General features: G+C 47.0%; 1 protein-coding gene across 1 annotated transcript; it reads left to right on the forward strand.

The window, feature by feature from the left end:
- Nucleotides 1-123,661: 123,661 nt before the first annotated feature.
- On the forward strand, nt 123,662-127,618 carry LOC123085353 (phosphatidylinositol 4-phosphate 5-kinase 2). The gene is made up of 8 exons (XM_044506976.1): nt 123,662-124,432; nt 124,517-124,684; nt 124,810-124,975; nt 125,293-125,403; nt 125,508-125,701; nt 125,797-125,927; nt 126,045-126,147; nt 126,642-127,618. Exons 1-8 carry the CDS (start codon nt 124,026-124,028, stop codon nt 126,949-126,951), a joined length of 1,590 nt encoding a protein of 529 aa, XP_044362911.1. The 5' UTR covers nt 123,662-124,025; the 3' UTR covers nt 126,952-127,618.
- Nucleotides 127,619-144,179: the final 16,561 nt, after the last annotated feature.

Genomic DNA, 144,179 nt, shown 5'->3' on the forward strand with positions numbered 1-144,179 from the left:
TAATCATATGACAAAATCTATATATGTTGCTGTTATAAGAATAATCATGATGCCTTCATGTCCGTATTTTATTTTTATCAATGCCTCTACCTCTAAACATGAGGACATATTTATTGTTATCGGCTTTTTGCTTGAGGACAAGCGAGGTCTAAGCTTGGGGGAGTTGATACGTCCATTTTGCATCATGCTTTTATATCGATATTTATTGCATTATGGACTGTTATTTCACTTTATGTCACAATACTTATGGCTATTCTCTCTTATTTTACAAGGTTTACATAAAGAGGGAGAATGCCGGTAGCTGGAATTCTGGGCTGGAAAAGGAGCAAATATTAGAGGCCTATTCTGCGCAACTCCAAAAGTCCTAAAACTCCACGGAACGTCTTAAAAGAAATAAAGAAAAATCCACGCAAAAGATGAAGGCTAGGGGGCCCACACCCTGCTCACGAGGGTGGGGGGTGCGCCCCCTGGTGGCTCTCTCCTATATGAGGTCTTTCGATGAGAAAAAATAGGGAGGAACTTTTCGGGATGAGACTCCGCCGCCACGAGGCGGAACCTTGGCGGATCCAATCTAGAGCTCCGACAGAGCTGTTCTGCCGGGGATACTTCCCTCCTGGAGGGGGAAATCATCACCATCGTCATCACCAACGCTCCTCTCATCAGGAGAGGGCAATATCCACCAACATCTTCACCAGCACCATCTCATCTCCAAACCCTAGTTCATCTCTTGTATCCAATGTTGGAAATATGCCCTAGAGGCAATAATAAATTAGTTATTATTATATTTCATTGTTCATGATAATCGTTTATTATCCATGCTAGAATTGTATTGATAGGAAACTCAGATACATGTGTGGATACATAGACAACACCATGTCCCTAGTAAGCCTCTAGTTGACTAGCTCATTGATCAATAGATGGTTACAGTTTCCTGACCATGGACATTGGATGTCATTGATAACGAGATCACATCATTAGGAGAATGATGTGATGGACAAGACCCAATCCTAAGCCTAGCACAAAGATCGTGTAGTTCGTATGCTAAAGCTTTTATAATGTCAAGTATCATTTCCTTAGACCATGAGATTGTGCAACTCCCGGATACCGTAGGAGTGCTTTGGGTGTGCCAAACGTCACAACGTAACTGGGTGGATATAAAGGTTCACTACAGGTATCTCCGAAAGTGTCTATTGGGTTGGCGCGAATCGAGACTGGGATTTGTCACTCCGTGTAAACGGAGAGGTATCTCTGGGCCCACTCGGTAAGACATCATCATAATGTGCACAATGTGATCAAGGAGTTGATCACAGGATGATGTGTTATGGAACGAGTAAAGAGACTTGCCGGTAACGAGATTGAACAAGGTATCGGGATACCGACGATCGAATCTCGGGCAAGTATCGTACCGCTAGACAAAGGGAATTGTATACGGGATTGATTGAATCCTTGACATCGTGGTTCATCTGATGAGATCATCATGGAGCATGTGGGAGCCAACATGGGTATCCAGATCCCGTTGTTGGTTATTGGCCGGAGAGTTGTCTCGGTCATGTCTGCATGGTTCCTGAACCCGTAGGGTCTACACACTTAAGGTTCGATGACGCTAGGGTTATAGGGAAAGTATGTACGCAGTTACCGAATGTTGTTCGGAGTCCCGGATGAGATCCCGGACGTCACAGGAGTTCCGAAATGGTCCGGAGGTAAAGATTAATATATATAGGAAGTATGGTTTTGGCCACCGGAAGTGTTCCGGGCATCACCGATAGTGTACCGGGACCATCGGAGGGGTCCGGGGGTCCACCAGGTGGCGCCACCAGCTCCGGAGGCCTACATGGGCCAATAGTGGGAAGGGACCAGCCCCTAGGTGGGCTGGGGCGCCTCCCACCAAGGCCCAAGGCGCCTCCAAGAGGGGAGGGGGCAAACCCTAGGGCAGATGGGCCCTAAGGCCCACCTCAGGTGCGCCTCCCCCTCTCCCCCTTGTGGCCGCCACCCTAGATGGGATCTAGGGCTGCCGCCACCCCTAGAGAGGAAACCCTAGGTGGGGGCGCAACCCTCCCTCTCCCCTATATATAGTGGAGGCAAAGGGGCAGCCCAACACATGAAGTTCCTCCCCTGTTGGCGCAGCCCTACCCCTCTCCCTCCTCGTCTCTCGTAGTGCTTGGCGAAGCCCTGCTGGAGTCCCGCGCTCCTCCACCACCACCACGTCGTCGTGCTGCTGCTGGATGGAGTCTTCCCCAACCTCTCCTTCTCCCCTTGCTGGATCAAGGCGTAGGAGACGTCACCGGGCTGTACGTGTGTTGAACGCGGAGGTGCCGTCTGTTCGGCACTAGGATCATCGGTGATTTGGATCACGACGAGTATGACTCCATCAACCCCGTTCACTTGAACGCTTCCGCTTAGCAATCTACAAGGGTATGTAGATGCACTATCCTTCCCCTTGTTGCTAGATTACTCCATAGATTGATCTTGATGATGCGTAGAAAATTTTGAATTTCTGCTACGATCCCCAACAGTGGTATCAGAGCCAGGTTTATGCGTAGTTTCTATGCACGAGTAGAACACAAAGCAGTTGTGGGCATCGATATTGTCAATTTACTTGCCATTACTAGTCTTATCTTGATTCGGCGGCATCGTGGGATGAAGCGGCCCGGACCAACCTTACACGTACTCTTATGTGAGACTGGTTCCACCGACTGACATGCACTAGTTGCATAAGGTGGCTAGCGGGTGTCTGTCTCTCCCACTTTAGTCGGATCGGATTCGATGAAAAGGGTCCTTATGAAGGGTAAATAGAAATTGGCATATCACATTGTGGTTTTGGCGTAGGTAAGAAACGTTCTTGCTAGAAACCTATAGCAGCCACGTAAAAACTTGCAACAACAATTAGAGGACGTCTAACTTGTTTTTGCAGCAAGTGTTTTGTGATGTGATATGGCCAAAGGATGTGATGAATGATATATGTGATGTATGAGATGATCATGTTCTTGTAATAGGAATCACGACTTGCATGTCGATGAGTATGACAACTGGCAGGAGCCATAGGAGTTGTCATAATTTATTTATGACCTACGTGTCAACATAAACATCATGTAATTACTTTACTTTATTGCTAAAGCATTAGCCATAGTAGTAGAAGTAATAGATGACGAGACAACTTCAAGAAGACACGATGATGGAGATCATGGTGTCATGCCGGTGACAACGATGATCATGGAGCCCCGAAGATGGAGATCAAAAGGAGCAAAATGATATTGGCCATATCATGTCACTATTTGATTGCATGTGATGTTTATCATGTTTTACATCTTATTTGCTTAGAACGACAGTAGCTTAAATAAGATGATCCCTCACTAAAATTTCAAGAAAAGTGTTCCCCCTAACTGTGCACCGTTGCGAAGGTTCGTCATTTCGAAGCACCACGTGATGATTGGGTGTGATAGATTCTAACGTTCGAATACAACGGGTGTAAGCCAGATTTACACACGCAATACACTTAGGTTGACTTGACGAGCCTAGCATGTACAGACATGGCCTCGGAACACGGAAGACCGAAAGGTCGAGCATGAGTCATATAGAAGATACGATCAACATGAAGATGTTCACCGATGTTGACTAGTCCGTCTCACGTGATGATCGGACACGGCCTAGTTGACTCGGATCATGTTTCACTCAGATGACTAGAGGGATGTCTATCTGAGTGGGAGTTCATTAAATAATTTGATTAGATGAACTCAATTATCATGAACATAGTCTAAATTGTCTTTGCAAATATGTTGTAGATAAATAGCTCACGTTGTAGCTCCCTGTTTCAATACGTTTCTAGAGAAAGATTAAGTTGAAAGATATTGTAAGCAATGATGCGGACTAGGTCCGTAGTCCGAGGAGTGTCCTCACTGCTACACAGAAGGCTTACGTCTTTGATGCACCGCTCGATGTGCAAACCCCTACAACGTCGTCTGTGGATGTTGTGAACACCTGACAGACACATCCTGATGACTACTTGATAGTTTAGTGCACCATACTTTACGGCTTAGAATCGGGATTCCAATGACGTTTTGAACGCCATAGAACATATGAGATGTTCCAAGAGCTGAAATTGGGATTTCAGGCTCATGCCCGTGTTGAGAGGTGTGAGACCTCTGACAAGTTCTTTTGCCAACAAGATGGAGGAGAATAGCTCAGCTAGTGAGCATGTGCTCAGAATGTCTGGGTGCTACAATCACTTAAATCAAGTGGGAGTTAAACTTCCAGATAAGATAGTGATTGATAGAGTTTTCTAGCCACTATCACTAAGCTACTAGATCTTCATGATGAACTATGACATGCAAGGGATGGAGTTGATCCCGGAGCTGTTCGCGGTGCTTAAGACCGCAAAAGGTAGAAATCAAGAAGGAGCATCAAGTGTTGATGGTTTAACAAGACCACTGGTTTCAAGAAGGGCAAGGGCTAAAGGGAAACTTCATGGATGGCAAACCAGTTGCCGCTCCAGTGAAGGAACCCAAGGTTGAACCCAAACCCGAGACTAAGTGCTTCTATTGTAAGGGGAATGGTCACTGGTAGCGGAATTACCCCAAATGTATGGTAGATAAGAAGGCTGGCAACTTCAACAAAGTATATACGTGTTATTAATGTGTACCTCACTAGTACTCCTAGTAGCACCTGGGTATTGGATACCGGTTCAGTTACTATTATTGGTAACTTGAAGCAAAAGCTACGGACTAAACGGAGACTAGCTAAGGGCGAGGTGACGATGTGTGTTGGAAGTGTTTCCAAAGTTGATGAGATCACCATCGCACGCTCCATCTGCCTTCGGGATTAGTATTGAACCTAGATAAATGTTATCAGGTGTCTACGTTGAGCATGAATATGATTAGATCATGTTCATTGCAATACGGTTATTCATTTAAATTAGAGAATAATGGTTATTCTGTTTACATGAATAATACCTTTCATGGTCATGCACCCTATGTGAATGGTTCATTGAATCTCGGTCGTGGTAATACACATGTTCATGCCAAAAGATGTAGAGTTAATAATGATAGTACCACTTTCTCGTGGCACTGCCGCTTAGGTCATATTGGCGTAAGATGCATGAAGAAACTCCATGTCGATGGATGTTTGGAGTCACTTGATTTTGAATCACTTGACACATGCGAGCCATGCCTCATGGGCAGGATGACTAAGACCCCATTTTCAGGTACAATGAAACAGGCAAGTGACTTGTTGGAAATCATGCATGCTGATGTGTGTGATCCAATGAGAATTGAAGCGTGCGGTGGATATCGCTATTTTCTCATCTTCGCTGACGATTTGGGTAGATATAGGTATATTTACTTAATGAAGCACAAGTCTGAAACGTTTGAAAGGTTCAAGCAATTTCAGAGTGAAGTTAAGAACCATCATAACAAGAAGATCAAATTCCTACGATCTGATCGATGAGAATTTCTGAGTTATGAGTTTGGCAATCACTTAAGACATTGTGAAATTGTTTCACAGTTGAAGCTACCTGGAACACCACTGGGTGATGGTGTGTCCGGACGTCGTAGTCGAACCTTATGAGATATGGTGCGATCTGTGATGTCTCTTACCGATCTACCGTTTCATTTTGAGGTTATGCATTAGAGACAGCTGCATTCACTTTAGATAGGACACCATATAAGTCTGTTGAGACGACGCAATATGAACATTGGTTTGGCAGGAAACCAAAGTTGTCGTTTCGTAATGTTTGGGGCTGCGATGCTTAAGGCTTCAGCCGGAGAAGCTCGAACCCAAAGCGGACAAACACATCTTCATAGGATACCCAAAGGTGACAGTTGGGTACACCTTCTATCTCAGATCCGAGGGCAAATTGTTTGTCGCTAAGAACGGGTCCTTTCTCGAGAAGGAGTTTCTCTCGAAAGAATTGAGTGGGAGGAAGATAGAACTTGATGAGGTTGTCGAACCTTTACTTCAACCAGAGAGTGATGCAACACAGAAATATGTTTTCTGTTGCGCCTACGTCTGTTGAAGAGGAAGTTAATGATAGTGATCATGAAGCTTCGGATCAAGTTGCTATCGAACCTCATAGGTCGACAAGGATATGTACTACTCCTGAGTGGTATGGTAATCCTGTCGTAGATATCATGTTGTTAGACAACAATGAACCTACGAGCTATGGAGAATCGATGGTGGGCCCGTATTCCGACAAATGGTTAGAATCCATGAAATCCGAGATAGGATCCATGTATCAGAACAAAGTATGGACTTTGGTGGACTTGCCCGATGATCGGCAAGCCATTGAGATAAATGGGTCTTTAAGAAGAAGATGGACGTGGGCGGTAATGTTACCGTCTATGAAGCTCGACTTGTGGGAAAGAGTCTTTTCACAAGTTCAAGGAGTTGACTACGATGAGAATTTCTCACCCGTAGCGATGCTTAAGTCCGTCGGAATCATGTTAGCATTAGCTGTATTTTTCGATTGTGAAATCTTACAGATGGATGTCAAAACAAGTTTTCTTACCAGTTTTCGTAAGAAAAGCTGTATGTGATACAATAAAAGGTTTTGTCGACCCTAAGGATGCTAAAAGGACTAGAGCAAGCATCTCGGATTCAGAATACATGCTTTGATAGAGTGATCAAAGCTTTTAGGTTTATACAATGTTTGCTAGAAACTTGTATTTACAAGAAAGTGAGTGGGAGCACTACAACATTTCTGATAAGTATATGTGGATGACATATTGTTGATCCGAAATAATGTAGAATTTCTGGAAAGCATAAACGGTTGTTTGAAGAGTGTTTTTCAAAGGAAGACCTGGATAAAGCTGCTTACATGTTGGGCATCAAGATCTATAGAGATAGATCAAGACGCCTGATGGTACTTTCAAAGAACGCACACCTTGACATGTTTTTTGAAGGAGTTCAAAATAGATCAGTCAAAGAAGGGGTTCTTACCTGAGTTGTAAGGTGTAAAGTTGAGTAAGACTCAAAGATTGACCACGGCAGAAGAAAGAGGAAGGACGAAGGTCGTCCCCTATGCTTTTGTCATAGGCTCTATACGGTATGCCATGCTGAAGTACCGCACCTGATGTGTGCCTTGCCACATGTCTGGCAAGAGGGTACAAAGGTGATCTAGGACTGGATCACCAGATAGCGTTCGAAATTATCCTTAGAGGAATAAGGAAATGTTTCTCGGCTATGGAGGTGATAAAGAGTTCGACATAAAGAGTTACGTCAATGCAAGCTTAACACCTATCCGGTTAGCTCTGAGTAGAGATACCGGGTACGTATAATGGAGCAATAATTTGGAATAGCTCCAAGTGGAACGTGGTAGCAACATCTACGATATAAAGTTTTGCGAAATACATAGGGATCTGAATATGGCAAGACCCGTTGACTACAACCTCTCTCACAAGCATAACATGATCAAACCCAGAACTCATTGAGTGTTAATCACATAGTGATGTGAACTAGATTATTAAGTCTAGTAAACTCTTTGGATGTTGGTCACATGGTGATGTGACCTGTGAGTGTTAATCACATGGCGATGTGAACTAGATTATTGACTCTAGTGCAAGTGGGAGACTGTTGGAAATATGCCCTAGAGGCAATAATAAATTAGTTATTATTATATTTCATTGTTCATGATAATCGTTTATTATCCATGCTAGAATTGTATTGATAGGCAACTCAGATACATGTGTGGATACATAGACAACACCATGTCCCTAGTAAGCCTCTAGTTGACTAGCTCGTTGATCAATAGATGGTTACAGTTTCCTGACCATGGACATTGGATGTCGTTGATAACGGGATCACATCATTAGGAGAATGATGTGATGGACAAGACCCAATCCTAAGCCTAGCACAAAGATCGTGTAGTTCGTATGCTAAAGCTTTTCTAATGTCAAGTATCATTTCCTTAGACCATGAGATTGTGCAACTCCCGGATACCGTATGAGTGCTTTGGGTGTGCCAAACGTCACAACGTAACTGGGTGGCTATAAAGGTTCACTACAGGTATCTCCGAAAGTGTCTGTTGGGTTGGTGCGAATCGAGACTGGGATTTGTCACTCCGTGTAAACGGAGAGGTATCTCTGGGCCCACTCGGTAAGACATCATCATAATGTGCACAATGTGATCAAGGAGTTGATCACGGGATGATGTGTTATGGAACGAGTAAAGAGACTTGCCGGTAACGAGATTGAACAAAGTATCGGGATACCAACGATCGAATCTCGGGCAAGTATCGTACCGCTAGACAAAGGGAATTGTATATGGGATTGATTGAATCCTTGACATCGTGGTTCATCCGATGAGATCATCGTGGATCATGTGGGAGCCAACATGGGTATCCAGATCCCGCTGTTGGTTATTGGCCGGAGAGTTGTCTCGGTCATGTCTGCATGGTTCCCGAACCCGTAGGGTCTACACACTTAAGGTTCGATGACGCTAGGGTTATAGGGAAAGTATGTACGCGGTTACCGAATGTTGTTCGGAGTCCCGGATGAGATCTCGGACGTCACGAGGAGTTCCGGAATGGTCCGGAGGTAAAGATTAATATATTGGAAGTATGGTTTTGGCCACCGGAAGTGTTCCGGGCATCCAATTCTTGTCTCAAAGTCCGGGATTGGTGCTAGTAGGTTGCTAGTAGTGTTGATTACTCCTTGTAGTTGATGCTAGTTGGTTCAATTGGTGGAAGATCATATGTTCAGATCCTATATGCATATTATTACCCCTCTGATTATGAACATGAATATGCTTTGTGTGTAATTACGTTCGTTCCTGAGGACAAGGGAGAAGTCTTGCTATGAGTAGTCATGTGAATTTGGTATTCGTTTGATATTTTGATAAGATGTATGTTGTCTAGCCTCTAGTGGTCTTATGTGAACGTCGACTACATAACACTTCACCATTATTTGGGCCTAGAGGAAGGCATTGGGAAGTAATAAGTAGATGATGGGTTGCTAGAGTGACAGAAGCTTAAACCCTAGTTTATGCGTTGCTTCGTAAGGGGCTGATTTGGATCCATATGTTTCAGGCTATGGTTAGGTTTACCTTAATACTTTTGTTCTAGTTGCGGATGCTTGCAATAGAGGTTAATCATAAGTGGGATGCTTGTTCAAGTAAGAACAACACCCAAGCACCGGTCCACCCACATATCAAATTATCAAAGTATCGAACGCGAATCATATGAACATAATGAAACCTAGCTTGACGATATTCCCATGTGTCCTCGGGAGCGCTTTTCCTATTATAAGAGTTTGTTCCGGCTTGTCCTTTGCTACAAAAAGGATTGGGCCACCTTGCTGCACTTTATTTACTTTTGTTACTTGTTGCTCGTTACAATTTTTCCTATCACAAAACTATCTGTTACCACTTATTTCAGTACTTGCAGAGAATACCTTGCTGAAAACCGCTTATCATTTCCTTCTGCTCCTCATTGGGTTCGACACTCTTACTTATCGAAAGGACTACGATAGATCCCTTATACTTGTGGGTCATCATGCCCGCGCCGAGCACATCTTCGAAGAGGAAGGAAAATGGTAATACGGCAGAACCCTCGTCAAAGAGGTAAGGCCTTCCTTTGAGGAATACATCCTCTGATCGCCACATCAAATCGTGATGCAACTCGCCGTATTCTATCAGGAGAAGTATCCGCCGGATTGCGTCTGGGGATCCGGCTGGGCACGCATCCACTAGTCAGGTTTCGGACCCTGCCCTGAGAACGGGGTCTGACACGGGAGCGACACCGAACTGTCCTCCCACAGAGGGTTCGGACGACATGTCCGTCAAGAATTCTGACGTGGAGAGCGCCATGAATCATCATCGTCGGAGGGCCGCGCTTCATGACCCCGGCTTTTCAAAGGAGGCATTTGACGCCTTCAGATCGGCCGATGCGTACATCCGAGCTGCTCGGGATGGTCACGAACCAGCATCTGAAAGATATGCGGGTAAGTTTTGACTTAATAATCATACACCAGTAGCCCCCGAGACTTAAAGAAGTTGATACAACTGACTTAAGGATCATTGTATAACCAGGTGCTTATGGAGAAGAACAACCTGCTATCTCAGGAGCTAGAAAAGTGTCGAACCCAGCTTACTGCTGCCAATGCCGAATTAGAGAAATCCAAGAAGGCCTCTCCTAGTAATGTTTCCCTCCATCGAGTAAACATGATGGTATACCAATAATGCTCACATGGTTGCTCACCTCTTAACAGGATCATTAGATCAACTGCAATAGCAACTGAAAGCCGCTCAAAGCGGAGAACGAGAAGCCAAAAAACTGCTAGCCACGGGCGAGCATGTGCTAACAAAAGTCGTGATGGAGAAAAACAAGCTCCAGGATTCGAATACCCAACATGGCGAGGAACTGAAAGATGTACGAGCCCAGCTGGCGGACTCCGTAAAGGAGAATAAAAGGCTGCGAGGCGGCATATTCAGTATGTGGTCGAACTTACTTTTGCATAATTCGAAGATAGAAGGGACTGATAGAGTTATCTCTATAGGTATGCTGACCGGTCGTCCCGAGGAGGAGATGTCCGGATCTTCGAGCGATCTGCTACAAGAGTTGTCGCAGGTGCACGAGCAAGCTCGGCAGGCGATGCGAAGTGTTGCCAAGGCCCTATGGCCATACGCCTCCCCTTCGGGAAAGATGGAGGATCTTATACAACTATTCAAGGGAGCGCGGCGATGCTTTCGATTGTGGAAGATATCAACCTGTCGAGAAGGTGCGCGGGAAGCATGGGCCATGGTGTTTACACGGTATACCAAGCTTGATCCGAATCATATGGCTCGGGTCAAACCTCTAGGGTCAGATGGAAAAGAAGTTCCTGTTAATTTAGTATATAACCAAGTAGAAGTAGCCGCCAAGTATTCCCAGCAGGATTGTAAGTTAGACCGCCTGTTGGACAACATAGAGGAGGGATTTTTTGAGTCCTAGTGGCTATGTACTTTCCTTGACATATGTGACTCTAGCTGAATTGTAAAAACGTGGCATACCTTTTCGCTTCGACCTCTGGACCCGAAGGTGTGGAGTGTTTCCAAATACCCGAGCGGTAAAATAGACCGGGGTATGCGTGGAAACCAGGCGTAGGGGTCATAGTTGCTTGAACAGACAATGTGTATCCGGCTAGTTACGTTATATTACATCATGATTGTAAGAAACATCTTCTAGAGAGAATAGTTCCGTTAGGGGTTCCTTTCCCTGGGTGTGCATGTGTTAAAATGCATATCCGAACTGTGAGTGGTAACATCACAGTATAGGTAATCATCTGGGGGTTCATAATGGAAGGAATATAAAGCACCTTTAGTCCGCCGACCGAATATTCTCTTAAGAACGCTAGCTTTTGGCTTCACCTAGTCTGAGGTACACATCTGGATGATTCGGAGTAACAATCGCAAAGGTGCTCCCTTTATTCCCTAGCCGAACTAACGGGAACGTAGGGCATAAGCACAGGAGCCAAACAACCCAGCTTGGCCAAAACTTAAGTCATATCGATGCATATAATGGCGAAGAAAAGGTACATATTGGAAAAATGCATATGTGATGAGCTTGATGCTTGGAAAATAAAAATAAGCTTTTGTCCGGGAAGCCCCCAGGTATAGTGGATGCACATGCTCAAGGATGTATACATCACAGGTGCACGGTTTAGCCGTGCGAAAGATTTTAAGTTTTTAGAAAATGGAAAAACGAAAAGAGAGGAAAAAAATAAAGGAAACAACAGGGAGAAGGAGACGAACAAATAGTTCGGTGCTAGGCATAGAATCTTTGGAGTCTGGCCGCGTTCCAGGGGTTTGGCTCTAGGCGATTGTCTGATGCAGCACGCAAGCAGTACGCTCCTCCCGCGAGAACCTCATCAATTATGAAGGGACCCTCCCACTTGGGCTTGAGTTTGTCCTTTTTCTTCTCCGGCAAGCGTAGGATGAGTTCGCCAACATTATAAGTCTTGGCCCGTACTTCTCTGCTTTGGTATCTGGGGGCCTGTTGTTGATAAAATGCGGAACGGGCTTTTGCAACATCGCGCTCCTCCTCCAGGGCATCTAGGCTGTCCTGCCGATCAAGCTTGGCCTCTCTCTCTTCGTATATGCGCACACGAGGTGAGTCATGAATAATATTGCAGGGCAACACAACCTCTGCGCCGTACACCATGAAGAAAGGTGTATATTGTCGGATTTCGGGTTCTGGCAAAACCCTTAAGGTTCGAACACTGGGGTGCGCGCGAAGATCTCTCCCTCACCGATCACGCCCTCACACACTTCGTGATTTCTAGGCTAGGCACACGAACTCGAAACACACAAGACACAAGATTTATAATGGTTCGGGCCACCGTTGTGGTGTAATACCCTACTCTAGTGTGGTGGTGGTGGATTGCCTCTTGGGCTGAGGATGAACAGTACAAGGGGAAGAACAGCCTCCTGAGGAGAGGTGTTCTTGTGCTTGTTGAACTTGTAGTTGTCCGGATCGATCCCTCTCCCCTCTAGCTATGGTGGTGGCTAGTCCTATTTATAGAGGCCCTGGTCCTCTCCCCAAATATTGAGCGGGAAGGGAGCCAACAACAGCCAATTTGAAAGGGGACAGCTAGTACAACTTATCTTGACAAAAGTGGTGTTCGCCTACCAAAGGCTGTGGTGGTGACGCCGTCTTGGGCTCCACGGTGACCTCCGTCCTGCCGTCCTACTTGTCTTGGTCTCGTTGCACCGATATGGAAACCTTTGCTTGACGCCTCGGTACTCTTCGTCTGCACTTGCCTCCATAGCACCGAAGTGGAAACAAGGACACTACGCGCTGGCGCCCGCCTGGCACCCGCCTGGCCTTGGTCGTCATGGCTCACGTCACTAGAACCTCGCGAGGTTTGTCTTGCCTTGATCTCTCCACCCCTCACGAGCCAGCCTGGTGAGGCCGCTCCTGAGGAGGTCTTGTGTCGTCCGCCTCGCGAGGCTTGGCCCCTCGCGAGGGTCTTGAATGCTTGTTGGTGAAGATGGGCCGTACGGGCTCGCTTGCAGAGCCACGCCGTGGGCCGCAGGCAGGCAAGTCTGGGGACCACCGTTCCCAGAACGCCGACATATATCCAGTAGTGCGGTTGGGCGTGGTCCGCAGCCCCCAGATTACGGAGTCAAGCTCCTCAACCCAGTGCTTGTCTGATTCTTTCAAAGACCGCACTAGTCTAGGTTTGATGCCGCTCATAATAAGACCATTGGCCTGTTTGACTTGACCGTTTGTTTGAAGGTGATAGACAGAGGCGTAATCAAGCTTAATGCCCAGATTAGCACACCAAGTTTTCACCTCATCGGCTGTGAAATTGGAGCCGTTATCGGTGATGATGCTGTGTGGAACACCATAACGGTGCACCACGCCGGATATGAAGTCTATCACTGGCCCTGCCTCGGCCGTTTGACTAGTTTGGCCTCTATCCACTTAGTGAATTTATCCACCATGACCAGCAGATACTTTCTCTTATGGATTCCTCCTTTAAGGGGTCCGACCATATCGAGCACCCAGACCGCGAAAGGCCAAGTGACGGGGATCGTTTGTAGAGCGGTGGGGGCATATGGTTTTGGTTGGCGAATAGCCGGCATCCGATGCAACGTTGGACAAGGTCCCGTGCATCTGCTCGGGCCGTCGGCCAGTAAAAACCTGTACGGAAGGCCTTGCTAACAAGGGCCCGAGCTACAGCATGGTGACTGCCGAGTCCAGCATGAATTTCAGCCAAGAGCTGTCGCCCCTCTTCCTCAGAGATACATCTTTGAAGAACTCCGGTAGCGCTTTTCTTGTAGAGCTCTCCTTCATGAACCTTGTAGGCCTTCGAGCACCGAACAATGCGGCAAGCCTCATTCTAATCCTCCGGGAGTTCTCTCCTATTAAGCTAGGCCAAGAAGGGTTTGGTCCATGGGACCATGACTGCCATGATTAGATGGGCCGACGGTGTTATTTCGGTGGCTGAGCCCCCGATGATATTGTTGTGTTCGGAGGCTGAGGTTGTGTTCGGATCCGGACTGGTGTTTCTGCTCTCCCCTTGCCACACCACGGACGGCTTAAAAAGCCTTTCCAGAAAGATATTAGGTGGGATGGGGTCGCGTTTGGCGCCAATGCGAGCGAGGACGTCCGCCGCTTGATTACTTTTCTCGAGCCGCGTGATGAAACTCGAGCCCCTCGAACCGAGCCGACATTTTTAGGACGGCGTTGCGATAAGCTACCATCTTCGGATATTTGGCATCAAAATCTCTATTTATCTGAGAAATTGCGAGGTTTGAGTCCCCGCGCACTTCCAGGCGTTGTATGCCCATGGAGGCAGCCATCCGGAGACCATGTAATAAGGCCTCGTATTCAGCTGCGTTATTGGCGTCTGTGTATAATATTTGGAGCACGTACTGGACTACGTCTCTAGTGGGGGACGTTAAAATGACGCCTGCTCCTAATCCTGCCAGCATTTTGGAGCCATCAAAATACATAACCCAGTTGGAATATGTGCCATACTCTTTAGGGAGTTTGGCCTCTGCCCATTCAGCGAGGAAGTCCGCCAGTACTTGGGATTTGATGGCTCGACGCGTTTTGTATGTTATGTCGAATGGAAGGAGCCCAATGGCCCATTTGGCTATCCGGCCCGTAGCATCGCGGTTGTTTATTGTATCATTGAGTGGTACTTCGGAAGCCACCATGATAGAACATTCTTGGAAGTAGTGTCCTAGCTTCCGGGATGCCATGAAGACCGCGTATGCTATCTTTTTATAATGAGGGTACCGGGATTTTCATGGTGTGAGGACGGTGGATACGTAATATATCGACTTACGAAGTGGGAATTTATGTCCGTCCTGCTCTCGCTCCACGGCGAGCACAACGCTCACCACCTGGTGTGTTGCCGATATGTATAATAACATGGGTTCGCCGACGTTCGGTGCGGCCAGGATTGGGTTGCTCGCAAGAAGGGTTTTTACTTCTTCCAGTCCGTCTGTTGCCACATCCGTCCACTCGAAGTAATCAGTGCGCCGGAGGAGGCGATACAATGGCAATGCCATTTCTCCCAATCTAGAGATAAAGTGGCTTAAAGCTGCCATGCATCCTGCGAGCTTTTGGACCTATTTAAGGTCCATTGGTGTGGCCAATTGTGACAAGGCTCGGATTTTGGCTCGATTTGCTTCAATTCCTCTGTTGGAAAAGATGAAGCCCAACAGCTTTTCCGGATGGAGCTTGATGTCATATGCACGGAGGTTGTCGAATGTGAGACGTAAATCGTCTATTAGTGAGTCAACGTGCCTAGTTTTAATGACGACGTCGTCCACGTATGCTTCAATTGTCTTGCCGGTCTGTTTCTCTAGGCATGTTTGAATCATGCGTTGGTAGGTGGCCCCGGCGTTTTTGAGCCCGAAGGGCATGGTGTTGAAGCAGAATGGCCCGTATGGGGTAATGAATGCCGTTGCGGCATGATCGGACTCCTTCATTTTGATTTTATGGTATCCGGAATATGTGTCGAGGAAGCATAGTGAGTCGTGTCCTGTGGTGGCATCGATAATCTGGTTGATGCGGGGGAGGGGGAAGGGGTCCTTAGGGCAGGCCTTATTGAGGTCTTTGAAATTGATGCACAGGCGCCAGGATTTATCCTTCTTTGGCACCATCACCAAGTTTGCTAGCCAGTCCGGGTGTTTTATTTCTCTAATGAATCCGGCCTCGATTAGCTTGGCTAGCTCCTCCCCCATAGCTTGACGTTTGGGTTCGGAAAAGCGTCGTAGTGTTTGTTTGACCGGTTTGTATCCCTTCAATATGTTGAGGCTATGTTCGGCCAATCTGAAGGGGATTCCTGTCATATCAGAAGGGTGCCAGGCGAATATATCCCAGTTCTCGGGCAGAAATTCTTGTAGCGCGGTGTCGACCGTTGGGTCTAGTTGTGCCCCGATAGATGCTGTCTTCTTAGGGTCCATTGGATGGACTTGGAATTTGACTATTTCCTCTGCTGGTTTGAAGGAGGTGGATTTGGGTCGATTGTCCAATATTACGTCGTCCCTATCCACCATGCAGCGTAATGCGGTTAATTCTTCGGCCGCGAGGGCTTCATATAATGCCTCAAGTGCCAGGGATGCGGTTTTGTTTTCGGCGCGGAGTGCTATGTCCGGATCACTAGCGAGAGTGATTATGCCGTTGGGCCCAGGCATCTTGAGGTTCATATACCCATAGTGAGGTATAGCCTGGAAGCGTGTAAATGCATCTCGCCCCAATAGGGCGTGATATCCGTTGTTGAAAGGGGCCACTTGGAAGGTTAGTTCTTCTGTCCGATAGTTCTCCGGTGTGCCAAATACCACGTCAAGTGTGATTTTTCCCGCGCATCGCGCCTCCCGACTAGGAATAATTGCCCGGAAGGTCGTGCTACTTTGCTTGATGCGGCTCCTGTCTATTTCCATTTTACTGGGTGTATCCTCGTAAATGAAGTTTAGTCCGCTGCCGCCGTCCATGAGAACCTTGGTGAGCCGAAAGCCGTCCACGATCGGACTGAGGACCAAGGCGGCTGGTGCCCGGATTGTCCTGAATTTTGGTTCATCATCGACATTGAAAGTTATGACCGTGTCGTTCCAAGGGTTTGTTGCTGCGATTTGACAGACTTCGGCAAGGTTGGGGAGTGCCCTTTTATGCTTATTGTTTGAAGCGGAAGTCTCGAAGACCGTCAGTACTCTGAGGTCGTCGTCTTCTGGGGGATATTGCTCCGGGTTATTTTTGGTGAGGATATCCTCGCCGCTCTTGGCCACCTGCCAGAGTATCCAACATGCTCTAAGGCTGTGGGTTGATATAGTATCCGGTGCTGTGTGTAACTTGCATGGTCCATCGAGCCATCCCTCCAGAACGGTTTCGCGTCCTGTTAGGGATATAACTATTAGGTGTGACCTGCCCAGGAGGAGCCGGGTCAACCCTATGAAGATTCATCACAATGAAGCCCAAGGTCACATGGCGATTCATAGATAGGCTTAGTAGAGGGCCCAGACCCAAAGGCGGCTTAAGGCCCATGAGTATAAACCGGCATGTATGTAAACTTGTATTGTAAGGCATATGTAAAAGGTCACCAAGCTGGATACGTTGTATAAGCCGGCCGGGACTCTGAGGGTCGCAGGGCGTCAACCCGTGTATATAAGGGGACGACCTAGTGGCGGCTTAGGACAAGAAACAACAGATCGAGAGCCGGGTCAAGCGTATTCGCTCCCGGCTCATCGAAACCCTAGCAATACCAACTACAAACTGGACTAGGCTTCATCGTAAGGGGCTGAAGCAGTATAAACTCTCCGTGTCCTTTGTCCTGATTAACCCCTTTAATCTAACCTCAACGCGATGGCTCCACGACTAAGTACTCACACTAGGACATCTGCCGTGACAATTCCACGACAGTTGGCGCCCACCGTGGGGCTATCGCACGATGGTTTTGAGTTCTTAAAGGGCATCTTCGAAGGGATCAAGGGATACGCCGTGGGCCGAATGACCAAGAGTCGCCACGGCAAGCTCTACATCGACGATGCAGGCTGGGGCCCCGAGGCCGGCTCAATTGAGTACGGGTACCGGGTCCCCTTCGGTGGAATCCACATCTTCATCGGCAAGATCGGTGAACCAGGCCCTGAGCCGGACATCTGCACCGACATCGTCGAGATGGCTCAGCGTGCAAGACTCACCCGGGTTCGGCCTACCATGAATCGTGCCTTCGTGGGATTTACCCATGGAGTAGAATCGGAGGACAGACCAGCATCTGGTGATGAGACCGTCGTTTACTCTAATGACGAGACATCCACTTGTGAGACCGAGTCACCGTATCAATTGCAAGAGGGCTGGCTTGGGGGCTATTCCGATGGCAACAGTATTCTGGACCCCTGTGAGCCGCCGAACCGAGTTGCTATTTTCATGGCCGGTACAGAGGCCACGCAGCACTCATCAACTGCGGCGGAGCTGGTTTCCGGGTCAGGGGCGGCAGCGACTGCCCGGGCAGGAGGCCCTGAGCGCCCGTCGGCTCAGGCCTTAACTGATTTGCTGGATAAATTGACGATGCTGTTGACAGCGGTGGTTAACCCGGCGGATCAAGATCAACATAACGCGGCGATCACAAGATTTGCGTGATGAGATAACACAGGCTAAGGAGGAGCTAAATGCAGAAAGCACTAAGATGGCTGAAGAAAGGGCTGCTTTGGACGCCCAGTCACAACAGATTCAATCGGAGTCTTACCGGCTCATGTTGGATCAAAATGCTTCAAATGATGTCATGAGGAGGAGGCATCAGACCCGTCTGCCGTTGGTCTACGAAGCAAGAAATCTTTTTAACATGCCAGGAGCAGGAACTAGCAACCCGACTGGGGTAAATCGAGTCGAAGCACCTGGGACGGGTACGTCGGTTCAACCGCGCGTGATGGATCCACCTCGTCAGAACAACAACCCGCCACAGCACGTGCCGATGCCACCGGGTCATTACTCCAACCCTTTGGATAACATGATCGCTGTGGCATCTCGATTGGCAGCTATTCCGGTTGAAGGTGAATTGCCAGCGGCAGTCGAGACACGGAGGGCTAGGGATCTTCTTCAGACAGTGTTGGTTCAACAACAGGCTTATTCTTACAGTTGTGATCGAGTTCATTCTACCCCTCATCTGAGCCGGAGTTACAGCAAGCATCTCGATGAGCCGGCTGTATCAAGCAGTGGGCGGAACCGTAACCCGCCCCGTGGGCATGACCCGACGGACGATGGTGCAAACGCTCAGGACGTGGTGGATCAAGGTAGAGCTCGTCGAGAGGCCGAGCTGGCGGCTCAGTATGTGGCTCGTCAACCAACTCCGGTTCGTCCGACCACTTATGTGGAGCCAGGTTTAACCTTTAGAAACTTGGGCGTGCCATGCTTAGTGCCGGATCTACGTAATGAACGTATGTCCAAAGATTTCAAAGGACCTCGCAAAGTGCCAAACTATACAGCTGACTTAAGTCCTGAGGCATGGATCGAGAGTTATGAGATGACCATGGAGTTGCTGGACGTCAGTGAGGCTGCATGTGCTAAGTATTTTCCCCTGATGTTAGAAGGAACGGCCCGCACCTGGTTGAAGGGGCTTCCTGCCAATTCCATCAATGAGGCTTTGCATGTTATCATATTTATGTTACTGCCCACTATGAAAGGTAGTAATATAGTCTAGGGATATGCGTATGTTACTAGTGTATGTTATTATCCATTATAGCTAGTCTCACACGAGAGCAAATAATTGAGGAGCGCTCGTTCGCGAGTCTCCACAAGGGTCATTTGGATGGGCTCCGCCGTTGCCACGTGTCGCGCTTTGGACGCTTTCTTCAGATTTTTTTTCCGCACACGTTTTCGGCTTTTTTAGGGTTTTTTGGCTTTTCGGCTTTTCAGCGGTATTTCTTTTTTTGGTAAAAAAAGAAAAATATTGCACGAAAATACGTGTTTTTTCTTTCACGAGAAGCACCATTTTGCTTTCATGAGAGGCATGCTCGTGTCTCTTGGAAAGCGAAAAAACACGTTGTTTTCCTTCTGCAAGAGGTACGATTTTGATTCCGCGAAAAGCATGGTCATGCCTTTCATAAACGAAAAAAGCGTATCTTTTTCCTTCCGCTAGAGGTACGGTTTTGCTTCCGCAAGAGACTCGGCCGTGCCTCTCGAAAACAGAAAAAAAACACGTTTTCTTTTTTCTTTCTACTTCCGCGAGAGGCACGGCCGTGCCTCTCGGAAACAAAAAAACACGGGGTTTTTCATTCGCGAGAGGAATGGCCGTACCTCTCGAAAACGAAAAAAAACGTGTTTTTTCCATCCGCGAGAGGCATGATTTTGTTGTCCGGTTTTTTCGTGAAAAAAATGTTCGCCAAAAGCTATCAACATGGGATCTAGTTTTGAAAATCTCGACGCGAGGAATTAAACGGTGAAAACAGTTTGAGATTTGGACGCATGGTTTAAGAGATAAAACGTTTTGAATAAACGAATTTAAGAAAAAAAGGAAACTCTCAATTTGCGACAGGTGGCGCATGAAAGTGATCTTTGGAAGAAGTGCTCTTCAATGAGTGATTTCAACTTCGCGTGCTAGGCGTTGGCGAACGAGCAAGCGCGCCCTTTTGGACTGGCCCATCTGTGGGGTGCCCTATTTTTTCATTTCCTTTTCTACCTTTTTGTTTTCTTTTCTTTTTGACTTTTCATTTATTTTATTTTAAAATAAGATTTCAATAAGGTTCCAAACTTATAAAAAAGTGTGAATTTAAAAAAAAGTGTTCAAGAAATCATAAAATGTTCACAGATTCAAAAAATGACCATGACTTGAAAAAATGTTTGGATAGTCACAAATATTCATGATTTAAAAGTTTGGGAAATCAAAATATGTTTATGATTTTGGCAAAACGTTCAGATATTCAGAAAGGATTTTTCGTGAATTTGGTAAAAAAATGTTCAAGAATTTTCTAAAAAAGTTCACAAAATTTAAGAAATTAATAAATGTTTGCTGATGAAAAAATCATGAATTCGAAAAATGTTCATGCATTTCCAAAATGTTTGTGAATTTCAAAAACTGTTCCCCAATTTCGATAATTTGGACGCCGGTTCAAAACATGCTCACGGGTTTCATAAAAAAGTTCACAATTTTCAAAAAATTATATACATGCATCCAAAAAACTTCATGATTTTAAAAAGGTTCATGAATTGGTAAAATAGGATTGCAAAATTTAAAAATGTTCATGATTTCATAAAAAAGTTAATTGGAGGAATGTTCCTGATTTAAAAAATATTCATGATTTCAAAAAATGAAAAAACATTAAATATAAAAACTAAAAATTAACGAAAAAGAAGCATGAAACAAAATAAAAGGGAAACGAAAGAACAAAAATGAAAAGGCAAAAAAAAACGAAAGAAAAACACAAAGAGAGACATTGAGAGAGAGAGAGAGAGAGAGAGAGAGAGAGAGCGGTTTGGGAAGGTTCTAGAACCATCTCAAAACCGAAAAGAGCTAATGGGTCAGCCCAAAAGTGTATGACCCGCAGCAAGGCTATGCGCTGGGTCGCTAACTAGCGACCTATGGGCCAAATAGGTCCCAATTGTGTGTCCGTTACACAAAATCTATTCTATCCCAATTGTGTGTTCGTTACATCCAATTTTGTAGACCAGGGTTTGAATTTCAGCAAGATAACTTTTTTTACTAAAATTTAATACAATGAGCATAAAGTTCTAGGAAGAAAAATTGATATGGGATTCAAACACTAGTCCTGAATTATGGGAGAACTGCCTACCACTCTGCCACGTAAAGAAATACTCCCTCCGCTCGAAAATACTTGTCCTAGAAATGGTTGTATCTAGACTTGTTTTAGTTCTAGATACAATCATTTCTAAGACAAGTATTTCCGAACAGAGGGAGTACGTCCTAACATGATTCCACCTTAATTATACAAGCGTGATTTAGAATACCGAAAAATTTACATGAAACACAAATATTTCGATGATCCTCCAAATGAGAAGTACTTCAAGAATTTCTTTCCTTGAGTGCAAATTTTCCACCCATGTTATGAAAGAAATTTGGGCTTCCTCTCAATAAGTGAAATGTGTGCCTTGCTCTAAATCGGGGATTATGGGAAAGAAACTTTGACCAATGACACGTGGGTCCTACTTCGAGGGAATTTCATGCAGATTGAATTTTAGCGAGTCTGACTTTGTCTCCGCTCAGAGACTTCAACTTTTGTCGCTCACTGCTACTTGTGAGCTGCGCTAGGATTTCCTCGAGAATGAGAGGATGATGCAGTATAGTAGACATAAGTATTTTTCCTCAGTTAAGAACAAAGGTTATCAATCGAGTTGGAGAACCAGACAGAACCTCGTGAACAACATCTACACACACAAAAGCAAATATTTGCACCCAACGTGAACAAGGGGTTGTCAGTTCCCTCCGCGGTTACTTGCAAGGATTAAATTTTGTAGTGGTAGATAGATAATTAAACTGCAAAACAAAATAAAATAAATAAAATTGCAGCAAGGTTTTTGTGTTTTTATATATGATAAAAGTAGACCTAGGGTCATAGTTTTTACTAGAGGCTTCTCTCTCGAGCACATATCATATGCTGAGTGAATAAATTACTGTTGGGCAATTGATAGAAAAACGCATAGTTATGATGATATTCAAGGCAATGATCATATATATAGGGATTACATTCGGGACAAGTAGACCGTCTCCTTTCTGCATCTAGCAGGGCTGGACCAAAAGCTGGTAACTCGCGAGCTTAACGAGCGCTCGATAGGTCGGCTCGTTAAGCTCGCAGCTCGCTTCTTAATGAACAGAGCCAATCATTAATTTCAGCTCGTTAAGTTTAACGAGCTTAACGAGCGAGCTAACGAGTTTCACGAGTAGCTCATTAAGCTCGTTAGTAACAACACAACACATATTTTCATCTTACGTGGCAAACTTTTGTGGCACCTTAGCCCATCTATTCAATCTAATCGACATATGAGGCAATAAACTACTGCATTTCTTTTTATAATCACAATATTTCATCTTGAAAACCACACCTACACATTCATCACATATATCATAGCACATTATAACCTGTTAACTAGCGCTCGTGTAACGCCCTCGATGCGGCTATAGCTCCTACGTGTCGAAGCACGACTTAGAGGCATAACCGTATTGAAAGCAATATCGCAAGTAAGGCAATCTTCACAACATCCCATGTAATATAGATAATAAAAGGGGAAGGTACATAGTTGGCTTACACTCGCCACGTCAAACAAAGTACATAAATAACATTACATCATCCAATCACTCATGGCCCAACTACGGCGCCAAAATAAAAGATCAACCCAACATGCGACACGGTCCCGATCGCCCCAACTGGGCACCACTACTGATCATCAAGGAAAGACACATAGTAACAGCGTGAGTCCTCGTCGAACTCCCACTTGAGCTCAAGCGCGTCATCTAGAATGGAGTCATCAGGCCCTGCATCTGGTTTGGAAGTAATCTGTGAGCCACAGGGACTCAGCAATCTCACACCCTCACGATCAAGACTATTTAAGCTTATAGGTAAGGCAATGTAAATATGTGGAGCTGCAGCAAGCGACTAGCATATAGGGTGGCTAACCTGTTCGCAAAAGAGAGCGAGAAGAGAAGGCAAAGCGCGAACGAATAACTAAAGAACAACCTGCGGCAAGCATTACTCCAACACCGTGTTCATTTCCCGGACTCCGCCGAGAAGAGACCATCATGGTAACTCACACAGTTGATTCATTTTAATTAAGTTAAGGTTCAAGTTATCTACAACCGGACATTAACAAATTTCCATCTGCCCATAACCGCAGGCACGACTTTCGAAAGTTCAAATCCCTGCAAGGGAGTCCCAACTTAGCCCATGATAAGCTCTCATGGTCAACGAAGGAATAGACCTTCTCCCGAGACATTCCGATCAGACTCGGTATCCCAGCTCTACAAGACACTTCGACAAGTTAAAACAAATCCAGCAACACCGCCCGAATGTGCCGACAAATCCCGATAGGAGCTGCACATATCTCGTTCTCAGGGCACACTCAGATTGTCTTAGGTACGGGTAGGCCAGCCCAGAGTTGCCCCTGGTGGCCACCGGCAGCTGACAGGTGGACCAACACTCAGAGGAGCACTGGCCCGGGGGGGTTTAAAATAAGATGACCCTCGGGCTCCGGAAACCCAAGGGAAAAAGAGGCTAGGTGGCAAATGGTAAAACCAAGGTTGGGCATTGCTGGAGAAGCTTTATTCAAGGCGAACTATCAAGGGGTTCCCATTATCACCCAACCGCGTAAGGAACGCAAAATCCGGGAACATAACACCGATATGACAGAAAACTAGGGCGGCAAGAGTGGAACAAAACACTAGGCGAGAGGCCGAGCCTTCCACCCTTTACCAAGTATATAGATGCATTAAAATAACAAGATAATATAATGATATCCCAACAAGTAAATAATGTACCAACAAGGAACGGTCTCCAATCTTCACCTGCAACTAGCAACGCTATAAGAGGGGCTGAGCAAAGCGGTAACATAGCTAATCAACGGTTTGCTAGGACATGGTGGGTTAGAGGTTTGACATGGAAATTTGGGAGGCATGATAAGCAAGTGGTAGGCATCATAGCATAGGCATAGCAAAAGAGCGAGCATCTAACAAAGCAAAGATAGTAGTGATTTCGAGGGTATGATCATCTTGCCTGCAAAGTTGTCAGAGTTGAATGGATCCTTGAAAGCAAACTCAATGTGCTCCTCATTAGTGAACTCGTCTCCCGGCTCTACCCAAACAAGACAAACAAGCAAACGGAACACAATCAACCACGTGCAAACTCAAAAAACATGATGCAAACAAGGTATGCTATGCGGGATGCGATATGTGATGCATATGCAAGATTTGACAAGGAATGAAAGAACCTGGCCTCAACTTGGAAAACCAGGTGTGCCACTGGAAAGGTGAGATGATTTCGCTTGAAAACGATATAAAGATCACCGGAATCGGAGACACGGTGTGGAAATGGCAAGCAATTCAAATATGACAACGGTCTGCGATAAACAGCAAGTAGCCATCTAAATGCAACAAGATGAACATGCTACAACACCCAAACATGGCATCAAAATACATGGCAGGGATCCATTCATGATGCTTAACAAAAGATGAACACTGAGCTACGGCCAATTCATCCATTAACAGGTTCAAACAAGCATGGCAAAATGCAATTGATAAACAGATTTCAGACTTAGTGAAATTAACACTTGTGTGCAATTTCAGATCAGGTGGCACACTTTGGAGCATGAAAACTATATGCTACAGGTACTGAACATGGCAAAGTAAAGTATGGCATGGAGCTACTCAAAGAGATTAACAAAAGTCCCTTAGTGACCTTGAGCCAAAAGGGATCAGAAAATACAATTGTAAGCATGTGAACATGGCAAAAACTTAAACAGATCACAGACTTAGTGAAAAACTGGAGCATGCAAAATCAGATATCAAGTAGGCATGTTTACGAGCTCGATGCACTCACTACAGAGCAAGGCATGCTAAGTCCCTGAAATCAGCATTAACGAATGCACCACTTTGCAAGCTTGTGCTAGCCACCACACACATGACAAAAATACATGGGTTGCACCTCTGGATAGATGGCAAAGCATATAACAGAACATATGTAGAGCTCAGGGGCATATCATGCACATAATAATCATGGCAAAAAAGACAAATATCTAATTGGAGCAGCAGATCTGGCAATTATCTCAAATAGCATTCTTCCAACAGCATTTCGAGCATCAAGATGAACTCAAATGAAAATGATGCAAAGAGATGAAATGATGTACTCTCTGAGATGAACATTTTGATATGCTATACGCCCAAAACGGAGCTACGGATGCGGAGATACAACATGATGAAAAACGCAAAATAGTTAGGGTTTCGGGAGGAAAGTCAACCGAGATATTTTCAGATCTGAGATTTGCACGCAATCCGAGGTTCGTCCTCAAGCTCGCCGGAGAGGGAGTTGGCCGCCGGAGGAGGAGGGACGTCGAGGAGGCGGTGGCGGGCGCGGAAGCCGAGGGTGGCGAGCGGCGGATCCGGCGTGGCGGCGGAGTTGCAGGCGCCGTGGCGGGGCAAGGACGGCCGGGTCGGACGGCGGCTTGGCGACGGTGGCGCGGGCCACCGGAGCTGGTCCCTCGCCGGGGCTGGAGGTGACGGGCGGCGGATCCGCTACAGAGGCGGCGACCCGGATCGGCGCGGGGAGAGGGCCGGCGCTGGGCCTGCGGGCCAGCGTCGGTGGGAGGCGGCGAAGAGGTCCCCCGGGGACACGTGGCGGCGAGTGATTGGTCGGCGGCGGCGGCGGACAACGTCCGGCCGTCCGGATTTTTGTCCGGCGGCTGGAGGAGGAGGGGGACTAGGGTTTTACCCGTGATTTCGAAAGGGGGAGATATATATAGGCATAGAGGGAGCTAGGAGAGTCCAAATGAGGTGCGGTTTTCAGCCACGCGATCGTGACCGAACGCTCTAGATGATGGAGAGTGTTTTGGGCCAAAATGGAGGGGTGTTGGGCTGCAACACACACAAGGACTTTTCGGTCCCTCGGTTAACCTTTGGAGCATCAAACGAAGTCCAAATGGTACGAAACTTGACAGGCGGTCTGCCGGTAGTAAACCAAGGCCGTATGACAAGTCTCGGTCCAATCCGGAAATGTTTAATCCCCACACACGAAAGAAAGGAAGAAATGACCACCGGAGGAGAACGGAGCGCCGGAATGCAAAACGGACAACGGGGAAAAAGCTCGGATGCATGAGACGAACACGTATGCAAATGCAATGCACATGATGATATGATATGAGATGCATGAAAACGACAACAACACACGGAGACAAAAACCCGAACCCGAGAAAATAAAATAACTTAACGCCGGAAACGGCAAGAGTTGAATTACATATTAGGTAAATCATATCCGGGGTGTTACAGCTCGCGAGCGCTGATGAGCTTAACGAGCTTCAAACGAGACGAGCCGGGCAGGGTTTTCTGCTTGTTGATCTTAACGAGCTTAACGAGCCGAGCCTTAACAAGCACGAGCTTAATGAGCCGAGCTTCTCGTTAGTCCACCCCTAGCATCTAGTACAATTACTCCACCAATCAACCACTATCCAACATGCATCTATGGTATTAAGCATAAAACAGCGTAACCCCTTAAACAATATGACATGATGTAGACAAAGTAAACCTAATCAATATGAATAAACTCCGTCGTTCTATTCTTAATGGCAACAATACAAATATGTATCTTGTTCCTTTCTATCACTGGAATATAGAACACCGCAAGATTGAACCCATCACAAAGCACCTCTCCCATTGCAAGATAAATTAATCTAGTTGGCCAAACCAACGGATAGATCGGAGAGAAATACAAAGCTATAAAAATCATGCATAATAAAGTTCAAAGAAGACTCAATTGATATTCATGAATAATCTGAGCATAAATCCACAATTCATCGGATCCCAACAAACACAACGCAAAAAAAGATTACATGAGATAGAACTCTAAGAACATTGAGGAGAGAACATTGTATTGAAGATCAAAGAGAAAGAAGAAGTCATCTAGGTACTAGCTATGGACCCGTAGGTTTGTGGTGAACTACTCATGCATTGTCAGAAGGGCATGAAGGATGATGTAGAAGTGCTCCCTGATCGATTTCCCCTCCGGCAGAGTACAGAAAAGGCCTCCAGATGGGATCGCGGAAGAACAGAAGCTTGTGGCGGCAGAAAAATGTTTCGGGTGGCTCTTTGTTGGTTTTCCAACATTTGAGAATTTATAGAAGTGGAATTAGGTCAGACGGAGCCATGGGGAGGCTCACAAGGCATCAGGGCGTGCCTACCCCCCTAGACGAGCCCTGTTGCCTTGTCGTCTCCTTGTTTGCCTTCCGGTCTCCTCCCAAAGCTTCTGGGTTCTCTCTTGTCCAGAAAAAAATTGTCAAAAAGTTTGTTAGCGTTTGGACTCCATTTGGTACTGATTTCCCGAAAACCCAAAAAATAGGCAAAAAATAGCAATTGACACTAGGCACTGGATTAATAGGTTAGTCCCAGAAAATCATATAAAGTAGCATATAATTGCATATAAAACATCCAAGATTGATACTATAATAGCATGAAAATAAACAATTATAGATACGTTGGAGAGGTATCAAGCATCCCCAAGCTTAGGCCCCGTTCGGATCTCGTCCAGGATCCAGCGTCCTGAGTATCCCGCGAGAAGCTAGTTGAACAGTTCAGCTCCAAGAATCCAGCTTCTGGAGCTCGACCGGAGGCAGTGCAATTTTTGGGAGCAGCTCTAGCCCAGCTTCTAAAAAAGGGAAGTAGGAGTTGCTTCAAATTAAACTTGATTGCCCTCCCGAAGTGTCAGGACCCCGACTCAATGCCACATCGACCTAGCATGTAACACCTCATATCACTTTGCGGCCTCACGCACGGTATTCCCACGGGTGTCGCCTTACCTTTGCCCGGGACCGTTTGCGCCTTTTGGCACACGTATATGACAGTGTCGCTAGCATCCATATGATAAGGAGCCCGGGCTGACATGGCTAGTCGTAAACCCAAAGTGGCACAGACTTACAGGGACATGCATCCATGACCCAGCATCGAACGTGTCGGTCATCAGCGAGTGAATCCAGGCTGTAGCACTGGGCTAGCAGGACTCCGGTGAACCGGGCTGTAGCGGGCTAACAGGACTCCGGTATTCATCGCGTGACATTTCCCCGAAGGGACAGACACAGGAACGAAGAAGGACACATGCCGGCCAGCCTAAGTGTTCCGGAGCAGTAGCAAGCTACCAAGGCTCAATGGAAACACTAGGAGACATTTCCCGGTAAGAGAGGCTACTAAAGATAAACAACTAGATGGTCAGATCCCACACATACCAAGCATTTCAATAACATACACACAATATGCTCGATATGTGCAAATACAACATGGCATCACAACATGACTCTACGACTCAAGTATTTAATCAATAGGCTCCGAGGAGCGAGATATTACAAACATGGGTCTCATGACCCAACACTCAGAGCATACAAGTCAAAGCACAAGCGGAAGCTATCATGTCTGGGTACAGACATCTATAAATGAAAAAGGCTGAGAAGCCTGACTATCTACCAGATCCTGCCGAGGGCACAAGATCGTAGCTGAGGTAACAAGCTAAACGTCGAAGTCCACGCGGAACTACTAGTGAGACTGAAGTCTCTCTGCAAAACATAAAATAGGAAAACGTGAGTACAAATGTACCCAGCAAGACTTACATCAGATCTATCTACATATGCATCATTATCAACAAGGGGGTGGAGGGGTTTGACTGCAGCAAGCCAGCTTTGACTCGGTGGCTATCCTGAACTACGACTGCAAGTAACTCCTTTGAAGTGGCGCACACGAGTCCACATTTTCACCAACCAATACACCACTATGGATCCGTTCCCGTCTCCCTACGAGAACGCCATCCATAGCACTCACGCTTATCTTGCGTATTTTAGAGTATCCACTTTCACTTGTCTATGAACTGTACAAGGGGTCCAAGTTTCCGTATCCGAGGAATCCGGCTATTCGAATAGATGATGTTAACCCTGCAGGGGTGTACTTCTTCACACACGCTTTCGCCACTTATCGCCCTGTACACGTCATGTACCTCGGCAACCTTCAAGCGGAAGCCGGGCGAGGGAGTCGGCCACGACCTGACTAACCGAACAAGTCTCTAGTCCAGGTTTATCGCCTATTCGGGTTCCATCCGCAAGGAGATCCGGCCGGGGTGTCGCTTACGGCCCCAAACGATGTGTGCAGGGTTCCCAAGCCCACCAACCGGGTGCCACTTGGTACACCGGGCCACTGTGCCTAGTCTGTCCCAAGCCCACCTGTACCGGGTGCCACTTGGTAGACTACTAACACTACCTACAAACACCAGAAACTAGTTGCAACTCCTGGACAGAGATCATGTTGATTAATAAGTCGAGAGGGGCACTTAAGCATTCCAATGTGTGGTAGTAGCTGGTCATGGATCACAAACACAGAACTCAGTTCCTGAGAACGGCTGCAATGAGACAACCCACCATGTACTCCTACATGGCCTCTCACCGCTACCTTTACCAAATCGTTTTTACACACTTAGTTCACCCATAGTAGGACATGTTCACACGCCTCTGATTCATCCCCGATGAATCAGACCTGACTCAACTCTAAGCAGTAGCAGGCATGACAAACAAGCATGAATGAGTAGGCACATCAGGGCTCAAACAACTCCTACTCATGCTAGTGGGTTTCATCTATTTACTGTGGCAATGACAGGTCATGCAAAGGATAAAGGGTTCAGCTACCGCAGCAAGTATCAAATATGTCGTTGTTGTCCTAATGCAGTAAAAGAGAGCAGGAGCGAGAGAGTGGGATTTTATCGGAATGAACAAGGGGGTTTTGCTTGCCTGGCACTTCTGAAGATAACATTGAGTCTTCATCAGTGTCAACGATCACATCATCGGTATCACGTCTATCGAGAGGGGACAATTACCGACAAATACAGAAAAACACGATCAATGCAATGCACAATATGATGCATGCTATGACATGGCAATATGAATGTGTTTTGGGCTAATGCACCTAAAACCAGATTAAATGAAGTTGGTTTGAATCCAAGATTCAATTCAAACTCCATATGTGGTTATTTAGATGTCATTCACTTCATTTGTCCTAAACAGTAGTGATAAGTTGTTCTAACATGCATGAAAATGGTACAGATGGATAGATTGGATTTTTCTGATAATTTTTCATATATAAATTATTTAATTTGGAGTTACGGTTGAATTTCTATGATTTATTGAAGTTTTAGCTATTTTCTGGAATTTCCTGATTATTTTTAAATCCAGAAAATACTTATTGCGTCAGCCCCACGTCACAGTGACATCAGCAGGGTCAACTGGGCTGGTCCGGGTCAAACCTGACGTGTGGGGTCCACACGTCAGTGACACAGGAGCTAATCCCGGTCAAACCCATTGCTGACTGGGGTTTGACCAGGGGTGGGGCCCACTATCAGTGGCTGTGGGTTGTTTAATTAGCTGGGTTAGCTCCTAATGACGGAGCCACGTCAGCTCCTGCCGGAGTTTCGCCGGCGGCGACCATTCCGCACGGCGGCGCGGCTTGGATTCGAGCTAGGGGCAATGGTTTGGCGCGCTGAGCGCACCGAGGAGGAGCTCTTGCACTCGCGCATCTAATGGACCAGACAGGTGGTCACGGGGCAGCCGGAATCTCGCCGGCGACGAGCTTTGGCGGCGACCAGAGTTCGGGCGTCGATGGAAACGACGACACCGTGCACGGAAGGGTCCACGGTTAGCACCTACGCGTTCTAAGAGAGCTCACGAACCCAGCGGAGGCACGCACGGGACCAAATGGCCACCGGAGCCTCGTCGACGATGAGCTCGTGCGGCGGCGTGCTGTCGGGGAAAAGAGGCGCGGCGGCTACGGCATGCTAGAGAGAAAACGGAGAGGGGGAGGATGATCAGGAGCTCACGGCGGGGTCGTAGATGATCTCAGCGGCCTCGGGGACGGCCTGGTGACGACGAATCGGTCGACGGCGGCCGTCGGTGCAGGGAACGAAGATGGCGTCGGCGACGGCGCTGCTGGGCATCTAGGGGGTCTTCTGGTCGCGTGAGACGACGAGGAGGATAAGGGAGGACCGGCGGAGCTCGGGAGCGCGTCGGGGAGGAGAGGGGGTGGCGGTGGCCGCGAGGGAGCTCGTCGGTGGCGGCGGCTCCGTTCGGTCCGGGCGAGAGAGAGGGAGCAGAGGAGAGAGGGGATGCAGCGGGGGAGGAAGAGGAGCGAGGGGACACGAGGCCTCGTCGTGGCGTCGCTAGGGAGGCCGGGGGAAGCAGGAGGTGGCCGGGAAGCAGGAGGTGGCCGGGGCGCGTGGCCGCGCGCGCCGGGCGCGTGCCCGTCCTCCTGGCAGGGAGGAAGACGACAGGGGAGGGAGTGGAGATGGGCTGGGCCGGCTGGGCCGGTTGGTGGCCGCCAGGTGGGCTGCAGGTGAGTTAGGTAGGCTCTTGCTCTTTTTATTATTTTTTTTTGTTCTGTTTGTTTTATTTAATTTATTTTGCCACTGTTTTGAATTTAAAATAATTCAAACAATGCCAAAAACTCCTCTGAATATTTTATATTGCTAGATGGACTTTTCCAAAAGCTTATAAAATATTTCAAGGGTATTTGAAATTATATTCTAATTATATGAATATAATTCAAATTCAAATAGCTAATGAATTAAATCCAAAGTCCCAAAAATAATTCCTTAAAAATGTTCAATATTTTGGTTGGGACCAGAACCCTTACCAAAAATTATCAAACATTTAAGGAGAGCATTTTGGAGCAATGAATGAGATTTCTAGGGTTTTTGCCCCTCTTTTATTTAAGTTTTTGAGGCTTCCAAAATTCCTCAGTTCAAATTTCAGAATTTAAACATGATGCACATATGAAGCTAGCCTAGAGCAATACCAGAAGCTAGGGATGTGACACGAAGTGTCACTCGAACCATTTTCATTATCGCTACTAGCCTGCCTTGACGAGATGAGCTCAGCGACAGACAGACGCGGGTCTCTGCTCTCGCAACCCTAGCTGCGGGGCCGCTAGTCCGTCGCCTCCGCCTGCCTGCCGACGGGCCGCTCCGCCGCCGCCCTTCGCATCTCGACCCCGTCCGACAAGTCTCCGCAGTCGCTGCCCGTAGTCAAATCCCCCATATGCATCCACGTCCGGCAGGTCTCTGTCCGCCGCACCCGCAGTCGCTGCATGCAGTCCCTTCGTTCGTCGCCGTCGGTAGTCGGACGACGTGCTTCGTCCAGCCTGCAACAACATCCACGCCCGAGCCTTCCCTTCCTAGTGCTCTTTCAGTCTGGCCCGCAACACATACGTGGCAGCCCTTTTCAGCCCAACTCTTGGCCGAACAGTCCAAGCCCATTTTCCTGGGCTGTGTACGTGAGGAGCTACTCAGGCAGCCGAACGCGAGGCTGATCCAGCAAGAAGCTGGAAGCCAACAAGAATTCGGGAAGCCAGTTAATCGAGAAGCCAGAGGAGATCTGAACGGGGCCTTAATTCCTGCTCGTCCCCGAGTAGGTAAATGATAAAAATAGAATTTTTGATGTGAAATGCTACCTAACATGTCTATATATATCATGTAATCTTTGTTTTATGGTATGAATATTTAGATCTGAATGATTCAAAGCAGTAGTCTATAGTTTGACATAAAGACATCAATAGTCAGGTATACTAACAAACAATCATGTCTTTCAAAATAAAAATGCTAAAGATGTTATCCCTGAAGGAAATATGCCCTAGAGGCAATAATAAAGTTGTTATTTATATTTCCTTATATCATGATAAATGTTTATTATTCATGCTATAATTGTATTAATCGGAAACTTAGTACATGTGTGAATACATAGACAAACAGAGTGTCCCTAGTATGCCTCTACTTGACTAGCTCGTTAATCAAAGATGGTTAAGTTTCCTAACCATAGTCATGTGTTGTCATTGGATGAACGGGATCACATCATTAGAGAATTATGTGATGGACAAGACCCATCCGTTAGCTTAGCATTATGATCGCTTAGTTTTATTGCTATTGCTTTCTTCATGACTTATACATATTCCTCTGACTATGATATTATGCAACTCCCGAATACCGGAGGAACACCTTGTGTGCTATCAAAGGTCACAACGTAACTAAGTGATTATAAAGATGCTCTACAGGTGTCTCCGAAGGTGTTTGTTGGGTTGGCATAGATCGAGATTAGGATTTGCCACTCAGTGTATCAAAGAGGTATCTCTGGGCCCTCTCAGTAATGCACATCACTATAAGCCTTGCAAGCAACGTGACTAATGAGTTAGTTGCGGGATGATGCATTACGGAACGAGTAAACAGACTTGCCGGCAACGAGATTGAACTAGGTATGATGATACCGACGATCGAAACTCGGGCAAGTAACATACCAATGACAAAGGGAATGACGTATGTTGTTATGCGGTTTGACCGATAAAGATCTTCGTAGAATATGTAGGAACCAATATGAGCATACAGGTTCTGCTATTGGTTATTGACCGGAGATGTTTCTCGGTCATGTCTACATAGTACTCGAACCCGTAGGGTCCGCACGCTTAACGTTCGATGGCGATTTGTATTATGAGTTATGTGTTTTGGTGACCGAAGTTTGTTCGGAGTCCCGGATGAGATCATGGACATGACGAGGAGTCTCGAAATGGTCAAGAGGTAAAGATTCATATATTGGAAGGTTATATACGGACACCGGAATGGTTCTGAAGAGGTTCGGGGATTTTTCAGAGTACCGGGAGGTTACCGGAACCCCCCGGGAAAGTTAATGAGCCTAATGACCATAGTGGAGAGGAGGAGGCAGCCACAGGAGGTGGCGCCCCCAAGCCCAATCCGAATTGGACAAGGGGTGGAGGGCGCGGCCCCCCTTTCCTTCTCCCTCTCCCCTCTTTCCCCTTTCCCCCTCTCCGTTGGAAGGAAGGGGGGCGAATCCTATTAGGAGTGGAGTCATAGTAAGACCCCCCCCCCTTGGCACGCCCCTCCTAGGCCGGTCACCTCCTCTCCCTCTCCTTTATATACGAGCGGGGGCACCCCAAAGGCACAACAGTTGTTCTCCTAGTCGTGTGCGGTGCCCCCTCCATAGTTTACTCCTCCAGTCATAGCGTCGTAGTGCTTAGGCAAAGCCCTGCGCGGATCACATCACCATCACCGTCACCATGTTGTCGTGCTGTCGGAACTCTCCCTCGACCCTCTACTGGATCAAGAGTTCGAGGGACGTCATCGAGCTGAACATGTGCTGAACACGGAGGTGCCGTACATTCGGTACTTGGATCGGTTGGATCGTGAAGACGTTCGACTACATCAACCGCGTTAACCTAATGCTTCCGCTTTCAGTCTACCAAGAATTTTTTTGGAATTGCATGCTACGTTCCCCAATAGTGGTATTAGAGCCAGGTCTATGCGTAGATGATATGCACTAGTAGAACACAAAGAGTTGTGGGCGATAATAGTCATACTGATTATCACCAACGTCTTACTTTGATTCGGCGGTATTGTTGGATGAACCGGCCTGGACCAACATTACATGACCACATTCATGAGACCGGTTCTACCGACATGCTTTGCACACAGGTGGATGGCGGGTGTCTGTTTCTCCAACTTTAGTTGAATCGAGTTTGACTACGGTCGGTCCTTGTTGAAGGTTAAAACAACACACTTGACGAAAAATCGTTGTGGTTTTGATGCGTAGGTAAGAACTGTTCTTGCTAGAAGCCCGTAGCAGCCACGTAAAACTTGCAACAACAAAGTAGAGGACGTCTAACTTGTTTTTGCAGGGCATGTTGTGATGTGATATGGTCAAGACGTGATGAGATATAAATTGTTTTATGAGATGATCATGTTTTGTAAAAGTTATCGGCAACTGGCAGGAGCCTTATTGTTGTCGCTTTATTGTATGAAATGCAATCGCCATGTAATTGCTTTACTTTATCACTAAGCGGTAGCGATAGTCGTAGTTGTTGGGGAATGCAGTAATTTCAAAAAAATTCCTACGCACAACAAGATCATGGTGATGCATAGCAACGAGAGGGGAGATTGTTGTCTACGTACCCTTGTAGACCATAAGCGGAAGAGTTATGATAACGCGGTTGATGTAGTCGTACGTCTTCACGATCGACGATCCTAGTACCGAAAGTACGGCACCTCTGCGATCTGCACACGTTCGGCTCGGTGACGTCCCACGAACTCACGATCCAGCAGAGTGTCGAGGGAGAGCTTCGTCAGCACGACAACGTGATGACGGTGATGATGATGCTACCGGATAGGGCTTCGCCTAAGCACCGCTATGATATGACGGAGGTGGGTTATGGTGGAGGGGGGCACCGCACACGGCTAAAAGATTGATGATCAACTTATGTGTGTCCATGGGGTGCCCCCTCCCCCATATATAAAGGAGTGGAGGAGGGGAGGGGCCGACCCTCTCTATGGCGCGCCCTAGGGGAGTCCTACTCCCACCGAGAGTAGGATTCCCCCTTCCCTAGTTGGAGTGGGAGAGGAAGGGAAGGAGGAGTAGGAGAGAAGGAAAGCCCCCCCCCCCAAATCTATTCCAATTCGGCCTCCTGCCCAAGGGGGGCGCACCAGCCCCTTGTGGGCTGGTGTACTTCCTTCTTATGGCCCATAAGGCCCATAACTTCTCTCGGGGGGTTCCGGTAACCTCCGGGTACTCCGGAAAAATGCCCGAACCACTCGGAACCATTTCGATGTCCAAACATAGGCTTCCAATATATAGATCTTTATGTCTCGACCATTTAGACTCCTCGTCATGCCCGTGATCACATCCTGGACTCCGAACAACCTTCGGTTCATCAAAACACATAAACTCATAATACCGATCGTCACCGAACGTTAAGCGTGCGGACCCTACGGGTTCGAGAACTATGTAGACATGATCGAGACTCACTTTTGGTCAATAACCAACAGCAGAACCTGGATGCTCATATTGGTTCCTACATATTCTACGAAGATCTTTATCGGTCAAACCGCATAACAACACACGTTGTTCCCTTTGTCATTGGTATGTTACTTGCCCGAGATTCGATCGTCGGTATCTCAATACCTAGTTCAATCTCGTTACCGGCAAGTCTCTTTACTTGTTTCACAATGCATCATCCCGCAACTAACTCATTACTCACAATGGTTGCAAGGCTTGTAGTGATGTGCATTACCGAGAGGGCCCAGAGATACCTCTCCGATACTCGGCGTGACAAATCCTAATCTCGATCTATGCCAACTCAACAAACACCAATGGAGACAGCTGTAGAGCACCTTTATAATCACCCAGTTATGTTGTGACGTTTGGTAGCACAGAAAGTGTTCATCCGGTATTTGGGAGTTGCATGATCTCATAGTCACAGGAACATGTATAAGTTATGGAGAAAGCAATAGCAACAAACTAAACGATCATCGTGCTAAGGTAACAGATGGGTCAAGTCAATCACATCATTCTCGAATGATGTGATCCCGTTAATCAAATGATAACTCATGTATATGGTTAGGAAACATAACCATCATTGATTGAACGAGCTAGTCAAGTAGAGGCAAACTAGTGACACTCTGTTTGTCTATGTATTCACACATGTACTAAGTTTCCGGTTAATATAATTCTAGCATGAATAATAAACATTTATCATGATATAAGGAAATAAATAATAACTTTATTATTGCCTCTAGGGCATATTTCCTTCAGTCTCCCACTTGCACTAGAGTCAATAATCTAGTTCACATCGTCATGTGAGTTAACACCAATAGTTCACATCTTTATGTGATTAGTTCACATCTCCATGTGACTAATACCCAAAGGGTTTACTAGAGTCAATAATCTAGTTCACATCGCTATGTGATTAACACCCAAAGAGTGATCATGTTTTGCTTGTGAGAGAAGTTTAGTCTACGGGTCTGCAACATTCAGATCCATATGTATTTTGCAAATTTCTATGTCTACAATACTCTGCATGGAGCTACTCTATCTAATTGCTCCCACTTTTAATATGTATCTGTTGGGGAACGCAATAATTTCAAAAAAATTGCTACGCACACGCAAGATCATGGTGATGCATAGCAACGAGAGGGCAGAGTGTCGTCCGTGTACCCTCGTAGACCATAAGCGTAAGCGTTATGACAACGCGGTTGATGTAGTCGTATGTCTTCACGATTGACCAATCCTAGTACCGAACGTACGGCACCTCCGCGATCTGCACACGTTCAACTCGATGACGTCCCACGAACTCACGATCCAGTAGAGCTTCGAGGGAGAGTTCCGTCAGCATGACGGTGTGATGACGGTGTTGATGAAGCTACCGATGCAGGGCTTCGCCTAAGCACCGCTACGATATGACCAAGGTGGATTATGGTGGAGGGGGGCACCGCACACGGCTAAAAGATCAATGATCAACTTGTGTGTCATGGGGTGTCCCCCTGCCCCCGTATATAAAGGAGCAAGGGGGGAGGCTGGCGGCCCTAGGAGGGCGCGCCAAGAGGAGGAGTCCTCCTCCTAGTGGGAGTAGGACTCCCCTTTCCTAGTCCCACTAGGAGGGGGAAGGAAGGAGTGGGAGAGGGGAAAGGCAAGGGGGGCGCCGCCTGTCGGTGTCAAAACCGGCGGATCTCGGGTAGGGTGTCCCGAACTGTGTGTCTAAGGTCGATGGTAACAGGAGACAGGGGACACAATGTTTACCCAGGTTCGGGCCCTCTCTATGGAGGTAATACCCTATTTCCTGCTTGATTGATCTTGATGAATATGAGTATTACAAGAGTTGACCTACCACGAGATCGTAATGGCTAAACCCTAGAAGTTTAGCCTGTCTGACTATGATTATTAGGAGGAGTCTACGGACCTAGCCCTCCGGTTTATATAGACAGGGAGGGATCTAGGGTTACATAAGGTCGGTTACAGAGAAAGGAATCTTCATATTTGATCGCCAAGCTTGCCTTCCACGCCAAGGAGAGTCCCATCTGGACACGGGTAGAGTCTCCGGTCTTCGTATCTTCACAGCCCATCAGTCCGGCCCATGTCCAATAGGTCGGACGCCCGAGGACCCCTTAATCCCGGACTCCCTCAGTAGCCCCCGAACCAGACTTCAATGACGAGGTGTCCGGCATGCAGATAGTCTTCGGCATTGCAAGGCGGATTCCTCCTCCGATGACTTCAAAGCGATGTATTCGGCTTTCCATTTAATGTCATACCCCTCGGCTTTCGCGCCTTCCTGACTTTAGCTTCCACGTGTCGAGTGAATACAAGAGGTTGGGGTATTTTTACATATACCACCATGACCGTACCAGAAAGGTGCCTATTTAAAGAGAATAGATCTCAGATCCGTTCCAAATCTCACGGAAAAATCCACAGAGCTTGCGGAGCAAAACCACCCCAACATGGCTAGCGCTCCCAGCTCTTCCCCTCGTCCCCACAACTCCGAAAAGGGTGATTGGGAGAGATGTTATGTATCTCATAGTCAGCTGGTGAAGCTGCAAAAATAGGGCTTTCTTCATCCCACGGATTTCGTCCCCGTACGAGCAGGGATGACGTCCTTCAATGGCGGGGCTCAAGCGGAGAACTTCCCCAATTCGTCCAGGGGGGAACGAGTATGCTTCATCCCCTTATTTTGTTAAGAGGTGTCGGATTTCCAATCCATCCCTTCCTCTGAGGACTGCTAGAGTATTATGGCCTCCAACTGCACAGTCTCACTCCCGCCTCCATCCTACATATTGCGGATTATGTTGCTCTATGCGAGCTATTCCTGGGCTGCGATGCCCATTTTGATTTATGGAGAAGACTGTTCTGCCTTGTCCCTCGTAATCAAGGAGGATCAATATTCGTAGTGGGGGAGCCAGAGTGTGGCGTATCGCCGGAACCAGATACCTGTCCGGCATGCCGAAGAAGGCTTCCAAAGAGTGGCCTTCCGAATGGTTTTATATTGACGACGTCGCTCTTCCTGACCCAGTCCGCATGGGCCTCCCCAAATTTTCAAGTGCTCCTTTGAAGAAACGCCATAGCTGGCGTCCTCAGAGCCTCAAGGAAGAGGATAGCGCAGAGGTCAGTCAACTGTTGGGCAATATTAAGATGCTCGCCCAGTCCTGATTGTCAATAGTCTAGGTAATGGTGATCTCCATAGTGCGGGGGGGGGGGGGGTCCAACCACTCCAATACAGAGGGCTTCCCATGTGGCACTATAATGGGGAAGACGACGCCTCACGCTGCATTTGGAAGGGCACAAAGACCCCCGCCGCTCTGGCCAAAATATTGGTCGAACTGTATAAAGGGGAGAAGGAGGAGTTCTCCCGTCTCCAATGTCGAGACGGTTTTTCCATGTATAATCCTCCTAGCTGGGTAAGCTTCTAACCCCACCATTTTACTCCTCTCCCTAAATTATTTTTGACGGACAGTATCCAATTCACTCATAACAGGAATGGCGAAAGGCTGTCGAGTGGATCCATAACCCCGCCCCTCAGCCGGAGGGTCACAACCGGGATCTTGACCCCGGATATGAAGAAGATTCAGACATATTTGTGGAACTCGAGGATGGAATATTCTATCAAACGAGCTATGATGGTACGGAAGTACCCATCATCGCCGATTATCCCGGCCTCCTTCCTGCTTCGCATGTAAGTGATTTAAAAGGCACTTTCTTTGAAAGTGTTTTCTTGCTATGCCTCACCCACCACACTATTTCGTGTTCCAAAGGGGAGACACTCGACATCGCAACATGCGCCAGAAGCGTCTCCGAAGAGAGCAGTGCCCGCGCCGAGCACATCTTCGAAGAGGAAGGAAAATGGTAATACGGCAGAACCCTCGTCAAAGAGGTAGGGCTTTCCTTTGAGGGATACATCCTTTGATCGCCACATCAAATCGTGACGCCTCTCGCCGTATTCTATCAGGAGAAGTATCCACCGGATTGCGTCCGGGGATCCGTCCAGGCGCGCATCCACTAGTCAGGTTTCGGACCCTGCCTTGAGAACGGGGGCTGACACGGGAGCGGCACCGAACTGTCCTGCCACAGAGGGTTCGGACGACATGTCCGTCATGAATTCTGAGGTGGAGAGCGCCATGAATCATCGTCGTCGGAGGGCCGCGCTTCGTGACCCCGGCTTTTTGAGTCCTAGTGGCTATGTACTTTCCTTGACATATGTGACTCTAGCTGAATTGTAAAAACAATTATCATGGCATACCTTTTCGCTTCGACCTCTGGACCCGAAGGTGTGGAGTGTTTCCAAATACCCGAGCGGTAAAATAGACCGGGGTATGCGTGGAAACCAGGCGTAGGGGTCATAGTTGCTTGAACAGACAATGTGTATCCGGCTAGTTACGTTATATTACATCATGATTGTAAGAAACATCTTCTAGAGAGAATAGTTCCGTTAGGGGTTCCTTTCCCTGGGTGTGCATGTGTTAAAATGCATATCCGAACTGTGAGTGGTAACATCACAGTATAGGTAATCATCTGGGGGTTCATAATGGAAGGAATATAAAGCATCTTTAGTCCACCGACTGAATATTCTCTTAAGAACGCTAGCTTTTGGCTTCACCCAGTCTGAGGTACACATCTAGATGACCCGGAGTAACAATTGCAAAGGTTCTCCTTTTATTCCCTAGCCGAACTAATGGGAACGTATGGCATAAGCATAGGAGCCAGACAACCCGGCTTGGCCAAAACTTAAGTCATATCGATGCATATAATGGCGAAGAAAAGGTACATATTGGAAAAATGCATATGTGATGAGCTTGATGCTCGGAAAATAAAAATAAGCTTCTGTCCGGGAAGCCCCGAGGTATAGTTGATGCACATGCTCAAGGATGTGTACATCACAGGTGCACGGTTTAGCCGTGCGAAAGATTTTAAGTTTTTAGAAAAAGGAAAAACGAAAAGAGAGGAAAAAATAAGGGAAACAACAGGGAGAAGGAGACAAACAAATAGTTCGACGCTAGGCATAGAATCTTTGGAGTCTGGCCGCGTTCCAGGGGTTCGGCTCTAGGCGATTGTTTGATGCAGCACGCAAGCAGTACGCTCCTCCCGTGAGAACCTCATCAATTATGAAGGGACCCTCCCACTTGGGCTTGAGTTTGTCCTTTTTCTTCTCCGGCAAGCGTAGGATGAGTTCGCCAACATTATAAGTCTTGGCCCGTACTTCTCTGCTTTGGTATCTATGGGTCTGTTGTTGATAAAATGCGGAACGGGCTTTTGCAATAGCGTGCTCCTCCTCCAGGGCATCTAGGCTGTCCTACCGATCAAGCTCGGCCTCTCTCTCTTCGTACATGCACACTCGAGGTGAGTCATGAATAATATTGCAGGGCAACACAGCCTCCGCGCCGTACACCATGAAGAAAGGTGTATATTGTCGGATTTCAGGTTCCGGCAAAACCCTGAAGGTTTGAACACTAGGGTGCACGCGAAGATCTCTCCCTCACCGATCACGCCCTCACACACTTCGTGATTTCTAGGATAGGCACACGAACTCGAAACACACAAGACACAAGATTTATAATGGTTCGGGCTACCATTGTGGTGTAATACCCTACTCCAGTGTGGTGGTGGTGGATTGCCTCTTGGGCTGAGGATGAACAGTACAAGGGGAAGAACAGCCTCCCGAGGAGAGGTGTTCTTGTGCTTGGTGAACTTATAGTTGTCCGCGCTTGCCTCCTTAGCACTGAAGTGGAAACAAGGACACTACGCGCTAGTGCCTGCCTGGCCTTGGTCGTCATGGCTCACATCACTAGAACCTCGCGAGGTTTGTCTTGCCTTGATCTCTCCACCCCTCACGAGCCAGCCTGGTGAGGCCACTCCTGAGGAGGTCTTGTGTCGTCCGCCTCGCGAGGCTTGGCCCCTCACGAGGGTCTTGAATGCTTGTTGGTGAAGATGGGCCGTACGGGCCCGCTTGCAGAGCCACGCCATGGGCCGCAGGCAGGCAAGTCTGGGACCCCCGTTGCCAGAACGCCGACATATATCTAGTAGTGCGGTTGGGCGTGGTCCGCAGCCCCCAGATTACGGAGTCAAGCTCCTCAACCCAGTGCTTGTCTGATTCTTTGAAAGACCGCACTAGTCTAGGATTGATGCCGCTCATAATAAGACCATTGGCCTATTTGACTTGACCGTTTGTTTGCAGGTGATAGACAGAGGCATAATCAAGCTTAATGCCCAAATTAGCACACCAAGTTTTCACCTCATTGGCTGTGAAATTGGAGCTGTTATCGGTGATGATGCTGTGTGGAACACCATAACGGTGCACCACGCGCGGATATGAAGTCTATCACTGGCCCTGCCTCGGCCGTTTGACTGGTTTGGCCTCTATCCACTTAGTGAATTTATCCACCATGACCAGCAGATACTTTCTCTTATGGATTCCTCCTTTAAGGGGTCCGACCATATCGAGCACCCAGACCGCGAAAGGCCAAGTGATGGGGATCGTTTGTAGAGCGGTGGGGGCATATGGTTTTGGTTGGCGAATAGCTGGCATCCGATGCAACGTTGGACAAGGTCCCGTGCATCTGCTCGGGCCGTCGGCCAGTAAAAACCTGTACGGAAGGCCTTGCTAACAAGGGCCCGAGCTGCAGCATGGTAACCGCCGAGTCCAGCATGAATTTCTGCCAAGAGCTGTCGCCCCTCTTCCTCAGAGATACATCTTTGAAGAACTTCGGTAGCACTTTTCTTCTAGAGCTCTCCTTCATGAACCTTGTAGGCCTTCGAGTGCCGAACAATGCGGCGAGCCTCATTCTAATCCTCCGGGAGTTCTCTCCTATTACGGTAGGCCAAGAAGGGTTCGGTCCATGGGGCCATGACTGCCATGATTAGATGGGCCAACGGTGTTATTTCGGTGGCTGAGCCCCCAATGATATTGTTGTGTTCGGAGGCTGGGGTTGTGTTCGGATCCCGACTGGTGTTTCTGCTCTCCCCTTGCCACACCACGGACGGCTTAAAAAGCTTTTCCAGAAAGATATTAGGTGGGACGGGGTCGCGTTTGGCGCCAATGCGAGCGAGGACGTCCGCCGCTTGATTACTTTCTCGAGCCACGTGATGAAACTCGAGCCCCTCGAACCGAGCCGACATTTTTAGGACGGCGTTGCGATAAGCTGCCATCTTCGAATATTTGGCATCAAAATATCCATTTATTTGAGAAATTGCGAGGTTTGAGTCCCCGCGCACTTCCAGGCGTTGTATGCCCATGGAGGCAGCCATCCGGAGACCATGTAATAAGGCCTCGTATTCAGCTGCGTTATTGGAGTCTATGTATAATATTTGGAGCACGCACTGGACTACGTCTCTAGTGGGGGATGTTAAAATGACGCCTGCTCCTAATCCTGCCAGCATTTTGGAGCCATCGAAATACATAACCCAGTTGGAATATGTGCCATACTCTTTAGGGAGTTCGGCCTCTGTCCATTCGGCGAGGAAGTCCGCCAGTACTTGGGATTTGATGGCTCGACGTGTTTTGTATGTTATGTCGAATGGAAGGAGCTCAATGGCCCATTTGGCTATCCGGCCCGTAGCATCGCGGTTGTTTATTGTATCATTGAGTGGTACTTCGGAAGCCACCATGATAGAACATTCTTGGAAGTAGTGTCCTAGCTTCTGGAATGCCATGAAGACCGTGTATGCTATCTTTTGATAATGAGGGTACCGGGATTTGCATGGTGTGAGGACGGTGGATACGTAATATATCGACTTCCGAAGTGGGAATTTATGTCCATCCTGCTCGCTCCACGACGAGCACAATGCTCACCACCCGGTGTGTTGCCGATATGTATAATAACATGGGTTCGCCGACGTTCGGTGCGGCCAGGATTGGGTTGCTCGCAAGAAGGGTTTTTACTTCTTCCAGTCCGTCTGTTGCCACATCCGTCCACTCGAAGTAATCGGTGCGCCGGAGGAGGCGATACAATGGCAATGCCTTTTCTCCCAATCTAGAGATAAAGCGGCTTAAAGCTGCCACGCATCCTGCGAGCTTTTGGACCTGTTTAAGGTCCGTTGGTGTGGCCAATTGTGACAAGGCTCGGATTTTGGCTGGATTTGCTTCAATTCCTCTGTTGGAAAAGATGAATCCCAGCAGCTTTTCCGGATGGAGCTTGATGTCATATGCACGGAGGTTGTCGAATGTGAGACGTAAATCGTCTATTAGTGAGTCAACGTGCCTAGTTTTAATGACGACGTCATCCACGTATGCTTCAATTGTCTTGCCGGTCTGTTTCTCCAGGCATGTTTGAATCATGCGTTGGTAGGTGACCCCGGCGTTTTTGAGCCTGAAGGGCATGGTGTTGAAGCAGAATGGCCCGTATGGGGTAATGAATGCCGTTGCGGCATGATCGGACTCCTTCATTTTGATTTTATGGTATCCGGAATATGTGTCGAGGAAGCATAGTGAGTCGTGTCCTGCGGTGGCATCGATAATCTGGTCGATGCGGGGGAGGGGGAAGGGGTCCTTAGGGCAGGCCTTATTGAGGTCTTTGAAATTGATGCACAGGCGCCAGGATTTATCCTTCTTTGGCACCATCACCAAGTTTGCTAGCCAGTCCGGGTGTTTTATTTCTCTAATGAATCCGGCCCCGATTAGCTTGGCTAGCTCCTCCCCCATAGCTTGACGTTTGGGTTCGGAAAAGCGTCGTAGTGTTTGTTTGACCGGTTTGTATCCCTTCAATATGTTGAGGCTATGTTCGGCCGATCTGCATGGGATTCCTGGCATATCAGAAGGGTGCCAGGCGAACATATCCCAGTTCTCGCGCAGAAATTCTTGTAGCGCGGTGTCGACCGTTGGGTCTAGTTGTGCCCCGATAGATGCTGTCTTCTTAGGGTCCATTGGATGGACTTGGAATTTGACTATTTCCTCTGCTGGTTTGAAGGAGGTGGATTTGGGTCATTTGTCCAATATTACGTCGTCCCTATCCACCATGCAGCGTAATGCGGTTAATTCTTCGGCCGCGAGGGCTTCAGATAATGCCTCAAGTGCCAGGGATGCGGTTTTGTTTTGAAGGAAATATGCCCTAGAGGCAATAATAAAGTTATTATTTATTTCCTTATTTCATGATAAATGTCTATTATTCATGCTAGAATTGTATTAACTGGAAACATAATACATGTGTGAATACATAGACAAACAGAGTGTCACTAGTATGCCTCTACTTGACTAGCTCGTTGATCAAAGATGGTTAAGTTTCCTAACCATAGACATGAGTTGTCATTTGATTACCGGGATCACATCATTAGGAGAATGATGTGATTGACTTACCCATTCCGTTAGCTTAGCACTTGATCATTTAGTTTTGTTGCTATTGCTTTCTTCATGACTTATACATGTTCCTATGACTATGAGATTATGCAACTCCCGTTTACCGGAGGAACACTTTGTGTGCCACCAAACGTCACAACCTAACTGGGTGATTATAAAGGTGCTCTACAGGTGTCTCCAAAGGTAGTTGTTGGGTTGGCGTATTTCAAGATTATGATTTGTCACTCCAATTGTCGGAGAGGTATCTCTGGGCCCACTCGGTAATGCACATCACTATAAGCCTTGCAAGCATTGCAACTAATGAGTTAGTTGCGGGATGATGTATTACGGAACGAGTAAAGAGACTTGCCGGTAACGAGATTGAACTAGGTATTGAGATACTGACGATCGAATCTCGGGCAAGTAACATACCGATGACAAAGGGAACAACGTATGTTGTTATGCGGTCTGACCGATAAAGATCTTCGTAGAATATGTAGGAGACAATATGGGCATCCAGGTCCCGCTATTGGTTATTGACCAGAGAGGTGTCTCGGTCATGTCTACATAGTTCTCGAACCCGTAGGGTCCGCACGCTTAACGTTCATTGACGATATAGTACTATGTGAGTTATGTATGTTGGTGACCGAATGTTGTTCAGAGTTTTGGATGAGATCACAGAAGATTGATATGTGGATAGTAGTGTTTGATCTCCGGAAGGGTTCCGGAATTCACCGGAAGGGGTTCCGGATGTTTCCCGAAATGTTTGGGCACGAGAACACTTTATCTGGGCCAAAGGGGAAAGCCCACAAGGCTTTTGGAAAGTGCAAAAGGAAGTTTTGCGGAGACCAGAGGCTAGACGCCAGGAACCCTGGCGTCTAGGGGGTAGACGCCGGGAACCCTGGCGTCTAGCCCTGGAGTCCGAGAAGGACTCTTGCCTTTTGGGTGAAACCGACTTTGAGGAGGCTTTTACTCCAAGTTTCGACCCCAGGGCTCAACATATAAATAGAGGGGTAGGGCTAGCACCAAACACACATCAAGAAACACCAAGCCGTGTGCTGGCAACCCCGCCCCCTCTAGTTTATCCTCCGTCATAGTTTTCGTACTGCTTAGGCGAAGCCCTGCGGAGATTGTTCTTCACCAACACCGTCACCACGCCGTCGTGCTACCGAAACTCATCTACTACTTCGCCCCTCTTGCTGGATCGAGAAGGCGAGGACGTCACCGAGCCGAATGTGTGCAGAACTCGGAGGTGCCATGCTTTCGGTACTTGGATCGGTCAGACGTGAAGACGTACGACTACATCAACCGCATTGATATAACGCTTCCGCGAACGGTCTACGAGGGTACGTAGACAACACTCTCCCCTCTCGTTGCTATGCATCACCATGATCTTGCGTGTGCGTAGGAATATTTTTTTTGAAATTACTACGTTCCCCAACAATGGCATCCGAGCCTAGGTTTTATGCGTTGATGTTATATGCACGAGTAGAACACAAGTGAGTTGTGGGCGATATAAGTCATACTACTTACCAGCATGTCATACTTTGGTTCAGCGGTATTGTTGGATGAAGCGGCCCGGACCGACATTACGCGTACGCTTACGCGAGACTGGTTCTACCGACGTGCTTTGCGCACAGGTGGCTGGCGGGTGTCAGTTTCTCCAACTTTAGTTGAATCAAGTCTGGCTACGACCGGTCCTTGCGAAGGTTAAAACAACACCAACTTGACAAACTATCGTTGTGGTTTTGATGCGTAGGTAAGAACGGTTCTTGCTTAAGCCCGTAGCAGCCACGTAAAACTTGCAACAACAAAGTAGAGGACGTCTAACTTGTTTTTGCAGGGCATGTTGTGATGTGATATGGTCAAGACATGATGCTAAATTTTATTGTATGAGATGATCATGTTTTGTAACCGAGTTATCGGCAACTGGCAGGAGCCATATGGTTGTCGCTTTATTGTATGCAATGCAATTGCGCTGTAATGCTTTACTTTATCACTAAGCGGTAGCGATAGTCGTGGAAGCATAAGATTGGCGAGACAACAACGATGCTACGATGGAGATCAAGGTGTCGCGCCGGTGACGATGGTGATCATGAAGGTGCTTCGGAGATGGACATCACAAGCACAAGATGATGATGGCCATATCATATCACTTATATTGATTGCATGCGATGTTTTTCTTTTATGCATCTTATCTTGCTTTGATTGACGGTAGCATTATAAGATGATCTCTCACTAAATTTCAAGATAAAAGTGTTCTCCCTGAGTATGCACCGTTGCCAAAGTTCGTCGTGCCCAGACACCACGTGATGATCGGGTGTGATAAGCTCTACGTCCATCTACAACGGGTGCAAGCCAGTTTTTGCACACGTAGAATACTCAGGTTAAACTTGATGAGCCTAGCATATGCAGATATGGCCTCGGAACACTGAGACCGAAAGGTCGAGCGTGAATCATATAGTAGATATGATCAACATATTGATGTTCACCATTGAAAGCTACTCCATTTCACGTGATGATCGGTTATGGTTTAGTTGATTTGGATCACGTGATCACTTAGAAGATTAGAGGGATGTCCTTCTAAGTGGGAGTTCTTAAGTAATATGATTAATTGAACTTTAATTTATCATGAACTTAGTCCTGATAGTATTAGCATATCTATGTTGTAAATCAATAGCTCGCGTTTAGCTCCCCTGTTTTATTTTGATATGTTCCTAGAGAAAATTAAGTTGAAAGATGTTAGTAGCAATGATGCGGATTGGATCCGTGATCTAAGGATTATCCTCATTGGTACACAGAAGAATTATGTCCTTAATGCACCGCTAGGTGACAGACCTATTGCAGGAGCAGATGCAGACATTATGAACGTTTGGCTAGCTCAATATGATGACTACTTGATAGTTTAGTGCACCATGCTTAAATGGCTTAGAATTGGGACTTCAAAGACGTTTTGAAAATCATGGATCATATGGATGTTCCAGGAGTTGAAGTTAATATTTCAAGGAAATACCTGAGTTGAGAGATATGAAGTCTCCAACAAGTTCTATAGCTAAAAGATGGAGGAGAATAGCTCAAGCAGTGAGCATGTGTTCAGATTGTCTGGGTACTACAATCGCTTGAATCAAGTGGGAGTTAATCTTCCAGATAAAATAGTGATTGACAGAATTGTCTAGTCACCATCACCAAGTTAGTAGAACTTCGTGATGAACTATAGTATGCAAGGGATGATGAAAACGATTCTCAAGCTTTTCATGACGATGAAATCGATGAAGGTAGAAATCAATAAAGAGCATCAAGTGTTGATGATTAACAAGACCACTAGTTTCAAGAAAAGGGCAAAGGGAAAGAAAAGGGAACTTCAAGAAGAACGGCAAGCAAGTTGATGCTCAAGTGAAGAAGCCCAAGTCTAGTCCTAAGCCTGAGACTAAGTGCTTCTACTGCAAAGGGACTGGTCACTGGAAGCGGAACTGCCCCAAGTATTTGGCGGATAAGAAGGATGGCAAAGTGAACAAAGGTATATTTGATATACAGATTATTGATGTGTATTTTACTAGTGTTCGTAGCAACCCCTCGGTATTTGATACTGGTTCAGTTGCTAAGAGTAGTAACTCGAAACGGGAGTTGCAGAATGAACAGAGACTAGTTAAGGGTGAAGTGACGATGTGTGTTGGAAGTGGTTCCAAGATTGATATGATCATCATCGCACACTCCCTATACTTTCGGGATTAGTGTTGAACCTAAATAAGTGTTATTTGGTGTTTGCGTTGAGCATGAATATGATTTGATCATGTTTATTGCAATACGGTTATTCATTTAAGTAAGAGAATAAATTGTTGTTCTGTTTACATGAATAAAACCTTCTATGGTCATACACCCAATGAAAATGGTTTGTTGGATCTCGATTGTGGTGATACACACTCTCATAATATTGAAGCCAAAAGATGTAAAGTTAATAATGATAGTGCAACTTATTTGTGGCACTGCCGTTTAGGTCATATTGGTGTAAAGCGCATGTAGAAAATCCATGCTGATGGGCTTTTGGAATCACTTGATTATGAATCATTTTGATGCTTGCGAACCATGCCTCATGGGCAATATGACTAAGACTCCGTTCTCCGGAACAATGGAGCGAGCAACTGACATATTGGAAATAATACATACTGATGTATGCAGTCCAATGAGTGTTGAGGCTCGCGGCGGGTATCGTTATTTTCTGACCTTCACAGATGATTTGAGCAGATATGGGTATATCTACTTGATGAAACATAAGTCTGAAACAATTGAAAAGTTCAAAGAATTTCAGAGTGAAGTGGAGAATCATTGTAACAAAAATAAAAGTTTCTACAATATGATCGTAGAAGTAAAATATTTGAGTTACGAGTTTGGCCTTCAGTTAAAACAAAGTGAAATAGTTTCACTATTCACGCCACCTGGAACACCACAGTGTAATGGTGTGTCCGAACGTCGTAATCGTACCTTACTACATATGGTGCGATCTATGATGTCTCTTACTGATTTACCGCTATCGTTTTGGGGTTATGCTTTAGAGACGGCCGCATTCACGTTAAATAGGGCACCATCGAAATCCGTTGAGACGACGCCTTATGATTTGTGGTTTGGCAAGAAACCAAAGTTGTCGTTTCTTAAAGTTTGGGGCTGCGATGCTTATGTGGAAAAGCTTCAACCTGATAAGCTCGAACCCAATCGGAGAAATGTGTCTTCATAGGATACCCAAAGGAGACTGTTGGGTACACCTTCTATCAAAGATCCAAAGGCAAGACATTCGTTGCCAAGAATGGATCCTTTCTAGAGAAGGAGTTTCTATCAAAATAAGTGAGTGGGAGAAAAGTAGAACTTGATGAGGTAACTATACCTGCTCCCTTATAGGAAAGTAGTTCATCACAAAAATCTGTTCCTGTGACTACTACACCAATTAGTGAGGAAGCTAATGATGATGATCATGTAACTTCAGATCAAGTTACTACTGAACCTCGTAGGTAAACCAGAGTGAGATCCGCACCAGAGTGGTACGGTAATCCTGTTCTGGAAGTCATGCTACTAGATCATGATGAACCTATGAACTATGAAGAAGCGATGGTGAGCCCAGATTCCGCAAAATGGCTAGAAGCCATGAAATCTGAGATGAGATCCATGTATGAGAACAAAGTATGGACTTTGATTGACTTGCCCATTGATCGGCAAGCCATTGAGATTAAATGGATCTTCAAGAGGAAGACGGACGCTGATAGTAGTGTTACTATCTACAAAGCTAGAATTGTCGCAAAAAGGTTTTCGACAAGTTCAAGGTGTTGACTACGATGAGAGTTTCTCACTCGTATCTATGCTTAAGTCTGTCCGAATCATGTTAGCAATTGCCGCATTTTATGAAATCTGGAAAATGGATAAACAAAACTACATTCCTTAATGGATTTATTAAAGAAGAGTTGTATATGATGCAACCAGAAGGTTTTGTCAATCCTAAAGGTACTAACAAAATATGCAAGCTCCAGCGATCCATCTATGGACTGGTGCAAGCATCTCGGAGTTGGAATATACGCTTTGATAAGTTGATCAAAGTATATAATTTTATACAGACTTGCGGTGAAGCCTGTATTTACAAGAAAGTGAGTGGGAGCATTACAACATTTCTGATAAGTATATGTGAATGACATATTGTTGATCGGAGATAATGTAGAATTATTCTACAAAGCATAAAGGAGTGTTTGAAAGGATTTTTTCAAAGAAAGACCTCGGTGAAGCTGCTTACATATTGAGCATCAAGATCTATAGAGATAGATCAAGACGCTTGATAAGTTTTTCAATGAGTACATACCTTGACAAGATTTTGAAGTAGTTCAAAATGGAACAGTCAAAAAGGAGTTCTTGCCTGTGTTACAAGGTTTGAAGTTGAGTAAGACTCAAAACTCGACCACGGCAGAAGATAGAGAGAGAATGAAAGTCATTCCCTATGCCTCAGCCATAGGTTCTATAAAGTATGCCATGCTGTGTACCAGACCTACTGTATACCCTGCCCTGAGTTTGGCAAGGGAGTACAATAGTGATCTAGGAGTAGATCACTGGACATTGGTCAAAATTATCCTTAGTGGAATAAGGATATGTTTCTCGATTATGAAGGTGACAAAAGGTTCATCGTAAAGGGTTACGTCGATGCAAGTTTTGACACTGATCCAGATGACTCTAAGTCTCAATCTGGATACATATTGAAAGTGGGAGCAATTAGCTAGAGTAGCTCTGTGCAGAGCATTGTTCACATAGAAATTTGCAAAATACATACGGATCTGAATGTTGCAGACCCGTTGACTAAACTTCTCTCACAAGCAAAACATGATCACACCTTAGTACTCTTTGGGTGTTAATCACATAGCGATGTGAACTAGATTATTGACTCTAGTAAACCCTTTGGGTGTTGGTCACATGACGATGTGAACTATGGGTGTTAATCACATGGTGATGTGAACTATTGATGTTAAATCACATGGCGATGTGATCTAGATTATTGACTCTAGTGCAAGTGGGAGACTGAAGGAAATATGCCCTAGAGGCAATAATAAAGTTATTATTTATTTCTTTATTTCATGATAAATGTTTATTATTCATGCTAGAATTGTATTAACCGGAAACATAATACATGTGTGAATACATAGACAAACAGAGTGTCACTAGTATGCCTCTACTTGACTAGCTCGTTGATCAAAGATGGTTAAGTTTCCTAACCATAGACATGAGTTGTCATTTGATTAACGGGATCACATCATTAGGAGAATGATGTGATTGACTTGACCCATTCCGTTAGCTTAGCACTTGATCGTTTAGTTTGTTGCTATTGCTTTCTTCATGGCTTATACATGTTCCTATGACTATGAGATTATGCAACTCCCGTTTACCAGAGGAACACTTTGTGTGCCACCAAACGTCACAACGTAACTGGGTGATTATAAAGGTGCTCTACAGGTGTCTCCAAAGGTACTTGTTGGTTTGGCGTATTTCGAGATTAGGATTTCTCACTCCGATTGTCGGAGAGGTATCTCTGGGCCCACTCGATAATGCACATCACTATAAGCCTTGCAAGCATTGCAACTAATGAGTTAGTTGCGGGATGATGTATTACGGAACGAGTAAAGAGACTTGCCGGTAACGAGATTGAACTAGGTATTGAGATACCGACGATCGAATCTCGGGCAAGTAATATACCGATGACAAAGGGAACAATGTATGTTGTTATGCGGTCTGACTGATAAAGATCTTCGTAGAATATGTAGGAGCCAATATGGGCATCCAGGTCCCGCTATTGGTTATTGACCAGAGAGGTGTCTCGGTCATGTCTACATAGTTCTCGAACCCGTAGGGTCCACACGCTTAACGTTCGTTGACGATATAGTACTATGTGAGTTATGTATGTTGGTGACCGAATGTTGTTCGGAGTTTTGGATGAGATCACAGATATGACGAGGAACTCCGGAATGGTCCGGAAGTAAAGATTGATATGTGGATAGTAGTGTTTGATCTCCGGAAGGGTTTCAGAATTCACCGGAAGGGGTTCCGGATGTTTCTCGAAATGTTTGGGCATGAGAACACTTTATCTGGGCCAAAGGGGAAAGCCCACGAGGCTTTTGGAAAGGGCAAAAGGAAGTTTTGCGGAGACCAGAGGCTAGATGCCAGGAACCATGGCGTCTAGGGGGTAGACGCCGGGAACCCTGGCGTCTAGCCCTGGAGTCCGAGAAGGACTCTTGCCTTTCAGGTGAAACCGACTTTGAGGAGGCTTTTACTCCAAGTTTCGACCCCAGGGCTCAACATATAAATAGAGGGGTAGGGCTAGCACCAAACACACATCAAGAAACACCAAGCCGTGTGCCGGCAACCCCGTCCCCTCTAGTTTATCCTCCGTCATAGTTTTCGTAGTGCTTAGGCGAAGCCCTGCGGAGATTGTTCTTCACCAACACCGTCACCACGCCGTCGTGCTGCCGGAACTCATCTACTACTTCGCCCCTCTTGCTGGATCGAGAAGGCGAGGACGTCACCAAGCCGAACGTGTGCAAAACTCAGAGGTGCCGTGCTTTCGGTACTTGGATCGATCGGATGTGAAGACGTATGACTACATCAACCACATTGATATAACGCTTCCGCGAACGGTCTACGAGGGTACGTAGACAACACTCTCCCCTCTCGTTGCTATGCATCACCATGATCTTGCGTGTGCGTAGGATTTTTTTTGAAATTACTACGTTCCCCAACAATTTTTGGCGCGGAGTGCTATGTCCGGATCACTAGCGAGAGTGATTATGCCGTTAGGCCCAGGCATCTTGAGGTTCATATACCCATAGTGAGGTATAGCCTGGAAGCGTGTAAATGCATCTCGCCCCAGTAGGGCGTGATATCCGTTGTTGAAAGGGGCCACTTGAAAGGTTAGTTCTTCTGTCCGATAGTTCTCCGGTGTGCTGAATACCACGTCAAGTGTGATTTTTCCCGTGCATCGCGCCTCCCAACTAGGAATAATTGCTCGAAAGGTCGTGCTACTTTGCTTGATGCGGCTCCTGTCTATTTCCATTTTACTGAGTGTATCCTTGTAAATGAAGTTTAGTCCGCTGCCGCCGTCCATGAGAACCTTGGTGAGCCGAAAGCCGTCCACGATTGGACTGAGGACCAAGGCGGCTGGTGCCCGGATTGTCCTGAATTTTGGTTCATCATCGCCATTGAAAGTTATGGCCATGTCATTCCAAGGGTTTGTTGCTGTGATTTGGCAGACTTCGGCAAGGTTGCGGAGTGCCCTTTTATGCTTATTGTTTGAAGCGAAAGTCTCGAAGACCGTCAGTACTCTGAGGTCGTCTTCTTCTGGGGGATATTGCTCCAGGTTATTTTTGGTGAGGATATCCTCGCCGCTCTTGGCCACCTGCCAGAGTATCCAACATGCTCTAAGGTTGTGGGTTGATATAGTATCCGGTGCTGTGTGTAACTTGCATGGTCCATCGAGCCATCCCTCCAGAACGGTTCCGCATCCTGTTGGGGATATAACTATTAGGTATGACCTGCCCAGGAGGAGCCGGGTCAACCCTATGAAGATTCATCACAATGAAGCCCAAGGTCACATGGTGATTCATAGATAGGCTTAGTAGAGGGCCCAAACCCAAAGGCGGCTTAAGGCCCATGAGTATAAACCGCCATGTATGTAAACTTGTATTGTAAGGCATATGTAAAAGGTCACCAAGCTGGATACGTTGTATAAGCCGGCCAGGACTCTGAGGGCCATAGGGCGTCAACCCGTGTATATAAGGGGACGACCTAGTGGCGGCTTAGGACAAGAAACAACAGATCGAGAGCCGGGTCAAGCGTATTCGCTCCTGGCTCATTGAAACCCTAGCAATACCAACTACAACCTGGACTAGGCTTCATCGTAAGGGGCTGAAGCAGTATAAACTCTCCGTGTCCTTTGTCCTGATTAACCCCTTTAATCTAACCTCAACGCGATGGCTCCACGACTAAGTACTCACACTAGGACATCTGCCGTGACAATTCCACGACAGTTGGCGCCCACCGTGGGGCTATCGCACGATGGATTAGAGTTCTTAAAGGGCATCTTCAAAGGGATCAAGGGATACGCCGTGGGCCGAATGACCAAGAGTTACCACGGCAAGCTCTACATCGATGATGCAGGCTAGGGCCCCGAGGCCGGCTCAATTGAGTACGGGTACAGGGTCCCCTTCGGTGGAATCCACGTCTTCATCGACAAGATCGGTGAACCAGGCCCTGAGCCAGACATCTGCACCGACATCGTCGAGATGGCTCAGCGTGCAAGACTCACCCGGGTTCGGCCTGCCATGAATCGTGCCTTCGTGGGATTTACCCATGGAGTAGAATCGGAGGACAGACCAGCATCTGGTGATGAGACTGTCGTTTTCTCTAATGACGAGACATCTACTAGTGAGACTGAGTCACTATATCAACTGCAAGAGGGCTGGCTTGGGGGCTATTCCGATGGCAACAGTATTCTGGACCCCTGTGAGCCGCCGAACCGAGTTGCAATTTTCATGGCCGGTACAGAGGCCACGCAACACTCATCAACTGCGGCGGAGCTGGTTTCCGGGTCAGGGGCGGCAGCGACTGCCCGGGCAGGAGGCCCTGAGCGCCCGTCGGCTCAGGCCTTAACTGATTTGCTGGATAAATTGACGACGCTGTTAACAGCGGTGGTTAACCCGGCGGATCAAGATCAACATAACGCAGCGATCACAAGATTTGCGTGATGAGATAACACAGGCTAAGGAGGAGCTAAATGCAGAAAGCACTAAGATGGCTGAAGAAAGGGCTGCTTTGGACGCCCAGTCACAACAGATTCAATCGGAGTCTTACCGGCTCATGTTGGATCAAAACGCTTCAAATGATGTCATGAGGAGGAGGCATTAGACCCGTCTGCCGTTGGTCTACGAAGCAAGAAATCTTTTTAACACACCAGGAGCAGGAACCAGCAACCCGGCTGGGGTAAATCGAGTCGAAGCACCTGGGACGGGTACGTCGATTCAACCGCGCGTGATGGATCCACCTCGTCAGAACAACAACCCGCCACAACACGTGCTTATGCCACCGGGTCATTACTCCAACCCTTTGGATAACATGATCGCTGCGGCATCTCGATTGGAAGCTATCCCGGTTGAAGGTGAATCGCCAGCGGCAGTCGAGACACGGAGGGCTAGGGATCTTATTCAGACATCGTTGGTTCAACAACAGGCTTATTCTTACAGCCGTGATCGAGTTCATTCTACCCCTCATCTGAGCCGGAGTTACATCAAGCATCTCGATGAGCCGGCTGTATCAAGCAGTGGGCGGAACCGTAACCCGCCCCGTGGGCATGACCCGACGGACGGTGGTGCAAACGCTCAGGACGTGGTGGATCAAGGTAGAGCTCGTCAAGAGGCCGAGCTGGCGGCTCAGTATGCGGCTCGTTAACCAACTCCGGTTCGTTCGACCACTTCTGTGGAGCCAGGTTTAACCTTTAGAAACTTGGGCGTGCCATGCTTAGTGCCGGATCTACGTAATGAACGTCCGCCCAAAGATTTCAAAGGACCTCGCAAAGTGCCAAACTATACAGCTGATTTAAGTCCTGAGGCATGGATCGAGAGTTATGAGATGGCCATGGAGTTGCTGGACGTCAGTGAGGCTGCATGTGCTAAGTATTTTCCCTTGATGTTAGAAGGAACGACCCGCACCTGGTTGAAGGGGCTTCCTGCCAATTCCATCGGGTCATGGGCCGAGTTGAAAACCCGGTTTATCCAGAACTTCAATACGTGTAAGCAGCCCATGTGGATTGTGGATCTAGCCGCTTGTGTTCAGGAAGAAGGTGAATCAACAACTTATTGGGTCCGGCGGGCCTCAACTATCTTACACTCGTCGGATCGCATCAATGCCGACTCAGCGGTGTTGATGTTGGAGAACAACTGTCGTTTCACGCCCTTGAAGCAGAAATTAGGGCGGCTCAAACGCCACTGTAATGACATGGGAACACTCATGGCGGCTCTGGTTAAATATGCCGACTCTGATAGTACCAAAGATCCCGAGTCTGATGATGATAAAGCAGGGAAGGGGAAGAGGAGCAGCAATGCTAAGGGGCAGTAGTATAACCCGGGAGGCAACGGTAAGCGCAAAGATGATAATAGTTTTGACTTTGTGGATAACACCAATGCACAGAACAATGGTCAGCGTCGAAAGGGTAAACCGCCCCCACAAGCCGAAGGGTCCGATATCAATGTGGAGTGTATGTTGAATCAGCCCTGCCCACGACATGGTACGAAGGAAAGACCATCCGGGCATCTATGGAAGGATTGTCACATCATGAAAGAGTACAAAAATTCAAATCTTTCCATGACAGCCATGGGCCAGGTGGCGTTCTGGACCCGGCTCTCATGGTCTGGGTTATGGCGGTGGCGGTTCTGGTTTCCAAGGAAATCAAGGTAATCACAACAACCAAGGTGGTTACAACCAGCAGAATAATCAAGGGGGTCAGCAACAGCAACAGTCTGGTTACCAGAGCAACCCGAAGCAGTTGAATAGTGGGCAATATCATGTGTTTACCACCAGCTTGTGTAAGCATGACCAGAAGCTTCATAAGAGATTAGTCAATGTTGTTGAGCCGACAGTTCCTCGCTATCTACGTTGGTCTGAGCAGCCCATCGTGTGGAGTCGGGAAGATCATCCACCCCGGGTTGATAATCTGGGTCATTTGGCTTTGGTGGTTGCACCGCAGGTCGGAGGATATAAGTTTACCAAGGTGCTCATGGACGGAGGGAGCAGCATCAATATCCTTTATTATGAAACTTTCCGTCGCATGGGGTTGACTGATAAAAATCTTAAGCCGTCAAACACTGTTTTCCATGGCGTAGTGCCTGGTAAGTCGACATATCCAGTCGGTAAGATAGCTCTGGAAGTTTTTTTGGAGATGATCATGACTCTAGGTCAGAAACATTGACCTTTGAAGTGGTCAAGATCCAGAGCCCATATCACGCTCTGTTTGGACGGCCGGCTTATGCCAAGTTCATGGCGCGACCGTGTTACGTGTATCTGCAGCTTAAGATGCCGAGTCACAAAGGAACCATTATGGTGCATGGCAGCCGTAGGATAGCTCTGGAGTGTGAAGAGGGGGATGCAGCTTATGCTAAGTCAGTTTGTGCAATGGAGGAGATGAAATTTTACAAGGAAAATGTTGACCCGGCAGATATGACATCTTTAAAAAAGCCAACCACAGAGCATGATCCGGTGTTAAAGTTTAAGTCGGCAGATGATACCAAGATGGTTGATTTTGTCCCTGGCGACTCATCCAAACAGTTCAGCATCAGTGGTAATCTGGATCCGAAATAGGAAAGCGCGCTCATCGAGTTCATTCATGAGAACCGGGACATCTTTGCATGGAAGCCTTCAGACATGCCAGGTGTACCGAGAGAACTCGCTGAGCACACTCGGAATGTTGATCCAAATTTTAAGCCGGTCAAACAGTTTCTTCGCCGTTTTAATGAGGAGAGACGGAAGGCCATTGGAGAGGAAGTAGCCCGACTCTTGGCAGCTGGGTTTATCATTGAAGTTTTCCATCTTGAGTGGTTGGCTAACCCGGTGCTGGTACTTAAGAAAAACGGCACTTGGCGTATGTGTGTGGACTACACGGATTTAAACAAGGCTTGTCCGGCTGATCCTTTTGCTCTCCCTCGTATTGATTAGATTATTGATGCTACGGCGGGTTGTGAGCGTTTGAGTTTTTTGGATGCTTATTCTGGTTATCATCATATCAAGATGGCAGTTAAGGACCAAGAGAAGACGGCTTTCATAACTCCCTTTGGAGCCTTCTGCTATGTGTCTATCTATGCCTTTTGGGCTCAAGAGTGCCCAGGCGACTTATCAGAGGTGTGTGCAAAATTGCCTTCATAACCAAATTGGGCGTAATGTTCATGCCTATGTGGATGATATTGTGGTGAAATCCAGAGAGAAGGAGACACTGATAGATGATTTGAAGGAAACCTTTGATAATCTCCGTGTTTACAAGATGATGCTTAACCCGGCCAAGTGCGTTTTTGGTGTGCTGGCAGGCAAGCTCCTGGGTTTTTTGGTGTCTAGCAGAGGAATTGAAGCTAATCCGGAGAAGATCAAAGCTATCACCTCTCTGGCTAAGCCGGCGTGTATCAATGATGTGCAGCGTCTGACGGGTCGTATTGCGGCGTTAAGCCGGTTCATAAGACGGTTGGGGGAGAAGGCTATCCCTCTGTATCAGATGATGAAAAAGACAGATAACTTGGTCTGGAGTGATGCTACTGATGCATCGTTTGAGGATTTGAAGAAGCAGTTGATTGAGCCGCCAGTACTTGCAACCCCTACTGGTAAGGAGCCTTCGTTGTTATATGTGGCTGCTAATAGCCGGGTCGTCAGTGTTGCTATTGTGGTAGAAAGAAAGGAAGCAGGAAAGGAAATGAAGTGCTTATTGAGTCCAAGCAGAGGTATCCACACTGGCAGAAGCTTATATATGGGGTGTTCTTGGCCAGCCAGAAGCTTAAACATTATTTTCTGGGCCATCCCATCATCATGGTCAGCTCTGCTCCTTTGGGAGATATCATCCAAAACAGAGAAGCAACTGGACGGGTCGCTAAGTGGGCCATTGAGCTTGGGCCTCACGGGTTAAAATATGTGCCTCGCATGGCCATCAAGTCTCAAGCACTGGTGGACTTCATCAACGATTGGACAGAGCTACAGATGCCTGAGGAAAAGCTGGATAACACATACTGGACTATTCACTTTAATGGGCCCAGGCAATTGGAAGGCTCGGGGGCTATGTTCTTCCCCTCGAGGTGATAAATTTTGCTATGTTCTTCGTTTGATGTTTCCTTGTACTAACAATGCAACTGAGTATGAGGCCTTACTCCACGGTCTTCGGATGGCTAAGGAAATGAACTTAAGCCGGGTTAGATGCTTCGGTGACTCAGATTTGGTGGCTCATCAAGTCTCTGGTACTTGGGATTCTAAGGGTCCACTCATGGCGGCTTATCGGCGAGAGGTGGACGTTGTTGCTGGTCACTTCAAAGGTTATCAAGTTGAGCATGTTGATCGGAGGAAAAATGAAGTGACAGATGCTTTAAGCCGGCTGGGCTCTCAACGTAAGCTGGTGCCGCCTAATGTCTTTCTTGACGTCTTGTATAACCCATCGGTTAAGATTCCTATGGAGGAGGATTTGGCTATTCTAGACCCGGAGCTCAGTTGGTGGCGGCTCTTCATGTAATCCCAGATTGGACAGTCCCTTATTTGGCCTGTATGACCCGGGGCGAGTTACCTGAGGATGAAACTTTGGCCAGGCAGATAACCCGGCGGTCTAAGCCAATGAGATTGTTAATGGAGAGTTACATCATCGCAGTGTCACAGGGGCATTTCAGCATTGTGTTTCTCCAGAAGAGGGCTGTGAGATTTTACGAGAAATTCATGAGGGAGATTGTGGTCATCATGCTGGTTCAAAGTCTCTTGTAGCTAAAGCTTTCCGTCATGGGTTCTATTGGCTAACAGCTCATGCTGATGCAGAGGACCTCGCTAGCAGGTGTGATGGATGTCAGAAATTTGCACGTCGAGCCCATTTTGTCGGCTCAAGAATTGAGGATGATTCCAATTACTTGGTCATTCACCGTTTGGGGGCTCGATATGGTTGGGCCTTTCAAAAGATACAAGGATAAGAAGACCCACCTTTTGGTGGTGGTTGATAAGTTCACTAAGTGTGTAGAGGCAGAGCCGGTCAGTAAGTGTGATGCAGCAACGACGGTTCAATTCATGAAGAAGGTGATCTTCCGTTTTGGCTTTCCACACAGCATTATAACAGACAATGGCACTAATCTCTCTAAAGGTGCTATGGAAGAATTTTGCCAACGTGAGCATATCCGGCTTGATGTATCATCAGTAGCTCACCCTCAATCCAACGGTCAAGCTGAGAGAGCAAACCAAGAGATAAGAAAGGCATCAAACCCCGACTTATGGTTCCCCTGCAGAGGACGTCAGGTTGTTGGGTGGAGCAATTACCTTCCGTGTTATGGAGCATCAATACCACCCCAAATAGATCTACGGGTTACACACCTTTCTTCATGGTTTATGGAGCAGAGGCAGTTCTCCCTAGTGACATCCGTCATGACTCGCCTCGTGTGGCGGCTTATGTTGAAGCAGATAATGAAATAGCATGTCAAGAAGCACTTGATCTGTTGGATGAGGAGCGTGACATAGCAGCAGCTCGTTCGGAGATTTACCAGCAAGATCTGCGCCGTGATAATCACAGCCGCCGGGTTAAAACCAGAACTTTTCAAGAAGGCGACCTGGTGCTCCGGCTTATCCAGGATCAGACCGACATGCACAAGTTATCCCCACCTTGGGAAGGACCCTTTGTGGTCAGCAATAATCTAAACAACGGGTCATCTTACCTTATCGATGTTCGAGACCACAAGGACTCACGCACGTCGGAGGAGGAGACCCGCCGCCCCTAGAATATTGCTCAGCTTAGGCCATACTACACCTGAGCCACCGGCTCATCCAATGTACATATTTTGACGATGTATATATTATGATTGCAATAATAAAGATGGCATCCCCGCTAAAGCAGGGCCTCTGCCATTTTCTCTCTCTAAATTAATGAGTTTTTGATTACTTGGGGGCTTCTGCTTTATACAGCAAAGTTATAATTACCCTTTGATCCGGCTTATAGGCCATATACAAAAAACTTGGGACCAAAGAGAGTTTGTGGCAAAAGCATGACTCAAACATAGGTACCCCCTGAGCACAGTTCAAAATGTCACTTGGGGGCTCTTTTGTTCTAAAGAACGAAGAGTTCATAACCTTGTGATGGGCTATAAAAGCCAGGCTTGGAAGCCAGGTGTGTTCGCCTAAAACCCTGGGTTATCCTGCCTGTATGCCAGATGCTTCTCCATCAGGTAATCCTGATTGACCCGCCGAACTCTTAACAGTCAATCTTTTAAACAAGACCCTGAACTCGTTAAGGTTAAAACATCGGTTTGTCATGAGAGGGCACGGTTTTATGGATAGCAAGGAGAAGCTCAGGCTGTAAAGCCTCCTTCCTTGAAACTTGGATAAATCGGCCCGTGATGCACGATGCTACTCTAACCCCGCATACTCCTGATAAGTCTATCTTTAAATAAGAATTGAACTTATCCGGGTTAAAATGTCGATTGGGTCAATGAGGGCCGGCTCACGGAAAGCGCATACCTTCCAGTGGCTAATGCTATTTCATTGGAGAAGATATTTTGGCTTGGCGGCCTATGAAAGCCTCGGATTTTTTCTATTGTTTTGATTTGAATGTCTTTTTGAGATTTTTCTTTTGTGACATAGTAATATGAGGTTGAAAAACAATAAGGCTTATAATGCCTTCTGAGTCATATATGACATTAACCGATGTTCAAAACCCGGCTTGGTCTTCGACTATAAGTCACCAAGTATAAAATAAAGGTAAATATCTGGTGTTTATTAACCCGGTCCAGTTTTTATTCATAAGTCGACAATCTCTGATAACTACCAGCATCTAAAGTCTTGGGTTATCACCCTTACTACACTGGCTTGGTAACATCAACAAGTGTGATCAAATATCACAGGTATGATATATTTTCATATATGATTATTATTTTGACCAGCATTGGTTATAAATCATGATAAGTTCAGGTTGGGGCATTATAACTCGTCCAGCGGTAAACCGCCATGACACTTTTAAATGTTGTATGCAGGAACAGATTCAAACTTGTTAAGTCATAAAGGATATATAGCATATCTTCATATAACGGGTAAATAAGTGTTATAAGCAGCATAATATGCACGATGGCATAGCAGAGCAAGAAGTTTTCAGCTAGCCTATTACAAGGCGTTTGGAGCCCAAAATGATACTGTTTTTCAGTTTCCCATACAACAGATAATAAACCGGAGCTGGTTCATGATTCTTGGCCCAGCTGACTTGATGGTTGCACTTCACCCCTTGCCGGTTCATCCCCCTCCACCGTCTAGAAGTTGGGTTTGGACCAGTCAAAGCCATGAAGGGCGACGAATTCAGCCTCATCATCAATCAGACCAGACGGGTCAATCTCAGGGGCGAAAGTGTGCTTACGAATCGGCGGCATTAAGTCCATCACTTTATATGAAGGAGTCGCCATCTTCTTATTATCTGCATCAAAACCCGGTTGATACTTGGTGAGGTTGGTTTCTTCACCAATGATGGTAGCATGAGGGCGAATTTCCTTGACACAAGCAGCAAAATCTTCTTGGTCGAAAGGCGTTCCATCTTCTTTGAGGATGGGTTATCCGCTGGCTACGTCCGCCGGGTCTAATTCTGGTACCCAGGCTTTGGCACGGCTTAAAGCTGTTACAGCTCCAACTCTAGCACACGATCGCTTGATTTCTTGGAACTGAGCGGGCAAGATGGACAGCTTCTTCAAGATGTCACTTAATAGAGTCGGCCCTTGATTCACGGGGGAGATAGTGGCAAGAGTCCATTGAGCTCCGGTGTACAATTGTTCAACCAGCGTGTAAACCGTCTTCAGCTTTACCACGGTGTCCCGGCTCAGATTGCTGCTCCTGGGACCTGTAAATATTACACAATGAGTTAAAGTGGCGGCTTATAATGGAAAATACTTACTTTAAGTACGTAACAAGGTGGCTTACTGAAGATTGCAGAAACCATCTAAGACACATGTTTCTTTAATCCGGTGAGTTCAGCGGTGACTTCTCCCAGAGCCGCCTCAGCTTTCTCCGCATGTTGTGTCAAGGCAGTCTTCTCATTGGCCCAAGCCTCTTTCTCTGCCGTGAAGCTGGTCTTCAGCTTTTCGGCCTCAAATACACTCAACTGGAATTTGGATTCAGCTTTCTTTGTCTTAGTCTCTTGAGTCGCCAGCTAGGACTTGGCCTCAGACAATTGAGATTCCAGTTCTGCGGTCGCAGCCTGCATACAACATAATGTTGTTTCAGTTTCATGACAGATTATAAAAAACAAGTCTCAAGTGCTTTGCAAGCAATAACACTTGACACTTGGGGGCTAATGTCTGTCAGCGCAAATTGTTCAAAGGAAATGGCTCTTTCTAACAAAAAGCCCCAAGTATTTTGCAAGCAATAACACTTGGCACTTGGGGGCTAATGCATATTGCTTGACTTTTTCTCTACAAATGAGCCGGATAAGCTGTCAACAGTCTTAGTCGGCTCATGAGGGCTATATGATTCAGATCTATATAATGACTAGTAGGACCGGCTCATTCATACTGATTAAACCAGCCCTTGGGGGCTACACATGCAAATTGAAATACTATAAGCATCCGGTTTAGTTGCAAACCAAACTTGGAGGGAGTCTAAGACAGAGGTTTCTAAAGTATGAGGGAGTCGCCGTAAACCGGCTCTCCTCTTTGTGTCTAGCCCTAAGATTGTTTCTTCTTGATTGTCCCCCTTTGGGAAGCCCTGCCCCTCCTTATATAAGTTGAAGGGGCGGGTTACATGTGGAGTCCTATTAGGATTAGGACTAGTCTATCTCTAATACAAACCAGATACAAGTCCAGGTCTTAACTCCTTGTAAGATAAACGTTCCTCATGCCTTTTCTCTTAAACCGGCCCACCACTAACATAAACCGGCCTGCTGGGCCTTGGGCCTTGTCATCCATCTGGAGCACGCACCGGGTCACCAATGAGTCTTCAGGCCCGTGAATCGTCATACCAGTGAACCGCCACACACGTAAGTCGCCAATCCTCTGACGGGTTACAAATGAAACGCCAAGTCCGGCCGGGTTATACTTCCGGCCGGTTTACACCGCGGGGTATATCACCAACATTAGCCCCCAAGTTTAGCTTGGATTTATCCATGGTAAACTTATACTGCAAAATAAACACAAGAACAAAATTGACAGGTTGTGCTCCGGGTTAAGAATTCTTGTAAACCGGCACCTGAACATCCTTAAGTCCTTGTCATTTCCTTCTTCTAGAAAATCCGGGTCCATAGACCAGCTTCATAATTAATTTGCTTCCATAAGAAATATTGTAAATAAAGAATCCATTTGAATCGGCCTTCAATGCTCTGACTTGACAAAAATATCGGTCTTTAAATATTCAACTAATACTCAATCGGCTTGAAAAACTTGTCGGTTTATCCAAAATTGCCGGGTTATGAAAACTATTGATTCCAGGTCATGACTGTTATAAACTTCGGGTCATGATTGTTGCCAACGCCGGGTCAAAGCTGAGAACTTTGAAGATTTCTCTCCCTCATATCCATATTACCTGTAGGCCCCAAGTCTTAAGAGGAGAACATAGTGATAGCTTAAGACTTATTTCAATATAAATGCTGCAACCTTGAAGAAATCCAGATTGTTCATCTCAATTATTAGTCAAAACTGAATATCCCACATATGTAGCCCCCAAGTGCCGGGTTGTCATGCTTGTAGCAATCTGGGACTTGTAATTGCCTCATGCTCATAAAAAACTTCAACTAGTGTAGCCCCCAAGGGCCGGGTCATTATGCAAATAATGAGCAGGGACTTTAAAATATGATCATGTAGACTTTAACAGCAACGTGTAGCCTCCAAGGGCCGGCTCGGTAAGATAATGTTGAGCTGGGACTTTATATATACTTCATTGAAAATAACATCATATGATGTAACTCCCATCATGGGGCTTGAATCCACGTCCACAAGGTTAAGAGCTTTGTGCTTTACCAACTGAGGAGTGGACCCTTCAATATAATGGATTAAGACTTGTGTACCTTGAATTGTTGACAGGAGAAATTGGTAGCCCCCAAGGGCTGGCTCATTACAATGTGATGAGTCGGATCTTCAATAAAATGAGCAAATAATGACTTTACATTAGCCCCCAAGTGTCATGGTGCATGCTGGCAGTGACATGGGACTTGCATATTTGATGTAATCTCAATTTGAATAAATGTAGCCCCCAAGTGTCGGGTCGTAAGCCTGCAGCGACTCGAGACTATTCCTTCAATTGTAGAATAAACCATATCCATTGATAAAATAGTAGCCATTGCACTGAAGCGACTTTGAAAACCTTAATCATAATAGTGGTTATTGATAACCATAATAAAAATCCAGCCATGTTGGCTATTAAAGATTTGAATACCTTTACGAGTTGATAAATAAATCCGGAGTTTAAATACTCGGCAGCTCTTGGCCGATGGCAACTTAATGCGCATTCATTGTAAGCCGGAATTCTTATAACCCGGCGGGCGGGTCATAATGCCCAAACATATAGCCAGGGTTTATAACCAAGGCTGTAATTGAAGATAATCAAATATGATATAGATGATACCTGTGACATACAATCACCTCGTTGGTTTAACCAACTTTTGTAGTGAGGGTGGTAACCCCAATCTTGAGTATTGAGACCTCCTTCCTTAATTTGCCGAATTATGATAATAAACCGCACCGGGATATAATAAACACCGGATTTTCCTTATAATAATGCCGACTTGTTAGTCAAAACCAGACCGGGTTAATGAATGCCGGATTATAACTGATCATGTACTGACAACTTGTAGTTGAGAGCCAAGCCGGGTCAAGGACGCCGGTTTACCAGAAGATATTAAGAACCTCAACAAAGGCGAAAAAACTTGGCAAATAGAACTCAAAAAGAACATGCGAGGCTTTTTACGAGCTATCAGGCTCCAAATCGAGGCTTTTCATGGGCTGCCAGGCTGCTGAGTTAAACCATTTTGCAAAGTCTTTTTAAGATGGACCTCAATCTTTAACCAATCACCGATTTAACTTTGACAAGTTCAAGGTCCATGGGATTGACTTGTGAAACGTTCGATGGGTCATACCAGGTTTACCTGGACGGAGTGACTTACTTAAAGAGGCAGGATAACCCGAGGTTTTAAGTGAATACACCTGGCTTCCAAGCCATGGCTTGATAGCCCATTACAAGTGTAGATTCTAAGTTCATTGCGATAGCAAAGAATCCCCAAGTAACGTTTTGAGCTGTGCTCAGTGGGTGCGTATGTTTGAGTTGTTGTTTTACAACACCCTCTTTGGCCCCGGAGTAATCTGGCTTTGAGCCGATCAAGAGGTGTGACTATGGTTCGGATACGACCAAGCCCCCAAGTGATGTTGTGGCATTGCGCCGATCAAGAGGTGTAGCTATGGTTGGGATACGACCAAGCCCCCAAGTGATATTGTATAAAGCTTTGATAAGCTGAATCAAGGGGTAAACCGGACGCCGCTTTATGAAATAGAAGCTCCCACGTGATCAATAATATGATAATCCAATAAGGCAGGATACCCATGTTTGAACCGCGCATCATGGCAGCAGGTCCTCTTCGGCAACCTTTAACTTTTTGCAAGAGATAAATTCTTCTTGAACCGGGATTTTTAAACCGGATATTGAGAGCGTCAGCGCTTTATGGGAGACATCTTTCCCTTGAACCGGATTTTAAACCGGAATCTTCACTTTCAGCCGGAATTTTTCTGACGACCTTTCAGCTCGAAATTGCGAGAGATTAATTCCTCTTGAACCGGAAATTCTTAAACCGGATTTGAGAGCTTCGGAGCTTTGTGGGAGAACAGATTTCCCTTGAACCGGATTTTAAACCGCATTCTTTATTTTGCACCGGAAATTTTCTGACGGCTTTTAAATTGTCATCAATATGGCGGTGTCCTCCAGAACCGGGTTATCGTTCCTTCCAATGACCCGGGGTCCCCGAGTCATGTCATTGTGGCCCTCAAGTCTTAAGACAACTCGAGGAGTTATCTTGAGATTCTCCATGTTTGACCGTGATATAAACCGGTACGAGTCATTCAACGTCTCAGTGATATAACTTGTCCTGCACTGGAGAACTTGCAAGCCAGAGTAATTGCTCTTTCAAAGAAAGCAATATATAATATAAAATATACTGGACGAATTTCACCTGATGCGTCAGGTCAGTAATTATCACCGCGGAGTTGATGATCACCATGGTAAAGCTGAAATCTGTCCCGGCAGAGTCGACCGCAGGAACCGACAGGTGAGTCGACCGCAGCATCAGAGGCAGCTCGGATCAGACGAATGAACCGGCCGCGGCGTTGTAAGCCGGTGCAGACAGGCGAATCAATCGTAGGTGCGGTAAGCCGCATGGACGGGCCAGTTGTCCGTCACATTATAAGCCGACGCAAATGTGTGAGCCGGCCGCGAGGGCGGACGGGCAAATCGTCCATGGCATTGTAAGGCGGCGCGGACGGATGAGTCGGCTGGTGCATTAATATAGACCGGACCGCAGGGGCAGCTGCTTACACGTGTGCCCGTGAAATTGCGTGACATAAACGAACACCAATAAAAATGATGTTGGCGCATGCATATCCACGTTATATCAACACTTTTATAGTGAATAATTGTCCTGCGTACAACAAATACAGCAGGGCAGAATAGTTATTTGTCAAAGGAAATCAACATCAAAATATATAGGATAAATATCACCTGATTTATTTAGGTGACAGTTCCACATGCAGACCCAACGCCTCATTATATTTGACCAGATTTAAGCGGCGCTGTTTTTGTCTTTGACCTGCAACTGCTGGAGCGTGGTCCGTGTACCCACCGTCTAGCCTGATGCAGACGGATGATGTTGAAGTTTTGCAGAATCGCTAGCATTTTTGCACTGATGATAAAAATGGCATTTTTATATTGCATGGCAATTTTTGCGTGAACACTAATGGTGCTCTGCTCTGATCTCATGCAATCTTGTCATCTTAGGGCATCTCCAACCGCGCCTTAGGAAGGCCTTTCCAGACGTTTTTTTATGCCGGCGACGAAAAAACGGCCCAGTCGCGCTCCTAGGAGCCCGATTTTCGTCGGTCTGAGCCGAAAACAGCGCCAGCGGACGCAGGCCGAACCCGGCGTGCTGGGGGGCGCCCGGGGGCGCCGGGGCGAACTGTTTTGGCGTGAAAAAGCCGCGGGCCAGCCGCGTCTGGGACACGGCGGCTCGTCTTCCCCCAGCTGTCTCGGTTCCCGCGGGGAATCAATGGCAAGGCTGCCGCCGGTCAGCCTTGCCGTTGATTCCTCACGGGCGGCGTGTCACAGGACGGCGCGCCGACGCCTCCCCTCCCTCGCACGCGTACACACGGGCGCGGAGCGGCTATAAAAGCCGGCGGTCTCTCGCCTGTGCCCACACCAGACTCGCCCCTCGCCGCCGCCCAGCCCCTCTCTCTCCGTCTCCGTCTTCCTCTCCCGAGCGCCACCGGCAACCCCTCTCTCTCCCTCTCTACCACCGCCGAGCCCGTCGCCATGGCAGAGCGCTTCCCCGGAGACGAGGCGGCGGCGAACGGCTTCGGCCGCCGTTCGCTCCGCGAACAGGAGTCCTGGCTCCTGTTCCAGGCAAACATCCCGGCGCCGCCGGACATGTGCGCTGGGCCGACAGGGTGGCGGCTCAGCGACGGGGGAGTGCCCGTTCCCCCGTTACCCGACGCCGTGGCGAAGCCCAGGTACTTCGCCGAGGAGGTCGAGGTCGCGCGCGCCTCCCCGACCGACGACGAGCGCTCCCTCCCCCAGTACGCCGCCGGCAATCACGCGGCTTGGGCGGCGTACTTCCAGCGCCGCCAGCAGCAGCGCCTGGCCTCCACCAACGACGCGCCGGTGGTCGGCGGCGCGAAGAACAGCGAGGGGCGCCGCCTGTGGTGGGGCGTCCCCGGCCGCACGCTGGATGGCGTGCTGGCGTACCTCGACGGCGGCAACAACCCGCCGTTGACCTATCCTGCGACGGGGGCCGCCCCGTCGCAACACCGACGCGCATGGGCGCCAAGGTGGTTCGCCTCCTCCTCGTCTTCCTTCTCTCGCTCATCTTCCCACTCCTCCGGTTCTCCGGTGCTTCTCGGCGTCAAGGCCGAGCCCGCGTCGGAGACGCCAATCGGTCGGCGCACTCGCAGCGTCGGCATCGTCATCAACGAGGGCGGCCGGCGCGCCTCCTCCTCGTCGGCTCCTCCGCGCTTCGTCAAGCCAAAGATGGAGCCGGGGCTGGCGCCGGTGAAGACGGAGCCGGGGCTGGCGCCGGTGAAGGCGGAGTTCGACGACGACGACGCGGCCCTAGAATGGGCGCGCCATGACTCCATTGCGATGGAGAAGGCACGCCGGGAGAAGGAGAAGGAGCGCTAGCGCGCCGCCCTGCGCCGCTTCGAGGAGCGCCGACGCGGCCGCGATGAAGACAGGATCGTCGTCTTATGCGACAGCGACGACGACGACGACACGCCGCCGCCAGTCCGCCATGGCGACGCCGGGCAGGGGTCCAGCAGGGGCGCCCGCGTCAAGGAGGAGAAGGCCGACAACGACGATGGCGGCGACGGCGGCGACGACTTCAGCCCCTTTCTTTTTTAGATTAGGTTAATGTAATGAAAATGCGCGAATTTCACTGAAATTTGCCATGTTTGACCGAAATTTAACTAGTTTTTATCATAACTTCGCCGAACGGTCCGTCTTTTTTTATTTTAATACGCGCCCGGGGGCGGCCCTGGGGCCGACCGCTGGGAACCGACTCGCCCCCAGGGCCATTTTTTGCGCCGGCTCACCTCCAGACGGCGCTTTTAGACACCCCCTGGCGGCCAAACGGCTGGAGATGCCCTTATGGAGTCACGGATTGAACCGTACAAGGCATGCAACCCCCTGCCATGCACGTAGGAAGCACTCATGCACACTTCCATCTTGAGGATTGACCCTCAACGGGGCCGGCAGCGTATGGTGGATAGGAGAAGATTCCCTGATATGGCCATGTTGGTCTTGGCCAGAAACTGCCGGCGACTCAACGTCGCGCGGCTTGGCGCGCCTGCCAGGGGAGCAGTAGTGATAGTAAAAGTAAGGCAAAATTAGTCCTCCAGTTCCTTACACAAGACACCCACAACTCCCAGGGGTGGCTCAACGCAGAAGACAACGCGATTCAACACGACCCCGGCGGCTCGTAACCGAGCGGCGACTCAATACGCAGGAAGACGGTGACTCAACGTGGCAGGGGCGCTTCAACACGCGTCCGCAGGGTCCTCAGTAGCTCAGAGGGGCGTAGTCGCGAGGGAAAGGCGCCGAGGTGCTGGCACTCGGGGAGGCCATGGCTTGACGAGGTGCGCGGGGGCGTTGTGGCCAAAACTGAACCGATGTGGGAAGCCGGAGTCGGCTCGCAAGTGGCGGCTCGGCGAGATGCTTGACGCAAGCGACTTGGCAGAGGCGAGCACTTGGAGGAGCGCGAGATGAAATGGTGCTTATAACAGTGTGAGCGGCGCGACTTGGCGAACCACGGCAACAACGTAGGTAGGTTCAATGACCGCCCGTGGCTGAGCGTGCGCGGCGCGAAGCGCGGCCGTTGATTGGAGGGCTCAAAGCCACGACGGCTGAGAGGAGATCAGACAGGTCCATGGCGGTGGCTTGACAGCAGAAGCGGCCACGGCTCTCCCCCGCTGTACTTGAAGCGGAGACGACACAGCGGCTTGACCTCCATGGTGGCATTGCTAGTTGAGTCTCGTTGTGGCGATGCAGGGCCGGTTTTGGAGCGGCAAGGTAGCTGAAGCCGATCTCAAAGGAAGGCCGTGCGTCCACATACATTGTAATTTTTCTTCCATATTCTTGAACCAGTCTCCAGGTAGTTTTCTTTTCAATGACGCCTCAACATGCATGGATTTGACTTTTACTCGAACTCAATCCTGCCCAGGACATGGTGTGTAGATCGGACAGGCCTGACTCGAATCTCCTGTTCGTCGTGACAACAGCTCCTGCGCCCCGTCAGTTCATACCTGACAGCTCTGGAACGATGCGAAGGCAACGGCTCAGCGCGCCGACGATCCCGCGGTGGCGAGGCTGCGGGAGTAGAGGCGAGTCAATGGAGCACTTGAGCGAGGCGACTCAGAAGGACAACGACTTGGTGCAAGGCCAGCGAGGCACACCTCCACAGAGGACGCAGTAGACGAGCCGGCGGGCGGCCAGTCAACGCGCGGTCGTGCCGGAAGAGACATCAACGCGGAGGGTTGTAGATACAAAAGGCGATGATGCACAGCAGTCAACGGGATCAGCAGTAATGAGCTTGTACCAGTGGCTGGCCGGGCGGTCCGAGGGCGAAACCGACAGGGCGGCATTGGCAGCAACGCCACCGGCTTGACAGGCACCAAACCAGTGGAAGTGACTCTCGGCAAAATCCGGGCCGATATCGACTCGGGCGGGAGGCAACTCTGCAGGGGTGGTTCAGGAGCGGCGAGACTCGACGTGCGACAGGGTCGCGAAGCGGCCACCTCGGCAACTTGTGCGGGCAGGGAGGCAGAGGCATCAAGTGATCCGGACGGCGTGGTTGAGGCAGTGCTGGCTCAGAACGGGCGGCTCACCGCGGAGATGAAGGAGGGCAGCGGCCCGCGCGGCAATGGAGGCGAGGTGATTTGGCGTGACCGCTAGGGCGGACTCAGGTGGGCCACACCACAGCGGCGACCTAAACCGACTGCAGAGACGGAAGCCGCCGAGGCAAGGACGACTCAGAGTCCGGGTCATGGCAGTTTTCCTTTCCCGGATCAGGAACGTAATTGTTTTTGGTTTTTTTGTCTTCTATACCTTGTTGTGATTCATAAGGCTAATTAATTATCATCACGAGGGAGTCGCTGTAAACCGGCTCTCCTCTTTGTGTCTAGCCCTAAGATTGTTTCTTCTTGATTGTCCCTTTTTGGGGAGCCCTGCCCCTCCTTATATAAGTTGAAGGGGCGGGTTACATGTGGAGTCCTATTAGGATTAGGACTAGTCTATCTTTAATACAAACCGGATAGAAGTCCAGGTCTTAACTCCTTGTAAGATAAACGTTCCTCATGCCTTTTCTCTTAAACCGACCTACCACTAACATAAACCGGCCTGCTGGGCCTTGGGCCTTGTCATCCATCTGAAACACGTGTCAGGTCACCAATGAGTCTTCAGGCCCGTGAATCGTCATACCAGTGAACCGCCACACACGTAAGTCGCCAATCCTCTGACGGGTTACAAATGAAACGTCAAGTCCGGCCGGGTTATACTTCCGGCCGGTTTACGCCGCGGGGTATATCCCCGACAGATGCCGCTCTCATCGACGCCCTCCTGCAGGCGGAACCGGACGTCCTGGACTTGAACCGGGCGGCGGAGGCTCGACTCGACGCAGAGCGCGCGGATGCCGCTGCCATCGAGGCCCTCCTGCAGGCGGAACCGGACGTCCTCGACTTGAACCGGGCTGTGCTCTCGTCCGTGCAGAGCGCCCGCACGCTCCGCTTGAACGAGTAGCTGGAGGCCGAGGACAACCACGGTGCGGAGACACACGTCGGCAGCGACGGTTGGTTCGCGCCGGCAGCCAAAGACGACGAGGCCATCTCTTTCCGCGAGCAGTGATAGTTTTTCTTTTTGTTGTTGTTTTCATGGATCTTTTGTTGTTTCAAAAACATATATTTGTTATGCAAGTCGCCTGACTTGGGTCAGTCTACCATTTCAGGCGGTTGGATGAATATCCTACGTCTCTTAACCCTTTTTTCCTTCTTCCTCACCTCTTCTTCTTCCCCAACAGACCACCGCATGGGCCGTACGGATACTCCCCAACATGCGGTTGGATAAACATACTCTATGAACGAAAATTATGTGTCGGCGATAGGATGACTGAGTTTGGTGTGTTCACATGCGACAACACGTGTCAGTGAGGGTGCGTTCCCTTGGTTGGGTTTACGGCTTGCAAGAGCGACTGTGTGAGGGTGCGGTGCGACCGCGGCATGCAGAAGCGATCGTGTGAGGGTGCGGTGCGACCGCGATAGCCGTGTGCAAGTGTACCTCCTCATTTTGAAAACTTTAGGCAAGCTTGGTAAAAATATGTGGCGAAGTTTGGCAATGCAAGGCCTAGACCCAAACAGGATAAGTACGTACTCCCTCTGTTTCTTTTTAGTACGTACTAGGAGTACTAGTGTTAAAAAAGAAAGGCTGGGTTTTCCTTCACGGGGTTTAATCGATACAAATCCTCGTTTCACGTGTCAATTAATGCGTATTTTCTTCTCCAAAGACCAAAGAGCTAACCATCTCACTCCTCATCGCTTGATTAATGCAGCGCCATGCAAACCAACCTTCTCACTTCCGCATGCATGTAGGGGATATTAATGTCCTTGGTTGCTAACCCCGTCAATTTTGCCTCGATTAGTGTTAGTGGCCCTTTCCAAATTGTAATTTTGATATACTGGCCTTGTGTACAAAAAAATGGAGGTAGTAACTATATTTGACTTCCTTCCACATTGCGGTGACGTCGACGATTTTTTTGTGTGGTGGTTTGGCGAAGTGAGTTCGACGGAGAACACCATTTGCATCCAGGAAGTCCTTTACTAGTACTACTAGGAGTAACTAATGCGGTGAGATGGCTTCTCGAGAGTCAGCAAAGAGTGAAATGATGGTTGCTTCGTCCGTGCTTTTGTGATTTGACACATCACTACTTTGTGATTTGTGATAGAAGGGACAGGGGAGTAGACTCTGTGCTCTATACTGTAGTACTACATGTGTCCAAGCATGGGAGAAAGAGGAGAGACGTTGCATTTTTTTATTCCTTCAATCAATCAATCACGGAGCTTCGATTCCATCTTTTTCGCTTTGGCAACACCGTCCATAATGGTTCCCACGATGCCAAAAGCTATTTTCACATTTGGCTACACATTGTGGATGCCCTTAACCGTACCACTTGGTTTTGCTCCTATGTACTATCTATACAAATCTCAATTATATTGATCTAAAAAATTATAGAATCGAGATTAGTAAAAAGGAGGTGATTTTGCCGCGCGGATGGTGGGGGAGGTTTCTTATTTGAGCAATGCTACATCCACATAATGGTTTACGTAAAGTTACGAATTGATGTGATGTGGGACTATTTGATTGGATTAAAGGAGAGGATTAGGCCCACCCCACCTGAAAATCAGGGGGGCATATATAGATTAGATGGGAAGTATACGTAGCAGCTACGTAGCCCTATGTAAGTCTAGGATTAGGCTTCTTATTTTCGGAGGACGTTGTCCTGGCGGTTTGCTAACATGCGGTCCCACGTGCCAGTGCTTTACCAAGCCGATCTGCGTCCCATATGAGGCAGAACAACGGCAGAAGCAACACGTGGTTAAGTTGAAGAAGATGAGGGAGAAGCGGATTCAGCAACGAGTGAAATGATGGTTGCTTCGTCCCTCCAACTTAACTGAGGGAAAGGTGCAGCTTTGCGATTTGACGCCTCATTGCTCATTACTATGCCGGCGCCATGACTGGGGTGCTTCACCCCGGCTGCTCTGCACTGTATTCCGGTACGGCACGTGGACCCGGTAGCTTGATGTCCCACATGTCGGCGAAAAGGACTAGAAGATTTATGAAAGCGAGTGCTCCACTCTTACGACGGAGGAGTAGACGACACGATGGCCCAGTGAACTGTCACTTGTACTGTATAGTACTAGTATAGTTTTGCTGTTTTGCACGATCCATCGATACAAACCCGATTAAACAGGAAAGGGGAGGATTTTTCCCGCGCGGTAGATGATACTGGCCACACATTTCAAAGGTAATTTTAATGTATGCAAACTGAATAATTATGAGTAACAATATGATATCTAGTAAAACTAAAAACACATATGATTTATTGTGTTAGAGTGTAGTAGTAGTGTTGTATTGCATAGTTATTAGATGTAACATGCGAGAACGTGTAGAGATATAGTGTTTGAGGGCCTACAGAGAGAAAAGCGTAATACGGTCACCGAACTTCAGAATAATTTTTTGGCCACACTTTATTCAAAAGGAATGTTGTATGCGAAATAAACGTGAAGAGAGGGCTTTTTAGATCAACGGTGTGCGTGATGTAACATGTGTGAATGTGTAGTTGATGCATTTGGCGGGGCCTAGAGAGGTATGTGTGTGTATTATGTATTCGAGAGAGGCATGGATCAAGGGGCCGACGGGGGGGGGGGGGGGGCGTGAGAGAGATAGCACGAGAAATGAGAGTGGTCTAGAGAGAGAGACAAATATGATGTCACGACAAGAGATTCCATTCCCTTGAGTGTGTATATGCAAGGGGGAGGGAATAGAGGCACCAGGAGAAATTTTCTGTGTGTGTGGTGTTTGTGTTGGTATGTGTGGGTGTGAGAAGATAATGAGACGTGGGGGCAGAGGGTGTGTCACCGCGTGAGGTCCGGTGGGTCGAGGTGAGGCCTTTGTTCGGTTCCGTCCTGCGCCACATTGGTCGGCCTGTGACGCATTTAGGAATACCCATGGATGACTAGTCGTACAAGACAAAGATAGCAGAGTTGTGAAGGACTCTGTGTCCACTGACAAAGCCGGCTAGGATTTGCAACCCTAGGTTCTCGGACTAAGGTAACCCCTTTATCTCTGATATTACTATTCATCCAACCTAACTTTAAGGGGCGTCCTACGGAATGCTCTGCTAGAATCATACTCGTCGATTAGGAAGAGAGGTGTGAAACAATGCGTGAGAGACAGGCGTAAAGATAATGTGCGTACATGAGACACGTAGGCAAGTCCATGTATATAGAAAGGGTCGATGAGGATTGTGCGTGTATATGTTTGTGAGAGGAAGAGTGCTTGTGATAAAGGTTAGTGAAAACAATTGTAAATGGTTACGAGAGGGAGGGAGGGTTATATCTAGAACATGTGTGCGAGAAAGACACCTCGGGAGAGAGTGTGTGAGCATGTGTGAGAGACCACCGATGGAGAGTGAAACTACACGTAAAAGACTGCTCTACACATTGATTAAAGATATAAATTGTATCCAAATATTAGGATGGGATCATGATATTTGCAATTCGCGTAAGGAGCGGTCATTGATCCATCAGACATCTAGATTCTATCGAATTTCAGCATGTCTATGTTATTATTCGACACAATTGATCCACATAGTTAGTATTTTGAATTCCAGACAATGCATCACTTTAGCAATCGAATATAAACGTGAGTATAGTTCATGTTGTGTGTGTAAAGCACATTATACATACGGAAGTTACACAATGAACATTATAAATAGCTACCTATGAACTAGCATACATTTGAATTCAACTTAAGGTGGTTTAAAAAATCGAATTCAACATGAAGTCCATTCAATTATTTGAATTTGATATCATGGCATTTGTAAACCATACCTAAATTATGGGGGCACCAATCTTTGCTCTGATTTTGTACATAATAGCATATGTAGTCGTGTACAAAATAGATTCAAATTTAGCTCCTCCATTTTAAAATAATCGTAGTTATAGGATTTTCAAGTGTTAAAATTTCAAAAAGAAGCAGATAATTTAATGAGGTTTTCAAACATACAAGGTCAAATATAACGTTGTATATTTAGGTCAATCCTCACAGTTCAAGAGTACTCTAAACGTGAATGCTTGTGTTACAAAATTTCGAACGAAGCGCCAAAAGAGCCTCTACTCGCCCGAAACCGCGTGAGACCAATGTTTGGTAGTACAAGGGAACTACTTTTCTAATAACTCCGACCCGTGAAACCTACCGGCCCGACGTCCAAAGGTCTAAACCGGGATAGGTTTGTAGCTTCATCTAGAGGCCACACAACCGCATCCGAAAAACACTCATACACAATGGCGCCTAAGCACACATGCACGCGGCCGAAATCGCTCCAGCCCACTATTTGGGACACCTGGGATTACCATCCTACCACCGACCCGCAGTAGGTCCCAAATTTAAGAGGGGGGCAAAGTTTGTACTTTCCCAAAATTTCAAACAAGCGCGCCCTAGCTTTTGTTCAAAAAAGCCAAAAACAAGCGCGTCCCAGACCGAAACATGGTTCCCCCCACCCGTCCGATTCCCCATTCGTACTCCGTGGGCGCCAAAACTACCTCTCCACCAGCCGCAAAACCCCGCGTTCTCCGTCCGCCACCCCATCCCACCCATCAACCGCCGCCCTCCTCCATCACGCCGGAGCCGATATCCCAACGTCGTCGTCCACCGCAACCTCAACCGCAACGCCCACCACGGCTAGTAGTTGAAGCCGAGGCCGAGCCGTCCGTACCCGAGCCAGTTCAACCACGTCGTCCTGCGCCTCACCGCTGCTGCTCCCACTTCGCCACCCTCCACCGCACCGGAGCTGTTCCTGCTACGCCGTCCTTCGCCGCCTCGGATCTGCTTCCCCTCCGCCGACATACGGCCACAACAACACAGTCAACAATTTGGCCATGGGTTCGTCCAAGCATGCACCCTCCAGAACATCGATTTCCCCGGTAAAAACAAGAAGATCGGTGCGACATGTGGGGGTGACTACACCGGCAACCGAAAAAGGTACCCCTCTTCCCTTATTCGTTCAAATCTTACGTCTCTGCTTGAACGGTATTCATCCCACAGAAGACACTAGTTGACCGCTTCTTCTTGATACTAGATGTTCCTAGTAACTCGTGATGCACAATGTTTCTCCTCATATACTATTTCACCTTAGCTAGAGGTCCGTCGCCCCCCTGAATTTCAATTTCTGACCACTTGATTCCCAATTAACGGAAGCATTCCCAGTGTAACAGGCACTAGTACGCCTATTACACTGGGGAAGCAGTGCCTTGGTGTTTATCATAGGGGCGTGTGCGGCCTAGAGCTACTGGCGCCCGATCTGGAGGTCGGCCGGGATTAATGGGATGGCCTGGGGGCGCTGCCAAGCACGGCGGTGGTGTGAGGTCGATGGGAGGGCGGGGCGGCGGAGGCAGGGGTCTGGGCCGGTGGTCGCTGGCGGTTCAAGAAAGATCGTCAACAGTGACTGGCGGGAGGTAGACGAAGGACATCTGCCTGTTCCTTATAGATCAAACGGTTCATTAAAAAAATCGACTGGCCTATTTATTTTCAGTCGACTGTTATCTTAGATATGACCACATGTGGTGGTGTGCTGGAGGAGTACCTGCATTTCCTGTGCTTATATATTACAAAATCATACAGAGTAGAATCTAATTTTGTTTGCCATGCAATGTTTCAGAGCTATCATATGTCCCCTCTCATTTATTTTTCAGCCACCTGCTATCTGCTACTTTTACAGTGCACTAGTTCTGCACACACTTCACCCTTACTCTCACTATTGTGTTTTTAGGCAAGGGTATTTCAGACTCTGCTGCCATGAGAGAAGCCAAAAAGAAAAGAGATAAGTCGCTCCAGCTTGTTGTGCGGCTAGGCAAGACACGTTTCAATGCTTTAATGGGTGCAGTGTCAGCAGATGGAGACGGGGAACGTAGCTCTGGAGTCGATGACCTCGCTCGCAATGAACAACCATCCCAGGTGCTTGCTTTAACTTCGCGGTGTCATATGTGGTTGCATGTTCCATATGGTGTCTAGCTTGTATTCGAAAGGCCGAAGTCGATAAGATAAGAAAAGATAATTTTTTTTACATGAACCACCATCCTGTGAGCACCAGAAGACAAATAGCTAGTCAGGGCACTGGCTGAGCCAGTGACAAGCCCAGCAAAGATAGGCATCACCTGGAAGCCAACTAAAAAGCTGCGATGGTGGCGAAGCAGCCCGCCTCCCATCAGGCTCTTAGGTCCTATATGATCATTCTCACCACTCCAGCCGGATGTCTAGCTTGTATTGTTTCCAATTTGGTTAAATTGCATCTGCTTAGCTTACACATTATACCTTTGAATATGACATGCCTTTCTATTTTTGGTACATACTAGTACATCTGTGTATTAACCATGTTCTTACATCAAACTAATGTTCTTGTGTATCCCTCATCAATCACTTATGACGAGGCAGGCAGGCAAGGGGACTACTCCTCATTTAAAGAATGCAGCGTCAGCCTCCCGACATGATTCTCAAGAAACAGAAATGCTAGATGAAGATAGTGAACGTAGCTCTGTAGTTGATTACAGCATTTCCCCTACACTAGCATCGCAGGTGCTTGCTCTAACTTGGCAGCGTGATATGTGGTTGCATGTTGCATATGGTGTCTAGATTGTAATTCTTCCAATCTGGTTAAACTGCATGTGCTAGTCTGCTTAGCTTATACATTATACCTGTTAATGTGACATGCCTTCCTGTATTTAGTACATAGTACATCTGTCTATTAAGCATGTCCTTACATAAAACTATTGTTTTTTTGTATCCCGCATCAATCAACATGACGAGACACCTTTAGTATATGCAGTGCGATATTAGTTGCATCTTTCATATGATTTATAGCATGCGCTGCTTCTAATTTGTTGAAATTCCATTTATGATGGGACGCTTTTAACTTGGCAGAGTCATATTGGTTGCATCTTTCATGTGGTGTCTAGCTTGCATTGCTTCTTATTTGCTGGAATGGTTTCTGCTTAGTTTACACAAACAGTTGTGAACATGCCATGCCGTCCTGTTTTTCGTACATATTCCATCCTGGTATCATGTGTTTGCCTTACATCAAAGTAGTGATTGTCAGTATCATGCATGAATGAGTTCTGAAGAGAGAATTTTATTGCTTTTTCTTGTCGGTTTTACTTGACAATTCAAAATCAATAAAGCGGAAGGAAGTTAGCAAGGCAGCGGATAAAGGTGCTCCTTCCGAACGGAGGGCCTCTACAGTTTCTACTCCTCCACACCCCCAAGATGATTTCCAAGACAACACATGCATAGACACTCAACAAAGCTGTGTTTATGATGAGCACGTCTCCCCTAGTGCAGCATCACCGGTGCTCCCTCTAACTTGGCACTGTTATATGTGGTTGCATGTTATGTGTGATGTCTAGCTTGTATTGCTTCTAATTTTGTTGAATTCCATCTGCTTACTTTACACATTATACTTGAATAAGACACGTGTTCCTGTTTCTAGAACATACAATATCTGTCTATCACACCATGTTCTTACATCAAATTACTACTGTTGTGTAACCTGCAACAATCACTTATCATAAGACACGTTTGACTTCGGAGTGTGATATAGGTTACATCTCACATTCTTTTCTAGCTTGTACTACTAATTTGTTGAAATGGCACTTATGACGAGACAGTTTTAACTTGGTAGAGTGATATTCGTTGCATCTTTCATATGGTGTCTAGCTTTCATTGCTTCTAATTTGTTGAAATGCCTTCTCCTTAGTTTACACATCATAAGCTGTGAATATGCAATGCTGTGAATATGCAATGGCACTAATGACGAGAGACCTCTAACATGGTAGTGTGATGTTGTTTGCATCTTGCATATGATTTATTTCTTGTACTGCTTCACATTTGTTTAAACGCCATTTATGATGAGACACTGTTAACTTGGCAGAGCGATATTTGTAGCATCTTTCATATGGTGTCTACCTTCCATTGCATTGCTTCTAATTTGGTGAAATGTCTTCTTCTTAGTTTACACATCATAGTTCTGGTTATCTCTTCCGTCCTGTTTTTCATACATATTACATCCTCCTATCATGTGGTTGTCTAACATCAAAGTTCAGTTCGTCTGCATCACGCATCAATTTGTTCTGAAGAACTAAATTGTTATTCGTTTTTCTTGTCGGCTTGACTTAACATGGCACAGAGAAAGAGGAAGAAACACAGAATGGCAGGGAATGAGAAGCGGATGAATCCTGCAGATTCTGCTGGTACTGATGGTGCAATAGAAGGTCAAAGTCCAGCGGAAAATTCTACAAACACGGCATCCCATGCTACACGAGTTGCAAAAAAAGCCAAACAGAAACAAATAGCTGCCACCAAACAAGCAGAGACAGCCCTAGTTCTTGCAACACCTACCACAGTACTACCAGCTGCACGACTTACTCGTGCGTCAACTGAGCTAGCAGCACGTTCCCAAGCTCCCTTGCCACCTGACACTACTTCCCAAGCACTCTTGACACAAGACGAGTTGGCAATATCAGATGAACCTTGTGAGCTTCAACAGCAAGAAGGTAGTTGCTGGAGTCAAGTTACAGTTGCATGCTTCTTTATATGTAGTCTCACAGTTTGATGTACACTAACACTTCCTATGTTGTTGTTGGACTAGCACCTAGGCGCAAGAGGAAACAAACATCAGGGATAATGCTCGATAGGTTAACTAAATCTAGAGGAGGAAGAATGGAGATCCGTTTTGAGGCAGGTTTAAAAAGGCCACGTGATGCTACAGAGTCAGCCAAGTTAGTATCAGAGGCAGCGGTTGCCGTTAGGTGTCATGTACGTATCCTCCCAACATGGATTCAGTACAGGAATGACAAAGACGAAACCCAGTTCAACACCTTCCTCGACCATTTATCTGTAAGTATGGTTATGTATGGAAACTAGTAATATCGTCTTGCTCTGTCCCATACTTTCTAGGTTGCTGATAATGAGACTCCCATAATTTTCAACAGATGAGGTTCAAGTTGGATAGCCAAGATGATGCAACCAGACAAGCTTGCACCCATGTTTTCAAGTCTGCTCTGCGACAGTATCGGTATAACTTGAGGAAAACTCACTTTGAAGGCAAGGCTAACAGTGAACTTTCCCAAACATCTCCAGTGGAAAATATATCTGATGAAGACTGGAGAGGCCTCGTTAAACACTGGTCTGATCCGAAGTATCAGGTACATTATATATATGTGATCAGATCACATGTTGAAGTCCTATTTACGCATGTGCCACACAAATCTATCTTCTTGTAGGTGAACTGTTCAAAGAACAAGGCCAACCGTACGAAAGTGAAATTCCAACAGACGACAGGATCTCGTAGCTATATTGCACACCGCGAGGCTCTTGTAATTAGCTGTTGTTTCACTCTTTTCGCTGTACCATATTATCAGATCTATATTGACTTGTTCCAAATGCAGAGGAAAGCCCGCAAGGACCAAAAAGTACCTGAACCAAATGCTGTGGAAATCTTCAAGGACTGTCACACCAGCAAGAAGAAGGGCATGACTACACCAGTCAAAGCCGCTGTTGTAAGTCCTTAATCCTCATGCCTTTTAACTACTACTTACTCTGACTTGTGCCTTGAACTGCATGGTTTGCAGCCAATGTCTATTACTCTTTTCAATTTTATACACAATTGTCTTAGCGTATCATTGCACCTTACAAGGTTTAAAAGAGAGGAGTGATGTTCCTTTGATCTTGACCCGTAATCTAGTTCCGTGCTGGACTTGCCCACACAACGTTACAATTGCCTGTTTGTCTGTTCTCAGTTGTTTTGTGATATGAATGATGTCATACTATGCTTACCGTATTATAAACTTCGTCTCTTTATCCTTAGCCCTCAATACAATGTGAAGAAATAGACAATACATTAGCGATGGTACATGGTCATATGTTTGGAACCTGGTTTTATTATGTACTTTGCAATAAAATACAACTAATATTTTACATGGGTTCACCAGAATAAGTTCTGTATATAGACCAAAGCTATTTTGTTTGGTTTTGCTGCCTCCTTAATATCTTCTGTTCTGGTACTACTAATGTAAAACCTCAACTTTTCAGCGAGCTATGGAAAAAATGGTGGAACCGCCACCTTCTGAAGGTGGCGAGGCAACTATAACCGCAATGTCAGCTCTTGCTGCAGTGGGTCAGTACCTGTCCACTAACAGTGCCAAAAGCACGTTCCTGCGTAATACTGGGTTGGTTGTTAAGGCAATATCGTCCAAACTGCCTCATGATCAAGATATGCAAGCTCAAAGCAATGTTGTATCTGCGCTCCAGACACAAGTCCATTCCCTAACAGAGACCCTTTGTGAAACAAGGAGAAACATTGCTCAATGTCGTCAAGATATGCATGGTTTTGAAACCAGACTATCAGACATTTGCTATGTTGTTCAGGAGCCTAGGGGAAATGAAGGCGAGGGTTATGGTGCTCCATCGGACAATACAACATGAAAACGTAACAGTCAGGTCAAATGAACTGAGCTTCTGAACTTCTGGTGGTGCATTTATCTGCTAGACTGTTAAGTTTTATGCCAACCTTCCTTTTGTTATATAGTTGTAATTTGTTTTGGTGCGATACAAAATTTATTCTTAACGTGCAGCCACCGCCTGAAGAAAACAGCAAGCCATTTTTGTATAGTGTAGGGTGTTCCCTATATTTGCACTGGTGGCGATCTTTGATGCCGAGTGGATGTAATCTGTGCAATCGCCTTAATAGCCTAGCGTTAGTTTCGGCCTTATTTATTTCCTAGTCTTCTTTTCCCTGGTTTGCTAGTGGCCGCAACTACCATGGGCCATATACGGGCCGTAGGATCCATGGGTCTCCTACGGGCCGTCGATAAATGGGCCTGTAATCGGTGGGCCTCGGGCCGTCGGATAAATGGGTCTACATGGGCCATAATCGGGCGTAATTGGTATCGGCCCAGCACGGTAACAGGCCGTTAACAGGCCGTAGGACAGCAAAGGCTTAATTCTGTCACAGGCATAACGGGTCGTTAATGGGCCAGAATATAGGACGGGCTGGAAACGGCGCAACGGGTTAACAGGCCAGAAACGGGCCGACTCTTGCCATGGGCCGATTTGGCCCATTAGGGTAACAGGCCAGTAACGGGCCGACTCTTGCCATGGGCCGAATTTGGCCCATTAGTGGAACAGGCCAGTAACGGGCCGGAAGTAATCGAGGGCCGAAAAGGAGCCCAAGAACGTATGGGCCGTCAATAGGCCGAAAGCTAACACGGGCTGGAAACGGCCCATGTAAATCACGGGCCGTTAACGGGTATAAAGAAAATTACTGTTCATTATGGGCTAGACTCACCGTGGGCCTGTAATGGGCCGAAAGATACGAAGGCCTCATATGGGCCGAAAGACGTCGTGGGCCATACATGGGCCGAAAGTGAAATGGGCTGGTATTATATTCGACGGCCCACATGACGTTGTTGGGCCGATTTCCTTTAGGGCCTAACGGGCGTGAGTTAAGGGCCGTAAAATGGGCTATTTGCGAAGAGACCGTTAACAGGCTTTTCATGGGCCAGCCCGTTAACTTTTGACCAAGTCAAACGGGCCGGCTTTGTAAGCTAAATGGGCCACTGTTGGGCCGTGGCACGTGTCGACATATCATAGGCGCCTATCTGACCCACTGACGAGCTGACACGTGTTTCGTCCGGCCAATAAGAATTTTACACGTGGAAATTTCCCATTGGTCGGGGCTGTTAACGGGTTATCGGATCCAAAACCTGACCCGATAGCTTAACGGTGTTCCGTTACGGTGGATGCCACGTGTCGGTCACCCTTGACGAAAGCACTTCTATGACGCGCGATTTATCGTCCTGGAAGTGGACACTTCCGTGATGATAATTTTGGTAATGTCATGGAACACTTCTACGACAGCACAGGTATGACTATCTTGATTCTGTCATAAATTTGTCATGGATGTACATGCATGACAAAAAAAGGGACCTACTGTGAAAAACACGTATCATCACGGAAGTGTATTTTTTTGTAGTGGGATGGAGGGGAAACCCCAGTCCGCGGACGAAGTGGTGAAGGAAGACCACCCTCTCGTGAGGTTCTAGGGTAGGGATGAACTGCCCCGCGGCTGGCAGCCAGTGCGCGATATCCACGGCTAAGTATCCGGCTCCACGTAACTTTTTGATGTGCCCCTCCGTGATGGAGGAGGCCATCCACTTGCCTCCCGCTCCGGACATGTTTTGGAGAGAGTTGAGAAGGAGGATGCGGACTTGGGCGCTGGAGCTCGAGTGCGCAAGAATGGATGAGCAGGGAGGAAGAAGGTGTGGATAGAAAAAGGTGAGAAATTATCCCTTTGTAAGGGCGGACTAAACTATGTGCCCCCACTAGCCTGGTAAAATTCACTTATCCACCAAGCGTCGTAATTAATGGCGCGGTTGGGTTACCCACGTCCGTATTGATGAGAATATCGTAATAAGGGGAACACAATCTCTGCTTTGACAAGACGTGTTAAGAAACCGCCTCCCGTTATGTGCGGGGCTGGTTAAGGAAAAATGGTTCGAATAATTACTGGGCCATGGCATGATGTCATGCTGCCAAAACGTGTCAGAAGATTGGATATGTGGAAATATTATTCTCTCTACGGTGGTATGTGGAACTTATTTTGCAGGGTCGGACACTATCCTTGTATTCAAACTCTTCTGTGGTGTATTCGGAGGAGGAACCAGCCTTGCAATGCCGAAGACAACACTGCGTGCCGGACTCATCGTCATTGAAGCCTAGTTCAGGGGCTACTAAGGGAGTCCTGAATTAGGGGGTCTCCGGACAGCCGGACTATATCCTTTGGCCGGACTGTTGGACTATGAAGATACAAGATTGAAGACTTCGTCCTGTGTCCGGATGGGACTCTACTTGGCGTGGAAGGCAAGCTAGGCAATACAGATATGTATATCTCCTCCTTTGTAACCGACCTTGTGTAACCCTAGCCCCCTTCGGTGTCTATATAAACCAAAGGGTTTTAGTCCGTAGGACAACATACAATCATACCATAGGCTAGCTTCTAGAGTTTAGCCTCTCCGATTTCGTGGTAGATCAACTCTTGTACTATTCATATTATCAAGAATAATCAAGCAGGATGTAGGGTTTTACCTCCATCAAGAGGGCCCGAACTTGGGTAAAACATCGTGTCCCCTGCCTCCTGTTACCATCCACCTTAGACGCATAGTTTGGGACCCCCTACCCGAGATCCGCCGGTTTTGACACCGACAAACGCCAATCAATATTGTTAGATTCGTACGTACTCCTAGATTTGTACTCGAGATGGTTTCCAATTTGACTATTGACAAGATTAATAGTACATGAGATGTATAATGTGAAAATTATATCATTGGAAACTCCTTTCACATACGAATTTTACCGTATGCTTTGTGTAAGTTGCATGTCATATATTCTTACTCTAACATTTGGTCAAAGTTAGCCTCGAAAAACGCATTAGACCTTGTATGCTTTGTGTAAGTTGCATGTCATATATTATTACTCTAACATTTGTGTAAGTTGCATGTCATATATTATTACTCTAACATTTGGTCAAAGTAGTATAGTGGAAGTGGATCCTCTGACGTAGGTATCCCTGCCTTACCCTCCCTTTCGGTCACTTACTGGCGGACCCCATGCTTGCTAGGCCCCGCATGTCAGTTACTCAATGGGTTCGGCCACATCAGGGGATCCTCATCCGTAGTATACTCCCTCTATTTTTATTTACTCCGCATAAAACGGAGGAAGTGGTGGTATAATAAATGACGCGGGCGGGGAAGGGGGAGGGACGTCGATTTGCTCTCAACTGCGGTCCCACAAGCGAGCGAAAACGTAAGACGAAGCGTGTTCCATTCGGTGAGCGACGTGGAGGGTCCAGTGTGCCGGGCTACAATGCGAACGCGACAAGAGCGATGTATAGTCAAAACCGATTGCCGGTCGTCACCGGAACCACTATTCACACCAGAACCTTCGCTGCTCGGCCTACGCCAGCCACTGCCCTAAAACCACACCAAATCTCCAGCCCATTCCCCCACCTTTCTATCCCCTAGCCCACATCAAGCGTCCCCTAGTTCGCCGGAAAGCCATGGTGCGCCGCAAGATCACTTACTACAAGATGCTGACGCCGGAGCGCCGCGCAGAAGTCGCGGCGGCGGTCGGCACCACAGACCTCCGTTCCCAAGCTCGCTTTGCGGCGGGCAAATCCCCGAGTTCTCTGGAGCCAAGCTACGAGGAGGAGGAAGCCGATCCAATGTTCATGGCGGAGGTCGCGGAACAGAAGGCCTCCGATGGGTATGAGACGATGGACGTCGACTTCGTGCCGGCGTCCGAGTCCCCCATGGTGCAGGCGAAGCAGCGGTTCAACATGGCGATACTAAAGGAGGACCGGGAGGCAGAGGCTCAACTCGACACAGAGCACGCACATGCCGCTACCATCAAGGCTCTCTTGCAGGCGGAACCGGATGTCGTGGATGTGAACCAGGCGGCGGAGGCTCAACTTCAGGCGGAGCGCGCGGTTTCCGCTGCCATCGAGGCCCTCCTGCAGGCGGAACCGGACATCCTGGACTTGAACCGGGCGGCAGAGGATCTACTCGACGCAGAGCGCACGGATGCCGCTCTCATCGACGCCCTCCTGCAAGCGGAACCGGACGTCCTGGACTTGAACCGGGCGGCGGAGGCTCGACTCGACGCGGAGCGCGCGGATGCCGCTGCCATCGAGGCCCTCCTGTAGGTGGAACCGGGCGTCCTCGACTTGAACTGGCTGTGCTCTCGTCCGTGCAGAGCGCCCGCCCGCTCCACTTGAACGAGTAGCTGGAGGCCGAGGACAACCACGGTGCGGAGACACACGTCGGCAGTGACGGCTGGTTCGCGCCGGCAGCCAAAGACGACAAGGTCGTCTCTTTCCGCGAGCAGTGATAGTTTTTCTTTATGTTGTTGTTTTTATGGATCTTTTGCTGTGTAAAAACATATATTTGTTATGCAAGTCGCCTGACTTGGGTCAGTCTACCATTTCAGTCGGTTGGATGAATATCCTACGTCTCCTAACCCTTCTTGCCTCCTTCTTCCTCACCTCTTCTTCTTCTCCAACAGACCACCGCACGGGCCGTACGGATACTCCTCAACATGCGGTTGGATAAACATACTCTATGAACGAAAATTATGTGTCGGCGATAGAATGGATGAGTTTGGTTTGTTCACATGCGACAGCACGTGTCAGTGAGGGTGCGTTCCCTTGGTTGGGTTTGCGGCATGCAGGAGCGACTGTGTGAGGGTGCGGTGCGACCGCGGCGTGCAGGAGTGACCGTGTGAGGGTGCGGTGCGACCGCGACAGCCGTGCGCAAGTGTACCTCCTTCTCATTTTGAAAACTTTAGGCAAGCTTGGCAAAAATGTGTGGCGAAGTTTGGCAATGCAAGGCCTAGACCCAAACAGGATAAGTACGTGCGTACTAGGAGTACTAGTATTAAAAAGAAAGGCGGGGTTTTCCTTTGCAGGATTTAATCGATACAAATCCTCGTTTCACGTGTCAATTAATGCGTATTTTTTTCTCCAAAGACCAAAGAGCTAACCATCTCACTCCGCATCGCTTGATTAATGCAGTGCCATGCAAACCAACCTTCTCACTTCCGCATGCATGCATGTCGTCTCTCTCTCTCTCTCCCGTGTCCATCTCTCTGCACGCATGCGCCTCTCGGTCTCTCTCCTGTTTCTGCATGCAAGCAGCTCTCTCTGCCTTGGGAAGATGCAAAGCACATGGGAAAGAGAGATGGGATTACTGCAGGCACGCATGGAGTGGAAAGGGATGGAGGGCCCGGTTGGAAAGAGCAGCGAAAAAATGCCAATGCGCAGAGCATTGCGGGGAAAATGAATTTTTCTTAGATGCAGACAAAAAAGGACCGGAGGGAGTACTACTAGGAGTACTAGTGCTGTGAGATGGTTTCTCGAAGAAGACGATGGAGAAGCGGAGTCAGCGAAGAGTGAAATGATGGTTGCTTCGTTCGTGCTTTTGTGATTTGATGCCTCACTGCTTTGTGATTTGTGATAGAAGGGACAGGGGAGTAGACTCTGTGCTCTATAATGTACTACATGTGTCCAAGCATGGGAGAAAGAGGAGATACGTTGCATTTTTCTATTCCTTCAATCAATCAATTAGGGAGCTTCGGTTCCATCTTTTTGGCTTTGGCAACACCGTCCACAATGGTTCCCACGATGCCAAAAGCTATTTTAACATTTGGCTACACATTGTGGATGCCCTTAACCTTACCACTTGGTTTTGCTCCTATGTGCTATCTATACAAATCTCAATTATATTGATCTAAAAAATTATAGAATCAAGATTAGTATAAAGGAGGTGATTTTGCCGCGTGGATGGCGGGGCAGGTTTCTTATTTGAGCAATACTGCATCCACGTAATGGTTTACGTAAAGTTACGAATTGATGTGATGTGGGACTATTTGATTGGATTAAAGGAGAGGATTAGGCCCACCCCACCTGAAAATCAGGGGGCATATATAGATTAGATGGAAAGTATACGTAGCAGCTACATAGCCCTTTGTAAGTCTAGGATTAGGCTTCTTATTTTCAGAGGACGTTGTCCTGGCGGTTTGCTAACATGCGGTCCCACGTGTCAGTGCTTTACCAAGCTTATCCGCGTCCCACATGAGGCAGAACAATGGTAGAAGCAACACATGGTTAAGTTGAAGAAGATGAGGGAGAAGCGGATTCAGCAAGAGTGAAATGATGGTTGCTTCGTCCCTCCAACTTAACCGCGGGAAAGGTGCAGCTTTGTGATTTGACGCCTCATTGCTCATTACTATGTCGGCGCCATGACTGGGGTGCTTCACCCCGGCTGCTCTGCACTGTATTCCGGTATGGCACGTGGACCCGGTACCTTGATGTCCCACATGTTGGCGAAAGGGACTAGAAGATTTATGAAAGCGAGCGCTCCACTCTTACGACGGAGGAGTAGACGACACGACGGCCCAGTGAACTGTCACTTGTACTGTATAGTACTATAGTTTTGCTGTTTCGCACGATCCATCGATACAAACCCGATTAAACAGGAAAGGGCGGGATTTTTCCCGCGCAGTAGATGATATTGGCCATACATTTCAAAGGCAATTTTAATGTATGCAAACTAAATAATTATAAGTAACAATATGATATCTAGTAAAACTAAAAACACATATGATTTATTGTGTTAGAGTGTATTAGTAGTAGTGTTGTATTGCATAGTTGTTAGATTTAACATGCGAGGACGTGTAGAGATGTAGTTTTGGAGGGCCTACAGAGAGAAAAGCGTAATACGGTCACCGAACTTCAGAATAAGCTGATTATGGTCACTATATATGTTTTGCGGTGATTATACGGTCACTTGCTCATAGTTCAGCATCGGATTGCACTCTGTTGACCAGCCAAATAGTCTGCGTGGCGCCATGTTGACTAGTTAAATTGACCATGTTCCTTGTGGGTCCCACCTGTCAGTTCGCATAGGCAAAAGGTCAGATAAACACAAATTTACACAGGCGCGACAAGGCTCCAACCCGTGCACGGGAATCACCTGGTTGTGTATGTGTCTGTCAGGGCCTGATGTGTGCGCATGCACGTGTAGGTTGAGCACTTGAGCGTGAGAGTGTGTGTTGGTCATGTGGTGTACTGTGTGTGTGCTGGTGCATGCTGTGCGTTGCTGTGCGTCTGCTGCGTGGTTATGCTCCTTAGACTAGAGTGTTGGCCGTGCGAAACGTCCAAATGGCTGCTACAGGGAAAAAACAAAAAAAAACAAAAAATAAAAAATTTATCGATGGGATTGAATGCTCTTCGTTCGCTCTCTTTATTATGACATAACTTTGTTTAGAGTTATAAAATATACAAATTCACAAGTGCGAATAAATATCATTGGTGGGCACCATGCAGATGCAAATAGCGTTTAAGCACAGTACTGGTGCTCCAATAGTATAACGGTTTTGAGGGATGAGTTGTTGGTACGTATATGTAGAAGATGTCTAATCGAAGTCAATGTTTATGGCCGCAAACCTTTTTTTATTTTTGTGCAAAAGGAGATGGTTTTGCTATGCGAAATATAAACGTGAAAGTGCCCAGAGCTTTTCCTCGATAACTTTGGTAATGTGATGTAACTATTGTGCCACATGTTGTATGTTGATGCAACGTTTGATTGGGTACGAAGGTGCTAGTATGAGCAGGTAATGTGTGTGTATTACGTTTCGAGAGAGGCATGGGATAGAGGGGCGACGGGGGGGAGTGGGGAGAGATAGCATGAGAAATGAGAGTGGTCTAGAGAGAGAGAGACGAATATGATGTCACGACAAGAGATTCCATTCCCTTGAGTGTGTATATGCAAGGGGGGGGGAATAGAGGCACCAGGAGAAATTTTCTGTGTGTGTGGTGTTTGTGTTGGTATGTGTGGGTGTGAGAAGATAATGAGACGTGGGGGCAGAGGGTGTGTCACCGCGTGAGGTCCGGTGGGTCGAGGTCAGGCCCTTCATTCGGTTCCATCCTGCGGCACATTGGTCGGCCTGTGATGCATTTAGGAAGACCCATGGATGACTAGTCGTACAAGACAAAGATAGCAGAATTGTGAAGGACTCTGTGTCCACTGACAAAGCCGGCTAGGATTTGTAACCCTAGGTTCTCTGACTAAGGTAACCCCTTTATCTCTGATATTACTATTCATCCAACCTAACTTTAAGGGGCGTCCTACAGAATGCTCTGCTAGAATCATACTCGTCGATTAGGAAGAGAGGTGTGAGACAATGCGTGAGAGACAGGCGTAAAGATAATGTGCGTACATGAGACACGTAGGAAAGTCCATGTATATAGAAAGGGTCGATGAGAATTGTGCGTGTGTATGTTTGCGAGAGGAAGAGTGCTTGTGATAAAGGTTAGTGAAAACAGTTGTAAACGGTTACAAGAGGGAGGGAGGGTTATATCTAGAGCATGTGTGCGAGAAAGACACCTCGGGAGAGAGTGTGTGAGCATGTGTGAGAGACCACTGATGGAGAGTGAAACTACACGTAAAAGACTGCTCTACACATTGATTAAAGATATAAATTGTATCCAAATATTAGGATGGGATCATGATATTTGTAATTCGCGTAAGGGGCAGTCATTGATCCATCAGACATCTAGATTCTATCAAATTTGAGCATGTCTATGTTATTATTCGACACAATTGATCCACATAGTTAGTATTTTGAACTCCAGACAATGCATCGCTTTAGCAATCGAATATAAACATGAGTATAGTTCATGTTGTGTGTGTAAAGCACATTATACATACGAAAGTTACACAATGGACATTATAAATAGCTACCTATGAACTAGCATACATTTGAATTCAACTTAAGGTGGTTTAAAAAAATCGAATTCAACATGAAGTCCATTCAATTATTTGAATTTGATATCATGGCATTTGTAAACCATACCTAAATTATGGGGGCACCAATCTTTGCTCTGATTTTGTACATAATAGCATATGTAGTCGTGTACAAAATAGATTCAAATTTAGCTCCTCCATTCCAAAATAATCGTAGTTATAGGATTTTCAAGTGTCAAAATTTCAAAAAGAAGCGGATAATTTAATGAGGTTTTCAAACATACAAGGTCAAATATAACGTTGTCTATTTAGGTCAATCCTCATAGTTCAAGAGTACTCTAAACGTGAATGCTTGTGTTTCAAAATTTCGAACGAAGCGCCAAAAGAGCCTCTACTCGCCCGAAACCGCGTGAGACCAATGTTTGGTAGTACAAGGAAATTACTTTTCTAATAACTCCGACCCGTGAAACCTACCGGCCCGACGTCCAAAGGTCTAAACCGGGGTAGGTTTGTAGCTTCATCTAGACGCCACGCAACCGCATCTGAAAAACATTCATACACAATGGCCGCCTAAGCACACATGCGCGCGGCCGAAATCGCTCCCGCCCACTATTTGGGACACCTGGGATTACCATCCTACCCCCGACCCGCAGTAGGTCCGAAATTTAAGAGGGGGCAAAGTTTGTACTTTCCCCAAATTTCAAACAAGCGCGTCCCATCTTCTGTTCAAAAAAGCCAAAAACAAGCGCGTCCCAGACCGAAACATGGTTCCCCCCCCCCCCACCCGTCCGATTCCCCATTCGTACTCCGTGGGCGCCAAAACTACCTCTCCACCAGCCGCGAAACCCCGGCGTCCTCCGTCCGCCACCCCATCCCACCCATCAACCGCCGCCCTCCTCCATCACGCCGGAGCGATACCCCGACGTCGTCGTCCACCGCAACCTCAACCGCAACGCCCTCCACGGCTAGTAGTTGAAGCCGAGGCCGAGCCGTCCGTACCCGAGCCAGTTCAACCACGCCGTCCTGCGCCTCACCGCTGCCGCTCCAACTTCGCCACCCTCCACCGCACCGGAGCTGTTCCTGCTACGCCGTCCTTCGCCGCCTCGGATCTGCTTCCCCTCCGCCGACATACGGCCACGGCAACACAGTCAACAATTTGGCCATGGGTTCGTCCAAGCCTGCACCCTCCAGAACATTGGTTTCCCCGGTAAAAAGAAGAAGATCGCGCGACATGTGGAGGTGACCACACCGGCAACCGAAAAAGGTACTCCTCTTCCCTTATTCGTGCAAATCTTACGTCTCTGCTTGCACGGTATTCATCCCACAGAAGACACTAGTTGACCGCTTCTTCTTGATACTAGATGTTCCTAGTAACTCGCGATGCACAAGGTTTCTCCTCATATACTATTTCACCTTAGCTAGAGGTCCGTCACCCCCCTGAATTTCAATTTCTGGCCAGTTGATTCCCAATTAACGGAAGCATTCCCCGGCGTAACAGGCGCTAGTACGCCTATTACGCCGGGGAAGCAGCGCCTTGGTGTTTATCTTAGGGGCGTGTGCGGCCTAGAGCTACTGGCGCCCGATCTGGAGGTCGGCCGGGATTAAAGGGATGGCCTGGGGGCGCTGCCAAGCACGGCGGTGGTGTGAGGTCGATGGGAGGGCGGGGCGGCGGAGGCAGGGGTCTGGGCCGGTGGTCGCTGGCGGTTCGAGAAAGATCGTCAACAGTGACTGGCGGGAGGTAGACGAAGGCCATCTGCCCGTTCCTTATAGATCGGATGGTTCATTAAAAACTCAACTGACCTATTTATTTTCAGTCGACTGTTATCTTAGATATGACCACATGTGGTGGTGTGCTGGAGGAGTACCTGCATTTCCTGTGCTCATATATTACAAAATCATACGGAGTAGAATCTAATTTTGTTTGCCATGCAATGTTGTAGAGCTATCATATGTCTCCTGTCATTTATTTTTCAGCCACCTGCTATCTGCTACTTTTACAGTGCACTAGTTCTGCACACACTTCACCCTTACTCTCACTGTTGTGTTTTTATGCAAGGGTATTTCAGACCCTGCCTTGACAGAAGCAGAAAAGAATAGAGAGAAGTCGCTCCAGCGTGGTACGCGGCTAGGCCAAAAATGTTTCAAGGCTTTAAAGGGTGTAGTGTCAACAAATGGAGACGAGGAACATAGCTCTAGAGTTGATGATCTCGCTCGCCGTGAACCACCAACCCAGGTGCTTGCTTTAACTTCACGGTGTCATATGTAGTTGCATGTTGCCTATGGTGTCTAGCTTGTATTCGAAAGGCCGAAGTCGGTAAGATCAGGAAAGATATTTTTTTACATGAACCACCATCCCGTGAGCACCAGAAGACAAATAGCTAGTCAGGGCACTGGCCGAGCCAGTGACAAGCTCAACAAAGATAGGCATCACCTGGAAGCCAACTAAAAAGCTGCGATGGTGGCGAAGCAGCCCGCCTCCCACCAGGCTCTCAGGTCCTAGATGATCATGCTCACCACTCCAGCCGGATGTCTAGCTTGTATTGCTTCCAATTTGGTTAAATTACATCTGCTTAGCTTACACATTATACCTTTGAATATGACATGCCTTTCTGTTTTTGGTACATACTAGTACATCTGTGTATTAACCATGTTCTTACATCAAACTAATGTTCTTGTGTATCCCTCATCAATCACTTATGACGAGGCAGGCAGGCAAGGGGACTACTCCTCATTTAAAGAATGCAGCGTCAGCCTCCCGACATGATTCTCAAGAAACAGAAATGCTAGATGAAGATAGTGAACGTAGCTCTGTAGTTGATTACAGCATTTCCCCTACACTAGCATCGCAGGTGCTTGCTCTAACTTGGCAGCGTGATATGTGGTTGCATGTTGCATATGGTGTCTAGATTGTAATTCTTCCAATCTGGTTAAACTGCATGTGCTAGTCTGCTTAGCTTATACATTATACCTGTTAATGTGACATGCCTTCCTGTATTTAGTACATAGTACATCTGTCTATTAAGCATGTCCTTACATAAAACTATTGTTTTTTTGTATCCCGCATCAATCAACATGACGAGACACCTTTAGTATATGCAGTGCGATATTAGTTGCATCTTTCATATGATTTATAGCATGCGCTGCTTCTAATTTGTTGAAATTCCATTTATGATGGGACGCTTTTAACTTGGCAGAGTCATATTGGTTGCATCTTTCATGTGGTGTCTAGCTTGCATTGCTTCTTATTTGCTGGAATGGTTTCTGCTTAGTTTACACAAACAGTTGTGAACATGCCATGCCGTCCTGTTTTTCGTACATATTCCATCCTGGTATCATGTGTTTGCCTTACATCAAAGTAGTGATTGTCAGTATCATGCATGAATGAGTTCTGAAGAGAGAATTTTATTGCTTTTTCTTGTCGGTTTTACTTGACAATTCAAAATCAATAAAGCGGAAGGAAGTTAGCAAGGCAGCGGATAAAGGTGCTCCTTCCGAACGGAGGGCCTCTACAGTTTCTACTCCTCCACACCCCCAAGATGATTTCCAAGACAACACATGCATAGACACTCAACAAAGCTGTGTTTATGATGAGCACGTCTCCCCTAGTGCAGCATCACCGGTGCTCCCTCTAACTTGGCACTGTTATATGTGGTTGCATGTTATGTGTGATGTCTAGCTTGTATTGCTTCTAATTTTGTTGAATTCCATCTGCTTACTTTACACATTATACTTGAATAAGACACGTGTTCCTGTTTCTAGAACATACAATATCTGTCTATCACACCATGTTCTTACATCAAATTACTACTGTTGTGTAACCTGCAACAATCACTTATCATAAGACACGTTTGACTTCGGAGTGTGATATAGGTTACATCTCACATTCTTTTCTAGCTTGTACTACTAATTTGTTGAAATGGCACTTATGACGAGACAGTTTTAACTTGGTAGAGTGATATTCGTTGCATCTTTCATATGGTGTCTAGCTTTCATTGCTTCTAATTTGTTGAAATGCCTTCTCCTTAGTTTACACATCATAAGCTGTGAATATGCAATGCTGTGAATATGCAATGGCACTAATGACGAGAGACCTCTAACATGGTAGTGTGATGTTGTTTGCATCTTGCATATGATTTATTTCTTGTACTGCTTCACATTTGTTTAAACGCCATTTATGATGAGACACTGTTAACTTGGCAGAGCGATATTTGTAGCATCTTTCATATGGTGTCTACCTTCCATTGCATTGCTTCTAATTTGGTGAAATGTCTTCTTCTTAGTTTACACATCATAGTTCTGGTTATCTCTTCCGTCCTGTTTTTCATACATATTACATCCTCCTATCATGTGGTTGTCTAACATCAAAGTTCAGTTCGTCTGCATCACGCATCAATTTGTTCTGAAGAACTAAATTGTTATTCGTTTTTCTTGTCGGCTTGACTTAACATGGCACAGAGAAAGAGGAAGAAACACAGAATGGCAGGGAATGAGAAGCGGATGAATCCTGCAGATTCTGCTGGTACTGATGGTGCAATAGAAGGTCAAAGTCCAGCGGAAAATTCTACAAACACGGCATCCCATGCTACACGAGTTGCAAAAAAAGCCAAACAGAAACAAATAGCTGCCACCAAACAAGCAGAGACAGCCCTAGTTCTTGCAACACCTACCACAGTACTACCAGCTGCACGACTTACTCGTGCGTCAACTGAGCTAGCAGCACGTTCCCAAGCTCCCTTGCCACCTGACACTACTTCCCAAGCACTCTTGACACAAGACGAGTTGGCAATATCAGATGAACCTTGTGAGCTTCAACAGCAAGAAGGTAGTTGCTGGAGTCAAGTTACAGTTGCATGCTTCTTTATATGTAGTCTCACAGTTTGATGTACACTAACACTTCCTATGTTCGTTGTTGGACTAGCACCTAGGCGCAAGAGGAAACAAACATCAGGGATAATGCTCGATAGGTTAACTAAATCTAGAGGAGGAAGAATGGAGATCCGTTTTGAGGCAGGTTTAAAAAGGCCACGTGATGCTACAGAGTCAGCCAAGTTAGTATCAGAGGCAGCGGTTGCCGTTAGGTGTCATGTACGTATCCTCCCAACATGGATTCAGTACAGGAATGACAAAGACGAAACCCAGTTCAACACCTTCCTCGACCATTTATCTGTAAGTATGGTTATGTATGGAAACTAGTAATATCGTCTTGCTCTGTCCCATACTTTCTAGGTTGCTGATAATGAGACTCCCATAATTTTCAACAGATGAGGTTCAAGTTGGATAGCCAAGATGATGCAACCAGACAAGCTTGCACCCATGTTTTCAAGTCTGCTCTGCGACAGTATCGGTATAACTTGAGGAAAACTCACTTTGAAGGCAAGGCTAACAGTGAACTTTCCCAAACATCTCCAGTGGAAAATATATCGGATGAAGACTGGAGGGGCCTTGTTAAACACTGGTCTGATCCGAAGTATCAGGTACATTATATATATGTGATCAGATCACATGTTGAAGTCCTATTTACGCATGTGCCACACAAATCTATCTTCTTGTAGGTGAACTGTTCAAAGAACAAGGCCAACCGTACGAAAGTGAAATTCCAACAGACGACAGGATCTCGTAGCTATATTGCACACTGCGAGGCTCTTGTAATTAGCTGCTGTTTCACTCTTTTCGCTGTACCATATTATCAGATCTATATTGACTTGTTCGAAATGCAGAGGAAAGCCCGCAAGGACCAAAAAGTACCTGAACCAAATGTTGTGGAAATCTTCAAGGACTGTCACACCAGCAAGAAGAAGGGCATGACTACACCAGTCAAAGCCGCTGTTGTAAGTCCTTAATCCTCATGCCTTTTAACTACTACTTACTCTGACTTGTGCCTTGAACTGCATGGTTTGCAGCCAATGTCTATTACTCTTTTCAATTTTATACACAATTGTCTTAGCGTATCATTGCACCTTACAAGGTTTAAAAGAGAGGAGTGATGTTCCTTTGATCTTGACCCGTAATCTAGTTCCGTGCTGGACTTGCCCACACAACGTTACAATTGCCTGTTTGTCTGTTCTCAGTTGTTTTGTGATATGAATGATGTCATACTATGCTTACCGTATTATAAACTTCGTCTCTTTATCCTTAGCCCTCAATACAATGTGAAGAAATAGACAATACATTAGCGATGGTACATGGTCATATGTTTGGAACCTGGTTTTATTATGTACTTTGCAATAAAATACAACTAATATTTTACATGGGTTCACCAGAATAAGTTCTGTATATAGACCAAAGCTATTTTGTTTGGTTTTGCTGCCTCCTTAATATCTTCTGTTCTGGTACTACTAATGTAAAACCTCAACTTTTCAGCGAGCTATGGAAAAAATGGTGGAACCGCCACCTTCTGAAGGTGGCGAGGCAACTATAACCGCAATGTCAGCTCTTGCTGCAGTGGGTCAGTACCTGTCCACTAACAGTGCCAAAAGCACGTTCCTGCGTAATACTGGGTTGGTTGTTAAGGCAATATCGTCCAAACTGCCTCATGATCAAGATATGCAAGCTCAAAGCAATGTTGTATCTGCGCTCCAGACACAAGTCCATTCCCTAACAGAGACCCTTTGTGAAACAAGGAGAAACATTGCTCAATGTCGTCAAGATATGCATGGTTTTGAAACCAGACTATCAGACATTTGCTATGTTGTTCAGGAGCCTAGGGGAAATGAAGGCGAGGGTTATGGTGCTCCATCGGACAATACAGCATGAAAACGTAACAGTCAGGTCAAATGAACTGAGCTTCTGAACTTCTGGTGGTGCATTTATCTGCTAGACTGTTAAGTTTTATGCCAACCTTCCTTTTGTTATATAGTTGTAATTTGTTTTGGTGCGATACAAAATTTATTCTTAACGTGCAGCCACCGGCTGAAGAAAACAGCAAGCCATTTTTGTATAGTGTAGGGTGTTCCCTATATTTGCACTGGTGGCGATCTTTGATGCCGAGTGGATGTAATCTGTGCAATCGCCTTAATAGCCTAGCGTTAGTTTCGGCCTTATTTATTTCCTAGTCTTCTTTTTCCCTGGTTTGCTAGTGGCCGCAACTACCATGGGCCATATACGGGCCGTAGGATCCATGGGTCTCCTACGGGCCGTCGATAAATGGGCCTGTAATCGGTGGGCCTCGGGCCGTCGGATAAATGGGTCTACATGGGCCGTAATCGGGCGTAATTGGTATCGGCCCAGCACGGTAACAGGCCGTTAACAGGCCGTAGGACAGCAAAGGCTTAATTCTGTCACAGGCATAACGGGTCGTTAATGGGCCAGAATATAGGACGGGCTGGAAACGGCGCAACGGGTTAACAGGCCAGAAACGGGCCGACTCTTGCCATGGGCCGAATTTGGCCCATTAGGGTAACAGGCCAGTAACGGGCCGACTCTTGCCATGGGCCGAATTTGGCCCATTAGGGGAACAGGCCAGTAACGGGCCGACTCTTGCCATGGGCCGAATTTGGCCCATTAGGGGAACAGGCCAGTAACGGGCCGGAAGTAATCGAGGGCCGAAAAGGAGCCCAAGAACGTATGGGCCGTCAATAGGCCGAAAGCTAACACGGGCTGGAAACGGCCCATGTAAATCACGGGCCGTTAACGGGTATAAAGAAAATTACTGTTCATTATGGGCTAGAGTCACCGTGGGCCTGTAAAGGGCCGAAAGATACGAAGGCCTCATATGGGCCGAAAGACGTCGTGGGCCATACATGGGCCGAAAGTGAAATGGGCTGGTGTTATATTCGACGGCCCACATGACGTTGTTGGGCCGATTTCCTTTAGGGCCTAACGGGCCGTGAGTTAACGGGCCGTAAAATGGGCTATTTGCGAAGAGACCGTTAACAGGCTTTTCATGGGCCAGCCCGTTAACTTTTGACCAAGTCAAACGGGCCGGCTTTGTAAGCTAAATGGGCCAGTGGTGGGCCGTGGCACGTGTCGACATATCATAGGCGCCTATCTGACCCACTGACGAGCTGACACGTGTTTCGTCCGGCTAATAAGAATTTTACACGTGGAAATTTCCCATTGGTCGGGACTGTTAACGGGTTATCGGATCCAAAACCCCACCCGATAGCTTAACGGCGTTCCGTTACAGTGGATGCCACGTGTCGGTCACCCTTGACGAAAGCACTTCTGTGACGCGCGATTTATCGTCATGGAAGTGGACACTTCCGTGATGATAATTTTGGTAATGTCATGGAACACTTGTACGACAACACAGGTATGACTATCCTGATTCTGTCATAAATTTGTCATGGATGTACATGCATGACAGAAAACGCAACCTACTGTGACAAACACGTATCATCACGGAAGTGTATTTTTTTGTAGTGTTGGCAACTTGGGTTATGTTGGTACCTGTACGCTTAGCTTATCCGGTGTGCCCTGAGAACGAGATATGTGCAGCTCCTATCGGGATTTGTCGGTACATTCGGGCGGTCTTGCTGGTCTTGTTTTACCATTGTCAAAATGTCTTGTAACCGGGATTCCGAGTCTGATCGAATCTTCCTGGGAGAAGGAATATCCTTCATTGACCGTGAGAGCTTGTGATGGGCTAAGTTGGGACACCCCTGCAGGGTTTGAACTTTCGAAAGCCGTGCCCGCAGTTACGTGGCAGATGGGAATTTTTTAATATCCGGTTGTAGAGAACTTGGCACTTAACTTAATTAAAATGAATCAACCGTGTGTGTACCCATGATGGTCTCTTTTTGGCGGAGTCCGGGAAGTGAACACGCTTCTTGTGTTATGCTTGAACGTAAGTAGTTTCAGGATCACTTCTTGATCACTTCTAGTTCACGACCGTGCATTGCTTCTCTTCTCGCTCTCTTTTGCGTATGTTAGCCACCATATATGCTAGTGCTTGCTGCAGCTCCACCTTACTACCCTTTCCTAGCCATAAGCTTAAATAGTCTTGATCTTGCGGGTGTGAGATTGCTGAGTCCTCGTGACTCACAGATACTTCCAAACAGTTGCAGGTGCCGATGATACCAGTGCAGGTGACGCAACCCAGCTCAAGTGGGAGCTCGTTGAAGATCTTGATCATTGTGTTGTTTCGTTTCTTGTTGATCAGTAGTGGAGCCCAGTTGGGACGATTGGGGATCTAGCATTTTGGTTTTTCTTCTTCTATTTTGGTTCCATAGTCGGACCTTGATTGTATTCTGGGTGATGTATGTTTAACTTGTATTTGGGTGAAGTGGCGATTGTAAGACAACTCTTTATCCCTTTCTTATTCAGTACATGGGATTATGTGAAGATTACCCCTCTTGCGACAAACCTACCATGCGGCTTGCCTCTAAGTCGTGCCCCGACACGTGGGAGATATAGCCGCATTGTGGGTGTTTCAAAGTGCCATCAAGATCTCTCTCAACCCTGGGCAACACTTCAAAACGAAGAATATAGAGATTCGGTATCACTTCATCCGGGATCATATTAGGCGAGGGGAGATCGAGCTCAACTATGTACACTCTTGATAACCTTGCAGATATCTTCACGAAGCCCTTGGATGAAGCAAGATTTCGCGAGTTAAGGTATGAGCTAAATATCATTGATTCGAGCAATGTTGCTTGAACCCGTGCACATCCCACCATACTCAACTTGATATCTCGTCTAGGTGTACGCATGGATATAGGGGGGGTGTTGTTCTCTCAATGAACTCTCCTTCCCCCCATTATGCATAAATTAATCAAATCTTTCACATTAGCCATTTTTATGGTACTTGTGCTTCAAAGACGAGTTTTGGTCATGGGCTCAAGGATAATTCTTTGCGGTGCCATACCAATTGACTCAAACATAGGTGGCTCCAGCCACCGCCCTCTCTTTAGAGAGGTTGTGTTGAGTGTCTTAGTCCTTCTCGTCTCTTGTCTTTCGTTCATCGTGTCGTTCTTGTTTGAGTTATCTCGTGTGTCAGCCTTTTGGTGTGTCCGTTCTTTTGTAGGTTGCAAAGGCTTCGTTTTCCCTTCTTGAAACTTGCATCTTCTTGAGCACACGGTACTACCGCGGCCTGCCACGGTACTACCATGTGAGGAGCGCACGGTACTTCCGCACCCAGCGCGGCAGTAATTTTTTACTACCGCCTGGGGGAGCGGTACTACCTTCCTTGGTGCGGTACTTCCGCCCGGGCGGTACTACCGCGATGACGTGCGGTACTACCGCACTAATGAAGGCGCGAGGGGGTTAAGAGCGGGCAGGGGGAGTTCCAACTCCCCCATACCCATTCGTCCTTTTCTCTCCCCGTGGTCTCTCTCTCTCGCTCAAGAACGGCACCGGAGACCCTCGCCGGATCTCCGTCCCCGGCCGCTCTCCTCGGATTCCGACCAGTGGGATCATTCCCCACCACTTCCTCTTGCCATGGAACAAGGTTTCTCCCCAAATCCCTCTCTCTTTTGTTCGTGCTTTCGCTTCTAGGTTTTTGCGGAGATGCATGTTGTTCTTGAGATTTTAGGCCAAATCTTTGCAAGAGTAGGATGTAGGAGAGTATTGATGCGTAGAAATTGTACTTGATATGTTGTCCCGTGGTAGATTGATCAACCATAGTACCGCCTCGTTGTCGCGGTTGTTCTCAGATTAAGTTGGTTCGGATCTGATGCCGTGTAGTACTACTGCTTCTCAGGCACGGTACTACCGCACGAGCCATGGTACTACCGTGCCACCGCGCGGTACTACCGCGCCTAGGAGCGGCACTAAAATTTTAGTACCGCGCGAACATGCAGTACCACCGCTGCTGTCAAATCTACTTCATGGCAATTACCAAATGTGCATTCTACTTGTTTCACCTGTTTTGCTGGGGTCTTTGCATTGATCCTTCTCGCTTCTCGTGTTTTTGTGATTTGTGTGTGTCTTAGGTTGTGGCTCCGGTGTCCCTGCTCGTCGTTCCAACCCAAGCCATGACACGGGCTCCAAACGTCTGCGCAACCAAGATGAAGTTCCAGAGGGCTCCAATGCCCCCAAGCGCAATGTCAAGACCACTGCAAGCAAGTTCAAGGAACCCTCAAAGGGCATGGATGATATACCTCTTGCTGAGTTTGTTTCTCAAAGGAAGATCAACCCCTATGCAAATCCTCGTGCAAACTTCAGAGGGAATGAACTATTCTGGACCAAGCAACAGAATCTCATTTACCTGGATGTGATCAAGGCCAAGCAGAATATGTATGTGGATGTGCACTGGATTGACATGAATCACATGAGGGATGAGAAGCATTGTGCTTACTTTGGTGAGGCCTTGGATCTCGTGGAGCAGTTTGCCATTGAAGATGTGATCTCTTTCCACCTGGACTTTGACCCCGAGCTGGTGGCCCAGTTCTTTGCTTCGGTCCACTTCCATACTGGTGAGGATCGGCGGATGACCTGGATGCCCAATGGACGTCAGTTGACTGCTACTTGGAAGGAGTTCATGGATTTTCTCAGAGTACCTGATGAGGGGCTCCACACGCCTGTTGGTGTTCGCCCTCATGCCAACGCTGAGTCAGCTAGCAAGGATAAGCTTCAGTCATACTATGTTGAGAAGAAACTGGCCAATGACAAGTCGACGTGGGTGCTCAACCCGTTCCTTGACATCATGCATCGGATCTTCCGTCACTCCCTTTTTCCATGCATTGGGGACAAGGACAAGGTGCATGCCTATCTTGTGGACATGTTGCTCATTTGTGAGGAGGCGTGCATTTCTCAGACTCAACCACTTGATGTCTCACACATCATGGGGTGCGAGCTTCAGTTCGCGGTGTTCACCCGCAAGGTACACATCTATGGTCCATATCTGTTCCTCCTGATATCGAAGACCTGTGAGAAGCTCTATCCCACTGAGGAGTTTTTGGCCCTTGACTGGATCCATCATGACCCCATCAGACTCCGCATCAAGCCCCAGTGGGCTAACACTACTACTCGTGCCGAGGTTGAGGCTGCTAAGAGGGTTGTTGATGAGGAGGAGATTGCGGAGGAGAATGTTGCTGAGGACACCTCTGCTGGATATGCACCTCCCTCAACTGAGCCCTCATGGGCTAAGAAGCTGAAGGCCAAGATGAAGGCCTTGTTCTGCATGCAGGCCAAGGGGCAGTACCGGACTCATGTTGCCTCCAAGGAGAGTCACCGCCGCGACAAGAAGATCATGAGGGTTTTTGGAGAGGATGTTTCTGGCGGCTCCGAGGAGCACATCACTCCAGAGGCCGAATGGATGGCTAAACAAGGCTACAAGTGGACCGATTCTGAGGAGGAGCACATCCCCACTGCCGAGTCTGACGAAGAGCGTGCGAGCGACTACTCCGCTTGAGCCACCACGTGTGTTGTAGGTGTCCTCTCTGCCTTTTTGGCGTCTCGATGCCAAATGGGGAGAGAGTGTAGGGATTTGCCGTGTCGTGTCGCGTTTGCTTCACTTGTGTTTGTTCCGTTGAACCTTGTCTGCTTTGGTTTGGTTTGAGTTTGTTTGAGCTTGTGAGACTTATCTATCATATGGTGTAAGACATATGCACTCTATCTATCGCACCTTCTTGAGCTTATGATATATTGTGCTACTTAGTTTATGCTCTTATTTACTATCTTGCTTAGTGTTAGCTTTATTATTGCAAGATATGCCATGTCTATAAAATATAGGGGGTGTTGATCCTAGTATGTGTGTCGTGCAGTCCAAAGCACTTATCTAAATAGCACACATCTAGGGGAGCCCGTCTATATTTTAGAGTTGTATGGTTTGCTCATGTTCTAGACTTTCTCCCTTGTGCAAATCCCGTATTGTCATCAATCCACCAAAAAGGGGGAGATTGTAAGGGCATATTTATCCCTAAGGTGTTTTTGTGATTGATGACAATGCATCTGCGGACTATTCGTGTGCCTCGAGTATTTCAGATATTTCATTACTAGGCACAAGACGGTTTGGAGCCCCTCGAAGATTATTGAAGATGGCATTTTTCTACGTTCCTTTTTCGGTGGATTTGAGTCGTAGGAAAGCCGTACTATCAAGAGGGGGTCCGCTTTGTAAAGGTTTGGGTGGAATCGTCACGTACGCGTTTACTCCTCTTTGCACCGCCTTTCCCTTAGCACCTTGGAGCATCCTCCATTTCTTCATGTTTGTGCAAAAAGAAGAATTCCTAGTGTTGTTGTTCTAGGGCTTGCGGTAGTACTGCTCTTCGGAGTGGTAGTACCGCAGGCCCCTGCGGTAGTACCGCAGGCCTTTGCAGTAGTACCGCAGGTGGTCACGGTAGTACCGCTCCTTGGGAGCTGTAGTACCGTGAGTCCTGGTCCAGCACAGCACCATAAGCAGAAGTAGATGCGGATGTAATTTTTTACATCCCCTCCCTGCGCGGTAGTACCGCGTGCCTTGAGCGGTAGTACCGTGTCGGATTTTTGCACTTTTTGAAAATCAGCGGAAGTTGCCACGGACGTTTCTTTATTTGTCCGCGCCCTTCCCAGGCTGGTCCAATCTTGCCTTATGGTAGTACCGCAAGGGGGTGCGGTGTCGTGGTTCTAACTTTGACAGTGATGTAGGGGGGTATGTATGGAGACGCTAGATCTTAGCTATGGAGGAGTTGTAAGCACACGAGGATTACGAGTTTAGGCCCTTCCCGGAGGAAGTAACAGCCCTACGTCTCGGTGCCCGGAGGCGGTCGACTGAATTATGTGTGTGTGAATAACAGGGGTGCGAACCCTTGATACTTAGGAGGGGGGTGGCTTATATAGAGTTCGCCAGGCCCCTCCAGCCCCCAGTAATGCAAGGTTTAAAGTACATTAAGATTGGGGGCTACTGGTAATGCCCCTAATAAAGTGCTATGATGACCATAAAAGCTACTTAATGACCGACCGTTTGCGTGCAGGGTGACTTTGGATCTCCTGACAGTCGAGTGGTTGGAATTTGGTCGAGTGATTGCTTCGTGGTCGAGTGTCTTGAATCTGTCGAGTGAGATACCTCCAAGTCGATTGAAAGGTGACTTCTTCTGGGGATGTCCTTGGGTAGGGTACTTAGGACAGGTCCATGCCCCTATCCTAGGTACATAGCTTCATCATTAGCCCCCGAATGGGTCGAGGTTCGAGTGGGGAAGGAGTTGGGGATCTTTCCGACTGGTTCTTCATGTTATATGAACGTCTTGTTTTGGATCAATTGTCACGGATGACGTCGTCAACTTCTTTCAGTCGCCTTGATCCATTCTTGGCCTCTTGTCGAGTGAATTTCTTTACTTGTGAAGTTCCGAGTGACGGTGTGAAAGGGATCTTCTGTTTGACGAGTTGTTCTGCGGCCCGCAGATTTTGCGGGATTTGAATTTCGGGAAGCACGCGGGACGGGGGCGGCCGCAGTAATCGGATGGGATAGGACGGAAGCTCCTCGATCCCCGCGCCACCTTTTTCACCACGTACCGCGCGCGCGCCTGTTGTGGGATTTGACGGAACTGCCTGGGCCTACTAGTCATCCATTCGGAAGCAACCTCTTATAAGCTGCCGGCTAGGGACCCCCGAACAGTGCGCCTTCACTTTTCCCCCTTTCTTCACAAGATCCTCCGCCACCTCCGCTCCCACCTTGGTGCCGTAGGTCTGTTCGAGCTTCGCCGGCGACGATGGTGAAGGAGAAGACGTCGGCTCTGGAGCGCGCGAAGAAGGCGGCGACGCAGGGGAAGGGGAAGAAGTTCGCTCGGGGCGGATCTTCCTCGAGGACTGCTCTGCCCAAGGATTGGATCCAGGGCGACTGGATGCCGTCGGTGATTCGGCAGGATGATCTTGATGATTTGGTCGAGGGGGGACTCATTCCCCACGAATCTGCGTGCCTCCCGGGGAAAGAAGTCGAACCCCAGCCTCTTGATGGTGAGTGCGTCCTCCTCGCCACCCATATCGATCGTGGATTCTCTCTGCCTCCTCATCCTTTTTTCCGGAGCTTCTTGAACTTCTTCGGAGTGCAGCTCCATCACTTTACTCCCAATTCTATTGTGTATCTTGCTGCTTTCGTTTCCTTGTGTGAAAACTTCTTGGGTTGCCGCCCCCATTGGGGACTCTTCAAGCACATCTTCACTTGCCGCTCTCAGTCGGTCAAGAAGGCCAAGTCGAGTGACGAATGGACGCAGGTGATCCAGCTGTGCAGGGGCCTGGTGATCCAGATGAGGGGAAAAAGTTCCTTTCCGTCTATCACTTTTCCCGAGTCAGTCCGTGGGTGGCAGTCGACTTGGTTTTACTGTAAAGACCAGGTGACCCCAGGACAGTCAACTGGCTTCCCCCTTTTTCTCTGAACCGAGCACAAAAACCTGCCTCTCTGAAAGTGACGCCGGAGAAAAAGGCGCAAGTCAAGGTGCTGGTCGGTTGAGTGGTTCAGCTTGTCCGCGAGGGTGTGACTGGCATGGACTTGTTGGAAGTCTTCCTTCGGAGGCGCATCCAACCGCTTCAGGCTCGTGACCACCCGATGTGGCTGTACTCGGGTCTCGAAGACACCACTCGGGTTCACCGAGAGGAGGTCACTAACGAGATGTTGGAAGGGTGGCTGTCGAGTATCACAGGGAACAAGGACAACCCCCGAGGAGCTAGGAGGATTCCTCCACTCGACCAAACATACGAAGTGGACAAGGTCTGACCTTGCGTTTCCGACTGTGATCTTGCTTTCTTTATTTGTTCTTTTTGGATCAGTCGATTGACTTTTGTCTCGTTTGTTGTCCTCTAGGCCACTACTGAGATGTACTCGACACCCAATGGAGCACAGGAGCAGGCCGAGGAAGGAGAGGCGAGCGGAGGCGAAAGTGGAGACGAGGGAGAAGAGTGGGAATCTGACGGCGAAGGAGAGGGGGATGGCGACGACGACTCCAGTGAACAGGAGGAGGAAGAAGTCGAACCTCCCCGCTCGGAACAGCGATCCAAGCTTACACACGACCCTGCGCGGGAACATGGTAAGGCGACTGTCCCTGTTGGGCAGTCGTTGAAGCGCCCTCGGACTTCATCTCCAGCGCCGACAGAAAAATCTCCCAAGCACCCACGTGCGACGCCGTCCAAGCCGCCCAAGGCTCTGCCCAAGATGAGGATGACTGTCCCCACCATTTCTGGGTAATAGTAGAATTTGTTTTCCTTTGTCGAATGTGACGGACTCTTGGTCGACTCATTGAATAAGCTGACTGACTTTTGAAATTTGCAGTGCTGCCACCTCGGAGATCTCCGCCAAGGACGATGATCAAGAGATGGAAGACGCTGTTACCTCCAACCCCGGTATGATTACTGATGCTCTGCTTTTAGCCGACTGACGATTTCTTATAATTCCGGTCGATTGGATTTTTCTTGTAGCTCCTCCTCATGTCATTGACCTCCCTGATGATGACGACGAAGTGCCGCTGAGTGTGCGAAGGAACAGGAGGGCGCCGGCTGGCAAAACCCCACAAACTACTCCGGCGCCTGAGGCCGCAGTCCGGGAGGGTGGTGATACCACTCGGGTTTCTGTGACCTTCGCTGAACCTCTGATGAGTGTCCGGCCTTCGACGTCGACTGCAAATCCGCCTTCGCTTTTTGCCACACACCACATCCCTGAGGACCAAGTGGATGCCGCTAAAGAGGCTATACGCCAGGCGGGGATCATGATGGAGCAAGTGAAGGTGGTTCGGGAAGCCAGCCAAGTAGCTTATGATGCGAGCTCAGCTCTTCAGAGCAACGTCCAGGTCAGTCGATTCACCGCTTGTTCTGTTAGGATATGCTATCTGAAGAATCTCTTTTTCGAAGATCTTTATATCTGTACGCCCACTGGGTGTGTCTATTAATCTTTTTGACGAGTGGGGGCACGCTAAGTGCACCCACTGGGTGTAGTCCCCGAGACTACGGTGGACTGCTGGCAGTCGACTGTAGTCTTTATGTTGTGTTGCTTTAGCTGAACTTCTTCACTCGGTCTGGTCAGGCCATGTCGAATGGAACTGTACACGGTCGGCTGCGGGCAGTCGATTTTTTTTGGTCGAACCAGTGGGGGCACGCTGAGTGCACCCACTGGGTGTAGTCCCGAGACTACTGTCGAATGTTTTTGATTCGGCTGTAGTCTTAGAAACGCCATCATTGTCTCTTGGTTACTCGGAAGCAACTTATCTTGGATGTCTGTCGACTGATTTTTTGCAGAAATCCTACGAACTTGTGGCTCGCTACACTGAGTTGGAGAACAAACAGATCCAGCTGAACCTTGACTTGAAGCTTGCTCAGGAGAACTTGCAGAAGGCGAGGGACGAAGCAAAAGGTATGGCTGGTGAGCTTTTGTCGACTATCCTTTCTTTCTGGCCGTCCTCGATGTTGATCTCACTTGCTGTTTCGCAGACAAAATGGAGGAGGCTCTGAAGAAGAAGGATGAAGACCTTGCCGAAGCGCAGAAGGAGGCCCTGAACAAAACGAAGCTTGCTGAAGAAAAACTGGCTTCAGTCGGTACTCTTGAAAAGGAAAACTCCAGGCTGAAAACTACTCTCGACGTGGCTAATCGAGAGGTCAGCCGTCTGAAGAATGGCAATATAGCTCTGACTGACAAGGCAAGTGAACTGGCGGGGAAGAGGAACGATCTGGAGGCTTATCTCGGTGGACTCGCCAAGAAGCTATTCGTCATGCTCGAGGGTAATTACTCCGGCCCGACTGACTTGCAGTTACCAAATCTGCGTAGAGCCACTGACTTATCCTTGAATTGTGTTTATAGAATTCTGCCAGAACTTCGAAGAGGAGACCAGCTGAGTGGAGACAGGCTTGGACCCCATCAATTCTCCAGTGAAGGACGAGGCTGCTATGAACGTGCTCCGACTGGAATCTCGTGTTGCCGGCGTTGTTGACTATCTTGCTCGGTTGAAGGTTGCGATGTCACGGATTGACATGTCGCTCTGGCCCAGGACGACGCTTCAGAATGACCTCGAGTCCCTGATGACTCGACTGAATGAAGTCCCAGGTCGAGTGGCGGAATGGAAGAAATCTTCTGCTAGATGTGGCGCTGATGTCGCTCTGTCTCTGGTCCGCGTCCACTGCAAGGAGGCGCGAGAAGAAAAGTTGGCCGCCATCCAAGTTGCCAATACCAGGAAGCACAACTTTCAAGACTTCATGGAGACTTTCATTGCTGCTGCCACTCGCACTGCAGACGGGATCGACTTGGACGAGTTCGTCGCCCCTTCCAGTCCTCCGCATGAGGAATAAAAACTTTTATGCTTCACTTTAAATTTGCCTTGGAATGCCGAGTGGATTTTGTAACCGTTAAACTCTGTCAAGCTGGAGGCTCGAGTACTTTGATCTGCGGTCTAGAACCTTTGGATCTTCTCTGAACTTGATTTATCGTTGAATATCTTCATCAATTATCTGTCGAGTGGAACTTGTTCTTCACTGCAAATAACTTTGTATTTGTGGTGCAACTCCGAAGGAGAAGGTAGCAGTCGATTTGCACCTCGTCGTCCTTGAGGATTGGGATGTGTTCCGTACTTAGGCGAGCACTGGGCTGCAGCTAAGCCTCCGAGTGGAAGGTCTGCTCTCCACTCGGTAGGATTTTAAAAACTTAGGCGAGTACTGGACTGCAGCTAAGCCCCCGAGTGGGAGGTCTGCTCTCCACTCGGTAGGATTTTTTCAAACTTAGGCGAGTACTGGACTGCAGCTAAGCCCCCGAGTGGGAGGTCTGCTCTCCACTCGGTAGGATTTTTTCAAACTTAGGTGAGTACTGGACTGCAGCTAAGCCCCCTAGTGGGAGGTCTGCTCTCCACTCGGTAGGATTTTTTCAAACTTAGGCGAGTACTGGACTGCAGCTAAGCCCCCGAGTGGGAGGTCTGCTCTCCACTCGGTAGGACTTTTCAAACTTAGGCAAGCACTGGACTGCAGCTAAGCCTCCGAGTGGGAGTCTGGCTCACCACTCGGTAGGATTTTTAAACACTTAGGTGAGCACTGGGCTGCAGCTAAGCCTCCGAGTGGGAGTCTGGCTCACCACTCGGTAGGATTTTTAAACACTTAGGCGAGCACTGGGCTGCAGCTAAGCCTCCGAGTGGGAGTCTGGCTCACCACTCGGTAGGATTTTTAAACACTTAGGCGAGCACTGGGCTGTAGCTAAGCCTCCGAGTGGGAGTCTGGCTCACCACTCGATAGGATTTTTAAACACTTAGGCGAGCAGTGGGCTACAGCTAAGCCTCTGAGTGGGAGTCTGGCTCACCACTCGGTAGGATTTTTAAACACTTAGGCAAGCACTGAGCTGCAGCTAAGCCTCCGAGTGAGAGTCTGGCTCACCACTCGGTAGGATTTTTTTTACAAACTTAGGCGAAACGGATTCGCAGCTAAGCCACCCACTGGGGGATTTCACACGCAAACAAAAGCAACAACAATTATAGGAAAATTTGTAACACTCTTGTCTTTGATAAATAGACTATAGAAGTTTTTCTTATTACATCTCATCCGAGTGAGAATTCAAGTGTGAAAGGGGCGGAGCAGTTCTGCATTCCAAGCTCGTGGCTCATCGATCTGGCGATCGACATTGTAAAGGTGATACGCTCCATTGTGGAGGACTCTGGTGATGATGAAGGGACCTTCCCAAGTAGGAGTGAGCTTGTGTGGTTTCTGTTGATCCACTCGGAGGACCAAATCTCCTTCTTGGAAGGCTCGACTCTTCACATTTCTGGCATGGAATCGATGCAAGTCTTGCTGATAAATGGTTGATAGGATCATAGCCATTTCTCTTTCTTCTTCCAGGAGATCGACTGCGTCTTGCCGGGCTTGTTCTGCTTCATCTTCGGTATAAAGCTCGACTCGGGGTGCATTGTGAAGTAGATCACTCGGCAGGACTGCTTCCGCTCCGTAAACCAGAAAGAACGGAGTTCTTCCAGTCGACAGATTCGGGGTGGTCCTCAATCCCCACAGAAATGACGGAAGCTCGTCGACCCAAGCGCCTGCTGCGTGCTTGAGATCACGCATCAGCCGAGGCTTTAGTCCTTTGAGAATCAGACCATTTGCCCTTTCTGCTTGTCCATTCGACTGGGGGTGGGCGACCGATGCGCAGTCAACTCGAGTGCCTTGAGAGGCGCAAAAAGCTCTGAACTTGTCTGAATCAAAGTTTGACCCATTGTCGGTGATGATGCTATGCGGGACTCCATATCTGAACGTTAACTCTCTGACGAAACCGATAGCGGTGCAAGCATCAAGATTCTTGATAGGCTTAGCTTCAATCCATTTGGTAAACTTGTCGACTGCCACAAGCACATGTGTGAAACCGCTCCTTCCTGTTCTCAATGGGCCAACCATGTCCAATCCCCAAACAGCGAAGGGCCAGATGAGTGGAATGGTCTTCAGGGCTGATGCAAGCTTGTGCGACATGTTGGAGTAGAACTGGCACCCTTCACACTTGTCGACTATCTCTTTTGCCATTTCATTCGCTCTTGGCCAGTAAAATCCCGCTCGGTATGCTTTAGCCACAATGGTCCGAGAGGACGCGTGATGACCACAGGTCCCCGAGTGGATATCATCAAGGATTATCTGACCTTCTTCTGGTGTATACACTTTTGACCGACGCCAGTCGCGCTTTCTCTATACAACTGTCCCTTTATGACTGTAAAGGCCTTGGATCGATGGATGATCTGTCGAGCCTCTTCCTCGTCCTCCGGGAGTTCCTTTCTCAGGATATACGCGATGTACGGTATCGTCTAGTCAGGGGTGATTGCCAAAACTTCCATGATTAGGTCGACCACTGCCGGAATTTCAACTTCAGTCGGATCTGTGGCACTCTTTGGCTGCGGGGCTTCATCTATAAAATGATCTTCTTGGACTGATGGCGAGTGGATGTGTTCCAAAAACACATTGCTGGGGATGGCTTCTCTCTTGGAGCCTATCTTTGCGAAATCATCAGCCGCTTGATTTTTCAGTCGGGGGATGTGATGAAGCTCTAACCCCTCGAATTTCTTCTCTAACTTTCTCACTGCATTGCAATAACCAGTCATAGCTGGACTTCTGACGTCCCATTCTTTCATCACCTGATTAACCACAAAATCTGAGTCGCCATAGACCATGAGGCGACGGACGCCGAGTGAAATGGCCATGCGCAACCCATACAAAAGTGCTTCATATTCTGCTTCGTTATTGGAGGAACCGAAGTGAATCTGGAGAACATATCTGAGCTTATCTCCTCGAGGGGAAACCAATACTACCCCAGCACCGGAACCATTCAGCATCTTAGATCCATCAAAGAACATGGTCCAGTGCTCCGAGTGAACTTGAGTCGGAAGTTGCTGTTCGATCCACTCGGCGACGAAATCTGCAATTGCTTGGGACTTGATAGCTTTCTTTGCCTCAAACTTAATATCTAGGGGAAGAAGTTCAATCGCCCATTTGGCCACTCGACCAGTTGCATCTCTGTTGTGCAAAATCTCTGATAGTGGAGCGTCGCTGACGACTGTAATGGAATGATCAGAGAAGTAATGTGCAACCTTCTTCGTGGTCATATAAATCCCATATACAAGCTTCTGGTAATGAGGATATCTTTGCTTTGAAGGAGTCAAAACTTCAGAAACATAATATACTGGGCGCTGAACTTTGAAGGCCTTTCCTTCTTCTTCCCGCTCGACCGTAAGTACTGTACTGACAACTTGTCCAGTGGCTGCAATGTAAATCAGCAAAGGCTCTTTGCTGATTGGGGCAGCAAGCACCGGCTGGGTGGAGAGCAGAGCTTTGAGCTCTGTAAACGCTGCATCAGCTTCTGGAGTCCACTCGAACTTGTTGGACTTCTTCATCAGTCGGTAAAGAGGCAATGCCTTTTCACCGAGGTGAGAGATGAATCGACTTAAAGCGGCCAAGCATCCTGTAAGCTTCTGGACGTCATGCACACACACAGGACTTTTCATCCGGAGTATAGTACCAAATTTTTCAGGATTGGCGTCGATTCCCCGTACGGAAACGAGAAAACCGAGTAACTTCCCACCTGGAACTCCGAACGTGCACTTTGACGGATTGAGCTTGATATCATACCTCCTGAGGTTGGCAAAGGTTTCAGCAAGGTCAGTCAGCAGGTCGGAACCCTTCCGTGACTTGACCACAATATCATCCATGTATGCCTCCACATTCCGACTGATTTGAGTGAGCAAACACTTCTGAATCATCCTCATGAACGTGGCTCCGGCATTCTTGAGGCCTAACGGCATGGTGACATAACAGAAGCACCCGAATGGAGTGATGAAAGCTGTTTTGATCTCGTCGGGCCCGTACAGACGGATCTGATGGTTCCCGGAATAGGCGTCTAGGAAAGACAAACGCTCACATCCCGCAGTCGAGTTGACTATCTGGTCGATGTGGAGGAGAGGAAAATGATCTTTCGGGCAGGCCCGATTGATATGCTTGAAATCAATGCACATGCGAAGTGACTTGTCCTTCTTGGGGACCATGACAACATTGGCGAGCCACTCGGAGTGGTAAATTTCTCGGATGAACTCCGCTGCTAAGAGCTGAGCCACCTCCTCGCCAATGGCCTTCCTCTTTTGGACGGCGGACCGTCGAAGATGTTCTTTCACAGGTTTAAATTTTGGGTCGACTCGTAGACGGTGCTCAGCCAGCCCACTGGGAACTCCACGCATGTCAGCAGGCTTCCATGCGAAGATGTCCCAGTTCTCATGGAGGAACTGGATGAGCGCTTCTTCCTATTTGGAGTCGACCGTCGTTGAGATGTGAGTCGGAGCAGCGTTTGGATCGGTCGGGTGAATGTGAACTGCCCTCGTTTCACCGGACGACTGAAAAGCTGATTCTGAAGCAGGCTTCTTGGCTCGTAGCAACTCACTCGGATCTGCAGTCTTCTGGTACTCTTGCAGCTCGACCACCGCCATCTGAGCGTCAGCAATCTTTGAGCCTTTCTGAAAACACTCTTCTGCTTTCTTCCGATTGCCTGTAACAGTGATCACACCTTTGGGACCAGGCATCTTCAATTTGAGATATACATAACATGGTCGAGCCATGAAGCGTGCATAAGCTGGCCTGCCCAAAATGGCGTGATAAGCACTTTGGAAATCCACAACTTCGAATGTCAACTTTTCCTTGCGGTAATTCTTGGAATCACCGAAAACCACATCAAGAGCAATTTGGCCGAGTGACTTGGCTTTCTTCCCAGGAATGACTCCATGGAAACTCATGTTACTGGTGCTGAGCCTGGACATCGGAATGCCCATCCCTTTCAATGTTTCTGCATACAGTATGTTCAAACCGCTGCCTCCATCCATCAGGACTTTGGTCAGTCGAGTGCCTTCGACAACTGGGTCGACCACCAGAGCTTGCCTCCCAGGGGTGGCAATGTGCGTAGGGTGATCAGACTGGTCGAATGTGATGGCAGTCTGGGACCACTTCAGATAATTGGGTGTTGCCGGAGCAACCATATTTACATCACGGTTAATAACCTTCAGTCGACTTTTGCTCTCAACATCAGCAAAAATCATCAGGGTGGAATTGACCTGGGGGTACCCATCGTCACTATCTTCCTTGTCCTCAACTTTGTCCGATTCCTTTTCCTTATCTTTGGACTGCTTGCCCTAAAACTGCTGGATCAGAAGCCGACACTGTCGAGTGGTATGCTTTGGGTAAATGAGTTTACCCTCTTCATCTTTCTTGGTGTGGATGTGACATGGTAGATCCAAAACATCATTTCCATCTTGGTCTCTAACTTTCTTGGGGTTCCAAGGTCCTTTGGGTTTTCCCTTAAATTTTCCCTGGGTTATGGCCAGGGCCTTCCCAGGAGCGGCTGGCTCAGCTTTCCGCTTCTGTTTCCGACTGGAATTTCCTCCGGTCTCCTGGGCGACTGCTTTATGCTTGCCACTCCGGAGTCGATCCGCATCTTCACCATTAGCGTATTTGGTGGCAATCTCCATCATCCGATTCAGAGACATCTCTCCGGTTCGACCGAACTTCAGATTCAATTCTCTGTACTTAACGCCTTCTTTAAAGGCACAAATTGCTTGATGATCTGGTACATTTTCAACTGCGTGATGCAATGTGATCCACCTCTGGATGTAATCCCTCAGAGTTTCATCCGGTTTCTGCACGCGAGACCGCAATTCTGTAAGGCCTGCAAGTCGCTTGCATGTTCCTTCAAATGTGGTGACAAACACTCGGGAGAGATCCTCCCAAGTGTAAATGCTGCTGGGTGCTAACTGATTCAGCCACGCTCTGGCCGAGCCCTCTAACATGAGAGGCAAGTGCTTCATGGCTACCTCATCGTTCCCACCGCCAATCTGGACAGCCACTCGGTAATCTTCGAGCCAAGTATCGGGCTTGGACTCACCGGTGAACTTACTAACTCCAGTCGCCAACCTGAAGTTGGGAGGGATTACAGCGGCTCTGATGGCTCGACTGAAACACTCCGGCCCTGAAACATGTACCCTGCTATTGGTAGGCGCATCTCTGTCATGGCCTTCTCGGTGAGCTCTATTCCTATCGACCAAACCTTGAACGAGAATGGATCTCGCATCAAAGCCTGGTTCCTGGGGTCGACTGGAATTCTCCGCCCAACACTATGAGGGCGTCTGTCAACCGGCTGTCGAGGCACATATGATCCACTCCTCGGGGGAGGGGTTGGCACTCGACGTCGATCATCACGATCGAATCGGTGATTATACTGCTCATTCCTTCTGTACTGATCACGCCGGTCTCCACGTCCCTCACGCCTCGGAGGCGATCTTGGGCTGTGAGCCGACTGGACTGTATCCGCTGCAACGGATCGACTGTGGATCCTGTTCCGCGACTGAGAAACAGCGGAATTCTGGTCTCCCGCTGCCCGGAGCAACGCTCTGATTTGCAACAAGCCTCTGCCAGCCTCTGACTGGGAGGGCTGAATCGACTCTGCTATACAGGCTGCAGCCACCAAATTCTGAATCGGAGTACGATATACCTGCGGGGGCGGAAAGAGTTGACGTCGACTGGATTCTGGAGCCCGTTGACGCGCTCGCTCGTCGAGTATTTGCTAGAGATTCTCTAGTCGAGTGCGCTCGGCTAAGTTAGCCAAGCGCGCGTCCTCCAAGGCTCGGGCCTCGGGGGTTTATCCAACGATAGGAGTGTGGAGTGCATCCATGTTCCGGCGGCGAAGCTCCTCCCGCTGCAACGACGTGAGAGGCTCGAGGAGATACTCCTCGTGGGGACGCGACGGGTCGCCCCCATCTGCGCCTCCGTCAGCGCGGGGGAAACCGAGAGGACTGTGTGGCCCATCGATTACCAGAACCTCTACAGCTGGGTCACTGCTGTCGCATTCGGATGCGGTCTCTGTGGAGCCAGTCGACAGGTCGAACAGGCCGTAGAGGGATTCGTCGGGCTCGATTGCCGCGACTTGTGGGGTGGCCGACTGGCGGGCCACCGCATGCCTCACCCACCTCTGAAGCCTCGACCGACCGGAGCGCTTGCACCGGCGAGAAACAGGGCGGGGAGATGCTATGGGAGCCGATCGATACTGGGTCGACGGCTGCCGCAGGAGGACACCACGGACGCATGCGCGAAAGTGCGTCGCCCCGCGGACGGGAGCGCGTCGACGTTGAGTGGAGCTTCCTGAAGCCAAGCGGAGTCATCGGCGATGAACGTGAGCGCGCCGAGACGGATCTCGCGGCCCTTCACCAAAGCTCCGCCCGAAACCATGATCAAGGAGACCGGAAAAAATCGCAACTTCTCAAACTAGGCGCTAAGACTCCTAGCCCCACGGTGGGCGCCAACTGTCGTGGTTCTAACTCTGACAGTGATGTAGGGGGGTATGTATGGAGAAGCTAGATCTTAGCTATGGAGGAGTTGTAAGCACACGAGGATTACGAGTTCAGGCCCTTCTTGGAGGAAGTAACAGCCCTACGTCTCGGTGCCCGGAGGCGGTCGACTGAATTATGTGTGTGTGAATAACAGGGGTGCGAACCCTTGATACTGAGGAGGGGGTGGCTTATATAGAGTTCGCCAGGCCCCTCCAGCCCTCAGTAATGCAAGGTTTAAAGTACATTAAGATTGGGGGTTACTGGTAACGCCCCTAATAAAGTGTTATGATGACCATAAAAGCTACTTAATGACCGGCCGTTTGCGTGCAGGGTGACTTTGGATCTCCTGACAGTCGAGTGGTTGGAATTTGGTCGAGTGATTGCTTTGTGGTTGAGTGTCTTGAATCTGTCGAGTGAGATACCTCCAAGTCGATTGAAAGGTGACTTCTTCTGGGGATGTCCTTGGGTAGGGTACTTAGGACAGGTCCATGCCCCTATCCTAGGTACATAGCTTCATCATGCGGTAGTACCGCGCGAGCGGCAGTACCGCCCCAGCTTCGTTGCTACATGCCTGGGCTAGCTCCTGCCGTGGCCACGGTAGTACCACGGCTCGCTACGGTAGTACCGTGAGCCCTTGCGGTAGTACCGCTTGGTTGGTGCGGTAGTACCGCAGGTCGCGGGCTGGTTAAGTGGATAACGGTTGGATTTGTCACTCCACTATATAAGGGGTGTCTTCTTCTCCGAATTGACTACCTCCTCCAACCCTAAGCTCCATTGTTGCTCCAAGCTCCATTTTCGCCCGATCTCTCTCCCTAGCCAATCAAACTTGTTGATTTTCTAGGGATTCGTTGAGAAGGCCTCGATCTACACTTCCACCAAGAGAAATTCGATTCCCCCTCTAATCCCTTGCGGATCTTGTTGCTCTTGGGTGTTTGAGCACCCTAGACGGTTGAGGTCACCGCGGAGCCATATTCCATTGTGGTGAAGCTTCGTGGTATTGTTGGGAGCCTCCGATTAAGTTGTGGAGTTTGCCCCAACCTTGTTTGTAAAGATCCGGTCGTCACCTCCAAGGACACCAATAGTGGAATCACGGCATCTCGCATTGTGTGAGGGCGTGAGGAGAATACGGTGGCCCTACTGGCTTCTTGGGGAGCATTGTGCCTCCACACCGCTCCAACGGAGACGTACTTCCCCTCAAAAGGAAGGAACTTCGGTAACACATCCTCGTTTTCACCAGCTCCACTCTTGGTTATCTCGTACCTTTACTTGTGCAAGCTTATTTGTGTTATTTCCCTTGCTTACTTGTGTGCTTGTTGTTATTGCATCATATAGGTTGCTCATCTAGTTGCACATCTAGACAACCTACTATAATGCAAAGTTTAATTTGGTAAAGAAAAGTTAAAAATTGTTAGTTGCCTATTCACCCCCCCCCCTCCCCAGTCAACTATATCAATCCTTTGTTGTCATCTTCCGGTTTTCATGTACAAAAAGGGATGGCATGCTTGTATTTTTCAGTTTTCTTTGGGTCTTTTATGTAGTGTTATAATTATTTTAACACAGTACAAACTTAGGCGCTCAACATTCACATAAACATACATTCATTCCAATGAACGCATACATGCACACCCTATCTCTATTAGCACACATCATCTTGAGTTTGATGAAGTCGTCATAGACATCTTCGTAGTCGACGGAAACGTTTCTTGCACTGAACACGCATCGCTGAGAAGGTTAAAATAAATCCAAGAAAAACGAGCAGCAGTGTCAATCTTACTTTGATGGACTGGGTATATCACTGTCCTCCTATAACCATCCAACCATAGATTGGTTCTCGGTGTTATAAAGTTTTTGTTGCAATGAATTCCGGCTTCTAGGATCTTCAGTCCCTACCCGCTGTTTAATAAAAACAGGGAAAATACCTCATTCAATGTAGTTTTTTTCCTGAACTCCTTGCTGCAATATATATGCTTTTATGTCAAATCGGTGCCATAACTAATCCAGATTTGTAACTTTGTACCATATGCAGATCTTGGCGTAATATGCATCACCTGTCTATAAAATTGCACGTACCGTTCTTATTATATAGATGTGCAGTTTTTACTTTTCGTACGTGTGGCATAACTCATTTTGCCACGTACAGTTAGGTACGCTGAATTGCCAGCTTCCAAGTCCAGTTTTCTCGTACTGAATGCCAGAGCCACGCCATCCAAGACACTTGGTACGCAGCATTGGTCATAGCAAGGGTTCAAAGAAAAAAAAACTTTGATCGTCATAGCAAAAGGTTTGCGTGTATTTTCATATCATTAATTTAACTAATGAGGTCTAAGTTATATGTAAAGCATTAGAAATTTGCTTTATACTGAAATTGCTTTTTACACGCCCCTGAAATAGGATGCATTAGTTGGAACTTGAAATTTTGCATGTGTCTAGGACATCACCTTTACTGTGTTTTTGGGATAATCTGTGTCTGCTATTAAAGTTCACAACCATAAACTCATGCTGAAAGAACAATAAAACTTGCATGTTTTGTTTCTCTTAGAAAATATCCTATCAGAGTTTTGATATTACAAGAAGAACTCGGAATGGTTCCCAAATATACACAATTCCACATTTAGTCTAGACATCGCATATTCACACTAATCGATGACAGTGTTGTCTTCATTTTTTTCCTACCGAGCATATTAGTATCTTTCTACCCATGCAGAAAAAATAAAAATGTAGAAACCAAGTAGGATGGTAACACATACAATTAATTTTGCATGCAAACATAATTGATTCGAATCCCCTAGCGAAAAAACTAGGGTTATCTACCCTCTGGCGGTTCTAAACCATCGAGAGTATCTCCATTCTAATCCCTGCCTCCCTCGTGTTCTCGCCCACATTGGAGCCTCTCACCTTTGACGGTGGTGGTGGTAGACCTTTGTGCTATTTGTTTGATGCTGCCCCTTGTCCGATCACTGGCGACCGAGGCGAATAAAGTGGGGTGTCGAAGGACCCCATCGAAGAATTGGTGGAACGTCTGACGCCACATGAGGAGGATGCATACGAGACATCTGGGAAGAGGACATCGACGACCCACCTAAGAAGGCAAAGTGGCCAGCAAAATCTAAAGTCCACGAGGGTTTAGCCATAGGGCTTTTTTGTGGCTATGCGACTGACATGGAATCCAGTCAAGGAGATGATATGAAGAAGATTGAAGAAAATATTTTTACTATTCAGTTCGCGTGCGTGGGTGATTAGAGTAAAGCTACTAATGCAGGCCATGGCTGTTTAGGAATCAGGCTTTGTTGATTAAAGAGTATGACGGATTTTTAAACCTTAGAATAAAGATTCTGGATAAGTTGACAGTATAATTTCTAGATAAATCAGGCTTCGTTCGTCACGTAGGACCTGGAACAGACTACATATGACAAAGTTATGATAATCATCATAATATTTTGAATTTTGATCCTAAGGAAGTGTCAAGAAATTCTGAAACTGTGCTGAAAAAATGTGACGAATGTTGTTTTTCAACCTTTGAGGGTAAAAATTCCAACTTAAAAGCTAATTTTAAGGCTCCTCCAGGGCTCCTGGCACATGCATTGCGATGAAAACATGTGCCTTTGCGAATGGTTTCGCCCCTAGAGACATGCTACCGGAACCTGGTACGATGCGTGTCCACACTATATGATGGGCAGAATTTCGTTAGGACGGAAATTCAAGAAAACCTGGTGAGTATATACATTTTCTTCCTATTTTGTGACGACATCAATCTTGATAGTTACTTCATGAGGCGCTACCCAATATGCATAAAGTAAATCATACAAAGGGATATCAACCTGGGGGGAGGGGGGAGGTGGAATTTTACCTTCATGATGTTTCAATGAACCCAAATACTTGGAAGCTCCATAGAAGGTCGTCACCATATTGTCCAAAAAGACAACTGACATCCCAACAGAGGCCTTCCCATCACTAAAAATAACATTATTTCTCAAGTGATATGTCCTCCACAACAACAACAACAACAACAACAACAACAACAACAAGAACAACAACAACAACAACAACAACAACAACAGCAATTTTGATCGTTCATTAACATTAATCTTATCCAGTAAGTGAAGATACAAATCTAGGACATCTTGCTTTATTAGATCCTCTCTAGGTAAGTTCCAAATGTCACAGACCGCTAGACGAAGCATACACACTTTTGAACACACAATCATAGCATGCAGTATGTCCTCAGCCGATCTATATATAAATACACCCACTATAAAAGATTGACGATGTCGTAATCTAGGCATTTGGACCGCCAGACTATTGGTGATCGCTCTCTAAGTGAGAACTCTTAATTTAAAGGGGCATTAGTATTCTAAATGAGGTTCCAAATATTCGTAAACCAATCCACCGTGTCATTTCACTTGTATAAGAGCTTCTCTAGCCGAGTCGCCATATTGGCACAATCGCCATAATAATCGTCATTATGACGATTTTGATCAAAAAATGCATTCTACCAGAGTCATCATATGTCATCCGATCGTCATGATTTATGATGATCCCTTCATATTTGGCTTCTTGGACTTCATATATACTCTCTCCTTCCTAAAATATAAGGCGTGTTTGACTTTGCACGGTCTTTGATGCACGACTTTGACTATTAAGTATACGGGTTGAATATGTATCGGTAATATCATCGTATTTGTCTTGCAAAACAATTGTATTTCATATGTCTTCATAATAATTTTGTAGGCATACAGTAAGTGAAAATCATAGTTAAAGTTATGTGATGGAGACCTAAAAAGTCAACGCGCGCCTTATATTTTGTGAAGGAGGGAGTAACAATTTAGGGCTACCTATTGAAGGGCGCTCCACATGGCAGTTGTGTGCGGTTATGTATCGTGGAAAATAAACTTTAGATGATACCCTACCTCACATGAGTTTTTTTGTTTTAATTAAAGAAAATGATGCCTCATTGACACATGGTCCCATAATAATGAAGGCTACATTTTGGCAACATGTATGTGTGCACAACCTCCTAGCCTTCATAAAGCCCTCCAATATAACAAGTCTACTAGAGTTGCTTTAATCGACAGAACACCATTCTCTTCGTTCTTGTCACAACGTAACATCGTTAGCAAATATAAAAACCTTTTTTGACAAAAATACTAACCGGTGAACATTCTCCGGGTGTCAAGGGGACTTTAAAAGGCATTTTTAGGTGGTAGGAGATGGCAAATTCTGCCTATTTCTCCGCAAAATTCCCTTCTTTTCAAAAACTGTCATGCATCTCGGAAGAATTGTCATGGTCTATCAAAAAACAACCGTGAAAAACATTCGAAAATGTTTCCAAGGAACGTTCGCTGGCTACCGCGGTCCATATTTTTTAACTTACTCCCAACGAATTGCATTTTCTTGTTTTTTGATTTCTGTTTACCCATGGAGCCAACGAAAAATGTATTCATTGTTGAGGAAATCGTTAACTGGTAGCTGCTCGGTTGGCTGGCGAGTAGGGGATTAATCGCTGAATCGGTGAATCAATTAATCGAGCGGTTTTTCAGTTTAACAGTTAGTCGGTGACTCTACGAGTAGAAATTAATCGGCAAGTTAACTGATTAATTGAATGAATTCTTGAACAGGGAATGTATCCGAGGCAGCATGCGGGCGAGACGACTCACGTGGCGCGCGCCTCCCCCTACGCGCCACCGAGCGGGAGCGCTTTTTAAGTTCCAGCTCCGCGACTGCTAGTCATCCATCCATGCTCCCGCTACTCACTCTGCTAGCCCGCCCGCCTGACATCGCTTCCTGTGCCAAAGCCGACGCCTACAAAAGCAACAAGAAAAAGCTAAAGCAAAACCACGGCCTGCCCCTTCCCTCCATCCCTTCCTCCGCCTATCACGCCGCCAACCCCCTCGTCTCGTCTCGTCTCATCTCTCGCAACCCCTTCCCTCAAATGAGGTACCTCGTACTGCCGCTATAGTATAGCATAGCTCGATCCGCCCACCACCGACCACGCCTCGGACTCGAGGAGCGAGCCGACCGATCAGGCCACCATGCCGCCGCAAGCCGCCGCCGCCTCGCAGCAGGGCGAGCGCTGCCGCCACGGCCAGCTCCCCCGCTGGCACGGCGACGAGGCACTGCCCTTCTACGTGCCGCTGCGCAAGCGCCTCTCCGTGGACGGCAAGTCCCCGGCGCCGCGGATATGCATCTGGGAGTGCGACGGCGAGGCCGGCGACATCACCTGCGACATCGTCGCCGCGCCCTTCCGCCGCAGCTGCAGCGCCCGGATGACGGTGCAGCCGCCGGCGCCCTTCTTCCGGACGATGACGCCGCCGCCGCCGAGGCCGCATAGGGTGCTGGAGGAGGAGGAGCAGCAGCAGGAGGCCAGGAGGCCCGGCAAGGCCATCCGCAAGGGCCACCGGAGCCACGGCCTCATGCTCAACCTGCAGCTCGGCATAAGGCAATGCCAGTCAATGCCCGCCCCCTCTCGCATTTTCCCTCTAGTCATTCATCGAAACACTTTGTCACATTGATTGATATACAGTTACTCGGTGGGGAAGTCGTCGGCGCTGCCGTTCAAGAAGCTCCTGGCCTCGGACTTCGACCCGCGGGAGAAGGTCTGGACGCGGTTCCCGCCGGAAGGCTCCAAGCTCACGCCGCCGCATCACTCGCTCGATTTCCGGTGGAAGGACTACTGCCCTGCCGTCTTCAGGTGCCGCACTGCCTTCCTTGCTGTTCTTGGCCTTGAGTTGAATTGCCATGTTGGATTGGATCGTCGGTGATGTGTGGCTCTTGTGCTTGAGTGGTGCGTTGACTACTGTTGAGTGATGCCTTCAGGCACCTGAGGAAATTGTTTGGGGTTGACCCTGCGGACTACATGCTTGCAATCTGTGGCAACGACACGCTCCGGGAGCTGGCGTCCCCCGGGAAGAGCGGGAGCTGCTTCTTCATCACCCAGGACGATCGGTTCATGATTAAAACCGTGAAGAAGGCCGAAGTGAAGGTCAGTGAGCGATTTTCTTATTCAGTTACTCTGCTTTGATATAATAAGGCAGAGGGACGTGTATCCATCGAAATGAAGTTTCGACAAGCGAGTCATAATCTGGCAGTAGTATTACACATTGTACTGTGCCTTCAAAATACACGTTGAGTCATTCATGTTCTTAAATAATTTGGGTGCAACAATTGCTCTTTTTCTTTCCAAAAGGAGTTCAAATTTGTGCTTGTTTCAGATTCCAGGTCTAGATTGATTTTTTCTGGAAAATATTGCAGTACTAATTGGCGATTTCAGCGTCGACTAAATATAATCTTGGTTCATAGGTTCTTATTAGGATGTTGCGGAGTTACTATGAACACGTCCGTCTGCATAAGTCCACCTTGTTGACAAGATTCTATGGCACGCATTGCATTAAGCAAGTTGGATGTCCCAAGGTAAGCAATAATCATGTGAAGACACATGGCTCACTCCATTCCTGTAGCTACTTCCTAGTGCAATTTATTTGGCCTTGACCTTATGTCAATCTATACAACTATAGGTCCGGTTCGTTATAATGGGCAATTTTTGCTGCTCGGAGTATAAGATTCACAGGCGTTTTGATTTGAAAGGTTCCTCACATGGTCGGACCATCGACAAAACGGAGCGAAAGATTGATGAAACCACTACTCTGAAGGACCTCGATCTCGATTATGCATTTCGGTTGCAAAGATTTTGGTATGAGGAACTTATGAAGTGAGTTCCCCACTATGTTAACTGGAGTAGATTCAATGCAAATTTCATGAGAACTATAAGACCGATCCTAAATCTGACTCTTCAATGTAACATAGGCAAATTCAGATGGACTGCATATTCTTAGAGACACAAGGAATTATGGACTACAGCCTATTGTTAGGAGTTCACTTTCGTAATGATTTGTCTGTGTCTAAGATAGGCCTCTCTCAGCCCATTGCTCTGCCAAGTAAGTTAAAAACATTGGTATTTGTTCATTCTTTACACACCGTGAATTATGATTTTACATACAGTTTTTTCCCTTGGCCCGATAATTTACCAGATTTCATCTAATCTTAACTATCAGGATCAACTGGCAAAAGAAAATCATTTGAAGGCGGAGGCAATTTTTGTGAGCAATGCTTTATGGAAACAGGATGCAGAGAGAGGGATTTGATCACAGAATCCCGGTAAGTTATAAATTGCCACTCTTGCCATTCATAAGCAACCTATTGTTGACATTCTGGAACAACCGAAATACCTAGCCAGGAGCCTTCAGCGGTCAAACTATTTTGATAAATTGGGTACCATGCCATGCGTATATGGGATGCTTTTTCAGTAACGTTGACATCTAGTGCACATTCTACTTTAGTTTCCAGACATAATGCTTCTCCACTAGGGTAAAGCAATACTTTCATGTCGTGTTTTTCTAAGCTATTTTTATGCTCTCATCATGATCCTATACTTTGCTGCCCCCTTCGTTCCAAACCACCTAGAGCACCATGGGGCCTTGCATGTTTGTTTAAGTCAAATGTCTGCAGCAAAGAGAACGGACAGGATGCCTGCAACTTTTCTTCAAGGGGAAATATATGTGCAACTTTAGCCATGGCATCTTCATGATCCTGATCAACAATGTTGAAATGAATTAAACATGGGGATTGATTTATTTATATTTTTTTGGCAGGAGGCCATTTGTGCAGCTGGGCATGAACATGCCCGCCCAGGCGGAGCGCAGCTCGAAGAGAATGCTCGACAAGTTCCTTCTGAACGAGAGGCACCTGTTCATAGCCGCGCCGAGCGGGGGACCGTGTGATGTCTACCTCTTCTTCGGGATAATCGACATCCTACAAGACTACGACATAACCAAGAAGCTGGAGCACGCGTACAAGTCTTTCCAGGCCAACCCTGGCCGCATTTCTGCCGTGGATCCCAAGCTCTACTCGAGGAGGTTCCAAGATTTCATTCGCAGGGTGTTCGTGAAACAACAACAGTGAGGCTGAGAAGAATGCACAGGGTTTAACTGACTTTTTACATCCGGAGGAGTTTTTGCATCATGAGATAGATCCATTGGTGAATGAAGCTCATGGCATGATGGCGTCGCTGATCCCGAGCATGCGCTGAAACAGTGCAGCTGGTGGGGTGGTTTGGCTTTGGCCACTATACTCTTGTCTGAATAGGCGGCTGCCGACAACGGCGACAAGCATGCTGAAACCGGAAGGATGGGGGACGGAGCTAAACTACGGACATACAAAGCTCCGTCTTTTGGAAGACTTGTGAGAGTGTAAGTGCCTACTCCATGATTGCAGAGCTACGGCTCGAGATATTCCATGGCTAGCTTAGCTAGCCCCTGTCTCTGCTTTGTAGTAGTGCTCTTTTGTAATTTGTTTCCTCCTTTTGCACCTACCAAGAACCCGATTTTTTTCCTGGGATTCATTCTTGGTGTGGCGTGCCGAATAGAGGATATGGTCTTGCACAGGAGTGGTCGAGTGGGAATCAATCAGGCCTTGTACATGTTCACGTTGTCGTGTAGTAGTATCAAGACAACTATTGTTGGCCTGAAAAACTGATGCACCTTGTCGAGATTCAGAAAAAGGAACCAGGATGTCCATCCATCTCGCCTTCTTGCAGCTCTCGCCTTTGCTTGCAGATGCAGATGCAGATGGCCAATCTGGGCCGTCCGGCTGAATTTTCAGGAGACGTCTCATTCGTGGTTCAGAGAAAAGAAGCTGCCCCCTGTAGACATTGTTGCCATCTTTGCAAGCATTTGCAGGAGGCCTATCTTCTGCCGTGACCACAGTCGACTAGAGAGGCAGTGTCATTTGTATGCACATTTGTACTACTACTGCTGCTGCCTGCGCCTGCTGCTGCCATTGTGGACTGAGTGAAGCAAAAATAAAGTGGGAGGGAGGGGGAGGAGACACGCATCAAAAGGAGAGAAAGCGGGTGCAGGGAAGATGCTGGGACAGATCTGGTCTCCTCTCCTCATGCCATGTGTGGTGCTGTTCTTTTCTGCGCCTGCCTGCCTTCTCCTCCTCTCTCCATCACCTGACCTCCCTCTTTTCCCCTCTCCCTCTCGACTTTGCTTTCTTCCATGGCAATGGCATGCCATGCCAAGGCCTAGTCCATTTCGCCTTCTCCATCCATCCATCCCGTGCTCTTTTCGCATGCTTCGCTTTGCACTGCTCCTCTTGAGCTGGAGCTGCTTGAGTGTCGACTGTGGAGGGAGGAAGACCAGGTGGAAAGATACTACAGGCAGGGTGATGCGTGCTGCTTCCACGCGTGACTATGCCAATATCCGTCAGTCGTTAGGCAAATACTCCCTCCGTCCGGATTTATTAGGCCTCTCAGCATCACAAGCATATCCTTTTTTATAAGGCCTTGCTTTGGAAAGGTGCATGCATGCAATCATTTCATTAGTTGTATTGAAAGGCATTGTTGCTGGTGTCATGGCTGAGAAATTAATACACTTCATACATATTTTTTCATTGGCTGCATGCATCTGAAAAAGTGCATTGGGAGTGGAATGAAAGAATTAATGTGAGCAATTTACTATGTGTCTTGGTCTAAGAGAAGTTGTTTTTAGATCTAATAAACCCGGACGGAGGGAGTAGGTACGTAATGATCTAAATGTTTTTATATTAGTTTACAGAGAGAGTAGGTACGTAGTTCTCGTTTATCACAGCTGCCGTTGTTTGCACTTGTGATGTACTGTACTCGCGTCATTTTGTTGGATCTCTAGTCTGCGGTAAAGTAGAGATTGCCTGGATGGATGACGCAAAAGCATCGGCTCCATGCTCTTCTTCACCATGTTTAAGTGTTTTTTGGGTGGTCCTAACGGTTGATGTAGAGGGTGTTTGGGATCTGTGTATCTGTGACCACCGGTCAAAAAGAAATGTACTCGTATATCAAGGCTGTTACGCTTTACGACTACGCATTGCTCATTGTTCTCCAGCGACTTGGAGCATCTACAAGTGGACAACAAATCCGGATCCTATACGTTGCCAAATGCGTTCGGACGTGTCCACAGATAATAACTGATCACCCCTCATTTCGTGGCGGTTGAAACCACATGCATCATTTTTTTATCCTCATATTTTTTTTTGAAATGAAGGTGTACCCCGGTCTCTGCATCATGATGATGCATGCGGTCATCTTATTAACCATGCAGAATCGTCATAAAAGTCTTACAGCTCACAAAACAGAGCAGAAAAGAGTATCAAAAAAAGGAAAAGTACAAGGGAACCACGCCAACCGGCACAATGAAGATAAAAGAGCAAGCTCTCTAGACTCCTATCCTGTTATGCGAGCGTCATCTGAACCGGTTAAAAATAACCCGAAGTACCATCTCCCATTGGTTGCACCCAGTAACCAAATGCTCCCTGGAGTCCATAGGAGTGAGTAAGGACCACGTACGGATCCAAGTTGTAGCTCTGAAAATAACCTGCAAAAAAGTTAAAGTGTGTTATCTGTTAAAAATCATATCATTCCTGCAGTTCCATATAACCCATAACAGCGCACATATTCCAATCCGAATACGAGTCGCAATAATCTGTTCCACCCCAGCTAACCACGTCCCAAACAAAGACGCAATATCAACTGGAGGATTAATATTAAAAACTATATGAATCGTTCTCCAAAGTAACTTGGCAAGTGGGCATTCAAGAAATAAGTGTTATATTGTTTCGTCATGTTCACAAAAACAACACCGCAAAGAACCTACCCATCGCCTCTTAATTAAGTTGTCCTTTGTGAGTATCACTTGCTTGTGAACAAACCACATGAATATTTTAATAGGCAAAGGAATCTTAACTTTCCAAATGTGCAACGACTGTGATATGGGACCAGAGTTATAAGATCCATATAAAAAGATTTCACCATAAACCTCCCGTTCGTGGTTAATTTCCATTGTATTGAATCCGGCTGATCGGAGAGTTGAACTTCTATCAATCTCCGAACCAGGTGCATCCAGGCGGTCCATCTCCCACCAACTAACACTTGTCTGAATTGGATGTTCAAGGGAATTGTTTGAAGGACGGTACCCACGTAATCCTCCTTACGTTGCACAATATTATAGAGTGTAGGATATTGGATGGCCAAGGGCGTCTCTCCTAGCCATGTGTCTTCCCAAAATCTTGTTGACATGCCATTGCCAACCAAGAATTTGACCCTACCAAAGAACATGTCCTTCGTGCGCATAAGTCCCTTCCAGAACGACGAATCAGTCGGTCTCATGGTAACCTGTGCTAGCATTTTCGAATGCAGATATTTATTACGCAAGATTTGAGACCACATACCCTCCGGCCCAGTCTCTAGTCTGTAGAGCCATTTGCTCATAAGACATTTGTTCTTTATTTCTAAGTTTTCAATGCCGAGACCTCCTTGGTCTTTAGGTCGGCAAATGATATCCCATCGCACGAGACAGTATTTCCGCCTGGCCTCATCAGACTGCCAAAAGAAGCGTGATCTAAAGAAATCAAGATGCTTGCGAACTCCCTTCGGAACTTCGAAGAACGACAGAAGGAACATTGGCATACTAGTCAGTACTGAGTTAATCAGGACTAGCCGACCTCCATATGACATAAGCTTACCCTTCCAGCAGCTTAGTTTTTTTTCAATTCGTTCTTCAATACATTTCCAATCTTTATTGGAGAGTTTAAGGTGATGGATCGGTATACCCAAGTAATTGAATGGTAAGGCACCTGCCTCACACCCAAACAGTTGTCTGTATTTATGTTCCTCGTCTTTGGCCTTACCAAAGCAGAACACCTCGCTCTTATGGAAATTGATTTTTAATCCAGACAATTGTTCGAAGAGACATAAGATAAGTTTCATATTACGTGCCTTAGCCATATCATGTTCCATGAAGAGAATAGTGTCATCAGCATATTGTAGAATGGAAACCCCTCCATCGACAAGATGAGGAACTAGACCCTCTACGTGGCCATGCTGCTTGGCTCTGCCAATAATGACGACCAGCATATCTGCCACAATATTAAACAGAAGAGGAGACATGGAATCCCCTTGTCGTAACCCCTTATGTGTCTGGAAATAGTGACCGATGTCGTCGTTCACCTTGATTCCTACACTACCTTTCTGGACTTGGGTATCAACTTGCTTCCTCCAATTTTCAATAAAACCCTTCATACGCATTATCTGTTGAAGAAACGACCATTTTACTTTATCGCATGCCTTCTCAAAGTCCACTTTGAAAATAACATCTAGTTTCTTCGAGTGGATCTCATGAAGCGTTTCATGTAGAGCGACCACCCCTTCCAGTATGTGTCGTCCCGGCATGAACGATGTCTGGCTCGGTTGGATTACCGAATGAGCAATTTGTGTCAATCTATTAGTTCCTACCTTTGTGAATATTTTGAAACTCACATTTAGCAGGCAAATGGGGCGGAATTGTTCGATCCGAACAGCCTCATCTTTCTTAGGTAACAACGTGATCGTCCCAAAGTTAAGATGAAACAACTCCAAATGACCGTCAAAAAAATCATGAAACATAGGCATAAGATCATCTTTAATAATATGCCAGCATTTCTTATAGAATTCAGCAGGAAATCCATCTGGTCCCGATGCTTTATTCGACTTCATTTGGGAAATTGCCTGATAAACCTCTTTTTCAGTAAACGGTGCAGAAAGAACATCATTCTCTGCTGCCTGTAATTGAGGTATATCATCAATCACAGATTCGTCCAGGGACACCGTAGATGAATTAGGGGGACCAAAAAGTTTTTTATAATAGTTAGAGATGTATGCCTTCAGATTTTCATGTCCCGCTATTGCCCCCTCGTCCTGTTCAAGCTGTATGATTTTTTTCTTCCTATGTTTGCCATTTGCAACCATATGAAAAATTGTGTATTGTCATCCCCTTGGACAACCCTCATTGTTTTCGCACGCAATGCCCACTTCAGCCCCTCTTCTCTCAAGAGGGCCCGTAGACCTTGCTCAGCCTGGGACTTCGTGCGTTGCACATGAATAGAGAGAAGAGTGACCTCTGCCTTTAAGTCTAATGCCTCAATCAATTGAGTAAGACGCTCTTTTTCTTGTTTATAGATCCCACTCTCATTTCTGGCCCAACCGCGCAGAAATTGTCGGAGATGTCTAATTTTATTTTGCCATCGCTCAACATGAGTCCTTACACTAACCGCCTTTTATCCTCATATCCATTACATTACATTTTTCGACAAAGATCCATTACATTACATGCAACATGAAATTCATCCACTGCATTGCTAAAAACAAGGAAACTAGCTACCTGTCATAGTCAAATCCATGTATACAAACCTCATCAATGTGGGCGGTCCTTTCACCACAAATATATATGGGAAATGAAAGTCCCATTGAAAAAAAATCTTCATGTGGTACTTGGATTGCAAGGTCATCCTGACAAAAGATAATCTGAAAAAAGAGATTGGCAAGGATGCACTAAGTGTTGCTTTTGTGACAACGAGGAGTCGATACAGTATCTATTCCTTCATGAAGATGTTTGAAAACCACCGCAAGTAGCTTTCAATCTACCTCCACCCACGAGTAGTACGAATATGTTTGAAAACCACTGCAAGTTGAAGTCTCAGATTCGTGTGGGAATTTGTGCTATACTTTGAGCCATTTGAAACACTCGTAATGATTGTACTTTTAACAGAACGAAAGTTCTGAAATTTTTGCAGGTTAACTTCAAGGCCACCAATTGGATCCATACGTGGTCATTACTACACAAGTAGGAGGATCGGGCGCCCACGGTCTTTGGGTGCAACCGATGGGAGATGGTCTTTTGGGATTTGTGCATCCAAATTTGGTTCAGGCTCATTTCCCTTCGATATTCTATTTTTTTCAATTTGCCCTTGGGGCAATCATGTGCGGCAATTTGTTGGTTGAACCTTGTTATGGTCAGATGATAAACGTTGATATGATAAATAAAAGGTTGTGCATCACTCGATGAAGAGGCCGAGGGATGTCCCCTCTTTTTGAAAAATCCGGATATGCCGATGGCATCCTTGCTGGAGCCGTCGGCCTCATAGTCATTGGCGGTTGGGTGAAACTTTGACGGATCCTCCGTGTCGGCAAAGAGATCCTCATGCTTCACGTCCTCCTCATGGACATAATGGCGATTTGCCTCGACCTCAAGCTCCAACTACATGGACTCGAGGATGGCATGCTGCTCCACCGCCTCCTCTGCTTGCCTCGAACTCCGCTTGCATGTCCTTCATGCCGAATCCGGCCTGCTCCAGTGTGGGTGTAGACACCCTCGATGCGGCTATATCTCCCACGTGTCGAAGCACGACTTAGAGGCATAAGCACATTGAAAGCAATGTCGCAAGTGAGGTAATCTTCACACAATCCATGTAATACATAAGGGAAAGAGATACATAGTTGGCTTACAATTGCCACTTCACACAAATACATGAATAAAGCATTACATCAATTAGATACAATCAAGGTCCGACTACGGAACCCAAAATAAAAGAAGACTACCCCAAATGCTACACAGATCCCCGATCGTCCCAACTGGGCTCCACTACTGATCAACCGAAACGAAACAACACAACGACCGAGATCTTCATAGAGCTCCTCCTTGAGCTCGGTTGCGTCACCTGTACGGTCTCATCGGCACCTGCAAGCTGGTTTTGGAAGTATCTATGAGTCACAGGGACTCAGCAATCTCGCACCCTCGCGATCAAGACTATTTAAGCTTATAGGTATGGTAAAAGGTATATGACATGGAGCTGCATCAAACACTAGCATATATGGTGGCTAACTTACGCAAAAGAGAGCGAGAAGAGAAGGCAAAGCACATTCGAGAATCTATGATCAAGAAGTGATCCTAGAACAACCTACGTCAAGCATAACTCCAACACCATGTTCACTTCCCGGACTCCGCCGGAAAGAGACCATCACGGCTACACACGCGGTTGATGCATTTTAATTAAGATAAGATTCAGGTTTTCTACAACCGAACATTAACAAATTCCCATCTGCCCATAACCGCGGGCACGGCTTTCGAAACTTCAAATCCCTGCAGGAGTGTCCCAACTTAGCCCATCACAAGCTCTCACGGTCAACGAAGGATATTCCTTCTCCCAGGAAGACCCGATCAGGCTCGGAATCCCAGTTACAACACATTTCGACAATGGTAAAACAAGACCAGCAAAGCCACCCGAATGTGCCGACAAATCCCGATAGGAGCTGCACATATCTCTTTCTCAGGGCACACCGGATTGTCTAAGGTTCCGGTAGGCCAGCCCAGAGTTGCTCCTGGTGGCCACCAGCAGCTGACAGGTTGGACCAACACTCAGAGGAGCACTGGCCCAGGGGTTTAAATAAAGATGACCCTTGGGCAGGCCTACCCAAGGGAAAGAAAAGGCTAGGTGTCAAATGGTAAAACCAATGTTGGGCCTTGCTGGAGGAGTTTTATTCAAGGCGAACTGTCAAGGGGTTTCCATTATAACCCAACTGTGTAAGGAACGCAAAATCAAGGAACATAACATCGGTATGACGGAAACTAGGGCGGCAAGAGTGGAACAAAAAACCAGGCATAAGGCCAAGCCTTCCACCCTTTACCAAGTATATAGATGCATTAATTAAATAAGAGATATTGTGATATCCAAACAAAAATATCCATGTTCCAACAAGGAACAAACTCCAATCTTCACCTGCAACTAACAACGCTATAAGAGGGGCTGAGCAAAGCGGTAACATAGCCAAACAACGGTTTGCTAGGACAAGGTGGGTTAGAGGCTTGACATGGCAATATAGGAGGCATGATAAGCAAGTGGTAGGTATCGTAGCATAGGCATAGCAAAAGAGCGAGCAACTAGCAAGCAAAGATAGAAGTGATTTCGAGGGTATGGTCATCTTGCCTGAGATCCCGCAAGGAAGAAGAACGAGTCCATGAAGAAGACAAACGGACGTAGATGAACAGATCCTCACAAACGCGACGTTACCGGATTACCGAGAAGAAGTACACCGGAAAGAAAGCAAACAACATAGTAAACACCCAACACATGAACATGGCATGATGCACAACCAAGTATGATGCATGTACGGTTTAATGAAGCATGGCATGGCAAAGTGCACAAAAAACCCTACAAATTAAGTGGAGCTCAATATGCAACGAGTTGCATATTGACGGAATACCACATTCAAGTTATTCAGTTCGATCTCGTTTATGCACCCAACAATATTAAATGTTGTTAGCATGGCAAGAGGGTGAAGCAAACTAAAACTACCTATCTAGTCAAGTTTAAATGAGGCCGGAAGCAACGAAAAACAATTCCGGTAAATCCCCATATGCATATATTAGGTTTGGTACTGTTCTGCCCTAAACCAATTTTAGAGTTGTTAAACATGCGAAGAGATGCCACCATGTTAAACTAGGCAAAATTCTACCCTATTTACATATAAAGTTTGTTAGGTTTGGAGCTACGGTTATTTAGTTATGAATTAAAGCATTTTAACATGACATAGGAGCAAATTAAAGCAAACATCATTTTAAGCATCTCAAACATGGATGAAAGTGGCATATTATGAAACTAAACAAAAATTTAAGCAAGCTACATATATAAAGTTTTACATGTGATGCATAGTTTGTGGGTTATTAAATGCATGGACTAGAAGGGCTTTTCTATAAAACGACAGTTTTCTGGATAAATGGACAAATTCGCAGAACGAGGAAAAAACATTGGGCCGAGACTGGAACAGAGTACTGGGCGCAATACAACAACACATTGCCTAGGGCGCACAATAGAGGGGATTGGGCGCTGGCTCACCATGGGCTTCGACCAAGTTGAGGAGCAGACAGGCCAAAGGGGTTGCAGGCTTGGAAGCTGGGCCTTGCTGGAACTGGGCCGGGGAAGCAGGCCAGCAGGAGCGGGCCCGACGGGGATGAAGCTGGGCCTCTCCAGATCGTGGCGAGGCGCTGGCGGATCTGGGCTGGATGCGACCAATGCAGAGGGTCAACGCGGAACAGCCTGGTCCATCCTCGACTCGTTCCTGCAGCAGGGACCGAGCGGTACTTGGCGCTGGCGATGAGGATGGGGCGGATCCAGGTGGAGGCGACCAGGAACAGGGCGCGGGCGCGGATTCAACGGCGAGGGTTCCATTCTTGGCGCCGAAATGGAGGCGGGATGCACCGGCAGGGGAGCTTGGAGCTTCGAGTGGTTCGTGCGTCCATGGGTTTCCTGTTGACGAACAGAGGCAAAGGGAGCGATGTGAGAGAGAGAGGAAAGCACAGGGAAGGAGGAAGGGGCGCAGGTGAGGGTGACGGCCTAATCATGGATGTCGACGAGGATGAGGCCTCGGCGCGAGGAGATCGGGAGCTTCCCTCCTGATCGAGCTCGTGGATGCGGGGGGGGGGGGGCTCGAGCGCTCGTGCTCTGGATCGAGAGGAGGTGCTCGGGCCTTGGGAGCAGAGGAGGTGGCGGCTGTGGTTGGGTGGATCGATGGATCGAGGGGAGATGGCTGGTGGTTGGTGCAGGGGGAACGAGAGGATCCCGAGGTGGGGAATGGGTGCGGCGGCGGCGGCTGGGAGGATCCCTAGAAAATAGGGATTTGGTCTGAAATTAGACTAGGGGTGGATATATATATATACATCACGGATTAGGTTAGGGGCTATCTCGACCCTATGATCGCAATCGGACGATCGCGGATAAAATAGCTAGGGAGTCTGATAACCCACAAGTATAGGGGATCGCAACAGCTTTCGAGGGTAGAGTATTCAACCCAAATTTATTGATTCGACACAAGGGGAGCCAAAGAATATTCTCAAGTATTAGCAGCTGAGTTGTCAATTCAACCACACCTGGAAACTTAGTATCTGCAGCAAAGTGTTTAGTAGCACAGTAATATGATAGTGGTGGTAGCAGCAACAAAAGTAAGACAGCAAAAGTAATGTTTTTGGTATTTTGTAGTGATTGTAATAGTAGCAGCGGGAAAGTAAATACGCGTAAACCAGTATATGGAAAACTCGTAGGCACCGGATCAGTGAATGGATAATTATGACGGATGCGGTTCATCATGTAACAGTCATAACATAGGGTGACACAGAACTAGCTCCAATTCATCAATGTAATGTAGGCATGTATTCCGTATATAGTCATACGTGCTTATGGAAAAGAACTTGCATGACATCTTTTGTCCTACCCTCCTGAGGCAGCGGGGTCCTATTGGAAACTAAGGGATATTAAGGCCTCCTTTTAATAGAGAACCGGAACAAAGCATTAGCACATAGTGAATACATGAACTCCTCAAACTATGGTCATCACCGGGAGTGGTCCCGATTATTTTCACTTCGGGGTTGCTGGATCATAACACATAGTAGGTGACTATAGACTTGCAAGATAGGATCAAGAACTCACATATATTCATGAAAACATAATAGGTTCAGATCTGAAATCATGGCACTCGGGCCCTAGTGACAAGCATTAAGCATAGCAAAGTCATAGCAACATCAATCTCAGAACATAATGGATACTAGGGATCAAACCCTAACAAAACTAACTCGATTACATGATAAATCTCATCCAACCCATCACCGTCCAGCAAGCCTACGATGGAATTACTCACGCACGGCGGTGAGCATCATGAAATTGGTGATGGAGGATGGTTGATGATGACGACGGCGACGAATCCCCCTCTCCGGAGCCCCGAACGGACTCCAGATCAGCCCTCCCGAGAGGTTTTAGGGCTTGGCGGCGGCTCCATATCGTAAAACGCGATGATTTCTTCTCTCTATTTTTTTTCTCTCCGAAAGCAAATATATAGAGTTGGAGTTGGCGTCGGAGGGCATCCAAGGGGCCCACGAGGTAGGGGGCGCGCCCTAAGGGGGGCGCCCCCCACCCTCGTGAGAAAGGTGTGGGCCCCCTGGTCTTCATCTTTGGCGAGGATTTTTTATTATTTTTTCTAAGATGTTCCGTGGAGTTTCAGGTCATTCCGAGAATATTTGTTTTCTGCACATAAAACAATACCATGGCAATTCTGCTGAAAACAGCGTCAGTCCGGGTTAGTTCCATTCAAATCATACAAGTTAGAGTCCAAAACAAGGGCAAAAGTGTTTGGAAAAGTAGATACGACGGAGACGTATCAACTCCCCCAAGCTTAAGCCCTTGCTTGTCCTCAAGCAATTCAGTTGACAAACTGAAAGAAAGAAATAAAAACTTTTACAAACTCCGTTTGCTCTTGTTATTGTAACTATGTCAAGCCAGCACTCAAGTTTTCAGCATAGATCATAACTAACCACATTTGCAATAATTCTCAGGTCTCATAATTACTCATATCAATAGCATAATCAACTAGCAAGTCATAATAATAAATCTCGGATGACAACACTTTCTCAAAACAATCATAATATGATATAACAAGATGGTATCTCGCTAGCCCTTTCTGAGACCCCAAAACATAAATGCAGAGCACCTTTAAAGATCAAGGACTGACTAGACATTCTAATTCATGGTAAAAGAGATCCAATCATAGTCATACCCAACATAGATTAATAGTGATGAATGCAAATGGCAGTTGTGCTCTCCAGCTAGTGCTTTTTAATAAGAGGGTGATGACTCAACATAAAAGTAAATGGATAGGCCCTTCGTAGAGGGAAGCAGGGATTTGTAGAGGTGCCAGAGCTCAATTTTGGAATAGAGATAAATTGTATTTTGAGCGGTATACTTTCATTGTCAACATAACAACTAAGAGATGGCGATATCTTCCATGCTAAACACATTATAGGCGGTTCCCAAACAGAATGGTAAAGTTTATACCCCCCCTCCACCAACAGGCATCAATCCATGGCTTGCTCGAAACAACGAGTGCCTCCAACATACATCAGGTCCCAGGGGGAGTTTTGTTTGCAATTAATTTTGATTTAGTTTGCATAAAGCATGAGACTGGGCATCCCGGTGACCAGCCATTTTCTCGTGAGTGAGGAGCGGAGTCCACTCCTCTTGAGGATAACCCGCCTAACACGGAAGATAAGGACAGCCTTGGTTGATACATGAGCTATTCGAGCATACAAAACAGAATGATTATTTGAAGGTTTAGAGTTTGGCACATACAAATTTACTTGGAACGGCAGGTAGATACCGCATATAGGAAGGTATAGTGGACTCATATAGAATAACTTTGGGGTTTAAGGGATTGGATGCACAAGCAGTATTCCCGCTTAGTACAAGTGAAGGCTAGCAAAAGACTGGGAAGTGACAAACTAGAGAGCGACAACAGCCATGTACATGCATTAAAATTAATAAACATTGGATGCAAGCATGAGTAGGATATAATCCACCATGAACATAAATATCGTGAAGGCTATGTTGATTTTGTTTCAACTACATGCGTGAACATGTGCCAAGTCAAGTCACTTCAATCATTCAAAGGAGGATACCACCCCATCATACCACATCATAACCACCTCAATAGCATGTTGGCACACAAGGTAAATCATTATAACTCATAGCTAATCAAGCATGGCACAAGCAACTACGATCTCTACTTGTCATTGCAAACATGTTTATTCATAATAAGCTGAATCAAGAACGAGGGACTCATCATATTTACAAAAACAAAAGAGGTCGAGTTCATACCAGCTTTTCTCATCTCAGTCAGTCCATCACATATCATCATAATTGCCTTTCACTTGCATGACCGAACGGTGTGAATAATAATAAGAGTGTACGTGCATTGGAATAAGCTGGAATCTGCGAGCATTCAATAAAAAGGAGAAGACAAGGCAATATGGGCTCTGGGTTAAATCAACAATAATGCATATAAGAGCCACTTCAACAATTTAATTATGGTCTTCTCCTACTGACCCCCAAAGAAAAGAAAAGAAATAAAACTATTTACACGGGAAAGCTCCCAACAAGCAAAAGAAGAATGGGAAATATTTTTGGGTTTTCTTTTTAATTATTACTACTACAGCAGAAAAATAAACTACTACTAATTTTTTTCTTAAGGTTTATTAAACACACAAGAAGAAAGCATAAAAAGGAAAATAAACTAGCATGGATGATATAGTGAAAAAGTATGATCACCGACATCTAGTAATGAGTGTGTGTGAACATAAATGTAATGTCGGTGAGAAATACGTACTCCCCCAAGCTTAGGCTTTTGGCCTAAGTTGGTCTATGGCCACGGCTGGCCTGGTGGATATCCATAATAATAGTTGTTGGGGTCGTACTGTGATGAGGAAGAAGAAGGCTCCGATTGCCACTGGCTGGCAATCATCTCCGGATCCCACTGATAGTTGGACTGCCGTGAAGGATCAAATTATGGTCCCGGTTCTGGCTCCTCGGTTGGTGCAGGGTTCCGGTAGGCATGAATAGCCGTCAACGGAACAAGGTACGTGCCTACAGTCAAATCAAACAAAGAAGGAGCAGGCAGGATAATAGTCTCAGGATGATGTTTGTTAAAGAACAATTGATATTTAAGCTCTCCTGCCCTATTCTTAACAATAAAATCGTGTGCCACCATACTTTTATGATCTAGATAAACACGGGGCAACACCTTTTCTTCCTTCTCAGCATGCCTAATAGGTATGTTAAAATGTGCAGCTAGGCGTGTATCATAGATGCCTCCAAAGATGGGACCCTTAGTACGGTTCATACTTAATCGTCTAGCAATAATACCGCCCATACTAAAAGTGTTATCACTGTATAAACCGTGGTGCAGAATAATTATATCAGGGATACTAAGGTTTCCACAGTTTCCGTGTCCAATTAAACAACACTAGCAAATAATGCAAAGTAACGTAAAACAGGAAAATGTATGCTAGTGATTCGTGCATCGGAAACCTTCCTAGTTTCTCCTACAGTGATAGTATCAATAAACCCAGCCACATCATCATGATGTGGTTCTTCTGTCTTGCCCTCAAAAGGGACTAAACAAATCTGATAGAAATCATAAAGTGACATCTCCTTATGCTCATCATATAAATGAAACTCCACCGTAGGTGGTGAGTTCCTAGAATGAAAATGAAAGTTTTGCACAAAAGTATTTGTGAGTAAGAGATACTGATCGCATTGGTCGTGGAGGAAAGCGGTGAGGCCTGCATTGTGAGCCACTTCATGAAAATCTTCATAGATACCGGCTGCTCTCAAGAAATCATCAGAAGGCCATTCAGACGCCCGAATCTCCATGGTGCGCGGCAAATTATACTTAGGCTTTGGTGCCTTTTCCTTCGAGCTCTGGCTCGATGAGCCCCTCAAAAAATCTCCTCATTATTTTTCTAAAATAATCTGAAATTCTTAGTAACTTCAAACAAAAGTGAACCAACTTCAATAAAACTGATAGCAACTACTCCTACAAGTGCCTAGAGCCTATATCAAGCATTAGAACTACTTGGAACCATATAAATTTGACATGCAAGCTCAAGAACATGGTCACCTATGCAGCACAAATTTTCAAAGAATAAAGCACTAGAACAAAAACTAATTGGATCAATGGAGGAGTCACATACCAAGGAACAATCTCCCCAAGCAGTTTTGCGAGAGGTGCTTTGAGCAAGGAGATCGAAAATCACAGCAAAAGTGGCTGGAACTCGTGCTTGAGTTGGTTTTTCGGGTTTGTGTGAGACAGAGGAAGAAGATGGGTGCTGGGATAAGTGGAGGAGGGCCACCGTGGGCCCACGAGGCAGGGGGGCATGCCCTAGGAGGGGGCGCCCACCACCCTCGTGGCCAGGTGGCAGCTCCTCCCGCGGTAATTTTTGCACAGTAAATCCTCAAATATTCCTGAAAAAATCATATTAAATTGGCATGTCATTCTGAGGACTTCTATTTTCGGGATATTTTTATATTACACGGATAAGTCAGGAAACAGACAATTTTTTTTACTATTTTTACTTTATTTAATATAAATAACAGAAAGTAAAAGTGGGGTACAGAAGGTTGTGCTTCTAGTTTCATCCATCTCATGCTCATAAAAAAGAATCCACTAACAAGGTTGATCATGTCTTGTTAAAGAACTCATTCCGAATAACATGGAAACGGAGAAATTTCAAATAACACTATGTTACCTCAACGGGGATATGCACATCCCCAATAATAAGTATATCATATTTCTTCTTGACAGTAGGAAGAGGAAATTCAAAACCTCCAATTATAATCGATGGAATTTTTCCAATGGAGTTGATACTATGAACTTGGGGTTGTTTCCTCGGAAAGTGTACCGTATGCTCATTACCATTAACATGAAAAGTGACATTGCCTTTGTTGCAATCAATAACAGCCCCTGCAGTATTAAGAAAAGGTCTTCCAAGAATAATAGACATACTATCATCCTCAGGAATATCAAGAATAACAAAGTCCGTTAAAATAGTAACGTTTGCAACCACAACAGGCACATCCTCACGGATACCGACAGGTATAGCAGTTGATTTATCAGCCATTTGCAAAGATATTTCGGTAGGTGTCAGCTTATTCAAGTCAAGTCTACGATATAAAGAGAGAGAGGCATAACACTAACACCGGCTCCAAGATCACATAAAGCAGTTTTAATATAATTTCTTTTAATGGAGAACGGTATAGTAGGTACTCCGGGGTCTCCAAGTTTCTTTGGTATTCCACCCTTAAAAGTACAATTAGCAAGCATGGTGGAAATCTCAGCTTCCGGTATCTTTCTTTTATTAGTAATGATATCCTTCATATATTTAGCATAAGGATTTGTTTTGAGCACATCAGTTAATCGCATACGCAAAAAGATGGGCCTAATCATTTCAGCAAAGCGCTCAAAATCCTCAGCATCCTTTTTCTTGGATCGTTTCGGAGGAAAATGCATGGGTTTCTGAACCCAAGGTTCCCTTTCTTTACCATGTTTCCTAGCAAAAAAGTCTCTTTTATCACAACGTTGATTCTTTGATTGTGGGTTATCAAGATCAACAGCAGGTTCAATTTCTACATCATTATCATTACTAGGTTGAGCATCATCATGAACATCATTATCAATATTTTCATTAGGTTCATGTTCATTACCAGATTGTGTTTCAGGCTTTCAGCATCAGACATAGAAATATCATTTGGATTATCAGGTGGTTCAGCAATAGGTTCACTAGAAGTTTGCACAGTTCTATCATTTTTCTTCTTCTTCTTTTTAGGAGAACTAGGAACATCAATATTATTTCTCTGAGAATCTTGCTCGATTCTCTTAGGGTGGCCTTCAGGATACAAAGGTTCCTGAGTCATTCTACCAGTTCTAGTAGCCACTCTAACAGCATAATCATTTTTCTTACTATTCATTTCATCAAGCACTTCTTTTTGAGCCTTAAGTACTTGTTCTACTTGAGTGGTAACCATAGAAGCATGTTTGCTAACAAGTTTAAGTTCACCTTTAATATTAGCCATATAATCACCCAAGCGTCTAATCATATAAGCATTTTCTTTTAATTGTCTACCAAAATAAGCATTGAAGTTGTCTTGCTTAAACATAAAGTTATCAAACTCATCCAAGCACCGACTAGCAATTTTAGTAGGAGGGACTTCAGCTTTATCATATCTATAGAGAGATTTTACCTTTACTACCTGTGTCGGGGTATCGGGATCAGTAGGTTCTTCAATAAATAAAGAATTGAGATCATATGTTTATTCAACAGGCGGTATATTAAGACCGTGTATTTCTTCAATAGGAGGTAAATTCTTAACGTCTTCAGCTTTAATACCTTTTTCTTTCATAGATTTCTTTGCCTCTTGCATATCTTCGGGACTGAGGAATAGAACACCTCTCTTCTTCGGAGTTGGTTTAGGAATAGACTCAGTAATTGAAGCAGGAGTTAGCTCAGGAGCTGGCTCAGGAGCTGGCTCAGGAGGTGCCCAATTATTTTCATTTGTCAACATATTATTCAATAGAATTTCAGCTTCATCCGGTGTTCTTTCCCTGAAAAGAGAACCGGCACAACTATCCAAGTAATCTCTAGAAGCATTGGTTAGTCCATTATAAAAGATATCAAGTATTTCAGGTTTCTTAAGAGGATGATCAGGCAAAGCATTATGTAACTTGAGAAGCCTCCCCCAAGCTTGTGGGAGACTCTCTTCTTTAATTTGCACGAAGTTGTATATTTCCCTCAAAGCAGCTTGTTTCTTATGAGCAGGGAAATATTTAGCAGAGAAGTAATAAATCATATCCTGGAGACTACGCACACAACCAGGATCAAGATAATTAAACCATATCTTAGCATCACCCTTTAATGAGAACAGAAATATTTTGAGTATATAAAAGTAACGCGATCTCTCATCATTAG

This window comes from Triticum aestivum, chromosome 4A (genome assembly GCF_018294505.1).
Source record: "Triticum aestivum cultivar Chinese Spring chromosome 4A, IWGSC CS RefSeq v2.1, whole genome shotgun sequence".
Classification (NCBI taxonomy): domain Eukaryota; kingdom Viridiplantae; phylum Streptophyta; class Magnoliopsida; order Poales; family Poaceae; genus Triticum; species Triticum aestivum.

Excerpts from the sequence above, each read along its gene's own strand:
- LOC123085353 (XM_044506976.1), top strand. The coding sequence starts at position 124,026 with ATGCCGCCGCAAGCCGCCGCCGCCTCGCAGCAGGGCGAGCGCTGCCGC. Across the intron at positions 124,685-124,809 it reads TACTGCCCTGCCGTCTTCAG|GCACCTGAGGAAATTGTTTG; the intron begins GTGCCGCACTGC and ends TGATGCCTTCAG. Across the intron at positions 124,976-125,292 it reads TGAAGAAGGCCGAAGTGAAG|GTTCTTATTAGGATGTTGCG; the intron begins GTCAGTGAGCGA and ends CTTGGTTCATAG.